Consider the following 144,179-nt stretch of genomic DNA (forward strand, 5'->3'; position numbering starts at 1 on the left):
TTTTTGAAAATCACGTTTTGCTCAGAAAATTACACTCTTTCAGATAATACATAAAAATCAGAAAACCATTTGAAACCAAGGACCCAATTCATTCATCAACATCTGGCACGTCATAAAAAGCCTCACACTCTGTTCGCACCGAACGGCGTCTGATTGTCATAATAATCGCCCTCGATAGTCGCCGTTCGCCTTCTTCAAAGTAATTAAAACCTCAAAAAGCGCCACCCAGAACGCACCCAAACCCTCTCGCACTCGCAGCAATTCGAGTTGATTTTCCAGGCGTCATTAACTCGTAATTTAATGTTTTTATTATTCCCATCCGTATTTTATTATTATTTCGAGTCCGCGCCCTGTGCTGTGGTAGTTTTTTTTTTTTTTTTGTTACGGAGCGATGATGTAAATCGCACTGGCGATAAATGAATACGATAGGGAAAAATTAAATGCTCGATGACAAGATAGTAATGCTGTAACAAACCGAAGCGAAGTGTTTTCCCCAAGGGTGATATCAAGTGATTTTCAGTTCTTCCCTTGTAAAAATACAAAAAAGTAACGTTTTGGCATAAGTGCTATTCTTCCACTATTTTTCCAGCGAACATTTCTCTCAAAGCGAAGAATGGAAAAAAAGAGTTTTTCTTCCTTCTCCCAGGCTGCAAGGATATAAATTGTCCCGCTGTCATATTTCATCGAGACAGTAAAAACATTTATTTACGAAAGAAACGTTTTGCTAAGAGCAAGTCTTTACGCACGATAAATCACTCGGTACTACACTTTACTTCATGCGAGCACAGAGCATAGTGCAGTGCGATTCAGTGCACCAAAACGTTACCACCAAAGAGGCTGTTAGGATTTTTTCCCTGTTCCCTTTCTTGTACTTGGACTTGTTTTTGCGCACCCCTATCGTGTCAGACTGCTGCTGCTGCTGCTGCTGCTCACTTGAGGAGAGTCCATCACAATCGCCGCAGCAGTCGGCAGTCGCTTCGAGATCGAAACGGGGATGAAAGTTATGATTTTATTAACGTAATGTATAGCTGAACCGATTTGTTTACATGGTGTGGAAAGCCAGTGTTTATTTATCGACTTAAAGCGTTGCCTTTATTAAGGGATGGATACATTAGTGCTTGCAGGAAAAATATTTATTGATTTATTCTTTTGGAAAGCGACAATTTCATCCATTAGGTCAATCTATGTTGGTATCATATCGGTGTAAAATTCATCGGAGAATCTCATTGTTAATTTGGGCTTTTTTATATTCTATTTCTGCAATTCAAAACCATTATTCAATGATTCACATGCTCGAATTCAAACTTTATTTTGGTTACATCTAATTTCTTTTCGGGTCACTTCTGTTCTTCAGATGCGTTTTTTTTTCTTTTTCATCATAACTAGTGTGAAATCATTCTATAGCAGAACTTTTATGTGGTTCAAGGTTCAAATTGGGATTGAGGTTATATTTTATAGTCAGTGTCTCACTAAGCATTTTTCAGTTTATTTTGGGATCATTTTTATTTTTCCTTTTCATTAGCCGCCATTAAAAGCCCAACCCGGAATATTTTTAAACGTCAACCATTTAAAACCTTTACCATCCAAATTATACATAATGTAAGACTGATTGCCCTAAAGGCCTAATTTGAAATTCGTTTATACATTGAGTCATTCATTGAAATTGAGTCTAATTTGAGTATATATTTTTATAAATTTTTTTGCCTTTAAAAGCGTGTTTAGACAAATTCGGGACTAATATAATATTATTTTCTTTATAGCATTCCTCTCAAGCATTTAAGCCAACTTACGAATTTTCTCCGATTTTCTAAAATATTTTGCAGTAAAAAAATACCGAATTAGATAATTTTTGTCTATTCTATTCTTTTCTGACATCTGAAAATGTAGGACATTATTTGGATTCATCAGAATTTTCTGTTTTCTATTTTTTTTTTTGTCGAATACTTTAGGGCCAGAGTTGGATATATATTTTTAACACCCAATTACAGATTCTATAGTAAGGGTTATAAATTTTAGATACTTGGACTTCAATTTTTTTATATTTGGTATAATTTTTTAGTCTTATCAGATGTAAGCGATTGGTAAATGGTTAGGCAGTGTGTACCAGCGCTACAGTACAACCCGTAAAAAATGGCAAAAAATCTCTACCTCCATGGGAAGATCGATGAACCAGTGGGACTGTGGTCGTAAGTAGATAGGGAAGGGGAGCTATTTTCTTAGTGAGCAGCTCGTCTGAAACGCACTTCAAGGGCGGCTCAAACAACAACTAATCCAGAACAGACGTCTAAACAAATTCTCTCCGTATCCTGTTCCAAAGACTGAGGCCATTTCAGGAGGCTTTTGTTAATTAATAGCAATGCGGTTTTCGAGCGGGACAATCTACGATGGACCAGATGTTCACTTGGAAACAGTTCCTCGACATGTTTCGACACATTTTGCAGACGCATCATCAGCTCATAGACTTCAAGGTGGAGCACGATTCAATGAAACACAATTCATCAGTGAAACAGATGTTCCTAGGGTGGAACTAAAATATTCAGAAAATAGATGGCCCCGCGTCTGGCGGAATATAGCAACGAGAAAGCCAACATCAGCACAGCGAACACAAATTTACCTGATAGTCAAAGAGATAATCGAGCATCGTAAACTGCTATTCGTGATCCAGCCAGTGGACGATGAAAACTGTACACATTGTGGAAGCAGAAATGTAGAAACCTTGATGCACAAATTCAGTGAATGCGATCGCGTCCGACCGGCATGGACTAACTTACGGCAAAGAATAACAGCAAGCTTGAGTGGTTGGAGACACCCTAGTTTCATGGAATTAGACAAACCTGCTCTAACAGAAACAAGCGAAAGGCAAGGAGTGAAAATACTTAAAACTTTCACAGAATACATCTGCTTTATGAACCAGTGCAATGATAGAGTTGACACCTCAGAATCAGACTTTCATCTTGATTTAGTGAACTTAAGATAAAAAAAAATATTTTTTATGTACACAAACGACTTGACTAATAAAATAATTTTACTATAAAAAAAAGACATAAAGCTGTGGCAGATAATGCTTAAAAATGGTTCCTCAATAATACTGATCTACCGTTATGTACTCGGCAATTTTAACACACGTAAGTACTCGGCAGGGTACCAGAGTACTCACCTAAAGAAAATGCTTCTTACTTCTTCAATTCTTGACCGATTTTCGATCTTAACCCGTCAAAAAATTGGAAAGTTTGCCTATTTTCAGTATACGTGACCTTAAAAACCATCCGTTTCCATATATCTCCTGTAAATCCGGATCTTCGGTAGCATATTCTGGTGAGACAAATTGTCAATAAAACCGAACAACATTGGTATCAAAATGTGGTGACAGGTTCATGTCTGAAACTGGACAGATTTTCCAATCTTTTGATAGGCTAAGATTGCAAATCGGCCAAGAAATGAAAAAGTAGGAAGCATTTCATTTTATGGGTACCCGGGTACCATGCCAAGTACTTATGAAGTAAAAAAATTGCACGAACTTTGTGCTCTACAAGACGCTGATCCTCCCGGTGGCGATCTACTGAAATGAATCGTGGATATGGAAGGAGGCCGATCGGCGAGCGCTTACACGCAAAAGTTCAATCTTACATCATCCGATGTGTTCTCTCAAAACGCACATTAAATGCTCTGGCTTTGCACACCAATGTGTCAAAAAGATAACGCAACAGTTGCGTAATGAATACATTGACAGAGATCGAAATCAGAATATGTATAATATACACAAAATCGTCGTGTTTCGGTAGACTTCGGTTTTGGGCAAACGATGAAACAGCCAATAGCGAGCCTTGTTGCAACAGAATTTACTGACGCTGGTGCCAGTAACGTGGAACCGAATGCATATGCAAAATGTTAAATGCAAAATGTTTGGAACAAATCCAATATCTTTTCGATTGTTATTGATTCGATGATGTTTTTGAATGACCGGATTCATGATAGTGAATCGAACAGTTCATATTTGCATTAACCTAGTCAGTACTAAAATCTAAGTACAGTAAAAGTAAGTACTAAAATCAGTACTAAATCAATACTGATTGATTACTGCTTGCACTGCTTTAAGGATAGCAAAATATTACCAATACTAAAACGAATCACCATAGGCAATACTGAGACCTTTAAATGACTCCAGACGCCATTTTCGATCCCAAGATGTCGACTTCCGGCTTCTAGGAAACAACCCAGAATGGTTGAGTACCTCCCTAATATGTGTATATCTTAAAATCAAATGACGCCCTGAGACCGGAAATCGACTTCAGACGCCATTTCCAAATTTTAGATGGTAACTTCTGGTTCGTCTGGTGTCGTATTCTGGTCTCTTGGTATCATACTCATATGCGATGGTATTTGGTCGATTTTGGATGTTTTCCAGAAACCGGAAGCCACCATCTTGAATTTAAAAATCGCGTTTGGAGTTTATTTCTGGTGTCAACGCATCATCCCGATCCCTGAAATACTCATATTGGTATTCGGCCATTTTAGGTTATGGTCCATCTTGGAATTCAAGATGGCGTCTGGGATCGTTTTTAGGTCTTTTGGCATCATTTCGATTCTGAAATAGCTCATATGGGGCGGTATTTGGTCAATTTTTAGTGTTTACCGCAAACCGGAAGTCACCATCCTTAATTTAAAAATAACTAAAAGTAATTCTGAAGTTAATTTTTGATCTCAGAGCATCAATTTGATTCCGAAAATACCAGTATTGGGTGGCATTCAACCATTTTTGGTTGTTTTTCGGAAACCGGAAGTCCCTTTTTTGGAACCTAAAATGGCATCTGGAGTCGTTTTCGTGTCTTTGTGTATCACTGTGTTTGTATAGCCTCTAGAAGCCACAGTGGAATCTCTTCTGGAAGGTCCTTTTTTGGGATATATCACTAAAACACTTAAACATATCCCCAGAAAACCGAATTTCCGGAAGTAAAAAAAAAATATTTCGGGGCGCCGCTCTAATGCAGCTAGAAAGAATCAGTGCAAAACCAGCGAAAAACAATTAACTTTTTTAAGCATAGTGTAATAAATACACTGTTCGAACAGTGTGAACTTTTGCCCCGTAAACTGCGTAGTTCGCATCTGAGTATTTTTTCTAGAAAGTGAAATTCTCATGCTACAAACAAAATTCGAAAAACTCTGGTAATACATTTGGAAGGCGTAAGGTTCATGTACCGCTTAGAAACAAAACCGAATTTGATGATAACACAGTGCGACAATTTTTTTGCCTTTGCTTCTATGTATGATTTTTTTATGAAGTTTGATGCGAAAATAAATTTCCCGGAGTTTGAACAAATTTCAACCTAAGGAGCAACAATGGCGCCATTTAGAATTTTTGAAAAACTGGAAATTTTTGATGTTTTTTTGACGCCATTTTGTTTCAAGACCAAATATCAAAATTATAAGAGTTTGTCCACATATTAGCATCTTTTTACCCAGCTTTTGAAAAAACACAGATCTTAAATCGGACAAAAACTGAGCTCAAAACGGTGATTGTACGAAACCAGTTTTGGCATAGTTTTAGTGTATTTCACAAAGCAAAATAATATCGATAATTTCTGAACATTAATGGTAATTCGCTAATATCTTAAAGTGGTAGTCAAATAATATCTTATCTTGAGTAAAAAAATCTCAGAAATCGAATGGTAGGTGTCTGATCTACGTAAACTGTCAGCAAAATGTCGATTTGGCCCCAATTCCCCTACAATACAAATATAGGTTGATCTGCTGACATTTCACGTAGATCAGACACCTACCATTCGATTTCTGAGACTTTTTTACTCAAGATAATATATAATTTGACTACCACTTTAAGATATTAGCGAATTACCATTAATGCTCAGAAATAATCGATATTATTTTGCTTTGTGAAATATACTTAAACTATGCTAAAACTGTTTTTTTAGAATCACCGTTTTGAGCTCAGTTTTTGTCCGATTTAAGATGTTTTTTCAAAAGATGGGTGAAAAGAAGCTAATATGTGGACAAACTCTTTGGTCTTAAAACAAAATAGCGTCGAAAAAACATCAAAAATAACCGATTTCACGAAAATTCAAAATGGCGCCATTGTTGCCCCTTGTTGAAATATGTTCAAACTAGGGGAAACTTAATTTTTGCATAAAAATACACAAAAAAATTATGTATAGAAGCCAAGGCAGAAAAAAAAAGTCAATTTTTGTTGCACTGTGTAATTGTTTGCAATAGTTTTGTTGCAAAAACAATTGTGTGCGTACTTTTGCCCTTCACTACTCTATCAGCAATTTTTTTTATGAGCGAAGGGTTTAAACTTTGGTTGATTGATTAACAGAAAGTAACTCATATCGAGAATTATACCGTACAAAACATTCAGCACTAACAGCAGCAACAACAGCTAACTTCCGTCCTGGTCCATTAGTCCCGCCGCCTAACTGGAACAGATCTCAGCGGAATAAACTATCATTTACAACTAAAAGCCAACCGAAGGCACAACCGGAAGTCATCATTAATCTTGACATCACGAAAAGTCAGCGCGTCAGCGTCTGAACAAACGGACCAATTGATTTTGATCTGCAGCAAGACAAATCCTCCGAGGACATGATGACGGTGCGTACATCGGATATGAGTAAACATCAGTCGATTTAATGTTCGTACGATTCAAGAAATCCACTCCACGAATACGGCAAACAAAACTTGATGCTGCGACGCGTTCCCTGTACAATTTTCACGAGCATGACAAACGGCCCGGGGAGGAAGAGGAAACTTCCGATTTCCGCAAATCAATTCATCTCCCGGCGTGACGCGCGTCATTGCTCTATGTTTTTTTCTCAAACGCTACCCGGACCGTTAACTCGTGCCATGGGGAAACACGGCTTCAGCCCGGAACGACAGGATCGAAACATTAGGCGAAAAGATTTTTCACAATGATAGGAAAATTGTTCTTTTTTTTCGAATTGTCTTGCCGTGCTGCGAACGAGGGTCAGCGCTCCCTACGGCTCATCCAGCGTGTTTATGGAAAACGATAAAAATATTTGCAGATATGAGTGGTGTTTTTCTGTGGCTGTTTTTCGTCTCCTCCGGAGCACAACACGAAGAAAGGGGATTCGATTTCAATTTCTTAAATGTTTTTATGAGCCTTTTATCTTGTTGTGTCATCGTGGCTTCCTGCAGTCCCACCCAAGCGCACTGAGCTGTACCTCGTTCCGAGGGATGGGAAGTGTATTAGAAATTCATACTTTTGACAGTACACAACTTTACACACCGCAAACAAGTGACAGATGTAAATGACTTTTTCTGGCCGATTTTATCGCTTCGCGATGTCACGAATCAGCGATTAACGGAAGATTAACAATCCAGACTGTGAATCGTTAACGTTTTTTGTGGTTTGAAAACCGTCTACAATCCTGTTTAGAAATTCACGATTTTTAATGAAAACAAAATCGACTGTTGAACGAACGAATCTTACCCACATCGAACTAATCTCAAATATTACAAATGCGAATGGTTGAGCTGAATGGCAAATAATTCCGGAGCGCTCCAACGACCTGTTTATGCGAATTAACGGAACTCCCATAAATGTGGGATGAACGAATTGTGCACTAGGAAGATTGGAGTAACAGTCGTAGCTTTTATGCGAATTGCTAAGCATATTAGTAATAATAAAGCGTCGTTTCCTAGCGAAACGGATCGAATCGAGGGTTGAAACTACTCATACGAGCAGCTCATGAATATCGGTGCAATTTCGGTGCCAGTTTTCGGTGTGGGATATTTAATTTAATTAATTGAATTGCACCATAAACTTCAAAACAGCTCATCCACAGAAAGTGCACAAGCATGATTCGGGTGATGATTCTTTCGAGAAAAAATTTCGCAAATACACTCACGATTTAGCGTACATTTAATTGACAATATTTATGCTTTGGGTGGTGAATAACGCTGGCATTGAAATCAACCCTACAGCCTACGTTATAAGCGAACGATTCCCGAAACCGCTGCAGGGAAAACATTGCGTGCGAGACCCAAACCATAAATCTCGGCTCGATACGAAAAGAAGCGTTATTCAATTAGTATGATTGTAATGAAAATTTATGAATCAATTTGCAGCGGATTTCTTTCATCCGCTTCACTCGCAGTGTCATTATCGTCGATATGGTAAAATAAATTTATCAAATAAAAATACACTTTCGCACATCCGGGAAAACTCACGCCGGCCGTCCAGACGGGGTTCGGTTCGAATGCCGGCCGGAGAAGCGCAAAGTGGAGGCATAATGACGACAATGACTGGTTTGTGCGGATGTTGACATTATTTATGGCGAAAGGGCGAGTTCGTTTGTCGAGATGAAGCCCAAGTTCATTTGCACTGATTTTGCTGGATTGGGTCTGACCAATAGCTCGACCTAGCTGGACGAATGTATTGACGTCCGTTCGATTTTATTCACATTGTGTTCGGAAGTGCTTTGTGACCCAAACCACTTAGGGGAGAGGAATTTTCTTTTCAAGAAACTCTTCGAGAAAACGTTGGGCGCAGTAAAATGTATTTCTTTAGTTGTGCAGCTAGATTTACTTTCCTCTGAAACTCAACGTTTATGTCGGAAAAAAATATTAGACATCAGACATCAGATTTTTACGGGGCATATTCGTTTGCGAATCGTAATTTTTTTATTTTTTTTTAACAAAATTCGAACACTTAGAAGTAGATTCTTCTTATAGACTATTTAACTATGCAAATGGTATAATTAAACGTCGAAAATAGTAGGTAGAATTCTCGAGTAACTTTTCAAAGGACCTAAGTAACAAGAAAAAAATCTCTCCTCCCTTTCGGTTATTACAGCGTCATCATACAAGTTTTCAATGTTTTTTAACACAAATCTAAAGATTATATTGCATAGATGAAAACTGCGAAAATAACTTAGTCATTACTCTAAGAGTAAAAAAAAAAGAGAGTCTCTCAGTGTTTCCTAGGTTCTTTTGAAAAGTTAAGTGGACAAAAACTGCGTTGTAGTAAAGATATGAGTGCGAGAGAATATAATAGGAGAGAGCAATGTTAAACATAAATTTCCTGCTTTTATTAGCGATTCCGCTTACCGAGCAACGCATATGCTATTAAAGTAAACCGTTCCATAGTCCAGTCCATGGTCAATCCCCGGACAATATTCGAATAGTTGTTTATCGCATGACGTAAACAGTAGGGTGTCAATAGGGATCCCTATGCGAAATTCCAGCTCATTCGAGCAGCAGCCAATATCCCAGAACCAAGTTTGGACCAAAATTCCATTCCCACAGACAAGCAGTCAATCGATGCAACCTCTCGTTGCATACTCTGAAATAGTATTGTTCCTGAAATTCTTTCGCCGGAATAAAGAACTGATACTAGAAACCTTTTTTCCCGTGAGCGACTTCATTACCCGATCAGAAAGAAAAAAACAAAAATGTAACAGAAGTTGTTAGTTTGTTACGGGAAAAACCTTACAGGCTGTGTTTCCAATTTGTTCCCGTAAGGTGTTAAAATAACAGAAATTATAACAGAAATGATTCTACTAGTATCAAACACATATCAAAATTTGTTACTAATATATCAGCTTTCGAACAAAATAAGATAGTATATAGAACAATATAATAACAAACATTGTTAGAAACAACAGGTTTTGATAAAAACGGAAAATTAGTTGGACTTGTTTCAAAACTACTTCATTTCACGTTTTGTTATTATAGCTCATTCAGATTCTATTTTGTTTGCAAAATTATATGGAAAAATACAAAATATGTTATTTGTATCTCACGTTGATAGAACTTTGTAATTTTCTAGTTATGCTCTTCTGTTCGGGTAGGCAACAAAAAAGTGACGATACAGTTTTCCTTTCTTGGTAACTATAGGTGACATGGAAAAATCCGAAAAATTAAAAGCTAGACGAGAACAGAGAGAAAAATCGAAAAAGAAAATTGTTTCTCTCCGGGGTTCCAATGGATTAGTTCTAAGTAGAATTTGTTTAATAAAATCAATCTAGCGGCAGACTTGATACCGAGTGGTCGTTATTTTTTCCGAACAAACGAAGACTTAAGTATTACAAGTTCGTACTGTCACTGTCAATGTCAATAGTGACAATAGCCTTTGTAACGGGAATTACGGAAGTCGTGCCTCAAAGCGGTCGAAGTTTAACTTTTTTGACCAAAAAAATTTTCCGATTTCCGCACATCTTTTTTTGACACCAAACAACATAGACATGCATGAAACTTCGAATTCTAATGTTGTTTTATAAAATCCATTTCGTAGGTTTTCCAGCTGCACGTCCTTCGAAATAGGAATCGATATCCGGACTACTTCGTGATAAGGGCGAATCCTTGCTTGTTTTCCTATCTATTTTCGCCCTAATCACGAAGTAGTCCGGATATATTTACTTTACTTTACTTCTGCGCGAATCCAGAATACGTCGCTATGTTGCTAGGTCTTGGGTTGCTATCCTCCAGTCGCTTCTTACACCTATTTCGCGGTCTCTATCTCTATCGGGATTCCTACTAACTAAATACAGTTTTCGCTGGTCCATTCTCCGGCATTCTAGCTACATGCCCAGCCCACTGAAACCTGTCGTTTTTTTTTCGCTTGATTAAATCTAGCACCAAGAACTCGCCGATCAGCATCTTCCAGTGTCATGCTCCATGCGTTTTCGGCCACCGGGTGAATCAGTGTTTTATAGAGTGCTTATTTTGTACGGGTTTGTACAGCTAGCTACGCAATCCGTAAAAGGCTCTGTTTGCGGCCGCTATCCGCCACTGTATCCCAAGGCCAGCCTCATTTTCGCACATCACCAATCCTGGTAAATAAATTCATCGACTACTTTAACGCACCCTAATTCGATGATACTGTGCATAACCAGCGGTATATTCGAAACTAATCTGATTTTAAACAGAAAATGTGACCACATTTTGCTGAAAATGGTGAAACTGTTTTAGAAAACTCACAATACTTCATTGGGAATAGAAATCCATCACGCCACGTAACGAAGCTAAGAGGATGGTTTATCAAATTGAAACTTTAAAGCGATTTCGCTAAAAATGAGTGATTGATTTTCGTACTTCCTGCATCTATTTATGGTTGAAAGCTGCGAGGCTATGCCGAAACAATAATTTTCTATTCAGCTTATTAACTTTTTAACTGTTTACTAATTTACCATAACAAATATATGTTAATAATGATACCATAAGTTTGAGGCAACCTTCCCAGCAAACAAATTGGTTCAGATAACTCGCGCTCAACTTTGTTAAGTGTTAAGTGATCTCTTATTTGTTGAAATACCTGAAAATAAACAGTGATTAATATTAATTTATATTCGCGCACTAACGCTATACTTGTGAGGTTATCACAACAACACTGTTTTGGTAAACAATTCTCTTTCCAGTCGTTCCACCAATAGCAATAGAGCAGAATCAACTGTGACAGAACAACCATGTTGTCAGATAGATTCATTTGTTATGTTCTACTTAGTTGCGCGGGCAGTGCAACCAGTTTAGCAGATAGATAGATCATTGTTAAGTAGTTTATATATCGCTATTTGACTAAGTCCAATTATAATGACTATCGATAAGTAATAGAAATATATTTATCGTTTTCCAAACAGTAATAAAAGTGGTTTAACTTAATTACGATATTAGTGGTTAACTAATATACCAGGAATCAACGAAGTTCAACATTATTTGGTAAAAAATGACCATATAAGATGCTTGAAATGCGCCTATGTGTACAAATCTGGAGACCATATACGTACATTGTGAACAAAAAATTGTTACGATTTTACATAACTTCGCAGGCTATCTTAAATGGCCTCTTTTGAAACTTTAAATTGCATTCTGTACGACTTAGAGGAGTGACGCATTTTATATGACACGTTAAATTGCTTCATATATAACCGAATCTTGCGTTTTATAGGATTTAATTTTATACGATATGAACAAATTTAATATTGCATCTTATGGAATTTCAAACTTGACATGCACATTTGAGCGATTTATAATTAACATCCTTATACCACTTCTGGTTTGCTGGATTTATCTTTTGATCAAGACATTGGCGCTTAAAATCAGTTCAGTAATAAAAACATAAAATGCATTTCAACCCATTTTCGTTACAGGTTCCACAGCTTGCAACCCTACTAAAGTAAGACGTATTCCACCAGACGTCGCACATTTCGCGGGACAGTCTCGCGTAGAAATATGTCCCGCGAAATGTCCCGCGTTTATCTAAGGTGTCCCGCGTGCCTTTGAAATGTCCCACGGTTTCAAAAAATTGAACCACCAACCGTCACATATTTTCAGTGGGAAAACACTTGCTAAATTTTTCACTTCACTTGAAACTGCAGAACGTGCCGAAGTGCGAAAATTACGAAAAACAAACTACACGAAACATGCGAAGTGTTCAGTAAAAATAGAAGTAACAATGTTTAAATTCTACGCAAGGTATATATTGCTTAAAAATAAGAGGAGCATTTTTTGTGCATTTGACAGAGCACAAGCTTATCGTGCTTGTTGAAGAAGCATCAAGAATTTCTCGTAATGCGTCAAAGTCAGAACCAACTCTATATCCTCAAAAACCAAATCCAATAATACTTACGTTATCATAATGAATGGTTTTGTCTTATTTAACTTCGATTAAATCAAATTTATAATATGGTTCTTACTTTCAAAATAATATGAGTGCCCTTACGAAAGTTCATTATTTGGCAAACACAAGAAGATATGTTGAACAAAATTATCAACAAGTTTCAGCAAAAAATCGTAGCAATCAACAATTCCATTTTTGTTTTTTGCTTGACAATTTTTTTCATTTGCCTACAATTACCTTCGCTGTATTACGAAGACAGCTAATAAACGTTTATTATGGAATAGTTTAAAATAATAAAATATCATCTAACAATTTTGAAATGTAAAAAAAAATTCGGAATTAATCTTAGTAAATGGACCAAAAATCCACAAGCATTCACCGGCTCTTACTCTTCTATAAATTTGTATATTTGGGAATTCAATTTTGCGATACTATTCGGTCACGATTATTTAGTGAATATCGAATATAAAATATAATAAATATATCTTATAACCGTTGCAAATCTGTACAATTCTTGTTTAGTAATTTATGGCAATCATATTTATGAGATAAACTGTCAATCATCAATCAGCAGCAACATTACAGTTTTTCCTCGATTGCACACGAATAGAAATGTACGAACAGAAGTGTACCACTGCAATACGAATAGTACCGCACGCTGCAGTACGAATGAAAGTGTACCGCTGAAATGTCGCTGCAATCATAGACGACGAGAGACCTGCTGCTTTGTGCTCCAATGGTACTGTTGCTTATACCAGCATGTTTTCTTTCAAGACATCAGTTTTTATTACGTTTTGACAGCAGGTTTAGGTATTGTTCAAGTTAGGGTTGTCGATATTAAAAATAAAATATCGATATCCGTTTTATCGATATTTAAAGCGGCATCGATATTGAAATCGATATTACCTGTCGACATCGATATTTTATCGATATTTTCCATCATATATTTTTTGTTTGGATTTTAGTTAGGCCTGAAACAAGCTGAACGCCGACGTGAGCGATCGGGCGAGATTCTTGCCGAAGGTTAATAAACAGCCGTGAGTAGAGTTGTTCATTAACCTACGGCGAGAATCTCACCCGATCGGTCGCGTTGGTGTTCAGCATGTTTCATGCCTTAAGCAGGTATTAGACGAAGCAAATATTTGCTATTTTTAATACAGATTTTATTTTGTGCAAATAAAAATCGTACCAAAAATAGCAAATATTTTCGTCGTCTAATACCTGCTTTAGTATTGCATATTCCGGCGAAGTGTTTGCTATTTCATCTCGTCCGTTAGGACAGCGGGCCGATTGCTGATCGCTTTACGCAAGGTGCATTTTCCAATCAGATTAAACCGACGTATCGTGAGCCGCGTCTCCTAATCATCACTGATCCATTGACTAATCAGCAGCCAGTTACTGAAGCATCCTACCTGAACATTCATGTTATCGCTTATGTAACACCGATTCTTTACTGAAATTCATCGATCCTGCCATCCCAATGTAACACCAAGGCATCGCATTTGATCGGTTTAATGTGGTGGTTATTGCCCCGAGAACCCGAATTTCTGGAAATTCGCTCTATACATGCTGTCAATAAAAAAAGAAATATGGCAACCATATTTCTGTCGAACTGCTTACATTTTCCATCTAGCACTTATTGATTCTAATACCAACAATTCTGGTACCTACTTTTTAGTTGGTTTGCCCTAAAATAGCTGAAATAGAGTAAACGTCTTTTAATTTCTATTGACTTATTTTCGAATAAATATATTCATCAATGGAAAACCAAGCCTTAACCAAGGTGGCCACCCAACCGAGAAAACCGGGAAAAAACCTGGAATTGTTTGGAACCGGGAAAAAACCGGAAATTTCACTGAATATTACAAGCCGGGGTGAGATTGTCAGCTATCTCATGGCGATCACCAAAATTCCTTGAATAAGTTTTCTCGAAAACGACCAAGAAAGACTGGTCTTCTGACCCGGAAGAGATGGCTGACAGGTCACGGACTGGATGGCACAATCTCACCCCGGCTGCCAGTATATTCAACTCATTTCTCACAGTGCGTATATCAGTTTTGTTTTTATTCATCTTTCTCTTGGAAACTAACTTAAACAGGGTAAGCTCCCCGGAAGTAGCAGTCAAACGGCTCGAATTTTGCCTAGAGCAAATGGTTCACGAAGACAATCTCGCGGGAACTGTAGTTGACAGATTTCACCAAAAATACTCACAACCAGGCTTCGAAATGGTCACGGTAGAACCACTTTTCACTGCGATAATCGTCTTCTTCTTCCTCTGACGCTACCAAGGCTCGCTGTCTGAATACATTCTTAAACAAATATGTCAAATGAGTATCGCCATCACGACATTGTCTTCCTCAAACGTATTTTGACATTTTTCCTAGAAATGAGAACTACGCACATTGAGTGCGTGTATTCTGGAAATTATTTATATCATTGATCTTGTAATATTATTTCTCAACATAAATGAACGAAGTAGACAGAAATAGGCCGAAATAACATCGCTAAACGATTGACAGTGTGCATCTCTTTGATACGCGAGTGTCGTTTGACTATCCTTTTCTTTCTGTGAGCTGAGCGGCGATGGTTTGGTTATTTTACATTTACGAGCGAAAGCCGACTGTGACGCACGCTAAGGAAGCGAGATCAAATGAAAATGGTGACCGTTTACAAGCCTGCTCACAACCAGCGTTGCCAGGTCATTTTTTTAAAAATCTGGAAGAGGCAAAATAAAAATCTGGAAAAAATCTGGCAGTCATTTCGTGGGGTGAAAGGTTAATTTTTCGGATAAAAGTCTTGGGGTACGCAAAATTTGAAGTGACAAAATTGCAAAATTTCGCGCCAAAATTGAAGTGATGACTTTTTTGCGGAACAGAGAAAATAAAATCTGGATCATCCATGAAAAATCTGGATAATTGGACATCAAAGCTGTCTACCTGGATACATGTTCAAAAATCTGGATAATCCAGCTAAATCTGGATACCTGGCAACGCTGCTCACAACTGTTGGGTATGCATTCGACGGAGACATTGCTGACTTCCTACCGCCGTAGTGAAAAACGCCTTGATACTTTCTGTAGAGATCTGATAGCTGATTTAGGCAAGAAACGTCCTAACTTGACCGTGTTTATTAGGGAGATTTTGATCCAGCGATTGGTGTACGATGCAGTACAGGATGCCGGTGGTGAAGACGAAATTGATATCACCAAGTCGTTAATCTATTACGCTCGCGTTTCACATAGCCGATATATTGAATTGTTGAAGACAAAGAAGAAGGAGAAATCAGATCAAGATGAAGAAGCCAGAAAGAAGAATGCCACGGCCCATGCTCTTCAAGCTAATGTGTTTAAGTGTAATTCTTTTATATATTGAATCTTCGGTGGTTGAGGTAAAAACGGTTCCTACAAACTTAATTTGGCCTAGGAGTCCCCGGTAATGAGTATTATATGCGTTGTTTATAAGTTTTAAAAATTCTACGCCCCTGCGAGCGGCCTTCCGGCAGTTAACCGGAACATTCGCCATGGCGGACGAAAACCTGCGTGCAGGCATGTTATCAAGCTTTTTCTGTGTTTTTTATTAATTCCTCATCCGTTTTCGCGACAAAATTGTTGGAATAGATCTTGCGCTTCAAGTTTACCCAGAAATTCTCCATCTCCTCCAAAGATCGCTTCGAGTAGTGGGCCGACGCCAAATCTGGCCAGAACACCGTGTCTTCGCCCTTATGGTATTTCTTGATAAACGACGCAACTTCTGGCAGGCACTTAGTACTGGAAATTTCCTCGTTCACGGCCAGCCCGGAGCAAAAGAAGAGCAACTTTGACATCCCTTTCTCGCTGATTGTCAGCCACAGCCGCACCTTCTTGGGGAACTTGGTCTGTGAAATATACTTCACCTTGGTGCTCACTTTCTTCGTAGGGGAGGTAAAATACAAAGTGCCCTACTAATCGTTGCCATCTAGGGTTAGATAGGTCTCGTCGTCCATCACCACTGTCACATCGCGATTTGCCAGGGAAATCGACTTGACCATCTTAAACCTCTGTCGCTGCGTCATTGCCTGCAGCTCCGAGACTAGCACCAGTGGCGGGACTGCTGCTTCCTGACATGTATGCCCATGTTTTCCAACAACTTTTTCACTGTTTTACCGCATGCACCAACCTTCCGACCAAGTGCACGCAGTGATTTAGCCACTTCTCCCTCGGTCTTCCTCTTCAGCATCCTTTGAAGCTTCTTGCCGTTCAGGGTCGTTGGCCGTTTTGACGTGGCGGGGTACCATTTTTTTACCGCAAACGTTATACTCTTGAAAATAATGTCGTCCGTCACATTTTTCGAATTTCTGCAACAATATCTCTGGATTATAATAAGCCTGAACACGCTTAAAAAGTGACTATATTAGAATGTAATTCGATAATGGGATGTAAATCGACAGTCACGCTTTTTTAACCCTTAACTGTATGAAAAAATGAAGAATTCTGAAGTACAAATAACCGGGAAAAATATTTGAACGAACCGGGAAAAAACCGGGAATTTAATTTCGAGTTTTGAGTGTCACCCTGCTTAACGTTTGTTTTCAGTACAATGTGCACTTTCAATGAATATCTGTGTGTAAGCATTTTAAATTTAATTTTGATGCCATGATGAATTTATGATCGGTAGGCAAAATTTTGCCGGTAGCACTCCCCTGATGGCAACCGAGAATATCGGACAGCAATATCGAGTCGCAATATCGAAATATCGATAATATCAAATGCGCCAATATCGGTCAAAAATATTGATATTGTGACGAGCAAATATCGATAAAATATCAACAACCCTAGTTCAAGTATGGGGATTGTTCCAAACTTTTCGGAAAACTTTTACCTTCGAGACACCACATTAGTCTAAGCTCATGGAAGCAAAAATAAATTGACCTATTGGGACGGGGAGACTCTGTCAATTTTTTTTCTCGATATTGAAACAGAGATTATCACAGGGAACGGTTGGTGTCCATTCACGTCGTCTGTGCTAGGAATGCTTGCATGTATTTGGTTTATTGTTCGCGTAAATTTGTCATTGAAACTTTTTATCAATTTTACCGCTTAGCAATGAAATTAGAGTGATAACTATCATATTACAAAATTGTTATACTTTTTATCTATCCAGCAACATATTGGTTATTGTTATCCATCATGTGGTTACACTGTTATTAACGTTTGAAATCTGACGCAACATTTGCCAGTTTCATTTCCAGTTTTACAGAATGCATCTCAGTATAGTAAACAAAGACGTAGTCCCACGTCAAAAAAATCAAGAAGTTCATGTGAAGCCATGTTTTTATATGGGTACTGTCTATTAACGGAAATATAATTTTGAAAACACGGGGTCTTATTTTTTCCAGAAAAGTTTCCACCTACTCTAATATTTGACAGAAACTGTAGGATTTTCAGTCGACATTAAATAAAAAATAAGCTCTCGTAAAAGTTTTGAAGATATCTCTCGGTGCCAAATCCTCCCCCCATTCTTTAAAAGTATAACTTTTCTGGTTCTCTGCGAAACATATCTAACTATTAAATTGAACTCTCCGCAATTTTCCACACAATTGTGTTGAAACCTGTACTGCCGGTAACCGCAAGTCAGTCCCATCTGTAATTTTGTCAATTTTGAGTAAGCATCGGATTTTGGCCTATCATTGAGTGTATTTTCAGATGTACCGATAAAAAATAGTGGTTTGTTCAACAAAAGTGGAAATCAATACCAAGTCGAATTGTCTCATTATGCAAAGTAACCGCAAGTCAGTCCCAGAGGAAAAATAACCGAAAATCAGTTCCAATTGAAACAAAACAAAATGGATGGGAAGTAGAGAAAAGAAGTTCGATATGACCGTTTATATGAAAATAAGTTATTTAGAAACAATTTTTTGAAATGTTTGAAATGGTGACGAATTTATGTGCAGCAATTTCCTGCTAATACCTATGAGTTCTAGTCCATTTTTTTTCTTGGTTCGCTTTTTCAAGGATCTATCCGGAGAAATCGTTCCAAGACATCGCCAAAGGTGATGCTCGAACCTCAAACGGATTTTGAGTATCTCCACATGAACATACACTTACGAACTGCGAAGGATTGACGGATTTCCACGACAACGAATAACAACACGACGACAAGCACATAGCATCAACATGGCAATGTGACTGACTTGCGGTTACTTTTCTCTTCGATGTAGAATGTAACGGCAAGTCAGTCACACTCATGGTTTTTATCATTAAATCAATGATTTCATGGTTTTTAAAACGTAATAAGTGCAGGCTAGTATGCAAACTATATTTTAGCATGAATATTGTCAAAATATTTCATGTTAAATGAGTGATAACTGAGCGTGAATAAAATATCTTTCGAAGCTGTTTTCTCGATTTCATATTTTTACAGATGGGACTGACTTGCGGTTACCGGCAGTTTAATGGATGCTAAATTGTCAACCAGAAACAGTATCAAATTTCATCACATATTTTCCAGTTGATTGAAGAAAATCATTCGTGAAAAAGCCGGAGCAAACAGTAGGTATAAAACTCACTGGCGCTATTGGCTACATTATTCCATCCGGACATAAAAACATTTCAAACGGCCTCGCCATTGTTATTCTAGAATAGAATAGCAGGTTCGTCCACACAATTTCATCGATTTGATGGTAGAGAAAACTAAATGACGCCACTGTGTCGGCCATGAGATGATATCGCGAAGCGGTTCCCATCCATTGGGTGTCAATTAGGCTTATCGGCTAAATTGCCATTCAAACTTAATTTCAGTACCTATAACATGACAAGCTTTTGACGTAGGACTACGTCTAACCGCACTATACCGAGATACATTCCGCGAAAACTAAAACCAAGATGTAACGACGGAATGAAAGATTTCAAACGGTTATACTGATGTAACCACATGATGGACCACAATAATCGATATGTCGTTGGATTGATAAAATGATGGACAATTTTGTGATTCTTCAATTTTTATTATCACTTCATTGTTAAACAGTGAAAATTGAATGAAAGTTTCAAGGTCGAATTTTCACCAACAATGTACCAATCATATGCGAGCACGCCTAGCACAGACTTCATGAATAGACACCAACTGCCTGCAGTGATATCCTGTATAGCAGTGGCAAAAAAAATTTTGACAGAATCTCCCCGTCCCAATAGGTCAACTAATGTTAGCTTCCATCAGCCTAGACTAAATTGATGTCTTGAAGGTAAAGCTTTTTCGGAAAGTTCGTAACCACCTCCACTACAAGACAGTTTTACGTTCTGCTGTTAACAAATATGTTAGTGTTAATAAAACTGATGTCTTGACGGGGAATATAATGGCACAGGCAACAGTACTGCACCAAGTAAAGTATGAACAGAGCGCTGGTTACTCGTCGTCTATCAGTGCAGGAAAACTTGATATTCATTTTTGTGCAGTCAAGCCAAGTGAAAACTACATTGCCACTGTTGACGCACAGTGGGGCGTGGAACACAATCGAATTGCCGTTTGAATTGTCTTCTTCTTCTTCTTGTTTCGTATAGCAGCAATAATCAGAATTCAATATGATTTTTCGGATGTCGCAAAATAGGCTGCGCCGCCGGGGACAACAAAATGCGTTGTTTATTTTTGAACTCTACACTCTGCCTTTTTTTAGATTTATTTAAATAACTAAATATAAGGTATTTTGAAGACAATAGAAAACCAAAATGCTCCGTAAAGATCTTTGAATAGGTAGTTAAACGAGCTGTACTGATGATTATATTTTACTAGCTAAATGAATTTAGTCCAATATGACAATACTAGTTGCATCACGCGGTGGCGGTTTAGAGAAAAACCAAATTCATTTCATCTTGATATTAGAGCTCCGACGTTAGTGTTTGTATTTTTCAATTGAAATTTTTTTGAATTAGCATTTGCAAGAAAATATTACTTTCCATAACCTTACTTGTAATTGAACAACGCTATGCAAACATTAATTGCTGAGGCTAATGTTGTGCATCACTCTAGCCCAGTTTATTTTCGAAGATAACGGACATATAACTTTCAAATATGGTATCTTCGTTGTTCTTTGGTATCTTGAAACTGATCAAATTTTTTTCTGATTGATTCTGTATACTGATAAAATGTTTAAATTGACCTGAATTCAATGTTAACATGTTCATAAAATTCTATGTCAATTTCAAATTTTCTGTGGATATACATTTTCAACTAAAACTGTAATTCGTTATCGATATTTTTTCCACGAGCTTGTAATTACAGGAAAAAAATTTATGTGACATCTTTGCCGCTTTGTGATCGGTGAGTGAGCCAACTTCAACAAGACAAATAGATATAGAAGGAAGTTTAATTTCTACTAAATCGTACTCAATTAAATATTTTATAGAAGGTTGCCTTTTCGCGCATTAAAGAAAATTCGCTGTATTAGAATGAAAGGTATTAATCAATGAGCATGAGCATGAGCATGAGCATGATTGACCGCCCGCGGTTGCTACTCCGTTATTGCCAGATCAGCTGTAACTACACAGAGAACCAGTGGATGATGCTTGGGACTAACATTCATCCTCAATGTGTAAAAACTGGTGATCTTAATCTTTATGTTAGGCAATACCAGCGCCGGCCGCATCCGAATGCAGGTCAAAGAAGGAGTGTGTATAGGAATATGTTGACGTGATACTCGCTTATTGGAAGCCGAGAACACCTCTGCACTTCCACGAGAAATCACTGGGATGTTGGAGAAAAGGGTAGGTTTGCAGCAGGTTTCGTTTTGGTAAACGATGCGCTGAGTTCGAGTACCGGGTTCATAATAACAAATATCGCGCCTACAAGTTCATAATAACCTCCGCGAAAATTATTACGCCATTCGAACTCGTTCTTTTTGATATACCACCGAAAAAAAGGGCACGCGAGGATACCGGACCTGCGACTAAATTAAGACAGACTAAAATAGTCGAACATTCCCTCGTCAAATCATCATGCAACTTCCGAAGAGAACCTCCGATTGATGTATCTCAGCCAACTACACAATGTTACGAGAGCTACGAAAGTTCTATGCACGTTAACGTCTCTACACTTCTATTGTTACCTCGATGAGGTTATACCGAAAACTATATCGAATACTAAATCTATCTGTAGAAAACACGAGCTCATGGAAGGTATCGACGTGACATTCGGACATCTGTTTATGAAGTCATTATGCAACTACCGAAACGTATCTCCCATTGATTTATCCCAGCTGACTACACAATATTACGAAAGCTACTAGAGTTGAGTCCACGTTAACGCCTCGCCACTCCTATCGCTTCTTCGTGAAGTGATCCTCTTTGTATCGAAAATTATAACACAAATTATAACCAATCTGTAAAAAATGCGACCTCATGGAAGGTATCGACGCGAAGTTACTAGATATTCGGTCACCCGGAGATCTGGCTTTCTGCTTAACAGGTCGACTAACGACTTTCGTCTGTTCTTAAAAAGCGATTTTCTAACCTCACCGAGCCGGCAGAACCGAGGCATCATACATGACCGCTCTATTCCTTCCTACCGATGTGGACGCGTAGAGACGCGGCGTTTCACGGCGATTCACTTTTGTTTGTCTACGCAAGAGTCGCCTATCAAACACAAAAATTGGCAAAGTTCCATGCATCCAAAGCCCCAATAATTTGAAAAGTGCAGGTACACATACTTGCCAAAATGTAGTTTCAAATTTGCGAACAAAACGCCAAACTAGCCATAATTAGAAAACAATATTTAAAACGATTATTCAAAAGCTAGAAAAATAAAAAATAGTGAGCATCGATTCTGGTTAGCAGCAAAACTTACATTTCAAACTCTCATAAACCATGTGCATGTTTACTGAAACAACTTTAGTTATTTTGTTTAGTCACTGTTAGCAAATTATGACCCAATGGAGGTTTCTATCACTAATGCTATTTTGTATATAACAATATGCGTGGAGCCGGGTATTCAAACTCCACTTCTAACCGTGATTTAGTTCCGACTCAATGAATTTTATCCAAAATTGATTACTCCTAAATATTAAATGCACGCGAACACGAATAACCTACTAGTTCACTATCCCATTGGTCAAATGTTGTGTCCTCTTGTTGCTTATCATAATTTGTTACATTTATTTTACTATCTTTGTTTCCGTGTGTACACACGCACACTCCTACAATCTCGCGCGTACACGCACTTTTGTTTTATTTAATCGTATTCAGTAAGAAAATCTTATATAATTATGTGGTTAATATAATAAGTAGGTATATTACTCTATATAATTGTGTGGTTGATATAATAAGTAGATGAAACAAAATCAAGCCCCAAGTTTATTCACAAAATGCCAAAACAACTTAAATAGGAATATAGTCGTCATCAGACTTCATAAAAAATAACAATTAAAAATTGCCTATGTATAGCAATATTTTTCCAAAAGCTAGTAAAATCATTAAATTTAATATACAATTTTCATTACCATAGCATGGTGTATGCTATTTAGTATCGTATAGATATAAAAGCATAGTTTCCAGACAAGCAAATACTACCAGCCGAATACATACTATTCGGCTATTTCCGCTTTAACAAAAGTTATCTCTGCTTTTCCCATTTGGACTGTCAATACAATCATGAAACAATAATGTGGGCATAATCTGAACGCGAAATCACATCCGAGAACAACAGGGTGTAGTTCGAAAACACGAACAACAAAAAAACCAATTCTATCAAATGCCGTACGAAAAAAAATGACGGAGGTGATGAGTGTAGTTTTGTTTTGCTGTTTGTTTTCAAACTGAAAAGTGCAGTTTGGAACGGCGCAGCACCGTCGCGAAAAAGAGTTCGGTAAAATTTTCGCTACTGCTTCTACTTGATGGCGCACACATCAACACATTCAGACTCTTCACCATTATGACACAAAGCCTATGGATTCTTCAAAAGTTTGACACAAAAACAAATACTTATCTGAATCATTTGAATGAATCCGGCGAAACTGACGCCGACTAGCACCAAGCGACACATCGCAGTGCAATGCTCAATGCTCACCAAGTATTGTCTTGCCATTCTTTTCGCTCACATCACTATCACTATGCAGCCCATTGTTCTCCTATATCATACGACTAGCTTGCGCGACGCAGAGCTTACACTCACACTTACCCAATTTTTCGGGTTTGTAATTATAAAACCGCGATAATTTTTTCACTTGTATTCACTAAATCACTAAATCTTCACTTTTCTCACGTTAATATAGCATCACACGACACATCTTTACACTTTACAACAATTTTGCCCGTGGAAATCACACAAAAATGAATAACTTGAACGGAGAGATTTCAAAGCACGTTTCACTAGCTAACTGTGCTGCCAGTTCCCTCAGAATGAAAGGTATTCATCAATGGTCCAAAAACTAAATTTAGGGGAAAATCAAGTATCTAACTTTTTTATTTTTGTAAATCGAAAACCTAGTTTTACAATTTTATAGCTCCAATAATTTTAAGTAACTTTGTAAAAAAAAGTTTTTTTCTAAAACATTGCCATAGAGCTCTAGACCCAAATTTTCTCCTAAATTTGGTTTCTGGACCATTGTGAATGTTAAAGAGAATATTTTTTCTTCTAAGATAGAGTGCTGCAAAGAAATAATCAAAATACAGACCCCGTTCGATTTTGGCAACACCTCAGAATTTATTCTGTAGCCAAAATCGAACCATGTCAATAATGAACGGTTTTTTTATGACTTTCTTGACTTTTTAAATGGTCAAAGACGACCTTAACAGTAGAAATGGCCACCAATGAACTAGTTTTAGTTCCAAGTCGTTTGAGGTGTCGCTTGATAAATTTGGGCTGACGACCTAGATACTTGATATTACCACCAGAACCAAAACACCTTCCTTTTGGAAGATGTTGAGCTTAAATTGGTTAAAATAAATCAAGCAAACTACAAAAGTAAAACGAGCTCAAATCAAACATAGCTTCAAAATAAAATTATAAAATTATTGTAGTCCTACGTCAACTATGCGGTCGTGTCTTGGTTACCACCCTCCTACTATTTATCCTTAATAACAATGCAATCATTTTGTAATAGAAAATCGCGAAACGCAAAAATAATGACAAAATCCCAGTCGCTCAGGCTATCGACCCGAATCCCGGATGCCCGGGTCTCAAACAAACTGGTGCTCCAACACTAGCCAGCGAGCATTACATTGGACCTGGGATCTTCTTTTGCTCCAGGATACATAAAAAAAAACGATATAAACACTGACATGTAGCGAAACAATGGCGCCAACTAGTCGACGAATATTTCTTTCCGTGCAGAGCTCCACCGGTTTCGGTGGGTAGTTATATCGAGCCATGTCTATTTACGCGGGGACATGGAACTTGATAGATAGCCCAAAAGACGGCAGGCTGCCGTTCTGCGCTTCTGCTTCTCTGTCAGCCGGCATCCTTATGTTCTGCTGTGGCAGCGAGGAGTACACATAAAAAAAAACAAGATTCCCATCGGTTTGGGCGTGCCGGCGCCAGAGAGACTCCAGGGAAACTACGGACTGGCTGGTTGGCTACATCTGATGGAATGTGGCGTGTGGCAGACCGTGTATGTGGATTTTTTTGTTTAGTTTTTCGCCAGCAGCTCGGAGTTCATTGCCATCGTCCGGCATGCTCGTGATCTAAGGTTCAACGGGAAAGACATGTTTTTGGGCACTTTTTTGAAGTTCGTTTAAGTACATTATAGGCAGTTTACTCATTGATTCGATACAATTTTACCTTTAGTTAACATAAAGGTAATGAACATAAATAAGCAAATCCTGAGTACTGTTTCCTGTTCATTGGGTTTTGACTAATAAAAGAAATGGGTTTTGACTAATAAAAAAATAAAATGTGGAACGCGTGTTTTGCATGTTGAACACATTTCTTTTTATAGACTCTAGTTTTTTTCAAATTTCAGAATAAGCTGATAATTGCATTCAAATTTTTCACATCTATTGCTCGTGTAAAATGCTGGTGAAAGCGTTTGCTAATCTGTATGTTGTACGTATATTTATATATCTCTTGGTCCTAATTCTTACCTCATCACCTCCTTACAGTTTCAGTTGTGAAAAATTTTTGGCTATGAATTTCACATAATTTTAACATAATATCTTTTCTCTAAATAGTGTTTTTGGTATTCTTGGCTTTCATTTGAAAACTCATTCTATGTATCTGTATGCTAGCCTACCTAAAGGCGTAAAACCATGAACTTGCTACTGGTATAAAAAAGCGTATCAGCATTTTCATCGCAACGGCTATCAAAACAAGGAGCTTCTTCTATGACTTCTTCCCCTTCTTCCACAAACATCAACATCGCACAAGTTGGTTGGTATATTTGCAACTCATTATCATTTCAAAGTTCACATCAAACGATAACAGAAAAAACGGTAATACCTGTACGTGTACGAGACTACAGCACCAATTAAGAGGCGCTTGAATTCGGCACAATGTTGCGAGCAATCGGTCAATCGTCAGCAACTATAATGAACAGCAGAAATTTGTGCAGCAAAGCCAGCTCTCGGCTGCAGGGAAAAGTGGCAGTGGTAACCGCCTCCACAGACGGGTAAGTTCACTGTCCCTACATGGTACCAAACCGGTTTGTGCTGATCAAGCAATTCCTCCCTACAGCATCGGGTACGCAATCGCGGAACGGCTTGGTCAGGAAGGTGCCAAGGTGGTTGTCAGTAGCCGGAAGGAACAGAATGTGGCCAAAGCGGTGGACAAGCTCAGCAAAGCGGGACTAGATGTGGCCGGCATTAAGTGTCATGTGGCCAACGCAGCCGACCGGAAGGCACTGTTTGAAAAAGCAGTTCAAAAGTACGGTGGAATCGATATCCTTGTTTCGAATGCCGCTGTCAATCCGGAAGTAGGTGCAGTGTTGGACGCCAGCGAGGCCGCTTGGGATAAGATATTTGAGGTGAATGTCAAGTGTTCATTTCTACTGGCTAAAGAAGCACTGCCCTATATCCGGCAACGAAAGGGAGGAAGTATTGTGTTTGTATCTTCTATTGCCGGCTTTCAACCGTTTTCCCTTCTTGGGGCTTACTCGGTTAGTAAAACCGCTCTGTTTGGTTTAACCAAAGCAGCCAGTCAGGACTTGGCAAGCGAGAACATTCGGGTGAACTGTGTTGCTCCGGGTATTGTGAAAACCAGATTTTCCGCTGCGGTAAGCTCTCTTTCATCATTTTAAAAGATAATTCAACTAGTTTTTGACTTATTTTAGCTACACGAATCGGAAGGTGCCCAGGAAGCCGCACTTTCTACAATTCCAATGAAGAGATTTGCGGAGCCAAAAGAGATTGCAGGTGTCTGCGCATTCCTGGTGTCGAATGATGCAAGCTATATAACCGGAGAAACGATTATTGCCTCCGGCGGAATGCCATCAAGGCTATAAGTGATACGCAATTTGGTGATTGGGGCACATTTCAGACAATATAATAAACACAAAATTTGTTGAGTTTTAACTTTTTATCATAAAATTAGCAAAACAACATACGAATCATCCCACCATGGTTCTTTTTCTGCCCCTCGCTCGAACAGCTTCATATTTGGCGATCGTTTCCGGTACTTTGTACGTGTTATGTTTTTTGTAACTTTCCAATACCAGTCCAAACAGTTCCGGTACCTGACTGTGGGTACTTAACAGGGCCCGCTCGAGGACATACAAGTCTACTCCCATATCTTCAACGTTCAGCGAATGGTAAGAAAGTCCAAAATCTATCATGACAAATCGATAGGGCAAATTTGGCTCGCCTTCCGCGACTGGATCCAGCAGCATATTTGAAGTCGTGAGATCCCCATGGATTATGTTGTGCCCATGTAACTTGCCTACGACTCGACCGATTTCCGCTGCCAAACGATCAATCTTAGGATTGTTTTCGATTCCTTCGCTAACGGCGTTATCAACAAATTGCTTTGCAGTGATCGCATTTTCCAAGTATTCCATAAAAACCTTGCGTCCGGGAAGATCGACTCCGAGCAGTTTAGGAGTAGCAACTTCTGCCGATTTGCACCTTTCGAATGCCTTCTGTTCTGCACGAATCCGCTGCCGGGTTAGCTGAACATCTAAGTCTGGGTGACGATATTTCTTGGAGAACCGTTCTTTAATCAGACATGTTACTCCGTTGTGTTTGCCGATGTATAGTTTGCCTTCAGCACCTTGCAGTAGGAGAATTTCTCCTTTTTCTGATTCCATTAAAACTGTTTAAATTTTAGCCATTTAGAGTCAACTATTGGCAAAATTATTCAAAAATCTCCAAATGCCGGTGAAAAAAACCAAAATAAATTATCGATATCGGCTCGCATCTCGCAACCGACGTCTAAATCACAGATGACGTCTATTTATGATACTCTTTTCTACACTAAAGAAAACATACTAACGAATTCCAAAAATTTCCCCAATTAATTGAAGGCGGAGAATTTTGCTTGTTGTTTAAAAGCGTGGTTTGCTTCATGCCTGCAATATTTTCGATAAAAATCTAAATAAACTGGGGTATTCAAAAATTTATACTTACACACCCTATGCCAGAGACAGCAATGCAAAGCTACCTACAGCAGCTGAAAAAATTGAAAAGAATTCTCGACTACTTTGTGATAAGGTCGTATGTCTAAAGCCTGTAGTACACTCTTTGTCTAATGGTCAAATATTTGACCTGACATAATGGTCAAATTTATTTGACATCATGGTTGTTGTTTGCCCGTGTTTGCCCCATGTTAAAATTGGAGAGTGACAAACAATTATCTTTGACCAAATTTTTATCTGTTTAAAAAGTGCCAAATATTTGACGGTTGATCAAAGAGTGTAATACAGGCTTAAACGTAAACAAAACGAGTGAGAGTTATATTCCTTGTACTTCACAAGCACAAATCATCTCTCACTCGTTTTGTTCACGTTTAGACATACGACCTTATCACTAAGTAGTCGAGAATTCCTTTGTTGATGACTAGGGGCAAGACACTATAGATATATTGCGAAACATTTTCAATATTCGATGTTACAAAGTATTTATCGTTGCATTTTCAGGCACACGTCTGTCTGTATCAGAACTCCTTGAGAGCATTTTATTGTCGGAGTGATATGAATGTGACAGATAGACGATAAATATCAAAATATATCCACCAATATCGCATGACATTACCGAAGAAGCCATGAAGCTAATGGGAGAGATTATTCAGATTACCTCAAACGCTGGGTTCAATCTTCGAAAGTAGTCGACCAATGTCCCACAATTGTTGCAGAGCGATTGAGGAATGAATGCGGAATCTTAACCTGTCAAACTAGCTCCTGGAGCATAGACGACTAGGCCCAGTGAACGGATTCTTCCAACGATGTCTTTTTCTACAAGTTAAAACTCAACACACATAAGCCTGCAGAACACCAAACGTCAGATTTTGTCAGACACCGCTCGATTGTTTAACCCTTGGCTGTCGCCAGTTATCGTTCATCAAAATTCTGTACCAAACGTTTTGGCTTTTGGATCTATCGTGGGATGATCCACTTCCTGTAAATGTCGACGATGAGTGGAACAAAATCAAACTGAGTTTACCGTTAGTGTTACTTCAGATCAGTAGACAGTGAAGGAAGAATCAGACCGATGTCATAATAACTGTTTCCTGAAGCCGCCGCTGATAATGATGGCGCTAGTGTTGAAAATATGATCATAAGCTCCGTTCATTGTGCCGCATGTGTTACTGTACGCATTTTTTGCGTGCTCCTAACTATGTTGAATGTAGGACACTCCAGAATATGTTTCAACCATGTTTTAACGTGACCATTTATGTCCTGCACAAAATCCATAAAACGTTCAAAACGAACAGTTGTTCTTTCTTTTTGCATTTCTAGACATCACTTGCAGCAACAGTCGATCTTGCATGGACGGAGCTTATTCGGCTGTTTCGCAAGCACTGACAGCCTTTTGACGTATGATCGAGCCAGAGAAAAACAGCTTCAAGCAAAATGTAAGGGTATGACGTTCGTGACAGGAATGTGGATAGAAAACGCTTTTCATTGGTGGCCAGCTAGACTGAGGTGGCACCAATTCAACAAGTAAGTTTCTTTGCTAAGGTTGGAACTAAATGTGGCAATGTTATTGGTTTAACTGTTGATGGTCAATCACGAAGCCATCGCACATTTGGATATTATTGTTCACGATTGGACTGATTTTAAAATCGTGCTTGAATGGCTATCATCGCACTCAAGAAGATGGAAAACATAAGTTGCTAATCGTACTTCAACAATCATGGAACTGCTACCACGAGGTGCTTGGAATTTTGTACCAACGAAGGAAAATGTGCCAACGAAGGAATTGCTCCTCGTGTGGTGTGTTGTGTTTCATTTAGTGCGACATGCTTTAGGGTGGTCAGGTCCTGAGTGGTTAAAAAGGAATGGAGAAGAGTGGAAGAAAGAAAAGGTTTGTCCGTTACTTGAGCAAAACATTTGTTAAGCAAAACAAGAAGTGGTAGTGTATGGCGGTAGTTGCTAAAGCAGTATCAACATTCGAAGTAGAAAAGTATCTTATGGAACGATACTCCTCCATAAAATTGATGAGAAAGGTTTTAGCGTGGGTTAACCGATTCAATGTAAACATGATATCAACCTAGGGACAACACACTATTGATATATTGCGAAATATTTCCAATATTCGATATTACAAAGTATTTATCGTTGCATTTTCAGGCACCCGCCTACCTTTACCACAAATCCTTGACAGCGCGTTATTATCGGAGTCTGTCGGCGTGATATGAATGTGACAGATAAACGATGAATATCAAAATATATCCACCAATTAATAATTAACATTCAACATTCAAAGGCAACAGCAAAGTTGAACGGCTTCTGAAATTCAGAAAGCAGATCTCCAACTGAAACGCTATGCACGAGCAGTTCAGTTGTGAAAGGGCAAGGGCTGCGAAAAGGTTAATACTTAACTTAAATCGATTTGCCCCTTTTTAGATGGTTCGGGTATATTACTAGTTTTGGGCAGGTTGGATAATTCAAACTTATGCTATGAAAGACGTCATCCAGTAATTTTTCCAAAGTTACACTGTTGTACAGTTTTGTTGATTCGAGAAGTGTATCTGCAAAATCTCCATGCTGGTGCAACTTTTGTAATGGCTTCCATAAACTAACATACAGCCGTTAAATCTGTCATGTATTCGCTGGAGAGCCAAGACAACTCTGATAGGTAGTATACCAGCAGTGGGACTATGTGAAGGAAGAACCTTCGAGAACGTGGAAGTGGACTACGCCGGACCACTTACTATTCGCTCGAGTACACTGCGATCATTTAAAATAGCCAAGAGATACGTTGCGATTTTTGTGCGTCTAGCAACAAAAGCGTTACATTTGGAAGCTGTCAGGTCTTACAGCAAACGCTTTCATTTCTGCTTTGAAACGTTTTAGCGATCGACGTGGTCTACGGAACTGTTGACATACGAGGAGCTTTCTATAATATTGGTCCAAATTGAGGCATGCCTCAACTCACGTCCTCTTTGTCCTCTACCAGTGTCAGCCGAATGCTGTGGCGCATCAACACCAAACCATTTAGTTATGTCAGTGAAATCTGGAACAGATGGAAAATTGAGTTTATCAACACACTTCAGCCGAGAAACAAATGGAGGGGCATTCAGGAAAACTTGAAGCTTGGTGACTGGGTGCTCGTTAAAAATGAAAATTGCCCTCCAGCCTATTTGGCGAGTTGGCGCGTGCGGTTGGAGTACATCCTGATCGTAATGGAGTTGTGCGTAATGTAACGCTGTGCAGAGGACAAACGCAGTATCAGCGCCCGATTCATAAGCTGGTGTTGCTGCTATCCAATTGAGACTTCGCCTCAAGGCCGGGAGGATGTTTGAGGACGTCCCATGCAAATACAGTACATAAGAAAAGAAAACCTGGCATTTTGATGAATATCTGGCATTTTTTAACGTTTGTTTGTCGCGCGATCGAAAATCTGGCAAAACCCAAATTCATCTGGCACAATAGTAACGCTGCTTGCTATTCAAATCCCTCGATATCGAATCCTTCGATACACTGGTCTGGGCATGGATCAGATATTTTATTAACAATAGAACTTTCGGTAGAATTTTTTACCTCCTTTAAGGTATACATTAGGGTGGGGAAAAGTGATCGATTTTCCAGAACCAAGTTTTTTTGGTTCCTTTTGGGGCCCCAAACAACCCTAAACTTACTGGAAGTCGATTGGTTTTGTCTCCGCCTGGCGCATTGCATTTCAAATTTATATGAAAATTTATGTGGGAAAACCTACTTTTTTGCATTCACCTTTCTAGAGGGCTCAATAATGATTTAATCATGATGTATAAAGACATGGTGTAACGATATGTCAAAAGCAGAATCGGCCAAATTGGAAAAAAATTGCCAGCGAGTAGGTTTGTTTATAAACAACTAGGGCATAAAAATTATCGCATCTCATAATATATCATTTGGATGCATTTAAATTATAAATATGGCAATGCTACATACCTTGCTACCAATATTCATTAATTTAAAAAACAATTTCCAACTTAAAACACCTGAATTTGCAGTATTCAATGTCTAGTTAGTGAGGATATATCAACAAACACGAAAAAGTTATTCGCTGTTGCATAGTGAAGCTTCGTCTCCAACCCTCCGAAGTGAAAAAAACGCTTCCTCACCCCGCGCCTGGTTTTTGATCAAACTGTTACACCATGTTCTACTCATCATGGATTTAATAATGCACTACAGTATGTAAAAGTATAGTATTTTAGACGCCTAACAACTTTGCAGAAGGTACTAGGATGTCTCTAAGAAGAGCTAAAGCTGTTGAAAGTTGAGTATGTCGATTCAAATGCAGAAAATCTTGCTTTCTGCCAACATTACCAATGTACTGGCGCCAGTAGGATTCCCATCAGGAATAACCTGTCGTAATGAGTTTATACACTCAGCTGGATCAAACAAGAAAATTCAGGTCAATATTCTAGGCGTAGGTAGGATCTACAACGTGTTTCAGAGGTTAATTCTGATGGAAATCTGACTAACGCCGGTACACTGGCAGTGTTGGCAGAAAAAATGATTTGCAATATAAATTTCGACATACTCAACTTTGAACAGCTCCAGTATTTTTTGGGACACCCTAGCTTTTTGATGTCTTCGGCCAAGTTGTTAGACCTACCATTTGAAGTCATGAAACCTATGATTAAGGCCACTTTGAGCTCTTTAGAATGGAAAATGCAAAAACGTTGGTTGGTGTAGTGAATTACTTTCGGTATAGATTTATTTTGGGGTGACGGCCAACTAGCGAATACCCAACTAACGAAAACTCAACGAGTAAATTACCGCTGTATTTTGTGCAGTCGTTTTAGGTCTGTGCTTATTCTATATGCCCCATATCCCCTATGTTTGCCACTTCTCACATCTCTTTTGCAATTCGGGTTATTCGCGTTGAAAGAGATTTTGAAGGCTGTTCGCACCTACGTGAACACTCATATGTAATTGTCAAAACGTGCGTGATGACAAAAGCAAAAGTATTTCCTTCCTTCTTTTTCGCATGCAAAAACCAAACAAATATCAGCAACACCGTCAACGCGAATTGACAACGACAAACGCCGGAAAGCTAGCATGCGTGATTGTTTTTTTTGCGCGTTTGTTATCGTTCGATTGTACGCCGGCACTTTTCTTTTCAGTTTAACATTTAAAAGTTTTTACCGAAAAATTGATTCCTTTTTTATGTGCTTACTATAATGTCATCAATCATTATACAGACTTTTCGCCGGCAACTGCTGTTGCGAGCAAAAATTTCACGTGACCTCACAAGTTTACCATTTCTTCTTACCCGAGAATCACTAGTGCGACGAAACGTTTACATCCACACCAGTAGCTGTTTTGTAAACAAGGCAACCTTCCGAGACGATGTTTCTCTGTTAGCAGCTAAACAGGACCCGGACACATTCGGAACATTATCACCATCGGTTGAGGAGCCCGATGTGCCAAACGAGGGAGATCTTCAGGAGGAAAATTTTCTACAAAATCTTCCGTCGCGGTCACAAAAACTTTCCACAAAACAGTATGCAGATTTGATAAAAGATCATTTAAAAAATAAGCGAATCAAGGAAGCGATCGATGTACTGGAAGTACGCATGAAGGAGGATCGGGTGAAACCCGTAAATTACCTGTTCAATTTAGTGATTGGAGGATGCGCTCGGGTTGGATACAGCAAAAAAGCTTTCCAGCTGTACAATAAGATGAAACAGCATGGGTTGAAGGTGACGGGTGGAACGTACACTTCATTGTTCAATGCCTGCGCCAATTCTCCGTTTCTGAGCGATGGATTGCACAAAGCCAATCGTTTGAGGGAGATTATGATAGAAAAAGGTTACGAACCTAACGAATCTAATTACAACGCAATGATAAAAGCTTACGGAAGATGTGGAGAGTTGAAAACAGCGTTCCAGCTGGTTGATGATATGATAGCTAAGGAACTGAGTGTGGACACAGACACGTTTAATTTTTTACTACAAGCTTGCATTAGTGACGAAGAGTTTGGTTTCCGGCATGCTTTACTCGTGTGGCACAAGATGTATCGTATGAGAGCCTCGCCAGATATTTACTCTTTTAATTTACTGTTGAGATGTGTTCGAGACTGTGGATTGGGTGATCTGGAAACCACCGAGTTAGTTATAGGACAAATCCTCGATCAGCATAAACCGAAACTTCAACAAGGGAATAATGATGAGACCCCATTGGTTGGCGATGGTAGCAGTGAAACTTTGAGCCAGGAAACCCAGCTGACAAACATTAATCGAGAAATAATTTCGGAAGGTGCCCCAAACCTTTTGTCTCGAAAGCCACATTTGGGTAGTCTGATTGCTTTGGCAGAAATTCGTAAACCCGAAGAGCGATTCCTGTTACTTGGAGGCCTCCAAGGATTTCTGCAGGAAATGGAGCTTGCCAAGGTGCAACCGGATATCAAGACGATGACCGAGTTACTGGAAGTTATTCCTCCTACGATTGTGGCCGAAAAGCAGATTCTTTCCACCGTTCGCCGTTACGGTATACGATGTGACATTGACTTCTTCAACATCCTTATTAAGAAGCGATCGATGCGGTTCGACTATGACGCAGCGCGTGAAGTTCTCACCATGATAAAAACTGCCAGGCTGGAACCGGATATTGTAACTTACGGCGTCCTGGCGCTTGGCTGTAGAGTTCCAGAGGAAGCTCGAGCATTATTGCGCGAGATGTCCGATGCTGGCGTGCGGTAATTTGAATCTTGATTTATCACTGTACGAATTTATAACTTTTTGCTTTGTTTCAGAGTAAACATTCAAATTCTAGGAGCCATGTTGCGCCAGGGAATGGCCACTCAAAACTTCCGCTACGTAACTGAAATTTTACAAATTGTGTATCAGCAACGGCTGAAGCCGAATGAAAAATTTTTGCAACATTTAGAAGATTTCAACAAAAAATGCGAGCAGCAAAGCCATGCTTATGATCGAAATCCGCGTAAGGCCGGTTGTGAAACGTTCAGGATGGAGTATAATCGATACAAGCTTAAGTTGGATTACTGGAAGGAACAAATGGGACTACAGGGTCTCGATTGGGATGCTGCCCGGGGGATTGTACGGGAGCATCCGTGGGAACAATTTAAACAGCCGCAGGCGGACGGTTTCGAAGCCACCAAAAATCCCAAATTGCGACATAAAAAGAAGAAACATCATTCGATACGAAAGCTGGCGGTGGATGATGAGGAAGTGATCAATAAGCGAATAGAGTAAGTTAGTGATAACTAGACTTTTCTGTATATAGGCTAGTCTGATTTAGTTGTTCCAATAAAATAAACTGTTTGTCAGTTTAACAATAATTTGTAACTTGGTTGAGAAATACTTGCAAAACGAGCTAGGTACAATTTTATCCTTCTAGTTATAAAGTCCGATTAGAGTGTAAATTGAGTTCGTAGAGATGCGAGTCGCTAATTTGCTTATGTTTTTTTCACTGATTGGCTTTAAACCAGCCTTGCCAGATTTGAGTATTTATCCTTGCGTACAGAGCGTCCAGAGAAAGCATGCAATTTTTTCATTATTTATTTATTATTATTTGTTGAATTTTCTAAACATCTGGAATAAACTAACGCAAACATTTCTAGCTTTCTACAGATTATGTGACTGAGTGAAGAAAAAGTTTAGAAATAAACGGCCTTTTGTTAGGTACATTTCTGGCATCGCTGCTGTTTTTTTCGCGCACTCAAAAGGCGGCATTCTGTCGCATTGGTCGTGTTTTGTCCAGTCTTGTTATAGTGTTTTACTCACCTTTCATATTTTAAAAATTGTAAATATATTGTATATTTTAGAATAACGTAATAAAAGTGAATCGAATTCATTTGAATACTAGACGAACCTGGTGCTACTTAGCTAGAAAAAAATGAGCTCCGACTTGGACTACGAAGAACAGAGTAAATATGCCAATTTAGGCCTAGCAGATCAAACTCAATACGGTGCATTGTTATTTCCAGAACTACTTCGGCGGAAGAAGAAATCATCGGAAGCTGGCAATTTGCTGCAGCTGGCAGAAGTATGTCTCAAACTCGGCGAGCTATACAACGATCGTGGCGAGCACCGAAAAGCCTTGAACGAATTCAAACTGGTAGGGAAAGCGTATAGCAAACAAAATATGGCAATGGAAGTGGGTCGTGCGTATCGGATGGTTGGTGAAATGTTTATGCTTCTGGGAGAATACGAGAAAGCACTTCAATATGAGGCGAATTATCTGGAAATAGCCCAGCGAGAAGGAGACCAAGTAGAACAGCAGCGGGCGCTCGTTACGATTGGCAGGACCCATCTACTGCAAGGGCAGAGTTGCGAAGAAAAGGCTGAAGATTCGCTGAAAGAAGCAGAAAAGGTTTTCCAAAAGAGTCTAAAGATGAGTCGACATTTGAAGGGTATTCCCAGAATAGAACAGATGGATATGGAAGCCAGATCGTTTCTTAATTTGGGTGTTACCAAGGAACATCAGGGACAGTTGAATGTTGCTATTAATTACATGCAAGACGCGATTAAGATAGCAAAGAATAACGAACTGCATGAGCTGCTACATCTTTGTTACATGTCTTGTGCTCTGATGTTTCTAAAACAGGATGATTATTCAAAAGCTTTAAAGATTCTTAACGAAGCTCTAGAAGTGGCATCAAGACTTCACAACAAGACAACAAAAATGTGTGAAACCCTGTTAATCAAATCGGACGTTATGATTCGCATGGGGGACTTCCAAAGTGCGCGGCAGTCATTAAAGCAGGCATACCGATTGAAGACTCCTGTTGTTTCCGATGCAGAGAGCATAGAGCGTCAGCTGAAAATTGTAGTAGCACTTTGCCGCATTGAGGATAAACTAATCACTACTGACGACAATGATCATGCTACGAAGAAACGCCTCTACGAACAGATGGGTGACGGATCCTGCAAGCTGGAAAATTACAGTAAAGGAATCGATTATTACCTGAAAATGTTAGATTGCGCTCGGCGCAACGGAGAGACCGACCGGGAGTTGGTTCCGATTTATGTGAGTTTGTATCAGACGTACAAGGATAATAAGCAATATACGGAAGCTCTTGAATATCTTTGGAAAGAGCACGATTTAATAAAAAATATACCGAAAGAAGCTTTCAACACGTTACTTAACATAGCGGAAGTTTACGAGTTGCAAGAAGAGTCATACTTTGAAATCGAGGACATTTATCGTCGTGCTCGTCAGGAAGCGAAAAAGCTTAAGTCGCTCAAGAGTGAAAAAGTAGCACTGAAACGCTGCATAGCGGTGTTGAAGAAGCACGGTATGGATCTCATGGTGGAAAACTTGGAAACGGAAGCCGCACAAGCTGGGATTGATTTGACCTCATCTGATGTCGAAAGCGACAGCGACACTGAACAGAATGAGACGGAAACTTCGATCGAGTTTCACATTAACACGGAGGAATTCGGAGACGATGTGGATCTGGCAGAGCTGTCCAACTCAGAGAACGAAGATCAACCAAAAGCTAGCGATGTACAGCCGGAAGCTAGGGCCACGAGGAAGCGGGGTACTTCTTTCAAGGTAGACCTTTCAACTGATTGTTATTTTTCTGTCTAATTAATGCATATGTTTAATAAACAGGTGCGCCGAAACGGCAAAGGAGAAACTCAATTACATCAGGCATGCATTAATGGTAATATCGTTCTCGTACAGAAGCTTCTAGACCAGGGCCATCCAGTTAACGTTCGGGATAATGCTGGTTGGCTTCCGCTTCACGAAGCTTGCATTCATGGTCACAAAGAAATTGTCGATATATTGGTGGAACGAGGGGCTCATATCAACGATAAAGGAGGGGTCAAATGTGATGGGATTACACCGTTGTATGACGCGTGCTCCAATGGAAACCTTGAAGTGATAGAGCTTCTACTGGATCGAGGAGCCAACTGTACTTTGCAAACCGATTCTGGAGACACTGCTCTGAATGTTTTGGAACAATGGTTTAAAGCTAGTCAGACGATGCTTCCGAGTGAGATAATTGCTTCTTACAAGAGCGTACGGGGCAGAATTGAAGAATGTTTCAACAAGGCAGGTATCAAGTTGAATGAGGCTTCCTCTATGCCGGAAGCAATCGAGGTAGAACCCTCTACAAGCGAGGGTCGGGCTAGTCGCAGACGAACAAATCAACTCAGTCGGCCGAATAGCGGCACGACGGAAAGAGATGTTCATTCGGTTAGCACAAGCAACAAAAAACCACGAAATTCGCCCCGCGTTCGCCATCGAGACGTCCTCTCAGACTCGTCTGATTTATCGTCAGATTCGGACGACGGGAAAAAGGTAGACAACTCAGTTTCTTTACCCCTAGGAAGTTCTCGTTCAGCGTCAACCGGTCTTAACGATTACCGCGATGCAATGCAGGTGCTACGGAAAGGTTCAACAGTCAGAGCGCAGATAGTTTCCCCTTTAAAAGATCCCAATCCTGCTCCTGCGAAACGTCCCGCCTATTTACATCAGGACGAGGTTGATGATGACTGGCTAGAGGATGATCTTGGCCCCAATTCCAAGCGGCAAAAATTTTTCTCCGACACAAGTTATACAAAAAAATCACCCATCCGATCGGCTAATCGAAGCTTTGAAAAAGAAGACAGCCCTCCCATATCTGATGATACAATTACTACAACCGGCATAGATTACGATTCGGATGATGGTTGTCAAATGATCATGGATAGAGTTTCGTTAGAGGAAGGTGAACCTTCGGCAGTCGATGCCCATCAGATACTGATGAATGCATCGGAAAAAAGCTTCTCCAAAAAGTCCTCTAGTCACCAGAGTGCGCGTCGGCAATCCTCGTTTCACGAACCGGCAGAATATCAAGCGTCATTGCTTGAAGTTGGAATCAGTGTATCTCCACGTTCGCCAAGTCCCCCGGCTGACGAGCTGGAGGAACAGACATCACCGACGAAGGATGATGAACCGGTTGAAAATAAGTCGCCCGTTAAGCTGCTACCGCCAAGCGTACTTCGGGTTGTCGTCGAAGGTGAGGTGATCGATGTGGACTACGATGAAGATCGTCTTACGGAGTTGAACGTGGAATGGTTGATCAACGAGGTTGCGCAGCAATACGGACTGTGAGTATCAATACTGAGTTTGGTGCTAGATTTTGCTCTGAGAGTTATTGTTCTATTACAGAAAGCATGGCAAGCGTCCACTTTTGAAGCTTCTCCGCCCAGACGGTGGTCTATGTGTGGGTTCTGATCCTCTGACCACACTTCTCGGTGGCGATGATACTGCTATCAATTCCTATGTTATAGAGTACCAAAAACTGCCAGCAGAGCAGTTTTTTAATGACTATTGTAACTATCATAATCTTGGTAAGACATAATTTGACAATCTGATGCTATAGTTCTCTAATAACTTGATTAAGATTTTCAGAATGTCCTACCGAAGTAATGAAAGCCCTTGCAGTGATGGAATCTACAAAAAGCTTTAGTTTGCAGCATAATTTCTTCGAAGATAGCCCTGAACAGTGGGCTGTTTTGTTTCAAGCTCTCGAGGACCAAGAATGCCTTCGGGAGCTTTCTCTTAACGAAACTGAACTGTCGAATGAGGACTTCAAGCATTTGGCATTGAAGTTATCCTCCTTAAAAAATCTCGAAATACTAAATCTTTCAATAAACTGTATCACTTACATAGGCCTCCAGAGTTTGTCCTATCTAGCAGAAAACAGTTCCAATGTGCTGACCCGTTTGACCGAGCTGGATCTCAGTCGAAATCCGTTGATGGACAAGAGCTTACTGGTATTGACGGACGTGTGTCGGGAGCTGACACAGCTGCGAGTTCTGAGGTTGAAGTCCACTTCCCTAACAAATCTGACGTTTCCCGCAATACCAATGGACATTAGCCGGTTGCTGGTTTTTGACGTATCGGAAAATGATTTAAACCAGAAGTCTATCGATTATTTGTTTTCTGCTTGGAATACAAGGATTCTGATCGAACTTAATGTGCAGTCACTGGGGAATCTAGAGGACTTTACAAGTTTGCTAATTTTGACGCTTCAGACTAAAGATTTCGATATGCTGCGCATGGTAGATCTAAGCGACTGCGACCTAACCGATGACGTTTTCAGTACTATCGTGTTCGCGCTGAAAAAAAGTGCGGAGAAACTGATGCGTATCGATGCGTCGTTCAACAGTCAACTAACTAGAAAAAGTTTAATTTTGGTATTCGATAGTTTCAGCGATCGCTCGCTAGAGTTGGTGCGCTTTGAACAGAATGCACTGGTGTTGGACGATTGGAAGGATGATTTGTTGGAAGTTATTGGTTATGATGAAAGCAAATACTACCCGGGCCGAGTGGAACTTATGGTACCGTTAAGATTGACTGAAGAGGACAGAGTTGACCTGCGCAGTTCGTTGGAATCATTCTGGAGAACGATTTGGCCGGAAAGATATGTGGTTGAGATGGACGAGTGGACGGTGACGCTAAGTCAGAAAGAGAAGTTACGTCTAAATATACAGTGAAAGGTAAGATTGAATTAGTCTGATAAGAAAGATTAAGTGCTTTAACGTGACGCTCAGGGTTTTTCCTAGCTATAGTAGGATTTTAAGGGAAAGTAAGTAATCGAATTTTTCCTAAATATTGTGACCAACCGCATCAATGGTGATATTTTAAAATTATTTTTCGTATGAAGTGTCACTGAAAATATATTACTGTTTATTGATCGAAACTGTTAGAGTAGCGTAGATAAATTAAAACAATTGTATAAGATTTTCCTAAAACCTAATGCCCCGAATGCTATATGGGAAAACCGTTGGTGTAATTAAAAGGTGGTTTAGATCGAGGTTATATCGGCTTTCGGATCAACAAATCAAACCTCGCCCAGCTTGTTAAACAGTACTTTATTCGCAAATCTTTGGATAAACTTTTCATTTAATTATACATGGTTTCTGGTTAACCTTAACTAGTATATTTTTACTCTGCATATCTTTCTCTTTCATAAGACACCAAATCGAGTTTCGTTTAGGTTAATTGTTTCATGCTGATCGATTTTGCCCCGCTCAAGCTTTACCGTGTTATTCTTTGAACTACTCTTAGTCTTAGTTTTTTTCCGCAATTTCTCCTGTGGATCAGTGATCAGTGAACCACATAAACGCCTTTCTCCAGTTCACTCTATCTGTGCTAGGTTACCCTTGGCGTAGCTACCGATTCTATGTTCTCATATTTGTGACTCGTTTCTTCAAAGGTTGATACTATACATTGCTTTACAATTCCGTTTTGCTCTATCTGAATCATTCAAACTTTTAGGAGGAAGTTTCATATTAATCATATACATGCTGAAGTTCATTTTTGCTGCAGTAGTGTTAAAAATCTACCTTTAAACTGCTCGGCAAAAACTCATCAGTAACTTCCTATATTCCTATTAAATGATGTGATTTGGATGAACAAGTGTGCTGTACTTTAAAGTGCTGATGCTTTATCAAACTTTTTAATTGTCTCAAAAAACGTTGCAATATGTTTCGTTCACAGCAACAGTGATTTATTTGCTGCTCATGTATGATAATTGTCTCCAGGGTAAGTCAGTCCTTAAACAATAGTTTGGTACTTACAAGTTTGTAATAACAACAGCTGGTGAATATTCGGCGAACGATGATTTTTGCTTGTATTGAACCGCCTACAGCTGTCTCCTACTGTCAAAAGTGAGCGTTAAATTCATACTTATCACCAAACATTTTGGACTGAATCATGCGTTACCGGCTTTTCTCGTTTACACGTATATTGTAAAATGAATGTCGTACACAATTTAAAAGCTTACCAAAAGAAAAGATTGAAATAAAACGAAAAAAGCAGAAATAAATAGAGATACTCTAACAGATCACTAACAAGGTAATACTACATGCTAAAACAAAAAAGGACAGGATCGATCACTATATTCGCTGCAGTGAAGCTAATTTCGATTAGCTTCCTACCCGCTCTCATCGTTGGTTCGCTATACACAAATAGTATCTCCGTTATAGAATGTGTACGTAGAAAAAAAAAAAAAAACAAACTTTCATGGGCGGGCGTAGGTCGGATTTCGAGAAAGGTTTCAATGCCATACTAGTAGAAACTTTTACACCAAGCTTCATCCGGACTGATGATCGACTCCATATGGGCCGGCTTGACGGCGGCGTGGCCGATGTGGTTCGGTTGCGAGACCGGCAAGCACTGGAAAACGTAGTTCGTGTCATAGTTACTGTCCCAAAATTGCTGACCCCGGCAGTGGAAGCGCACTGCCATCTCAATGCGCTGCCCTATCTGGACCGAATTCCCGTAGATGGTGAAGCAAAACTTGTCGGAGAAACCATCGCAAGAGTTCTCCACGTACGAGGCCTGCAGGTCCGAAAAGCTGCGCCAGTTGTCTGTACTGTATCGAACGTAAACGGATTTATGGAAGTCGAGGTTTCTAACCCGCACCGTGCCGGTGATGGTTAACGTAATCGGGTCTGTTACTGCCGCGTTTTCCAGGCTGACCTGTTTTTCACGAACCATATCCATGAAGCAGGGCAATGCTCCGGGTTGCTGGAACATTGGCAATAATACTCTATCTGCCCGAGGTCCTAGGCTGATCTGCTGCAGTGGTTGCGGATCGAGAGTAATCTCCAGGTCTTCGTACGCTGATTTGGGCACTTTGGGAACTTCATCAACGAACGTCTTCACATCAGCCAAATCTAGGCCAAGCACATCCGCAAATCGGACAATCTTCTTCCGACCCGGAGTACCAGGAGGAGTTTTACCGGTTTTCAGCGATGAACATCGCCGAACGCGTTGCGGCCGTATAAAATCTTCATCCTCATCGCCGGAGGACATAGCTTCTTTCTTCAAATCACGTTTTTCTTCCGTGTCTTCCGTTTCCTCCGTTTCTTCTACATCTACCTCAACGCTACAGTCTTGAAGTTTCTTCTCTACCTCGTCTAGCTGCACCTGGGGACTCTGTTCACCGTGCTCGGGTTCATCTTCAACAGCTCCGTTGATGAGTTCCATCAAATCAATGTGGCACGTCTGATTTAGATCGAAATGTTCAATTTGGGTTTCTACTTCCTTTGGCATTATGGCATGTCCGTTGGTTAATACTTTTACATCATCCGTTTCGTCCCGTCCCTGCGATAGTTCGCAGGCACTGTTGCCACAACAATCTACATTGGGCACTTCTAGGGTTTTACTGTAGGCGGCGGCTACTTCTTCACCGTCCATGGTGACGTCCTGTAAGGTGCTGTTCGAGTTGTTCGAACTCAGTCCAGTGAACGTCGAGTCGTGCGTATCGGTGGTCGATTGCGACGGTGGGAGTGATTCTGAGCAGCTATCGCTGTCGATGAGCCCTGTCAGACTACCGGTGGGTAGGTGGCCGTTCTGGGTTAGTTTGCTTTTCGTATGCGTCGCAGAATCTGTTGCTGAGGTAGATTGATGTTGCGTTCGAGACGCTGCAATTCTAGGCGAAGACGAAGATGTGGCCGTCGCTGTCGTGCATGGATCCGAGGTAGTACAATCATAATAATCACTGCCTGCTTTCACCAGCTCGGAATCGGATAGTTCCGGATCGTAAAACTGGCAGTCGGACGAGGCCTGACTGGAGGGACTATTTTCGTGGCTGGTTACTTGGGGCGTTGTAGAGCAGGGTGAGGAACACACGTAGCCGGATTCAGGTGCGATAGCTTCTGCCGGAGTTACCGATGTTGTCTCGATCAGCCGCGTGTACTCACACTCGTCCACCGGTGAGCCGGGACTTTCGATTTCACCCAATCCAAAATCGAAAAATGAGTCGGCTTCATTCGTGACCATTCGAAGGGGCTGCAATCTGGTTACCGCCGTCTCCTCCTGCGTTAGCCATGTGTTTTCACTGGTTTGGTCTGTGGCAAGTTGGTTGACTTCCTCATTGGCATTTCCCTGCAATGAATATTTAACCCTAATTAATCGCGACTAGAGGCTAGCGTTGTTCTATTCTACTGGTATTAGCTTAGACGATACTTTTTGGAACCTGTGGTTAGTGGTCTTTCTACCTGCGATGGGTGGTTTAGAGGGCGATGACGGTGATGGCGAGATGGTTGCGAGCGGTGTTGTGCGATGTTTTCGTCGTCGTCGTCGATGTCGTTCGTGTCATGTGGAACGCCAAGAAGTTTTGTAGAGACATGGTGGCAGAATATAGAAAGCAGTGAGAGCATGCGCACTAAAGTTTGTGTAGCAAACCAATCCACTCGACGTATTGTAACGTGGTGGGTATGTCCAATTCACGGGATTAAATTTCATTAGTCATTCGACCCGAGAGAGAGGCAATGAGAAAGAACGAGAGCAACGGAAAAGGAAGGATCATCAATACGCTTGAGTTGATGTGTAAGTGCTTAATTTGATCTCGGGATGGTCTGATGTTGAGCGATGTTGAACGGGATGAATTCTCGTGAGGATGTAGGCGGAAAAGAGAGAAACGTTGCAACAGTCCATTAGACTGGGTTGAAATGAAAAGATGAATGGCAAAGTTAGGCCTCAGCTGATCGATCTCACCTGTGCACCGAGAGTCCATAGGCGGGATTGAAGGCTACGAGCGAATGCTTCAGCGCGACCCCGGCAAGACATGCCGATCGGTAGCAGCGGCGTAATTCCACACGGTCTGTCAGGTCCTCCACCGGGTGTCGACGGATCGCCTGCCGCGCTCATGGAAACGATGCAGTTTCTGGAAAAAGAAATAATAAAATTCATGAAGAGTATTTGGATTTTAGACCATTTCTCTAATGCTGATTCGTTTCTTTTGGCCGGGTTGGTTTTTTGAAAGCCGTGCAGTAAAACCACGAAAAAAAAATGTACGGTGTTGTTCAAAATTAAACTGTAGGTAAGGTACAAATATAATTCAAATAAAATATTCTCTGGACTCTGAAACTGTTTAGCAAACGAACTTTCTTATTTGGAACCAAAGACTTTTAATTGAAATTCATTTATAGTCCAAAACTTTGAAACTTTTATGATTTTTCATGTTTTTCTTAAGGAAAGAAGCAATACTACTGAATTTGTTCGAGATCGTCTTGAAAAAGTTGACTGGAAAACAAATCCTCATTATTAGATAATGTTTAATCTAACCGTAATATCCTAAAAATCCAGTAGAATAAAAAACATGTTTTAGCACCTATAAGACAGGGTTAAAAGGTAGGGTTTGGCACTATTGACACTGGCTCCAGAAGAAAGCTATACATAGTCAAAATATATTTAAACAAAAGGGTGGTAATGCGATGTATGGAAAATCGAATTGAAAGAACCGACCATGTTCATTTTGTTTATTTGCCCAAAATAATAACTACTGCAAAATTTCAGCTTAATCAAACATGATTTAGGGGTGCCATCAAAGCGCTTTAAATTTCAGTGCTATGATCCTCGAAAATAACATTCCTAATCGAAAATTATGATTAACACTTGCGTACCTGACTCCTCCAGAGCCGAAAAAATGTAAATTCTTTACTTTGTGGTTTCGCTACCGTTTTCAATCTAGCCTGTGCCTCTGGAAGGGTACTTGGCCCACGGTTCACCTCGTTAAATCCGGAATAACGGAAAAATTCGAAATGTCCCCTACTGTTCCAATAACTCCGATAAATTTGTGTTCTTCTGAATCCATACAATTTGGTTTAGATCTTGCGGAATGGCAGGTAAAGAAATTTATATTTTTTCGGCTCTGGAGGGGTCAGGTACGCAAGTGTTAAGATGCCCAATAAACATTAAAATGATTTACATGTGGTTTGGTGTAACATTTTAACGTTTATTAGGCATTTTTAACTAGATTTTTCGATTAGGGATGTCTTTTTTCGAGGGTCAAAACATCAAAACTTTGAACACTTTGAGGCAACCTTAAATCATGTCCTATTGAGCTAAAATTTTACAATATCATTTATTTTAGGTCAATAAACAAAATGTACATGACCATTTTCGCTGCCACCCTAATAAACATAAGTTCTCAAATGCATTTAATGCGATTCAGCGTAGAGTTCCAATTTTTATTCCAAAAGGCATTCGTCCAAAGACGACCTATAAGTTTAGCGGCTAACTTCCACTCAGATGGTCGTTTCTTCAAGGAAGTGGCTAGCCTGGTGAAAGTTAGGATAATTCTTAGGAGGGTTCCCTGCAATCAAACGACTATAGCGAATCTATACAAGATGCTGTTCTTTTTAGGATCGAAGAGCGAAGGCACGAGGCGATCAAACCGAAGTTTATAAAGAGTAATGGCAATGTTGTCATCAGAAAATTTATCAGAGCTGTGGCACTACCAACGAGCTTGGGAAGGGCTTTATAGTGCTGGGTAGGATGCGCGAGATCGGGTGGCAGCCGATCAGTGCGAGGATGTGTAAGTTGAGAATTATGGGCCGGTTCTTCAACTACAGCATCATCAACGTGCACTGCTCACACGAAGGAAGAGCCGACGATGAGAAAGAAGCGTTCTATGCGCAGCTGTAGCAAATGTATGATAGCTGTCCGCAACGGGACGTCACAGAATATCAAAAAATTGGTCGCAGTGACGAAAATACCCAACACAAAAAAAAAACGGGACGTTAAGATCGTCGTCGGTGATATGGACAATCAGATAGGACGGGAGGCAATGTACAGACTGGTGATCGGGCCGAGTAGCCTGCATGCCGCATCAAATGATAACGACCAACGATATGTAAACTTCGCAGCCTCCCGCGGTATGGTAATAAGAAGTACCTTCTTCCCCCCCAAAGACATCCACAAAGCCACCTGGAGATCACCTGACTTACAAGTGGAGAACCAAATCGACCACGTTCTAATCGATGGTAAATTCTTCTCAGACGTCATCAACGTTCGCACCTACCGCCGTGCGAATATTGATTCGGACCATTACCTTGTTGCAGTATGCATGCGCTCAAAACTTTCGACGGTGCGAAACTCGCGTCAAAGTCGCCCACCGCGATCAAACATCGGGCAACTACGTGACGCCGAGGTTGCACGGGAGTACGCGCAGCAGCTGGAAGCAGCATAATCAGCGGAAGAGCAGCTTGGCGCAGCTACTCTTGAAGATGACTGGAGGGCCATTCAATCAGCCATAGGTAGTACTGCTGTAGCGGCGCTTGATACTATGGCTCCGAACAGGAGAAACGACTGGTTTGACGACGAGTGCAAACAGTTAGTGGATGAGAAGAATGCAGCACGACCGAAAATGCTGCAACACCAAACGAGGGCGAACGAAGAGCGCTACCGACGCGCACGGAACAGGCAAAACTCGGTCTTACGGAAGAAGAAGCGCTAGGAGGAAGATCGAGATCGCGAGGCGATGGGGGAACTGTACCATGCGAATGACACACGAAAGTTCTACGAGAAGCTGAACAGTTCCCGCAAAGACTGTGTGCCACAAGCCGACATGTGCAGAGATCTGGACGGCAACCTTCTCACGAACAAGTGTCAGGTGATTGACAGGTGAAAGCAGTGGTAGTAGATCTCGGTGTACGCGCAGATGACGACAACATTCCAGCCCCTGACCTCCAGGAGGTTAGAGAGGAGATCGGCCGGCTGAAAACCAATAAAACCGATGGAGCTGACCAACTCCCCAGCGAGCTGCTGAAACACGGTTGTGACATGACATCTACATCGTAGCACGAAACCTCTAGAAGACGACAGAGACATTCCCCAGACTGAAGGCTGAAGACTTAATACATGAGAGGAAAAGGTTTCAGAAAAGACAGTATCAACCTTCCACCACGAATTCATATTAGCGGTGGTGAAATTGAGGTGGCAAATGAGCTCGTGTACCTGGACTCACTGGTGACTGCTGACAACGACACCAGCAGAGAAATACGTCGACGCCTTATTGCAGGAAATCGTGCCTACTTTGGACTCCAAAGGACGCTCCGCTAGAATGAATTCCGCTGCACACGAAATTGACCATCTAAAAAACACTGATCAGACCGGTGGTACTTAACAGTCACGGAACATGGACTATGCTCATGGAGAACCAACGTGCCCTTGGGGTTTTCGAACAGAAGGTACTGCGTAACATCTGCGGTGGAGTGCAGATAGAAGATGGATCATGGCGGTCACTGATGAACCACGAGTTGCATCAGCTGCTGGGAGAACCACTCTTCGTTCAAACGACGAAAATCGGAAAACTACGGTGGGCTGGCCATGTCGTTAGGATATCGGACGACAGCCCGATGAAAATGGTTCTCGAAAACGACCCGAATAGAACGAGGTGACGAGAAGCGCAGAGAGCAAGGTTGCTCGATCACGTAGAAGACGACCTTCGGGGCCTCCGTAGACAACATGGTTGATGATAAAGGGATGATGAATGAACGAATGAATGACTGATGATGAAGGAATGATGAAATCATAAGCGCGTAGCTGGGGCCTTCAACTGGATACCGTAGGCATTCGTTCGAGATGTGGCAAAATAAACTGCTACGGAGCAAGAGCTGGATTACATACGTTTCAGGTTTTAAAAGGCCTCAAATCATGACGAGAAGCAGAATACGGTCGCAAAATGCCGTGTTCGGAAGTTATACCACCAAAAGCTGTCAAAACCACACTGCTACGTAATGTATGATGCGACTCAATTTAAGGCGGACTTGAATAGACTCCAGGGAACGTGGATCACTGCCAGAGAACCACCGAACACGCAAGTCTTCTAAGTTTGCCAATAAGTTCTTGATTTGGCAAGCGATTTGTTCCTTCGAGGGGAGTACACCTTTTGTTACTCCAAGCACTATGAATGTGTTTTCGGAAGAGTATTTCCAAAAGCGGGTACTACGCCTCATTAGTTTAGTGGTCGAAAACGACCGAAACATTGACTCAAGATAAGCTTGGTAAAATCTAAAGATTTTCTTGCGCATCGATTGGTGGAACTATGAGAAATACTCCATCAAAAGCCTTAGATGCAATACTTCACCTTCTTCCACTTCATCAGGTTCAACTAGAAGCGGAAAAAGCGCTCTCAGGCTGAATCGGCAGGCCAATCTAAAAGAAGGAGGTTTAACAGGACACTTAAGAGTACTGAAGAATTTTCAAATAAATAACGTAATGAAAAGCAATGAGGATTGAGAGAGAAAGAAACCAAACTTTGAAATTCCCTACAGAATGGAAAATTTGGAAACAAAGCGAGCCTGGAATTTGTGACGGCTCTAAAATGAACGTTTCTGCGGAAACGGGATTTACAGGGCCAGTAATAAATAAAACTTTTTTCCATGAGACATTGACCAACGGTATTCCAGGCGAAAATATACGCTACAATAGAATGCGCGAGAACGTGTCTGGAAAGAAATTACCGACACGCAAACATCTGCATTTTCTGCGATAATTAGGCAGGACATAGAACCCTGAAATCTCTGAACTACTGTGGGAATGTAACTTATCGCTCCGACAGCTAGCTAAGAAAAACAGGTTAATTCCTGGGTTTCTGTTTATTGTGGAATCGAAGGAAACAGAAAGGCGGACTCATTGGCTAGACAAGAATCATCCACTAACTTTGTTGGCCCAGAACCTTTTTGTGGAGTTTCACCGGGCGCTTCAAAAGCTGAACTCGGTGAATGGGGGAAAGCAACCATCAAACCAAACTGGGTTAGCACAAACAGGTTACGACAGTCCAAAAAATTCATAGAGCCTAATCGCGAGCGTTTTTGTTAGGCTTAATAACAAAGACCTGAGGACATTCACAGGTCAAATTACAGGGCTCTGTCCCAGTCGGTATCATTTCAAGAAGCTAGGCAAACTCATTGATGATAAATGTCGCCTTTGTGGCATCGAAAGCGAAACTTCATACGGAGTGCGTTGCCTAATTGCGATAAATGTGAAATGTAGTGAGGACATCAACTTGCCAAATAGTGATGAACCTGCTCGTACGCACTTAGAGGAATTCGGGGCATACCACAATAATGGTTGCAGTGGTGTTCAGTCAAGGAAAAAATAGGAGCATCTTTTGAAACATCGTAAAGTAGTGAAGACAGTTGAGAAAAAAAATGAAGAAAGCATGGCTAAATATGTAACGCCAAATACACGTGATGCTAGAAGTCAGAAGACGGGCTGTCTTGATCTTGGGTATAAAAAATTGAGGATGGCAAAACTAACTTCAATTTTTTCGTTTTACGCCGTGAAAACAATCGGATAACAACCGGATAAAAACTTGAATTTTGGGAATTAATTTTATGTGTGCGTATTTTTACCCGTACATAAGAAACTTATTTCTTTTCAAGAAGAAGGTCATAACATCAAAATGTATCGTTATAGAAATAAACAATCAATTATCCTCAACTCGGTATTGAAAAAACCTTTTGGATAAGGAGTATATCGAGTTGTGAAGATAATTTCTGAAAATTCAAATGGGAAAAGTTGTCGAAGTAACCAGTATTTACATCGAATTGTAGGATATTAAAATGTGGAGAATTGGCTGTATTATGTGTTGATTGGAAATTTAACTTCTGTTTTAATTGAAGAATCGGGAAGATTAAATTTTGTTTAGTCAGTTTATACACTTGTGTATCTATGTGGTCCCCGTGGCTCTGTGGTTAGCGATGTCGGTCGGCTAGCTCTCCCACACGGTTGTGATATCGGGTTCGATTCCCGATCGAGTCGAGGATCTTTTCGAGCTGGAAATTTTCTCGACTCAGCACTGGGGCACTTATCCTACACATGCAAAATGTGCCATAAACAATATCGATAACGAATTCTCTCAACTAATAAACTAGTTGATCGAGACCGCTATTAGCCCTTAGGCGAGCGTGCGATATTGTTGTTTTTTATCTATGTGGTGCATAGGATAATAAAATTCAGTGGATAAAATGTATTACTTAACAATATTTTTGAGTAAAATAAAGGTATTACTGAGCAACAAATGAACTAAAAATGTTAAAAGTAAAAATGTTTTTAAAATTTTAGCAAAATGTCTCTAATAGGGACGCGCTTCACAATGCGTTTCAAAAAATAAATTTTTCTTATTCCCTGCGCGAAAAGCGACTTAAGTGCCATATCGTTTTTCGAGAAATGACTTCGATGATTTACCACTCTTGATTGAATTTGTAAAAATTAACTTTTTCGAATAGATCATCAATGAATAAAAAAGGTAACCTTGTGCAACCAAACCTTAAAACGATTTTTCTGCGGTTCGGGCTGGCAATGCTCGAATATGTTTCAAGAATTTCGTTCATTTATTAAAACTTCTTCACTATCGCTGAAATAGGTTCTCAAAATTCCGGTCTGTATTCATATTTGAACGATTTTTAACTTTTCTTATAACCGTCCGTTTTTCTCATTGTTGAGTACCTTCGACAAGTTTTTCCTTAACCATTTTTGAAAGAGATCGAGACCATTAGTTCGATAAGTAAGGAGACTTTTTCAATGCAATCCATATGTTATTGCTATTCAGTTTTCAAATCAGAACTGTAAGTGCTCTTCTTGATAGGAACAGTAGATTTACACTTGAAACGCATTTATTACAAGGTATTTTATGCTAGACTTGATTTTGGGGTGTATTGGTAATACAATAATTGGTATTACTTTGAAGAATAGACACAAAACATTCATTCCAACCAAGTTTATACGATTTTTTCGAAGTGATGAAAAGAGGAAAGCAGAACAGGGTGTGCGAACTGTATCGTCTTCAAATCTCTTGCCACAAAGATTCACATTTTGATCGCATATGCATTCCACTGCAGCGTTATTTAACCTCTTTGTGATTCGCTCCACCTAAATGCGCATTTTCTCCTAGCCAGTTCTTCAATCATAACGCTTGTTTTTCTTTGCAATTGCACCCACGAGTTGACTTTCACATGACGTGACGTCCAACGCTTCTCCGCTCATCTGGTGATTTCCAACCAAAAAATTTTTGCGCCTAGCAATAATTCATCCGTTTTATATCTTACTTTCCCTCATCCTTTTACGTACGTGTTTGCATCTATAAATAGGGCACCCACCAGCCAGCCAGCCAGCTCAAGCGAATCGGAACATCGAACGATTTACGCTTTTTGATGTTACCACAGTATTTTTCCGTCACGAATTTTCACCTTTGCATGCGACGGCCAATGTTAAGCTCAAGTGAAGTGACAAACCAAAAACGGAATGAATGTCACCCGGTAACAAGCTGCAGAATATTTCAAACGCAGACATCTACAAGTAAGATGGAATATTCTAACGTGCAAAAGATGAAAATCGTTAAAAATGCAGCTTGCGATTAGCTTAAACATGATGAAGCATTTCAAAAATCCAAGAAAAATGATGGATTTAAGCATACACATGAAATCAAGCAACGCGGTTAGTAAAGTTGGTATGTAACACAAATAAGAACCTTATTGTCGAAACTCAACACCACACGTATAGAGACCAGGCGTCATGAAATCTAGAAATAAAAAGAGATTGTAAGGGCTTGTAGTACATGAAACAGCCAATTGTTGCGTAATTTAGAAGTAATTGAAATAGCTCTACTGCTATCGACGGAATGGTACCAAAAACCGATTGCAAGTGGCCGTTTTCTAAACTATTTTTCGGCGCATCCACCTCACCAAAAAATAAACATGGCCATCAATTTTATTAGTAGAGTGAACAGGTTGTCCACCGGCCTATCGGAGTCTGCAAAAGTCAACATAATGGACCAACATTTGAAGCTGAACGACTACCCTAAGACACTGCGACATCGCCTGATCAACCAGAGAAACTGTAGGAGTACCGAACATAGTTCCAACCAATCGCCGAGTGAACACCTGGAATACACTTACCGGTCAATAGCATACATTCCGTATCTCACCGATAAGATCAGTAAGTTCCTGAAAAACGATTACAAAACAGTTAAGTTAGCCACACGAAAGACAAACATGGCCAAACAATATTATACACAAACAAAAGATAAAATAGCAAAAGACGACCACACCAATGTTATTTATAGTATTTCATGCAACGACTGCAGTTCACAATATATTGGCATGACTACAAATAAGTTAAAAACACGAATTAGCGGACACAGATCGAACTTGAATGCACTGCAGAAACTTGTTGACACAGGCACCGACATAGAAGATCCACAATTCGCAACACTAAGTGAAAAGACAGCACTCTTGCACCACTGTATTAGAACCCAACACACATTTGATCTTAACAATGTTAAAATACTCGACCAACACAGAAACACAACAGCACTACCGATTCTGGAAATATGCCACATAGCAACGAACAACAATACAGTTAACAAGAAAAGTGATACAGACGGGTTCAGTTCTATTTATGCACGTGTGTTTAACACAGTAAAAAACAATAATAAACAACATAAAATTCATAGACGTGATGAAACTGACAATCATGCGCACTCAGACAATCTGATCTAGATAAAATTTCGACAACACACTAGTAGAGGATTAACAATTGTGACCATAAATAATGTTTTTCCGAGTACAAGTTTTTCTAGATTATTCAATGACAAAAATTATTTAAAATAGTTCCATTTTATGTGATAAACGCAAACAGACCACAGTTAATTATGTATTATATAAGTTACAAATGAAAACAAAACGAAAAGCTTTAGTAAGTACCAGACATTCGGAAAAGGTTTTAAAATAGGGAAAACACATCTCTGCTTTGTTTTGTGTAGACTTCTTGATAAAGCCAAATATATTGTCGAAACGTTTAAGGAAAAGAGGCAGTACTGTGAATGTAAATGAATCTTTTTTAACAGAAGTCACCAAAAATAACTGGTGACGAATTCCTATAGTTTTTTGGTCCATCTTGATGATTACTAAAAGCGGTAAATGTATATTTTATAATATCATATGATTTATATATTTTCCTCGTAAATTTTCACACATGTTGTAACAAAATTAAAACAGAGTTTGCATTGAAACAGACATATGATTAGAAAAATGAACTTAATGTTTTGTGTTTCTGAAATATTTAAAAATTTTCGAATATTGTTTAAAACCTAAGTTTTCTGAAGGCGTATGATTTTCTAATTTCCAGCAAATAAAAAAAATCGTAAATAGTAATGTTCGGGAGTCGCTCACGGATAAAATATTTTATTCAAGGACTTTGTCATGAAAAATATTTATGAATGTATTGATGAAAATACGACTCGCACTGACAATTTTAAAAATAAGATACGTTTCTGGTTTCTCCTATAAATATCACCAAGTTGTTATTACGATAATACAGAACATTTTCAACGAACCACTTCGCGACATTTACCAAAAGTTTGTTTGCTCTAAGCCCCGCCTTTTTGACGCTTTTCAGCATTCCTGACCATTTACAGAAAATATTATTCGTACGAATATGAATTTTTTCTTAAAAGTCACCAACATGTCATTTTTGCGGACTGGGCTACCACCAGCCGCGTGTCAAAGCGGACTCTGTAAACTTGCAGCTACGAAGCAACCGTAAGGATAGAAGTATTCGTCTTTTAAGGTTATCTGCCGTTCAGCCAGACCATGTGCCATTGAACGCAACCGTGTGTTGTGACCGTTTTTCGCGCAGTGCGCATCCTAATCGCATCATTTCAAGCCGATATTATTCCCCCCAGTGATAGTTTCGTTCGCTTTCAAAAGCTCATAATAAATAACACTGACCTGGTGAGAACCAAATACATTGCATAACCGCGGTCGAGTCGACGACTTTTTTATTTTTGGTGGCTGTATTGAATCTATTTCTCATCAGCTGTTACGATGCTATGAAGAAAACTCTTTTTTATTGTCACTAGAGCATTTGTTCACAAGCGAAAAAACGACGCTAAGGAACCCAAGCTCTCTGGTTTTGAATTATTCCTAAAGCTTGCAATCGCTTGGAAAGGGCGTGACGGATGAATCCGGATACTGAAGCAAGCTGTCCCTGCGATCGACATGGGCCCTCTTAGACCAGTTCCTCCAATCCAGCGTTTTCGAAGATTTTTAGCTTTTTTTCAGGCGGACAGTCGTCAACATTCAAAATACCGTCTTCAAAGCGACGTAACCAATCATGGCACGTTGTTTCACTTAGAGCGGCATTACCGTAAACTATTTTTCAACTCTCCATGCGCTGTAGCCCCTTTTCTACATAGCTAAAAGTATATGACGCCGCAATAAAATCTCTAGCGTGTCAAAGCGGTTTGTTCACTGTACGTCTCAATTTGGTTTATTGCGTTTGGGAAAAGCATTGAATTGAATCACGCTTTTCGAGAATAAAACCTAGAATGGTCAAATAACCTAGAATGTATAAAGCGTCCAGTTTTGATGTTATCCTTAAAAACTTGGTATCATGAAAATCTATCGAGTTCTGTTCTGTTCATTTTGACACAGACATCGCAGCCAACTGTTAGTGTACAGGACAATTGCAGCGCTAGCGCTACGATCCAATAACCCTAACAGTCTCTCGAAAGCCGGGATTCGAACGAGACTGGTTTTTAGACCAGCATACACGAGGCCAGCTGGGAGGCATATTAAAGTTGTGCATAACGCCTCATATTACGCAAGAAACATTTATGTATAGTTTCAAAGTCATTTTTCCGTATTGGCAAAAAAGGACAACAAGAATTTTGCTGAATTTTATTGAACAAAAGGGTTATAGCAGTAATAATCTTATTGTAAAGGATTATATCAGACGAAATAAACAACCCAAACTTTGTATTCTGCTAAACGTAGCAGAATAGTCTCTGCGTTCATTTCGTATTTTTGAATATTATTTACAAATGTTCCAAAACTCTGTTGTCACCGGAACGCTAAACACTGAAGGTATCGTTCTATATTTTTTTTCTGATTTCGCTAGAAATTCCACCTCTTGAGACGCCCCCTCTTCATTATCTAACCTGAGTCATAGCCAGTTATTATAAGACAGCTCCGATCATTTTGATGCGCAACTTGAATCCGTTTTTTTGTTTTGTTGAATAAAACTTTTTTTTTTAAAGTGGGGATTTGTTAGTAGCTTAAGTATTTATGATAAATATTAGTAAATAATGAGTATGTGTGTCCAATCACAAATGGTGACCTCTCAACACTGTTAGAAATTTGTAATTCTAATTGTTAGGATTTGTTTGCTTTCGCAATTAGGACTTATCATTCGTAGGGATTTAAACCTACTTGTCAAAAAAGGGGAGGTAACCTTACAACTAACTTAATTGCTAACTTATTGGCTATAAAGAGAGCTTATCGTAGCAATTGAGGATTGCAACGATTTTTGTCGAAAATTGTCAATAATTTTATTTGACATAGCTTCTAATGGTTCAACACCAGTAAGTCTATGTAATTCGAGTGTACCAAACTAAGGAGGACGCTTCAAGATCATTTTCAGAATTTTATTCTAAATCCTTTGGAGCGTTTTCTTCCTTGTTGAACAGCAACTTGACCAGATCGGTACAGCATAAAGCATTGCTGGTCTAAAAATTTGTTTGTAAATCAAAAGTTTGTTCTTTAAACAAAGTTTAGAATTCCTGTTAATGAGAGGATATAAACATCTCGTATATTTGATGCACTTGGCTTGTATACTCTCAATGTGCTCTTTGAAAATAAGTTTTTTATCATAAATTAGTCCCAAGTACTTAACCTTGTCGGACCAACTTAAAATAACCCCATTCATCTTGACAACGTGATTATTGTTTGGCTTCAGGAAAGAAGCCCTAGGCTTATGCGGAAAAATTATCATTTGAGTTTTAGAAGCATTGGGAGAGATTTTCCACTTTTGCAAGTAGGAAGAAAAAATATCTAATCTTTTCTGCAATCGACTGCATATGACACGAAGGCTTTTTCCTTTTACGGAAATGCTTGTGTCATCGCAGAACAATGACTTTGTACATCCTGGAGGCAAATCAGGAAGATCTGAAGTGAATATGTTGTGCAGGACTGGACCCAAGACTGAACCTTGAGGTACACCTGCTCTGACAGGAAATCCATCAGATTTTGAATTCTGATAGACAACCTGCAAAGTTCGATCAGTAAGATATTTTTTTAAAATTTTGATTAGGAAAATTGGAAAATTAAAAGTTTGCAATTTCGCAATCAAACCTTTATGCCAAACACTGTCGAATGCTTTTTCTAAGTCTAAAAGAGAAGCTCCAGTGGAATAACCTTCAGATTTGTTAGCTCGTATCATATTAGTAACTCTGAGCAATTGATGAGTTGTGGAATGCCCATGGCGAAATCCAAACTGTTCATTTGCAAAAATTGAATTTTCGTTGATGTGTGACATCATTCTGTTAAGAATAATTCTCTCAAACAGTTTACTTATTGAAGAAAGCAAACTGATTGGTCGATAACTTGAAACTTCAGCTGGGTTCTTATCCGGTTTTAAAATGGGAGTAATTTTTGCATTTTTCTATAATTTGGGAAAATATGCAATTTTGAAGCAGCAATTGAAAATTTTCACTAAAAATTCCATTGTGCTCTCAGGGAGATGTTTGATTAGTATATTAAAGATTCCATCGTCATCAGGTGCTTTCATATTTTGGAAATTTTTAATAATTGATTTAATCTCATTCAAGTTAGTTTCAATTATTTCTGCAGGTAAAAAATTCTGGGAAGAAATTAAATCAAATTGACGTGTGACTTCATTTTCAATTGGACTCACAAAATTCAAATTTGAGTTATGAACATTCTCAAACTGCTGAGCAAGTCTTTGAGCCTTTTGTTCATTGGATACAAGAAAACGTTCACCATCTTTTAAAACTGGAATAGGCTTTGAAGGTTTCTTAAGAATCTTCGACAGCTTCCAAAAAGGTTTTGAATATGGTTTCAACTTTTCAACTTTAGTCTCGAAATTTTGATTTCTCAGAAGAGTAAATCTATGTTTAATCTCTTTCTGTAAATCTTTATAAATAGTTTTAAAAACAGGGTCACGAGAACGTTGATATTGACGTCTGCGGACATTTTTCAAACGAATTAGAAGTTGAAGATTTTCGTCAATTATTGATGAATCAAATTTCACTTGAGCCTTTGGAACAGAATAATTCCTGGCATCAACAATTGCACATTTTAATGCTTCCAAAGCGGAATCAATATTCACTTCGTTTTGCAAATCAAGCTCATTATTGAAATTTCTCTCAATATGAGTTTTGTATCTTTCCCAATTAGTCTTGTTATAATTAAAAACAGAGCTCATAGGGTTTAAAACTGATTCATGTGATAAAGAAAAAGTTATTGGAAGATGGTCAGAATCAAAGTCAGCATGTGTGATCAAATCACTACATACATGACTTTGATCTGTCAGCACCAAATCAATTGTTGAAGGGTTTCTTACAGAAGAAAAGCATGTAGGACTATTCGGAGACAAAATAGAATAGTATCCTGAAGAACAATCATTGAATAAAATTTTGCCATTGGAATTACTTTGAGAATTATTCCATGAACGATGTTTAGCGTTAAAATCGCCGATTATGAAAAATTTTGAACGATTTCTGGTGAGTTTTTGTAAATCACCTTTAAAATAATTTTTGAGCTCGCGTGTGCATTGAAATGGTAAATATGCTGCGGCAATAAATAAAATCCCAAGTTCAGTTTGAACCTCAATTCCCAAAGTTTCAATAACTTTCGTCTCAAGATGGGGAAGAGCACGATGTTTGATTCGGCGATGAATAACAATTGCAACTCCACCGCCGGAACCTTGAATCCTATCATATCTATGAACCACGTAATTGGGATCATATTTCAATTTTATGTTAGGTTTCAAAAATGTTTCAGTAATAATTGCAGTATGCACATTATTTACTGTTAAAAAATTAAAAAGCTCATTCTCATTGGCCTTCAATGAGCGAGCATTCCAATTTAATATTTTAATTGTTTTATTTAAAATCATTGCTAAATTTTAAATTAGAAACAATTTTAATAGTAAAATTTGTGCCTATTTGAATGGCTTCAAACATTGATTTTGCCTGCAACATGGCGTTCATAAGATCGAACATTGCCTGTTGCAGAAAAAAAAGTTTACCTGCCGTAATAGGCCCCAGGCAGTTGACATTAGAAAAAATATTTTCGGCAGCAATATTAGCTGGAGTGATAGGTGTACAATTATTTTCTAGCCTGTTTCGCTTACCCATATTAACGGTCATTTTCGAACTACCAACACTAGGCGGTATAATGTTCGAACTACCTGTAACCTGTGCATAAGTTAAACGGGTATGCAAAGGAGTAGGTAAACTATGCGTCACTGGTACGCTTGGAGAATTTTGTTTTGAAGTTGGTTTTAATTGAGAAATTGAATTTTGTTTACCTTGCCTTAACAATTGCTAAACGGACTGGGCATTGATAAAAATTTGACATATGGTTGCCGTTACAATTCGTACAGCGAAAATTTTCACTCTTTTTCACAGGACATGTGTCCTTTTTGTGAGAAGAGTCTCCACAATTAAGACATTTTTGGTCCATGTTACAGAATTTGGAACCATGGCCATAACGTTGGCAAGTACGGCATTGGGTGATATGCTTTTCACCTCCGCCATACTTCCTATAAATTTCCCACTTTACATGCACATTATACAAAGCATGTGCTTTTTCAAAAAATTTTAAGTTGTTAACCTCATTGCGGTTAAAATGAATTAAATAATTAACAAGGGAAATTCCAGTTCTCTGACTGTTTTCGCCTCGTGATTTTTGTTTCATTAGAATTACTTGGGTAGGGGCTATGCCAAGTAATTCTGTTAAAGTAAGTTTGATCTCATCAACGGTTTGATCGTTGGTAAGACCTTTCAAGACAACCTTGAACGGCTTGGCGTTCTTGGTGTCATATGTAAAAAAATTGTACATCTTGTCAGTTAAATACTGAACAAGACGATCACGACCCTTTACTGAGTCGGCTAATAAGCGGCATTCACCTCTACGGCCAATTTGATAGGTAACTTTAACGTCAGAAACAAACGTTGAAAGTTCCTTTTTGAATATATTAAATTCAGAAGAAATAGTTACCACAATAGGGGGAACTTTCTCCTTTTTTAAAGATTTTATATTTTGTATAGTTCCATTATTAATAACTTCCATTTCACCAGCTTCTTGCTCAGGCAAAATATCAAAAGGGTGGTCACTACAGACACTCGAAGTGTCAGAAAGAGATGCCTCTCTTTTCCTCCCCGCAGCGATGCGAGGTTTCTTTTTCCGTCCAGCCATTTCAGGTGATACGAAAAAAGTTAAAACAAATGTTAAATTCAAAAGTAGGTAGTCTTGAGAAAGACTGATGGGAAATAACTTTCAGGTAGTCTTTAAAAGACACACTGACAAAACACAAACTTTGAAGCTATAGGCAGTCAAAGACCACAGTCCACAAGCAACCGAAAAACGTTTTATCAGTAGGACAGTTCAAGACGCACTGTGGTGTTGAATAAAACTGTTTCACGCTGCAGCAGAGACTGTTCAAATGCATTGCGGTTTCATCTGCGCTGAATCATGGTTGGATGAGATTGATTTTTTTTTTTGCGATCAAATCGAAGAACGGAGCTATACTTTTTATGAGTCTGTTTCCGTTTTGAAATTGATCCGTGAAATCATCAGTATGGCATTGACGTACGTTGAATTATTTGACGCTAGTTTCGTATAGTTAATGTACTTAATTTGTTTTCCAAAGTTTTTTTTTTCATCTGAAAAATCGGTCTATCACTAGTTCACCAACAAAGCTGCCGAAACAATAAGAAAACACCGATTCTACTTGAAAGGCTCCTCAACAATGGTGAACCACTTAGCGCGGACACTGTGGATTGATTGCTTAGCTTTTGAGTACCTTGGATGGATGTAAACAACGTGGCATGTTATACGACAAATTAGCGCAATCTTATCAAGCTACTTGAGAATCTAATCACAGTAATACATGTAAACTAGGCGCCACAAGCGTTCACCGCAGTGAACTCAACAAACATGTAGGTACAGTGCAAACAGAGATTTCTAAATCCCAGTCGGGGTATTGATTCGATGTGGAGAGTCAGTATTGACTCGAAGGAGATTGTTTACAAACAGAGTCATGGGGCGGAGATAGTTTTCAATGGGTGGATAGTTTAAAGCAGCTGAATTGAAAGTATATTTTTTTGCACGTTATAAACATATGGGACCTAAAGGCGAAGTGGCATGAACGTTGGCGTGTTCTCTGATAATCAGAAGCAACAGCGGGAGTTTTATTTTCATTTTGATCCCGGGAGACGTGAACAAATTATGTGGGAGCAGCTTTTTTCGCTGTTTGGAAATTATAATTTTACAACACATTCATTATTTCCTATTTGGAATTTACTATACATTTATTAGAGTATCATGAACGTTATAAATAAAAATTTACATTTGTATTTTTAAACCAAATCATATATAAAGGAATGTTCATTGTGTAGTTTCATACGAAACCACACGGAATTATTGTGTTCAAAAAGCATAAGAGGACGGATGTCACGTTAACTCGACCAGCTGTTGGCAGCACCCTCTCAAAATACAATAAAATATTGTGGCTGTATAGGCAAAAAACTTATCAGAACAACATTTGAAAAAGTCTGAAGTCTGATTGATGAATTAAAATGTTAAAAAGAGGTATAGAAAAGTTGTCAACAGAAAATGATAAATGATTACCAAAAACGCAAGGGTGGTTTGAAATACCTTTTCCGGTTGTTTAGATGAAGACTAAAAATCATGGCAAACATTACCGTATTTTTAATTGATCTACAGAACATCGTGCGATATTTAGAAAATTTTTTCAAACGGAAATTGTGAGCGGATATGTGTGTGTTTTGTAATTGGAATCGTTTGTGAGCAATTTTATTACTGTGAAACTCAAACGCTGCCCTCCTGGGAGAAGCTTTTATGAAAATATTTGGTGTAACAGCGGAAAAAAAACTATTTAAAAATAAACCAAAATGATCTGTTTATCCTACTTAGTGACTTAACCTCACCAACTTATGATTTGTAACTGTTCACTCCTCAAGTAGTAAATCAAAGTAGTTTCGAGAAACCTTTGAGTGCCAGCTGTACGCACTAATTCTTACCAGGTATTCTCACAGAAAACCGATTGTCATTTTCTGCCACGACTTTGACGAACAAAATTAAATCAGCTATAAATCAGACACATGCCTCCCATTATCAAGTGTGTAATGGTTTCAGTCATGTGAGTCGACAGCGGCACTGGCAAGGGATTCGAACGCGACCAGCGGAATAATTCCATTGTTCGTTTCGCCAGTTCGGTGTTCATAAGTTTGCACACTTTTTGTTCACGTGATCGAGAATATCCGCGTTTTCGTTTGTGCTGTTGTAGCACTATTTTAAGCAAGAAATAACTCTCAGAAATTTACGTGAATCAAATCAAGTTTAAACCACCTCTCTAACGAGCATAGCGACAGTTTACTCGTATAATGTTGATTGTTTTACATTTTATTGGATGTGGTGACAAATAACAGTCATGATATTGGCGAAAAGTCACGCTATAAGTAGCGCATGCGTGGCCGCATTTTCAGTACTCATTGACCAGTGTGTTAACATGGTGGGGTCAAATGGGGGGCTGTCTGTTTCTTGCAGACAGTGCAGCTTAGTTCTTTGTTGTCAACCACGAGTTTTTTTACAACTTTTAAAAATTTCCACTGTTCGACTTCGTTGCGTTCGTTACAGGTTATATCATTCGTAATTTAGTTGATTTTTTGCCACTTTGTTGTCAGTTGTCCCTCGACGAAACACAATCACGCGTCGCGAACTTTCCGACAAAAGATGTGCGTCGTGTCGTGTTCGTCCATTCACAGCAGCTTGCGTCAGCCGAACCCAATAAAAATTATATTTTTTGAGAGTTCACATTGTTTACGTATAAAGGTGTCTCGATTTTTTTGTGCGAATCGGTTTATTTTCAACAAATTAACGGTGACGCATTCTATTTTTGAATATTGTCATATGATTCTGTTTAGTCTGAAATGCGGCCACTTGCATTTCGTAAACATCGTTAATATGCACTTGGTGATCGTTTGGGTCGATCACTCAACAAAATGAAAAAAATCAGTATCAGTACTTTATTTTTTAAGTTTCTAAAGTCGTCTCTTAGTAACGGCTACCTACTGTCGTCTGCTTATCATAATTAAGTCCGCTAATAAATTGCAACATGCTGACATCGCATATCGCGAGCGCCACATTTTATCATGTTGTTTACACTCCCTCGGGGAAAGTGAAAGTACATTATGTACATTACTGCTGTGATGCGTCATGAAGGGTCCTTAAACCCGTCAGCTAACGTGAACACTCGGCAGAGCCATAAATCTTCACTGTCAGCGAGACTAAAACCTTCACTGCGCGCTCTGAAGAGAGAAAACGTGCCGAGTTCGGCTCAATATCAAACGGCCCGAGGTTAGCGGGAGAATCGAAGCCAAGATCATTACCGCGATCGAGCGCAGCTGTCGATGGTGAGTACTCACAGTGACACGGTTATTTCGGTCTTACCGTGGATGAACGAGATGATCCGCCCTGATGATTGCCGCCAAAATATCGAAACGTCACTTTATAAAAATAGACTTTTATTGTCCACACTGTAAGTAGACAATATAGAGGCGAGGGCCGTATTTGTTTCTATTCGAACAGGTAAAAGAAATGTTTTGAATTCCAAGTCTGTCATCGCTTGTGCATGTGATCGAGTGCCCGACTTGGCCGGGTGACGGGAAAGGGTGTGATATGGGATGGTCTTTCCGCACCAGAAAGACACTCTTCGAACCGTGCAGCGTCATTTCAAAGCGGTTTGCATTATATAAATTGAAGCAAATCATCGAGAGGTAGCTCATCAGCGGTGCCTGACCAAAATTAGTCTTTTGATCCGTCGATTGGCCCGCAGGTCATGCGACAATCGGGCACCGTTGTTGTGTTGCACCACCCGTAGGGCTCCAACATGGCGGGACTGATTGAATGAAAGTGAAACGATTGGCTTGATTGAAGTTGCACGCGAATGGATCGTAAGTCTAGACGCGCGAGCGATATTCTGGGGCACTCTGCGGAACACATCGAATCAGAACGATGACGTCCGTTTGTCATCTGACGAAACTGCGCCGACAATTTGCTACCATTATGATCAGGCGAATACTTTGTTGTGGATATCATGGAGACATCATTGAAAATTGTTGTCTTAATAAGATTCAGCACGTTTTAAATTGTTCGCGTCTTGAACTGTCCTACAGATCAGACGTTTTTTCGGTTGCTTGTGGACTGGTCTTTGACTGCCTATAGCTTCAAAGTTTGTGTTTTGTCAGTGTGTCTTATTTCCCATCAGTCTTTCTCAAGACTACCTACTTTTGAATTTAACATTTGTTTTAACTTTTTTCGTATCACCTGAAATGGCTGGACGGAAAAAGAAACCTCGCATCGCTGCGGGGAGGAAAAGAGAGGCATCTCTTTCTGACACATCGAGTGTCTGTAGTGACAATCCTTTTGATATTTTGCCTGAGCAAGAAGCTGGTGAAATGGAAGTTACCAATAATGAAACTATACAAAATATAAAATCTTTAAAAAAGGAGAAAGTTCCACCTATTGTGGTAACTATTTCTTCTGAATTTAATATATTCAAAAAGGAACTTTCAACGTTTGTTTCTGACGTTAAAGTTACCTATCAAATTGGCCGTAGAGGTGAATGCCGCTTATTAGCCGACTTAGTAAAGGGTCGTGATCGTCTTGTTCAGTATTTAACTGACAAGATGTACAAATTTTTTACATATGACACCATGAACGCCAAGCCGTTCAAGGTTGTCTTGAAAGGTCTCACCAACGATCAAACCGTTGATGAGATCAAACTTACTTTAACAGAATTACTTGGCATAGCCCCTACCCAAGTAATTCTAATGAAAAAAAAATCACGGGGCGAAAACAGTCAGAGAACTGGAATTTCCCTTGTTAATTATCTAATTCATTTTAACCGCAATGAGGTTAATAACTTAAAATTTTTTGAAAAAGCACATGCTTTGTATAATGTGCGTGTAAAGTGGGAAATTTATAGGAAGTATGGCGGAGGTGAAAAGCATATCACCCAATGCCGTACTTGCCAACGTTATGGCCATGGTTCCAAATTCTGTAACATGGACCAAAAATGTCTTAATTGTGGAGACTCTTCTCACAAAAAGGACACATGTCCTGTGAAAGAGAGTAAAAATTTTCGCTGTGCGAATTGTAACGGCAACCATATGTCAAATTTTTATCAATGCCCAGTCCGTTTAGCAATTGTTAAGGCAAGGCAAGGTAAACAAAATTCAATTTCTCAAATAAAACCAACTTCGAAACAAAATTCTCCAAGCGTACCAGTGACGCATAGTTTACCTACTCCTTTGCATACCCGTTTAACTTATGCACAGGTTACAGGTAGTTCGAACATTATACCGCCTAGTGTTGGTAGTTCGAAAATGACCGTTAATATGGGTAAGCGAAACAGGCTAGAAAATAATTGTACACCTATCACTCCAGCTAATATTGCTGCCGAAAATATTTTTTCTAATGTCAACTGCCTGGGGCCTATTACGGCAGGTAAACTTTCTTTTTTGCAACAGGCAATGTTCGATCTTATGAACGCCATGTTGCAGGCAAAATCAATGTTTGAAGCCATTCAAATAGGCACAAATTTTACTATTAAAATTGTTTCTAATTTAAAATTTAGCAATAATTTTAAATAAAACAATTAAAATATTAAATTGGAATGCTCGCTCATTGAAGGCCAATGAGAATGAGCTTTTTAACTTTTTAACAGTGAATAATGTGCATATTGCAATTATTACTGAAACATTTTTGAAACCTAACATAAAATTAAAATATGATCCCAATTACGTGGTTCATAGATATGATAGGATTCAGGGTTCCGGCGGTGGAGTTGCAATTGTTATTCATCGCCGAATCAAACATCGTGCTCTTCCCCATCTTGAGACGAAAGTTATTGAAACTTTGGGAATTGAAGTTCAAACTGAACTTGGGATTTTATTTATTGCCGCAGCATATTTACCATTTCAATGCACACGCGAGCTCAAAAATTATTTTAAAGGTGATTTACAAAAACTCACCAGAAATCGTTCGAAATTTTTCATAATCGGCGATTTTAACGCTAAACATCGTTCATGGAATAATTCTCAAAGTAATTCCAATGGCAAAATTTTATTCAACGATTGTTCTTCAGGATACTATTCTATTTTGTCTCCGAATAGTCCTACATGCTTTTCTTCTGTAAGAAACCCTTCAACAATTGATTTGGTGCTTACAGATCAAAGTCATGTATGTAGTGATTTGATCACACATGCTGACTTTGATTCTGATCATCTTCCAATAACTTTTTCTTTATCACATGAATCAGTTTTAAACCCTATGAGCTCTGTTTTTAATTATAACAAGGCTAATTGGGAAAGATACAAAACTCATATTGAGAGAAATTTCAATAATGAGCTTGATTTGCAAAACGAAGTGAATATTGATTCCGCTTTGGAAGCATTAAAATGTGCAATTGTTGATGCCAGGAATTATTCTGTTCCAAAGACTCAAGTGAAATTTGATTCACCAATAATTGACGAAAATCTTCAACTTCTAATTCGTTTGAAAAATGTCCGCAGACGTCAATATCAACGTTCTCGTGACCCTGTTTTTAAAACTATTTATAAAGATTTACAGAAAGAGGTTAAACATAGATTTACTCTTCTGAGAAATCAAAATTTTGAGACTAAAGTTGAAAAATTGAAACCATATTCAAAACCATTTTGGAAGCTGTCGAAGATTCTTAAGAAACCTTCAAAGCCTATTCCAGTTTTAAAAGATGGTGAACGTTTTCTTGTATCCAATGAACAAAAGGCTCAAAGACTTGCTCAGCAGTTTGAGAGTGTTCATAACTCAAATTTGAATTTTGTGAGTCCAATTGAAAATGAAGTCACACGTCAATTTGATTTAATTTCTTCCCAGAATTTTTTACCTGCAGAAATAATTGAAACTAACTTGAATGAGATTAAATCAATTATTAAAAATTTCAAAAATATGAAAGCACCTGGTGACGATGGAATCTTTAATATACTAATCAAACATCTCCCTGAGAGCACAATGGAATTTTTAGTGAAAATTTTCAATTGCTGCTTCAAAATTGCATATTTTCCCAAATTATGGAAAAATGCAAAAATTACTCCCATTTTAAAACCGGATAAGAACCCAGCTGAAGTTTCAAGTTATCGACCAATCAGTTTGCTTTCTTCAATAAGTAAACTGTTTGAGAGAGTTATTCTTAACAGAATGATGTCACACATCAACGAAAATTCAATTTTTGCAAATGAACAGTTTGGATTTCGCCATGGGCATTCCACAACTCATCAATTGCTCAGAGTTACTAATATGATACGAGCTAACAAATCTGAAGGTTATTCCACTGGAGCTGCTCTTTTAGACATAGAAAAAGCATTCGACAGTGTTTGGCATAAAGGTTTGATTGCGAAATTGCAAACTTTTAATTTTCCAATTTTCCTAATCAAAATTTTAAAAAATTATCTTACTGATCGAACTCTGCAGGTTGTCTATCAGAATTCAAAATCTGATAGATTTCCTGTCAGAGCAGGTGTGCCTCAAGGTTCAGTCTTGGGTCCAGTCCTGTACAACATATTCACTTCAGATCTTCCTGATTTGCCTCCAGGATGCACAAAGTCATTGTTCTGCGATGACACAAGCATTTCCGTAAAAGGAAAAAGTCTTCGTGTCATATGCAGTCGATTGCAGAAAAGTTTAGATATTTTTTCTTCCTACTTGCAAAAGTGGAAAATCTCTCCCAATGCTTCTAAAACTCAAATGATAATTTTTCCGCATAAGCCTAGGGCTTCTTTCCTCAAGCCAAACAATAATCACGTTGTCAAGATGAATGGGGTTATTTTAAGTTGGTCCGACAAGGTTAAGTACTTGGGACTAATTTATGATAAAAAACTTATTTTCTAAGATCACATTGAGAGTATACAAGCCAAGTGCATCAAATATACGAGATGTTTATATCCTCTCATTAACAGGAATTCTAAACTTTGTTTAAAGAACAAACTTTTGATTTACAAACAAATTTTTAGACCAGCAATGCTTTATGCTGTACTGATCTGGTCAAGTTGCTGTTCAACAAGGAAGAAAACGCTCCAAAGGATTCAGAATAAAATTCTGAAAATGATTTTGAAGCGTCCTCCTTGGTTTGGTACACTCGAATTACATAGACTTACTGGTGTTGAACCATTAGAAGCTATGTCAAATAAAATTATTAACAATTTTCGACAAAAATCGTTGCAATCCTCAATTGCTACGATAAGCTCTCTTTATAGCCAATAAGTTAGCAATTAAGTTAGTTGTAAGTTAACTTCCCCTTTTCTGACAAGTAGGTTTAAATCCCTACGAATGATAAGTCCTAATTGCGAAAGCAAACAAATCCTAACAATTAAAATTACAAATTTCTAACAGTGTTGAGAAGTCACCATTTGTGATTGGACACACATACTCATTATTTACTAATATTTATCATAAATACTTAAGCTACTAACAAATCCCCCCTTAAAAAAAAAAAAAAAAAAAAAAGTTTTAAATTGTTCGGTTTCGGGTGAAAATTGGTTATGATTCTTCGGAATTACAGATACAAAGGTTTTTGTTTCACATCTTCCATAACGATTTTTATTATTCCTTAGTAAATTTAACTTTACGATTAATCATCAATCATCTTGAGTGTTATAGGCTTTCCAGTAAATTTAAGTTTTTATCTAAAATTTTGTAAAAAAAGCAAACCAAAACCTTACATCTGTCAAACTACAATTTATAAAACATCGGAAAAATATACCTTTCACTTGTTGAAAAAATTTAAAATCGTTTGAGTAGACATGAAATTACAGTTAGTTTTTTTACGCGGACTTTCGAATTAACGCGTTTTTACACAGATTTTTGAATTACGCGTTTTAATACGCGGATTTTTGAATTACCGCATATTTTTACGCGGATTTTCGAATTATCGCGGGTTGAGAACCAAAAACGTCTAAGTGTTTATTGAGTGTAGTCTCATTCAATTTCAGTCTTTCTAAGTTATACCTGTTTTTCGGAGTGAAGGTCAGCCCCTTTTGTCTAGACCACCAGTCAGGTTTCTGAGCAGCTGGTACCAGTGACCACAGCAGGGGCGATAGAACTACACCTTGAGGGCATCCCTTTGTTGTATTCCTTGTGAGAGTGGTATTTCCCGATACCGCAGTTATTTCACGACTGTTCAGCATTGTTTTCATTTTGAAGTATGTGTATCGAATCCATCGCAACTTATTGCTGTTAGCATCGAGTGATTGGGTACATTATCCCCCCAGCTCCCCATATGTCTAAGTTTCTTCATTTTCCGCGGACCCGAATCTCCCTGGGACTGCCGTTAGATATTGCTTCAGGGACATGGGGCGAGTGTGCTTAGTTCACCCCCTTTTTATATAATGACTTTGCTGATTTCATAAAGCCAAGGTAGCTTACAATGTTCGGTTGATTAGTGCCTCGCAGCGTGAAAACGATCTGGGAAACCACCGTGATGACTGCTCACCAGGTGCTCTCGTTTTCGCACATCCTTCCCACTACGTTTTCCGGAGTAGCGTCCTGCCCGCTTACTGTCAACATTTCGCTTCTTACCTGCGCGAAACAAGGACAAACAATTAGCACATGCTCAGCGGTTTCTTCCGCGCCCGCACATTGTGAACACATAGGTGACTCCGCGTGCCCCAACCTGGTACTGCCTAAAGAAGCCCTGACCTGACAGTATCTCTGGCAGGTGGAGATAACCTTCCCTATGGCGATTCTCTATCCATCCGGCGATCTCCGGAATGAGTCGGTGCGTCCATCTACCTTTGGTATAATTGGACCTTTCCCGCTGTCACCTGGCCATCGAAGATGACCTTCTAGTGGTTCGTATATTTCTCGTGTCACGCTGGTCGAAGCACTCTATAGCCTCTTTGACAATGATGCCAGCCAGAACGTATATTACCTCGTATGACACGGTTCGATACGAGCATGCAACCCTCAGTCACATGAGCCTGTCTGTAGGTGCTTCCAGTTTACCGCGGTAACTGAAAGTACCCAACGCTTTCAATCACACAGGTCCGCCATACCTGAGTATGGACGTTGCCACGCTAGCTAGCAGCTTCCGCAAGAGCTTCAGGGATCGCTTTCAGGCGATAGTGCATCCTCGTTGTTCACTACGATGCCCTCTATCTCATGATGCGCTAGCTCCAATTTCCTGGAATGCCAATCCTCCTTGCTGACTGACTCGCCGTAGACTTCTAAAGTTATATCGTCTGCAAAGCTCACAATCACCGCTCCCGGTGGGAGCCTAAGCTTCAGCACATCGTCATACATAGCATTCCACAGTACCGGACCCAGGATGGAACCTTGTGGTAACCCTGCGGTAATCACTATAAAAAACCCTGTTGGGCTACCTCCTTGTAGGTAGCTCCCTTCCCCTTTGCATCCCTCCGTAGGTCAAGGATCATTTCGCCGGTACGGTACGACAAATGGTCCGATCATCCACACCCACATCCTTCAGTGGGGTTTGCCTCTCATTGCCTTCAAGACCTCCAAGTACTTAGACCCACCGGTTTTGAGTATGAGTGCGTCACCCTTACTATGAGGCTTTCGTGGTTTCTCGACGCGGTTTTCGCGTTTCCCGCTTCTGCCGCTCATCCACCACGTTAGTCTATTTTCCGCTACCCCTGGTGTCCCTGTTGAACTTTTCTTTTTCGTGAGCCCAACATTCTCCGTTGACGGACCAGCAGGTGGGCTTGTCTCAATCAACCTCCTCTTGATGCTCGCGGGAGCCTGCTCTCCCGGAAACTTCCTTGCTCGCTTCGCGACTAGTTCTGTAGAACAGACCTTGGCAAACGACAATGCGATCATTTGTGTACATTTAGACACGGTTGCATTTTCGCGCTTGAGGGCGCTTTGGCAATTTTTAAGCTTTAGTAAAGCGGGCAATGTATGCAGTTTGCGAGGATGCGAAAATGAACGGGAATAGAAGGTGTGACTTTTAGGCTTAGAAAAAATTTTTCCTCCTCCAGACGGGACTCGAACTCGCAATCTCCGTTGTCTCCGGCAAGGTGTTTTGGCCAATTAAACTACTGGGAAAGGTATAAATAGATCTAAACCAAAGTCGAATCACCCTCTACTATTGTGTTCCCGCATCTCAGCACGCCAACGATGAACTGATGCCCACGGGGCTCTTCCGTGATACGCGTTCGGAGTCTAGCCACCGACTGAGGTGTCTCATCGCTTGCGCCGCTGTAGATATAATAAGTCATTATACACTGTGTGCGTGAAGAGATCACTCTCTCAGTTATAAAAAATAAACTCCCACCGGGCAGTGTGTGCAGTTCATCGTTGGCGTGCTGAGATGCGGGAACACAATAGTAGAGGGTGATTCGACTTTGGTTTAGATCTATTTATACCTTTCCCAGTAGTTTAATTGGCCAAAACACCTTGCCGGAGACAACGGAGATTGCGGGTTCGAGTCCCGTCTGGACGAGGGAAAATTTTTTCTAAGCCTAAAAGTCACACCTTCTATTCCCGTTCATTTTCGCATCCTCGCAAACTGCATACATTGCCCGCTTTACTAAAACTTAAAATGTAAATCATATGACAAAAATGAAATTAGTTCGTAAAGTAAATTTTTAAGCGCTTTTTCAGCCGCTTCCGCCGTTTCATGAGTACAACGTAGTCGACCCTCGCACTGTTGATGCAGATGCGTAGCAATAGAAGACTCTGTTTCAACTTTCAAGAGCTTCGGAATATTGTTACGGCAGTCCGCAAACTCGATTATGGTTTCGAGCTGTGCCGACAGTGCCGCCACTATACCCCCCCATGTCTAGAAACGCAACAAGTGCGATTTATTTTGCTTCTATAGATTTATTTATTTTGGTAGTCAGCATGTGTATTGCATCCACTGTTGACATATTGCTTAAATAGCGGAGAGGTTTTAATGTACGTTGATTCGACGTGGTAGTCAATTAATTTTTTGTCGCCCTTTTTTCTGCTTTTGGTATGAAAATTACTCCCATTTTTCTCCAATTAGCGGGTATATAATCAAGTATCAGATTGGCGTGTTTCCTGTATGATTTTGTACACCGTGAATTAGTATTTTGTGTACTGACGCAGGTAGATAGTACCATGGATATAACTCCACTAATTTTCGCGCCGTGTCGATGGAATATCTATCGAATCTTTCTGTGTTTAACTTTCTACCAGAAGCAACAGCCTTAAGGATGGCTCCACAACGCTTCAGTACATTTTTATCAAGTCCTGTGGAAAAAATACCGGATTATAAATGCAAGCAAATAATCTGCAATCTTCGGAAAAATATGGACGATTAGAGAAAAAGTTATGGACCAAAAACTCATTTTGAAGGGTGTTTTCCTTTCATTCAGTACTCGGTTGGATACAACTAGAAACAGTTGAACTCTTTTAAGTAATGCAGTTCTTTTGACAAACCTTCAAATGCATACAGTTTGGTTTGCTATAGACTGTTCCGAAAATTATAAATACATCTTTTTTCTTGAATAAAACAAAAAATACAGGATTTTTCGGGTCAGTTTTATTCTGAAATATAGATAATAAGTGTTGTCTTTCCAGTTTCAATTCAAGTTGGGATTATTTTTCGTAGGATACGCAAGTTCTCTAACTTTTCTCTTAACACTACTCATAAGCTTTTGCACAGTGTTTTCCGACCGTTTTTACCACTTTAAGCCAATCTTTTTTAAATTTTTCAAAGTTGTCCGCTGGTTTGACATATTTTCCAGCTTTGCCTTGGTCAAAGTCCAAAAAGTTTCAATAGGGCGAATTTCAGGGCAGTTTGGAGGCTTCATCTCCTTTGGGACACATGTGACATTATTTGTTTTATACCACCCTAGTGCATCCTCAGAATAATGGCAGGAAGCAAGATCGGGCCAAAAGATTGGAGGATTTTTATGCTGCTTAACCATGGGTAACAACCTTTTCTGCAAACACTCTTTCACGTAAATTTTACCATTCATTGTGTCATTCGTAATGAATGGATGAGATATTTTCCCACCTTCACAAATTGCCTGCCAAACCATTACCTTCTTGCCGAATTTTTCGGTGTAAATGGCTTTCACTGGTCCAGGGACATCCTTTCCCGTCGGTGATGTATAAAATTGCGGTCCTGGCAGAGTCTTATAGTCCAGTTTCATGTAGGTTTCATCATCCATGATAACACACCCCATTTTTTTGGTCAAAAGTTTGTCATAAAGCTTCCGAGCTCTCGGTTTCACAGATTCAGCTTGTTTTGGATTTCGTTTTGGCTGCTTCTGCTTCCGACGGGTCTGCAGCCCCTATCTTTCCTTGGCACGCATAACGTTACTCGCCGAGGTTCCAAGCTTTCTCGCCACATCTCGTACTGATATTGAAGGATGCCGCTTGTAGTATTCCTTAACCTTTTTGTCCATTGTGGAATTAACAGGCCCGGGTTTTCTACCACGTCTTGGGGCATCAGTAAATGTGCACTCTTCACAATACTTCCGCAATGCGGTTTGAACTGCTCCGACACTTCTTCTCTGGCTAATCTTCTTAAAGAAAGACCACTCACGGTGCCCCATTTGTGCACAATTCGCTTTCTTTGCTCGGTAGAAAGGCCACGCATTTTCAAAATTTCGCACTAAATGTTAGAAAAAATGACAGCATCTGTTTCTTTTGGATGTAAACAACAGGACGCAGCCAACGTTTGGTTGAATACTGTACGTTATTTAAAATGACGGTTGATCGTAAGTGTACTTATAACTATCGGAACGGTCTATACTATCTGCAACCTTCGGAGAAATATGGACTCAAAATATGGCTATTTTCAGCAAAAAACTAAAAATATCTTTACAACAAACAAAAATATCAAACCAATATATTCTACAAAAATGCGAGGTTTAGCAGAATAAACAAAATCTTAGAACATCTTGAATTGTTTCGACGATTACAGAAAAAGTTATGAACGAAAAACTTATTTTGGGTAGTGTTCCTCGTAAAACTCTATTTCGTCATATCAGACGTACAAATAGAAGATTACAGTGTTCACCACTTCGTTTTTTTATAGATTTTCCTACAACTTTGCTGAAGAAAGCAATCTGGTATTTTGAAAATTAGAAAAAATAGATTTTATATTTTTATTATTTTATATAACTATTAGGGGGATTAATCATACAACCGGAAACGCCAAAAGAAAGGTCTTGTTATATAGAATAAACTTGCTGAAAACACTGGGTACATAAATCAATGAAGACACCCCGTTAAACATACAGACGCTAGGCATAGTACGCTATGCATAATGGATGGCAGGCATACGGGCACGAGGCATATGGACGCGAAGCCGTATGTACGCGAGGCCGAATGGACGCAAGGCCAAATAGACACAAGGTCGAATGGAAGTGAGGCGGAATACGGTTTTATCGTCATCATCATCACAGTCCTCTTTCAATAACATGTATTTCACTTCAGAGTGTCATTTGGAAAGCAATACACTCGCGGCCTCCGGCCGACTCGCTGTTCGAGCGAATGCTGTTCTTACTCGCTACCGCTCGTTCGGACTTAACTAAGGGAAAGAAACTCTGTTTGAGTAGACCTAGTAAACCAGTAGATCAGTCGTTTGTGTGTAAAAGGCCGCCGCTTCCGACGGCGGGTCGGTGGCCGGCTCGGACTGTGGATACCACGGCGGCTTAGTGCCGCCTCGTTTCCTTGCCCTCGATTATACGTCTGCGTCGCATGATTTAAAAAAAATGTTATGACGCTTTTTGTCAATCATCAAGGGTTCAACATATTTTTCGATAGATTTTGCTGCGGAATGGATGTTGCAAATCCGGAACACATAGTCACGATAATTAGATCTCATGCGATCATACAATAACGTATTCGGCCTCCGTCCATTCGGCCTTGCGTCCATTCGGCCTCACGTCCATTCGGCTTCACGTCCATTCGGCCTCACGTCCATTCGGCCTCACGTCCATTCGGCCTCACGTCCATTCGGCCTCACGTCCATTCGGCCTCACGTCCATTCGGCCTCGCGTCCGTTATGCCTTATGGCAGTATGCCTCGTATCCATTATGCCTCGCGTCTGTATGCCTAGCATACTATGCCTAACATCCAGATGCCTAGCGTCCATATGCCTCGTGTCCCGTCCCCAAAATCAATATTTCACAGTCAAATCTAAAACGATCACGATTTTGCGAGTTTAGACCACTGTGCGTTTGTGTGATCTTCGAATAGGGTTTTGTGTGCTCTTGCATTGCAACTGTAGGGGTGCCTTCAATTTGTTTACAAATCAATCTCCATCCCCTCCTTCGTGATTTTACGATTTTTTCATAGTATATTCCCAATCCCAATTTGAGGGAAATTTGGCTCTGTCGAATTAACTTCCTTTTTTTTTTCTGTGTGGACTCATCACTGCGACCAGACCTTAGAACTATTGTGATATTGCCCAGGTGTTTTCTGTACTCCGCACTTCATATTATTGGCAGTAACACTATTGAAGTAGATGACACGCTTATCATTCATATCAGTGCTTGTGTGTAATTACTAGGGTGGGGAATCGTTATATGGAAAAAAACGAAACTTGATAGCAGAAGGCCAGAACAAAGTTTTTTTGTTCTGTTTTAGGGCCCCAGACAATCCTAAATTTATCGGAAATCGATTGGTTTTGTCTCCGCTTGGCGCATTGCATTTCGAATTTATATGGAGATTTGTATGAAAAAACTACTTTTTTGCATTTTCCATTCTATAGAGCTAAAAATGGCTCAAACCAAAGGTTTCATGACTTCAAATGGTAGGTTTTTTGAAGCCTAACAACTTGGCCGAAGACACTTGAGAGCTAGGGTGTCCCGAAAAAATACTAGACCTGTTCAAAGTTGAGTATGCCGAAATTTATGTTGCAAATCATTTTTTCTGCCAACACTGCCAGTGTACCAGCGTCAGTCCGACTTCCATCAGAAGTTACCTCTGAAACACGTTGTAGATTCTACCTACACCTAGAATATTGAACTAAATTTGTTTGTTTGATCCAGCTGAGTGTATAAACTCGTTACGACAGGTTACTTCTGATGGGAATCCTAATAACGCCGGTACATTGGTAATGTTGGCAGAAAACAAGATTTTCTGCATTTTAATCGACATACTCAACTTCGAACAGCTATAGCTCTTCTTAGGGACATTCTAGTACTTCAGTGCCCTCTGCAAAGTTGTTAGACATCTGAAATTCTATACTTTAACATAATGTAGTGAATTATTAGAGTATTGTTGAGCTCTCTAGAAAGGTAAATGCAAAAAAGTAGGTTTTCCCATATAAATTTTCATACAAATTTGAAATGCAATGCGTCAAGCGGAGACAAAACCAATCGACTTCCGGTAAGTTTAGGGTTGTTTGGAGCCCCAAAAGGAACCAAAAAAACTAGGTTCTGGAAAATCGATCATTTTTCCCCACCCTAGTTTCAAGCTTACTGCTCTACTATACCGAGCCTCTGTCCATCCTAACGATATCGCCTGGTTACTATTCCTTGGATAGAACTTTCATATTTTACTCACACCAGTTTTATTATAATAGAGACTTATTTTTGTTAGGAGGATAGTCAACAGGGGTATACTGTAGAATCCAGATTGAAGAAAGGGTACGTGGTGAGGGAGCCTGAGAAAAAACCCATGCCTAGAGTCCTTCTACTAAGATTCGAACCCACGACCACCCGCTTACCAAAGCGGACTCTGTACCCTTGCAGCTACGGAGCTCCCCAACAACTTCCTTAGTTTTTATTAGACTTTTGTTCGACCAAAGCGCGTCTTTGCTAGATACACGCGTTTTGATTGGACCGCTTCCGTTACAAAGGGCTATGATTTTATTTGTGAATATCTGCGATGATCCCTCCAGATTTCATGTTGTCTGGAATCGGCCTTCGAAGGTCAATTGATCATGAAGTATTTTAGAATAAAAACGGTTCCCAAAGTCAATTTTCTAGGGTTCCTATAAACTTCTGTTATCTGTTACTAAGTCTCTTTCATCTTTTTTAAAATTATGGGAAAACTCATTGATCATCAAATAAAAACAGTTTATATTAGAGCACATCCGTTGAATAAATTTTAATAGGCTTATCAAAATAACAAATCAACCAAAATTCAGCTTTGCTTGATGTTGAGGTAGCATTTGATAATGCATCTTCCTGCTAAATGCAAACAATTATGGAAAGGCATGGCACCGAAAGGAATAACATTAAATGGATTCATGCCATGCTGGTTATTCGAGAAATAACTGCTCAACTGGATGGTACATCTTCAACAAGAAAAATCACTGAAGAATGCCCGAAGGCGAGATCGCCCTTGCTATGGTCATTAGTTGTAGACGACCTTCTTCGAAGACTATCTGTAACAGGTTTTGAAGTTATTGGTTCGCAGACGAAGTACAGTTAAAAAACTACGCACACTCCATCCAAGTGTTTCATCAAATGGATATGAAAGTGCATTATTATTCAAAAGATTTTTGTTATCAAATTCAATCAAGTTGTCGCGCACATTAACTCACATCTATAAATCGCACTTTTATTTTACATTACACTTGAATTTACCCCAGTGTTTAATCACAATGATTTTCATGTGTGAAATACTTCTAGTTGATTCGTTTTGTTTTTGCGTAACAAATGGCATGTCGTTGGTGCTTAAAGTGGAAAAAATGGTGACAGATGAGGTCAATAAAGTCATGCGGCTTTTGAGTTCGACGATTTCCCTTAATATTCCGTAAATTTTTGCAAGGTAAGTGATTTGTGAAAGAATCAAATTCTAACCTATCTTTTTTTGTTGTAGACTCCCGAATTGATACTACAGCTTTTTGCAGTTGCTGCAAAACTACGAATTAATAACGCTTGTGTGGCAACAAGGAAGTGAAACTATTGTTATTATCAAGGTGAATACATTTCGTAAACAAATATTTAGATACGCTAGCGTATCCATTTATAACCTGTAAAGAAACTGCCGCTACACGTAAAGGACATTACTTGACCGGTAATTTTAAAACCTTGAGTATAAAAATAAACAAGTCAGCGGATGCAACAGGTATGAACTCATCAAATTGTATAATACATATATTATTCTAATGTGTCACAGGCAAATGTAATAACTACAGCTCATCATCGGCGATTCCAAAGCATTTAGAAGCAGACCTAAGCAGAACTAAGGACACCCGAGAAAATATTCTTGGACCAGTGAACGTCAACGTTCCTCCATTACAAGATTACAGTTATTCTGATGAAAGCATCTTTGTGATAGAGGCAAGTATTTGTTTACTAAAACATCAATTGATTAAATTGTAATTGAAAGTATCAAACGTCTTCGTCAGTGGTTTTCTGCAGCAAACTTATGCAAAAACCTGTCGAAGAATCCACTGACGAAGACGTTCGATAACCTAATTAAACGTTTGGTTTGACTTTTTTTTCTTTCTTTATAGGCTTCATCAATTTTATGTTTGGTGATGAATTAGATATTCAATCACACCGAAATTGCTTGAACATCTGTTACATGAAACAAAACTGGCAAAGAGATACTGACACTTGGAGCTTAGGGGTGCTTGTCTGAGCGTCGTAAATCAACACTCTCTGGAATCATGGCAAGCTGGCATCTCTCCAGGAAAAAAAAAACATTCAAAAAGGATCCGAAAAATTATTCTAAATCGGTCGTTTTATTGTTCAGGAGTAAACATCAGGTCATTCGCAGCGTTTTAAGTTTTTAAAGGTAATTGAAAAATACACTCTATGGGTGTGCAGTCCAGCCAAAAACTTAGGTCTTAATTAGACCAACAATTATCTACACCTCGTTAAATTGATGGCCCAAAACGATAGAATCAACCACTCTTGGTAAAATCCGAAGATTAGCCTCTGCATCGACTTGTGTAGCTATGAGAAGTATTCCATTGAAAGCCTTAGATGCAATACCGCACCTTTTTCCACTTTATCAGGAGGTTTAACTACAAGCGGAAAGAACACTTTCAGGCTAAATCGGCAAGCTAATCTAAAAGGAGAAGATCTAACAGGACACCTAACAAAAAATATTGAAAGATTTCCAAACAAACAATCTATTAAAATGGTCTGCCCAAAATTCGTAAAGGCTCACTTTGCTCCTACACAGGTCCCGGAATCAAAAAATTTTTCCTCATAAGACACTGGTCATCAACATTCCAGGCGAAAACATACGTCCTGAAAGCCCTAAATTTTCCTTTATGCCACTCCAAACTAGTGCTGGAATGCACCCTATCGCTCCAACAACTAGTCGATAAAAATTGGGTTAATTCATACCGGGTTCGTCCAGAACAACAACTCGCCAATTAATGATAAAATTTTTGTATAAGACTGCTGCAGCACACCTGCCGAAGATGTTCGAAACCCTATGCTTTAGTAATGTTCATTTGCACAGCGTTTCTTAGCAGTTTTCTAATTCATTTGAAACTCAATTTAGTAATGTATTGAAGTACGTTATTATGTCACTTATTATGAAGAATCCTGCTATACGATTATCTTCTCCTACTTACTTACTTACTTCAGCAGCCTAGAGCCGGAGTGGCTCGTGCCGTATCAAGAATTTTCCTCCATTCTACTCGGTTCTGGGCTACTCGTCGCCAATTTCCTAGACGTCTCGATACTCGCAGATCCGCTTCAACCTGGTCAAGCCATCGAGCACGTTGGGCCCCTCTATTCCTGGTGCCGGTGGAGTCCTTGAAGAGAACCGATTTTACCGCGCAGTCATCCGGCATCCTCACGACATGCCCGGCCCATCGTAGCCTCCCGACCTTCGTCAGGTGTGCAATGGGAATCTCTCCAAGTAGTGTCTGTAGCTCGTGGTTCATACGCCTACGCCACTCTCCGCTTTCTGTTTGTACTCCACCAAATATTGTCCGCAACACTTTCCGTTCGAATACGGCCAGTGCGCGTATGTCCTCTGTGAGCAGCGTCACGGTTTCGAGCCCATAGAGAACTACGGGTCTAATTAGGGTTTGTACATCGTCAGGTTCGTGCGGCTGCGTATGCTCCTGGATCGAAGCGTCCTGCGAAGGGCAAAGTAGGCTCGATTTCCAGCTTGAATACGTCGTTGGACCTCCTTACTTGTGTTATTGTCGGCGGTTACCAGAGATCCCAAGTATACGAACTCCTCTACCACTTCGAGTTCGTCGCCGTCCATGTCCACCGTCCGTGGGAGGCGAATGTTAGTTTCTTTCGAGCCTCTTCCTATCATATACTTGGTTTTCGACGCATTTATTTCTAGTCCAACTCTTCTAGCTTCCACCTTTAGTCTGGCGTAGATTGCCTCCGCCGTCGCTGAGTTTCTTGTAATAATGTCCAGGTCGTCTGCGAAGCCTATGAGTTGACCACTTTTGCTGAAAATCGTGCCTCTCGTTTCGATGCCCGCCCGTCGGATTACACCCTCAAGGGCGATGTTGAACAGTGTGCAGGATAATCCATCTCCTTGTCTCAACCCTCTGCGCGCTTCGAAGGGGTTCGAGAGTGTCCCCGACACGCACACGTAACACATCACTCGGTCTAAGGTAGCTTTGATAAGTCGTGTAAGTTTATCCGGGAAACCGCAGTCGTGCATTATTTGCCATAGCTGGTCTCGATCGACTGTATCATACGCTGCCTTAAAGTCCACGAAAACATGATGTGTGGGCACGTTGTACTCCCGGCATTTCTGAAGGATCGGAGAGTGAAAATTTGATCCGTAGTAGCGCGAGCTTGTGTGAAGCCCGCTTGATACTGCCCTACGAATTCTTTCGCTAAAGGAGATAGACGGCGGAGTAGGATCTGGGAGAGGACTTTGTAGGCAGCGTTGATCAGCGTAATGCCGCGGTAGTTGCTGCATTGTAGCCGATCGCCTTTTTTATACATGGGGCATACAACTCCTTCCATCCATTCCTCCGGTAGTCTTTCTTCCTCCCAAATCCTGGAGATTACCCAGTGGAGTGCCGTTGCTAGAGCCTCTTTTCCATGTTTATAGAGCTCTGCCGGGAGCCTGTCCTTGCCGGCGGCTCTGTTGTTCTTAAGTGACCCAATTTCCCGTTCGATGTCCAGGATATCAGGAACTGGGACACTACTGTCGTATGTAGGCACTCCAAGGATAACTTCCCTTCCGCCTCCTTCCGTTGCTCCGCTATTGAGGTGCTCATCGAAGAACTGCTGCCACCTATCAACCACCTCGCGCTCGCTTGTGATCAGGTTCCCCTCCACGTCCCTACACATATTTGGCCTCGGTGTGTAGCCTTTACGGGATTGGTTCACTTTTCCAAAAAACTTGCGTGTATCGTTAGCCCGAAACAGTTGCTCCAGCTCTTCACGATCTCTGTCCTCCTGCTGGCGCTTCTTCCTCCGCAGAATCGTGGTCAACTCATTTCGTGCTCGTCGGTATTTGGCCGCGTTCTCTCTTGTGGCGATGCTTAGATAATTTTTCCAAGCTCTTTTCTTCCTCTCCATCGCTTGCTGGCATTCCCCCTCAAACCAGTCATTTTGTCGGCTCGACGATACCACACCTAGTGCCGCGGATGCGGCCTCTCCAATGGCCGGGCGTAGCTTCCCCCATCCATTGTCGAGAGTCGAAGCACATAGCTCTTCCGTGGAAGGTAGTGCCTCCTCAAGTAAGCGCGCGTAATTCTCTGCAGCCTGCGGGTTGGTCAACTGCCGGATGTTTGGCCGGGGAGGACGGTTCTGACGTGTGTGAAATACCGTGGATAGTTTTGAGCGCACATGTACTGCTACTAGGTGGTGGTCTGAGTCGATATCCGCACCCCGGAGGGAGCGTATGTTTGTAATGTTTGAGAAAAATCGGCCATCAATGAGAACGTGGTGAATTTGATTTGTTGTACGGTGGTCAGGTGATCTCCAGGTGGCTTTGTGGATATCTTTGCGTGGAAAGAAGGTGCTTCTAATCACTAGGCCTCGGGAAGCTGCGAAGTTGATGCATCGTTGGCCGTTGTCGTTCGTGTCGCTGTATAGGCTGTGAGGCCCTATCACCGGTCTATACATCGCTTCCCTACCAACCTGGGCGTTCATATCCCCGATGACGATTTTGATGTCCCGTGACGAGCAGCCGTCGTATGTTGCCTCCAACTGCGCGTAGAACGATTCCTTCTCGTCGTCAGGTCTACCTTCGTGCGGGCAGTGCACGTTGATGATGCTGTAGTTGAAGAAACTACCTCTAATCCTCAAAAGACACATCCTCTCGTTGATCGCCTTCCAATTGATCACGCGACTGCATTCTGCCTATTACACAAAAACCCGTTCCCAGCTCGTTGGTTGTTCCACCGCTCTGGTAGAACTGGGCCTTGCCTCCACGGACTTTCCACTCTTTCTTACCTTTGCGACAGATCTCCTGCAGAGCCACGATGCCGAATTTGCGGGGTTCTAGCTGCTCGAGCAGCACCCTGTCTCCGCCCACAAAATTTAGCGACTTGCAGTTCCAGGTACCGAGTTTCCACTCGCGGTCCGTTTTTCGTTGCCTAGGTCCATACCGAATGTTCCGAGTTATATTTTCTTGAATATTCGTAGTGTAATTGTTTAGGTAGGTTGCCTTACTAGGGCTACGCTACCGAGTCTCGTGATGGGGGAGGGTAGTGTCAAAAAAAGCCTTAAAAAAGCTACGTCATTTATGGATGTTCCCTAAGTAGTCTGTCAAAGACATTATCGAAGATTCAGAGAGCATTGCTGTCTCGAGAGAAGCTATGTGAAGAAGCCTGAGAATAAACCCATGCTCAAAGCCCTTTGACATCGATTGACCTGATTCTACTCGCTTGTCAAATCGGACTCTCCAACCTTGCAGCTACAAAGCCGTGAAGGTTAACAAAAATTAGTTTAGTTTCTTGCCTTAGCAGAAGAATCTGTAATAATTCTTTTGAATCAAATATAAAATTACACGAAAGGTTCAAAGCGTACTCAAGCAAATCGTGTTTCACATCGAGAAGCTCAATCACTCGTTAGTTCTATTGTAATCTGATCGTAACTAGCATTGAAAGCGCATCTAAACATGGGTCGCCGCCCATGCCAGTCAACATTTCCGTTTTGAACAGCTTGTTTCGAAAGACCTTCACCTTTCAACTCGTAGAATGCATTTCCCCTGCAGCGCAGGTACACTGCAAGCGATGCAGAAAGCTAGAGCAGTGAAAGAGAAAGAAGGCTAGCACATGACTCTCACTATCATTGCGGTGCGGGGCTTCACGTGACCTAGATAAACGCAAAATGATGTTCATTGATATCTTCCTAAACTGGCTTTAAATTAGAATTTCAATTGTGGAATTTCATTTCTGCACTAGCTCGAAATATCTCTACTGGGGTGTCTTCTAGCAAAAACTAAAGCATGCAGTCATTTTTCCATTCCAAATTATGATTCGCTTATGCAACGCTCATGCAGTTCAAGGAGACAGGTTGAATGTCCTGTTTTATAGGTCATACTCCGAGCCTGCGGTGTATGGACTGCACTGAGAATTACACGCTCACGCTCTTTTACAGCTGCCTGCTGTCCGAGTTGGCAGTGTTTGCGGGCGCTAGGCAATATTGCAGTTGTTGCATTCGATTTCACGATTTGCATCATGCCAATAAATTTATTCACACTGTTCAATTTTATCTTTTGAAAACGATCGTTCAATAAATGCCACGTGATTTTTCTGGATCGATTGAAATGCTGGTGGATTTAATTCGTTCGTGATAAACTGAGATCTAGGACATTTCTGACGTATTTTTGAAGTTCCTAACTGAGGTGAAGCATAAAACCAGGGGGGATCTATCTGTCAAACATCGTGTAACCAACATATTCGGCAACATGGTGTTTGTTTTGGTTTTTGTTCTTTTTGGTTATGAAGTTGATCGATGTGAAATATTATAGAATTGGAACGTTTTTTTTATCAAAACTCGAGAAACCGCGGAAAACTTTTATGAGTGTGTTGTGTAGTGATTTTTTCCTCATTATCGTTCATAGTTACAAACGTCACGGACCAACAAACGTCATGGACCAGAGCTGATCTGCGATAACGCACACATATATGAAATTTGACAGCAGTGAATCCCCTCTGCATAAATCAGCTACTTTATAGTTGAATATTGAGAGTAATACGCGGGCATGCATGAGAAGAGTTCTGTGGAAATGATTATTTCCAGTTCCATATTCACATGCAGCGAATATTGATCAAAAGTAAGCTATTTCTAGCGAACACAATTTGCGAACGTGATCTGTCGCAAAACCCTAATGGCGGTATAAATTTGGGTGCGCAAAAATGGTTGACGCCGGCTGTGCAGTTCACTTGGGTTTTCGATTCCAACCGCTTGAATGTTTATCGTTTATCATTTTGTATACTGTCCAAGAACGACGATCTGTACTTATGAGTCAGATATCTTTTATTTTGTGGTTTTTACCGTTTACATTCACCTCTTTTTTGGTTTTCAGTTTGACTAGCTTGAACATGATAATAACTTGGCGATTGTCGATGATTGATGATAATCAACGCTAATATTATTTGGAAAATGTATTCACTCACTCTCGAGAGAATTCACATCCAGTAGTGCAACAATTCGGCAAAATGCGGAATCCAACACATTTCCTTTTGCTACTGCGCAAAATCGCGATGCATTTCCGTATAGGTCAAAGGCATTGCACTTTCTTGATTCGAAGCGTTTTTTTGTTTTTTTTTTTGTTCCCTGAAGTACCACCCAGCTGGGCTGAACCTAGCCGTCCATCGAACCTTATCAGTAAGTGCAAACACACCGGCGTGGAATTCAGCGCGAATTTCGTTGCAATTTCGAAAACACTTGAGCTTGATAAGGCCGAAGGCTGCTACTATGCACGGGAGGTGCGGACCACTTGATAAGAACTTTTTTTTTTATTTCTCTATATTTAGGAAATTTGGAGTGCAATAAAGAGTAATTAAGTCGCTAATTCAGTGCGTCTTGAACTGTCCTACAGGTCAGACGTTTTTTCGGTTGCTTGTGGACTGGTCTTTGACTGCCTATAGCTTCAAAGTTTGTGTTTTGTCAGTGTGTCTTTTAAAGACTACCTGAAAGTTATTTCCCATCAGTCTTTCTCAAGACTACCTACTTTTGAATTTAACATTTGTTTTAACTTTTTTCGTATCACCTGAAATGGCTGGACGGAAAAAGAAACCTCGCATCGCTGCGGGGAGGAAAAGAGAGGCATCTCTTTCTGACACTTCGAGTGTCTGTAGTGACAATCCTTTTGATATTGTGCCTGAGCAAGAAGCTGGTGAAATGGAAGTTGTTAATAATGAAACTATACAAAATATAAAATCTTTAAAAAAGGAGAAAGTTCCACCTATTGTGGTAACTATTTCTTCTGAATTTAATATATTCAAAAAGGAACTTTCAACGTTTGTTTCTGACGTTAAAGTTACCTATCAAATTGGCCGTAGAGGTGAATGCCGCTTATTAGCCGACTCAGTAAAGGGTCGTGATCGTCTTGTCCAGTATTTAACTGACAAGATGTACAAATTTTTTACATATGACACCAAGAACGCCAAGCCGTTCAAGGTTGTCTTGAAAGGTCTCACCAACGATCAAACCGTTGATGAGATCAAACTTACTTTAACAGAATTACTTGGCATAGCCCCTACCCAAGTAATTCTAATGAAACAAAAATCACGAGGCGAAAACAGTCAGAGAACTGGAATTTCCCTTGTTAATTATTTAATTCATTTTAACCGTAATGAGGTTAACAACTTAAAATTTTTTGAAAAAGCACATGCTTTGTATAATGTGCGTGTAAAGTGGGAAATTTATAGGAAGTATGGCGGAGGTGAAAAGCATATCACCCAATGCCGTACTTGCCAACGTTATGGCCATGGTTCCAAATTCTGTAACATGGACCAAAAATGTCTTAATTGTGGAGACTCTTCTCACAAAAAGGACACATGTCCTGTGAAAGAGAGTAAAAATTTTCGCTGTGCGAATTGTAACGGCAACCATATGTCAAATTTTTATCAATGCCCAGTCCGGTTAGCAATTGTTAAGGCAAGGCAAGGTAAACAAAATTCAATTTCACAATTAAAACCAACTTCAAAACAAAATTCTCCAAGCGTACCAGTAACGCATAGTTTACCTACTCCTTTGCATACCCGTTTAACTTATGCACAGGTTACAGGTAGTTCGAACATTATACCGCCTAGTGTTGGTAGTTCGAAAATGACCGTTAATATGGGTAAGCAAAACACGCTAGAAAATAATTGTACACCTATCACTCCAGCTAATATTGCTACCGAAAATATTTTTTCTAATGTCAACTGCCTGGGGCCTATTACGGCAGGTAAACTTTCTTTTTTGCAACAGGCAATGTTCGATCTTATGAACGCCATGTTGCAGGCAAAATCAATGTTTGAAGCCATTCAAATAGGCACAAATTTTACTATTAAAATTGTTTCTAATTTAAAATTTAGCAATGATTTTAAATAAAACAATTAAAATATTAAATTGGAATGCTCGCTCATTGAAGGCCAATGAGAATGAGCTTTTTAATTTTTTAACAGTAAATAATGTGCATATTGCAATTATTACTGAAACATTTTTGAAACCTAACATAAAATTAAAATATGATCCCAATTACGTGGTTCATAGATATGATAGGATTCAGGGTTTTGGCGGTGGAGTTGCAATTGTTATTCATCGCCGAATCAAACATCGTGCTCTTCCCCATCTTGAGACGAAAGTTATTGAAACTTTGGGAATTGAAGTTCAAACTGAACTTGGGATTTTATTTATTGCCGCAGCATATTTACCATTTCAATGCACACGCGAGCTCAAAAATTATTTTAAAGGTGATTTACAAAAACTCACCAGAAATCGTTCGAAATTTTTCATAATCGGCGATTTTAACGCTAAACATCGTTCATGGAATAATTCTCAAAGTAATTCCAATGGAAAAATTTTATTCAATGATTGTTCTTCAGGATACTATTCTATTTTGTCTCCGAATAGTCCTACATGCTTTTCTTCTGTAAGAAACCCTTCAACAATTGATTTGGTGCTAACAGATCAAAGTCATGTGTGTAGTGATTTGATCACACATGCTGACTTTGATTCTGACCATCTTCCAATAACTTTTTCTTTATCACATGAATCAGTTTTAAACCCTATGAGCTCTGTTTTTAATTATAACAAGGCTAATTGGGAAAGATACAAAACTCATATTGAGAGAAATTTCAATAATGAGCTTGATTTGCAAAACGAAGTGAATATTGATTCCGCTTTGGAAGCATTAAAATGTGCAATTGTTGATGCCAGGAATTATTCTGTTCCAAAGGCTCAAGTGAAATTTGATTCATCAATAATTGACGAAAATCTTCAACTTCTAATTCGTTTGAAAAATGTCCGCAGACGTCAATATCAACGTTCTCGTGACCCTGTTTTTAAAACTATTTATAAAGATTTACAGAAAGAGATTAAACATAGATTTACTCTTCTGAGAAATCAAAATTTTGAGACTAAAGTTGAAAAATTGAAACCATATTCAAAACCATTTTGGAAGCTGTCGAAGATTCTTAAGAAACCTTCAAAGCCTATTCCAGTTTTAAAAGATGGTGAACGTTTTCTTGTATCCAATGAACAAAAGGCTCAAAGACTTGCTCAGCAGTTTGAGAGTGTTCATAACTCAAATTTGAATTTTGTGAGTCCAATTGAAAATGAAGTCACACGTCAATTTGATTTAATTTCTTCCCAGAATTTTTTACCTGCAGAAATAATTGAAACTAACTTGAATGAGATTAAATCAATTATTAAAAATTTCAAAAATATGAAAGCACCTGGTGACGATGGAATCTTTAATATACTAATCAAACATCTCCCTGAGAGCACAATGGAATTTTTAGTGAAAATTTTCAATTGCTGCTTCAAAATTGCATATTTTCCCAAATTATGGAAAAATGCAAAAATTACTCCAATTTTAAAGCCGGATAAGAATCCAGCTGAAGTTTCAAGTTACCGACCAATCAGTTTGCTTTCTTCAATAAGTAAACTGTTTGAGAGAATTATTCTTAACAGAATGATGTCACACATCAACGAAAATTCAATTTTTGCAAATGAACAGTTTGGATTTCGCCATGGGCTCATCAATTGCTCAGAGTTACTAATATGATACGAGCTAACAAATCTGAAGGTTATTCCACTGGAGCTGCTCTTTTAGACATAGAAAAAGCATTCGACAGTGTTTGGCATAAAGGTTTGATTGCGAAATTGCAAACTTTTAATTTTCCGATTTTCCTTATCAAAATTTTAAAAAATTATCTTACTGATCGAACTCTGCAGGTTGTCTATCAGAATTCAAAATCTGATAGATTTCCTGTCAGAGCAGGTGTACCTCAAGGTTCAGTCTTGGGGCCAGTCCTGTACAACATATTCACTTCAGATCTTCCTGATTTGCCTCCAGGATGCACAAAGTCATTGTTCTGCGATGACACAAGCATTTCCGTAAAAGGAAAGGAAAGCCTTCGTGTCATATGCAGTCGATTGCAGAAAAGTTTAGATATTTTTTCTTCCTACTTGCAAAAGTGGAAAATCTCTCCCAATGCTTCTAAAACTCAAATGATAATTTTTCCGCATAAGCCTAGGGCGTCTTTCCTCAAGCCAAACAATAATCACGTTGTCAAGATGAATGGGGTTATTTTAAGTTGGTCCGACAAGGTTAAGTACTTGGGACTAATTTATGATAAAAAACTTATTTTCAAAGAGCACATTGAGAGTATACAAGCCAAGTGCATCAAATATACGAGATGTTTATATCCTCTCATTAACAGGAATTCTAAACTTTGTTTAAAGAACAAACTTTTGATTTACAAACAAATTTTTAGACCAGCAATGCTTTATGCTGTACCGATCTGGTCAAGTTGCTGTTCAACAAGGAAGAAAACGCTCCAAAGGATTCAGAATAAAATTCTGAAAATGATTTTGAAGCGTCCTCCTTGGTTTGGTACACTCGAATTACATAGACTTACTGGTGTTGAACCATTAGAAGCTATGTCAAATAAAATTATTAACAATTTTCGACAAAAATCGTTGCAATCCTCAATTGCTACGATAAGCTCTCTTTATAGCCAATAAGTTAGCAATTAAGTTAGTTGTAAGTTTACTTCCCCTTTTCTGACAAGTAGGTTTAAATCCCTACGAATGATAAGTCCTTATTGCGAAAGCAAACAAATCCTAACAATTAAAATTTCAAATTTCTAACAGTGTTGAGAAATCACCATTTGTGATTGGACACACATACTCATTATTTACTAATATTTATCATAAATACTTAAGCTACTAACAAATCCCCCCTTAAAAAAAAAAAAAAAAAAAAAATAAGTCGCTAATTAGAACATTAGACAGTGCGGATGTCCGTTCAGTTAAGTGGCTGTTACACAACCTCTAAATTTACCACAGGCATTGCGTCATCGTCGCATATTTACTGTACATATCACCGATGGAAAAAAATCGCTTCTAGCGACTAATGAATACATATAAACTAAGCCTATGATGCGTTGACATCGTCGTCAGTGTGCGAGTTATTCTTATTCTTCGCACATTTGCAAACAAAAAGAGCACCAAATAAAAAAAATCGTTACTGGTGCACTCTCTCCGCCTTCCTCCTTACGATCAGGGTTGCCACATTTAAATCTGTGTTTTCCCTTGGAAAAATCTGAACATCTGTATCTGGAACAAAAATATCTGTAAAAAAAATCTGTGTTGTTTAAACACAAAGAACTGTTTTTATTTCTTAAGTTTTTATGGTACATAAACCATATTTTTAGCTTAAAACGTGTGAGGAGTTGAAAATATGTTCAATTTGCTTAATATTTAATGAAAAAAAAAAATTGGATTGTTTTTGAAAATTAATGTCAATTTCGAAAAATCTGTAAATCTGTACTTTTCGACGAAAATCTGTATATCTGTATATACAGATTCTGTACCGTTTTTTCGGCCAAAAATCTGTAAAATACAGATTAATCTGTACATGTGGCATCCCTGCTTACGATGTACTTTTCATCGTGGGAGCCAGCGTTGCCAGGTATCCAGATTTAGCTGGATTATCCAGATTTTTGAACATATATCCAGGTAGACAGCTTTGATGTCCAATTATCCAGATTTTTCATGGATGATCCAGATTTTATCCAGATTTTATTTTCTCTGTTCCGCAAAAAGGTCATCACTTCAATTTTGGCGCGAAATTTTGCAATTTTGTCACCTCAAATTTTGCGTACCCCAAGCCTTTTATTCGAAAAATTGACCTTTCACCCCACGAAATGTTTGCCAGATTTTTTCCAGATTTTTATTTTGCCTTTTCCAGATTTTTGAAAAAATGACCTTGCAACGCTGGTCGCGTCATGAACAAGTAATGAATAAGAGAAATTGGATCGTAAATATTTACTCAATGATGGGGATTTTTTTTCAAGAAAGAGAATTCGTGTTTTCCTACTCTCACTCAACTCAACGGGGTTTTTTTTTGGTGGTAGCTGGTAGGTGCAAGCGCAAGTGCAAATTGCTAGTTGATTAGAAGCTTTTGTCGGTATAAGGCGTCAAGATGGACAAAGGGCTAAGAAAAAATAATGTATCCGAAAAAGTTCGGCAAATGTTTTTGGCGGAGAATAGCAATTTCCGATGCACGGCGGTGGAAAATTGTAGCTATCGGCCAAAAGTCATTAACGTTACGAACTGCCATCGTAACTTTTTCTCTCTCAGGTTGCCATGATCAGACAACAAATATTTAGCTAACCGTTTATAGTGTTTTCATAACAAAAAATGAGATTTCGGAAATATTAACTCAAACAACTTTTTTAACAATTTTAAATTTTGTGTATTGATAATGTAAAGCAATGCCTTGGTGCTACATTCCGTCTTGAAATTTGAACTTCTGTTTATTATACACAGACTTCGCAGCCAACTGTTGAGTGTACAGGACAATTGCGGGGCTAGAGCTACGATCCTTCTGACACTATTAGTTTTTTCCGAGCTGGAGAGAGAGGGAGACTTTTTTATTTCAAATAAAGTTGTTCCTTGATCATTGAAAAAATTGATTTTTTTGACGTAGAATACGTCTTACGACAACATATACGGGGGTCCAACTTCAATACAGGGATCCAATTCCGAAAACCGAAAACATCGAGAGCGTCACGAAAATTGTCCAGTTTCAAACGTTTCAAACTCAGTCAGTTTCCAACCGATTTCCGTCATTTTTGCAGCAATCGATTGGAAAATCATCTAAGCACCCATCAAAATGCAGAAAATTGTAATCTGACTGTTCGAACTATTGTACTATTGAAAATCGTTGACCTTGTCGAAACGTAAATGTCGACCTTTGATTGGTTGCTTGCTGCCTTTCCCTAAGAAGGACGACAGAATGGAGTACCTAGTTAGCCAGGAATGCACTCGTTGGGCTATATAAGAGACTGCTTCTCCTCAAGCAATCTCAGTTTACTAGCAGCAGGCAGCAGCGGCGCACAGTAGCAGCGATGGCAGTGGGCAAACGAGGCGTGGAGCAGCAGCGGGCAACAGCGGCGGCGGTAGTGGTTAGCTGCAGAACCTAACTTTTTCAGTTCGGCTCCCTTTTGATCTGAGTTGGACCCCACCAGTGGTAATTCAATTCAGATATCGTTGGGTGAATACAGCCAGAAATTAAATGAGACTCGCACCGCCAGGTGGTTTGAGAAGCCACCATCTTCCAGGGTGTATATATATAGGGTGTGTGCACATATATAACGTGTGTGAATATTTATAGCGTGTGTCGCTAGCGTGCGTGGCTAGCTATATAGCGCGTGCATGTCTATAGCGTGCGTGGCTTGCGTGTGCATGGTTTTATAGTTTCTGTGCTTGTCTATAGCGTGTCTGTGCATGTCTATAGCGTGCGTGGCTAGCTATATAGCGTGTGTGCATATCTACAGCGTGCGTGGCTAGCTATATAGCGTGCGTGACTAGCAGTATAGCGATAAAAATTATTATATATAGTTTCAAATAAATCATCTCATGTTGATTTTACAAAGTATATCATTCAGAACTAAACCAAAAATTTGCCATGTCAAAAAAACAATATTCAGTTGTTAATAAATGGCATTGACAAACATTATTAACCTCTTTTGACTTCAGCTAAGCCTCAAAGTTTACTGAGTGTATTTTAACATTTATTTGAAGAATGTTTGCGCCAGTGAACCTGAGTCACATAATTTTTCGCTCAAATCCTACTATTTGCAGCGATCAGTTTTAAAATTATCTACGCTACTGCAAACTGCAGAAAATTGTTCGTATTAAACCTAGGTTACCGGGAATGCACTATTGGCCCTCATCGTAGCCACTGCCTAAATTAAGCTTCCTCAGTGCAACTTGATACAAAAGACAGCCACAAAACAATACAATTTCATTCTTGTTTTGGATATGGCGTCAAGTGAAACTGCTTAGCTGCACATAGCTTCTGCTGTTGTTCTTTGTCGTTACCGGTGCCGTCTGTAGAGGTAAACGTCATCTGGAACAGGGAGACCATTAAATTGATTAACCCCATTGAGTGTATTCCCAAACCTATTGCAAGAAATACATTGACTTAAGACAGGCTGTCGTATTCTAGGTTAACTCTGCGGTCGTGTCTAATAAACAACCTCTTCAACTTTTTCACGATGGGTAATTCCTTACATATAATTAGTTGGTGTTAAGTCAGATAAACATTTTAATATAAACAAATTCTAGATTTACTACTCTTTGAATTTCGGAGTTTTCAAGCTTTTGTGCAATTTTGATGTTACGGGCCCGTTTGATTTATCACTAACAGCATGTTTCTCCTACTTGACCCATTATGGCCAAACAACATCTGTCGTTACAAACCCAACCAACTTTTCAGAAACAAACCCCCTGTGGTCAATGAAAGCAAATAAATATGTTACCAAAATCGAACCATCGAACCGCACTGTGTCAACAGGGTGTGTTACAACTGATTCAATTGTGACGTACGGAGAACTTACAAAACAAATTTCTTCTAAATATGTATTAAGAATTTTTTCCTTACTGTTACAAGTGTATACAAATTTTAATAACAGTTCGAATATTTTCAAAACAAATAAAAACAAAGGTTCAAACTGTAACTGTTTTCAGTACAGAGCATATAGCTCTGAAACTAACCTTATAATCGTTGTGGCAATGCTTTTCGGTCGGAAGGCTGTGGAATGAGCGCGAAGCCTTTTAAAACCACTATTGTTGGCCCTAACTAGTGTTTCTTGAACTGGTATTCCGCGAACATTCGACTAATTGAAATCAGACCAATCAGGAAAAAAGCTTCGATGAGCTTTTTATCATACCAATTGTTTCTCCTCTATGTTTTTCGAACTGTTGTGAAAGATAGAAAAAGTTTTAATGATTTGCAAAATATTGCAGATTTATCAGGTATTATCAGGTATTAATCATTATTATCAGGTATTAATCAGGCATTAGACGTAAAAAACACTTGCCTTATTTTGTTTGGATTTAAGTTGCATAACATTTTTACTAGGGTAAATATGTTTGTTAAATTAGCCGTTACAAATTTGATCTGTAAATACTTTATGTCATTTGTACTCAGAAATATAGAAAATTCAAAGGGAGGGGAAAAAAGATCTGAGTTGTTATGCTTATATTCCAAGTTCCTTCTTGAATTTAGTATGAATAAACAAGTCCAGTGATAATAAAAATGTCGTTGCCAGCATATGTTTAATAAGAATGATAATTCTACAAACCTCTACAAATTTTCGCTAAAGATTTTGCTAAAGAAGCCTTATTTTACCTCTCGGTGTTATTTCTGTACTTCTGTACAAATATATTCGGTTCAACACAATTGGCATACAGCACTAAAACCTGAAAATCGCAGCACTGAAACGTGAAAATGCAGTATCAAAATCTGCAATAATGCATCCAAAACCAGTTCAAAAGCAAGTCAAGCATTATTCAAAAATTTTCAAAACTCCATCCCCTCTCACTCTTCCATAACGTTACTACCCAAATTAGTATGAGGAAAATATTCCATTCACTAATCATAACAAAAACTAGTGAGTAATGTCATTGACGAAATCGCAACGCAATACAACAAACGTATGATTTCTCGGTAACAAACATAGCCCATTTTGGTATCTGTTTGGCTGCTATAGAAAACCTGCTGAAAAAAATACCATCCGAACTACTTACTCTCCCTCCCATCATCACCGCACCGCATCATCGCTTAGCAATGGGCGATATTGTATCGGTATCGGAAATATCGATACTTTCGAGGCGATATTTCGATTTTTTGAATCGATACACATGCGTCCGATACTGAAAACCGCGATATTTGTATCGATATTCTTTTATGCATACGGACCAGCTAGCTGACATCGCGCCATGTTACAAGGGCTAACATCTCAATGTGTACACGAGTCTGTCAGTGTCAGTGGAGCCCACACATCGTAGAACCGCTGCGATGTTTGCTGCGATAAAGCCAGGGGCCTATAAACGTCAACATTTTGCCTACCAATCATATATTCATCACGGCGGTGATATTTCATTTCAAATACTTACAAAACTTATCTTATTCATTGAAAGTGCACATTTTACTGAAAACAAATGTTGAGCTCTTGTTTTTTCCATCTAAAACGACATTTACTCGAGAATAAGTCTACCGAAAAAATGGGACGTTTACTCTATTTCACTTGTTTTAGGGCAAACCAACCAAAAAGTGGGTACCAGAAACGCTGGTACCAGAATCAATGAGTGGTAGATGGAAAAGGTATGGAGTTTGACAGCCACAAGAGCCCCCTGGATAAAGCAAAGCAAATCGGATAGAGATGCCAGCTAGATGATACGAGCTGGAACCACTGAAAAGCTGCCACTGTCAGTATAAATATCGCACAAGTCTATTTGCACTAGCAAAACTTAGATGGATAAATAGATAGAGAGAATGATGTGAGCCAAACGAACTGTCAAAATCTGAGCCAAGCGCAGCATAGGGCCAAATTCGAAATTTGTTTTACTTAAGCCACACATTTAAAGCCAAAAAGGAGTGCTCAATAATAACGTGTTCTCAAATACTTTCAAAAATAGGCATAGCTCTACGTTGCATTATTAAGCCACCAAACTTTTATTGTTTCTCTGACAATTGATTAAAATATTGTTTGTTTACATTTATACTCAGCTTCATAAGTTTTTATTTGAATTAATTCTACTTTCTGCGTTAAATGCATTCTACTTTCTGCTTTAAAATGCATCCATACTGAAGTATCGATACTCTCCGTCACATCGCCCAATGCTATCGCTGCTGCGTCACTGCGATGCGAGATGCAATCCAACCAACATTTATGGGACTCTCAATTATTCTTTTGCTTGTTGCTATCGTTTTTTTCCTACGATGCGCCACGTACGAAGAGAGAATTACAACGGAGCAACGCGCATCACTCTATTCTCAGAGTTGTATGTAGTCAACTGTTGTATTTGTCATCTCCGAGTGACCAAGGCTCCAACATTTTATTACGTATTGAGAGGATACAATTTTAGTCATGAACTGTGCACTTCATGATGTGCAAAACTCAAGATGAAAAAACAATCAGCTCAAAATCATTTCATATCCTTCACTGGTACATATTTGTACTTAATCGTGGAACATTCGACAGCTGCACCTGCAGCGTTCCTAATCAACGAATTCAAAACAATGCGAAGCAACAAAGAGTCGCTCCCAAAACAAGCCTCGAACTTACCGTAGCTCAATAAATAGTCCGATAAGAATTGCAGTCACTGTGATAATAATTTTGTTCACACAGTCACCTAGCAGCTGGCCAACGGTAACGGACTGGTCCGTACCCTCCTGCGGGCAGTAATTCTCGAGCTCTGCGGTTGGAAGATTCCGACGGATTGAACGCCGCTGAAGCAGCACCGATTTCGCTGCAATCAATTGATCCGCCGTAAATTCGTTGTCACTTCCGTCTTCGTTGTCGTTGTTGTTAAACTTTAAGCTTTGCACTTCAATCGATTCAGCATCAGAAGAGCACACCAAGCGGGCACAACGACACCGTCACAATCATCAGCGAACGCACACGGAACAACGTCGGAAGCAATAATAAATAACGAGGGTTTAAATTAGATAACTGATTTTTATTATTTATCGTGTCCTTTGAAGAGACTGTTGTTATACGGGTTAAATTCTAGCTGGAAATGTACTCAACGGGAAGATGCTTGGTCTCTTCACGGGCTATAAGCTGCGACGAAGATCTCATGCGTTTTGCAATAAGCGGCCAATTTGAAAATTTTCAGCACTTGAGCCAATTTGGATGATTTGAAATTTGAATCTTAAGCGCGGCTTCTTTTTTTTGTTTTCAATGAAATATCTCACTTTTGTGCTCTTGTATATTTCTTTCGAGAGGTTCTGCGTGTCTGGTTGCGTTTCCTATCTATTTCTTCTATTTTATCGATCGACTTTCGTTGCTTGCAGTGTTTTCTTTTGGTTTCAAATATTCCCTGCTCGTTTCCTTTGCGGACACACAACTTCACTTTTTCAGCGTTTGAGCTCTCTCTTGGCAGGAATGCTTGCCCGGTCTTGTTTTTATTTTGAACGTTTCTTCCTGCCAAAACGTGAGGGTTTCACTGTATGAGATAGAGAGAATTTTTGAAGTTCTCGACCCGATTCATCGCATCTGAAGAAACCAAACGAAAAATTGGTATCTTATGACGCAATTTTTCAAATCGCCCTTCAAGTAAAGAATAGAGCACTACGTAACTATCCGGAAAATGCAAACTTTTTTTTAGGAAAGCTTCTGCAAAATGCGTACGTAACCCATTTTGCTTGCACCACATTCACAGTTGGTTCCACTTCGACAGAATATTTGCTGCCAGATTCGGCTTCTTAACTAACAACAACACTTAGCCGACCACCAGCCTGGGGACGAGACCCACCGTGCCACATTGATCCCGAACCGTATGTGAGGCCTACCGAAATGGAAGTAGGACAAGTGATCTTCCAGAACTGTCACAGTTGCTACTAATCGGACGCGTACCGATCCGGACGTCGTTCAGCAAAGAAATTTTCTCTTCTTCTGAAGCCAACGCCAGTGTGCCCAAGTGTCAAGAGAAGGACGTAACAAGGTCGTTCATACGCCTGCTGCTGGTTCATTCTATACGTATTCGCTCTCACCGCGACCGGCTGCAAATGACCACTGGCTCTCCCTCTCTTTCTGTGTTGAATTTGGGAATGCAATGCAATACGCGAAACACCGTTCACCGGCCGGGAGCGCATGCGTTTAAGGCGTCTAGTAGGAGTAAATTTAAAAGGCCGCTTCTTCTTCGATCGTATCCTCACAGCCTGTAGCAGTGACATCGTAAAGGTAGAAGAGATGGCTGTCATCGTTCAATGAATTTCGAATGAATGAAATAAATGCGAAAAGAAAGGAGCGAATTCGGGTTATTCGCGTTGAAAGAGATTTTGAAGGCTGTTCGCACCTACGTGAACACTCATATGTAATTGTCAAAATGTGCGTGATGACAAAAGCAAAAATATTTCCTTCCTTCTTTTTCGCATGCAAAAACCAAACAAATATCAGCAACACCGTCAACGCGAATATCAATAAATTGAATTCTCTCCGCGATTGTTGCGCGCGACGTCTGCAAGCGTAAACTCCATGCTCTCGCGAGGAGGTTCGCGTTTTGTATACGAGCGCAACCAAAACATTAAACGCATACTTATACAGTATCGGGCCGGCTAAGAAGGGATTGACCGCTACCGATTTGGTCTGTACATATTTAAATACATAGTTAGGGAAGAAAGCGACGGTAATTGAGTTTCCTTTTGCACGCATGGGTAATTGAAACCAAACTAGATATTTATCACTGTGTCATGTTGAAGAAGGTTTTACTCGAATTACGCTACCTTATTATGCTACCCGGGCAGGAGTGCATAGCAAAATTATAACTCATCAATAACATATTTTGTTGTGAAGTCTTATCGTGTTATTCGAAAGATATTCCCGTTTCTAACACGCATATGAAATTAATATCAAATTTTAATATTAAATCTCGTTGTGCCTTCCATAAGATATTAGAAGTGGTTTTTGAATACTGCATAAACGGCTCGTTTTTGAAGAGAAAATTTTTACACTATTAAAACACAACATACTGTATAGTAAAATATTATTTTTCTTCCTATGAAATTACATGTATTGTATTTGAATGAAGGTTTTTGGACTGGCATGGATAATTTTAAAAATGAATATTTTAATCAATTTGTGTTCGCATTTTACAAGGTGAAATAAAGTTTAAAATTTCATTGTCTGTGGTAATCTGCATATGAACACACTGTACACACTGTAGCTCTCATCCAACTTTATACATTTGATTTCGCTGCTGATTGTAAAAGTATGCAAATTTTTGTAAACTTCTTGAGTGTTTAACTTTTGCAAAACTATATAGAACGAATTGTTACGGTCACTCAAAATATTTAATACGTTATAGAAACATTTGTTGAGTGAAATCCATGAATCATCATACATGAAGTCCATGCAAGAATTTTTCGTGCGTATAGTAACTGATTTAACTACTAGTTTTTGATGTGGTGCGAATTCTCGTGTTGACGTCATCATCGTATTCACAAAGTATTGCGAGTAATGAGTATTGCTGTTTATTTTCTGCTCCTGTTGGCCCATAATTCTTTTATCCATTTTTCTATCGGCAAACGTTTTGGAACCTTGGTTAACATACATAACTTATATAATATAAATTTTTGTTCTAATTGAACTACTGGTTTGTTACGGAAACCAAGCAACATTTCGTTGCCTAAAATAGAAAATGTTTAAAAAATTATTTGCTGTTCAAATACAAAAAAAAATTAAAAATACCTGCTTCAAACGGGAAAAGAGAGAAGTTATAGAGGGCTCCGAAATTATGCACTGCCTCAATTAGATGTTGTGCGGTTAGATGAACATTATACGTCATGTTTTGATGTCCATAGAGAACTTGAAACTGTTTTCCAAAATGCTCCAAACGTCGACCACATAAATTAATATCTCTTAAATCCGGTTGCAGCAATTGGAATATAGCAAATGAGAGTAGCATTACATGGTTTAAATATTCCCTAGGTAGAATTCCATACATCATAGGAAATATGTAATGCAACAGTATTCCTTCCCATTCATTCGCTTTGAATTGTTTATATTCAGTAAGGGGCTTGGGAAATCTTGGGAAGGAGCTTGGTGGACGAAACGATAGAAAACGTTCTTCTATTTCAGTGAGACGTAAGCCAACATAAAAATTTTCTTTATGGTTTACACTATCTACCCACAGCGACCATAATTGTTTCATTACTCCCAGTAATACTGCATGCATGTAGTCTATGGGAAATCCGGATACAATGTCTAAGTTCGGTATCGACATGAACACAGATTTTCCAACTATTCCAAGTTTTTCCTTTCCGGTTCTGTGTACCTCATCCATCAATACACGTGTTGAGGCATCATCTCGGTCTGCGACAGATTTTCCAGGATAACATCTAGCATTACCGATAGATTCTCCAGGGTGAAGACAAAAAGTACAACCATACACACCATTAAATTGTTTGTTGCATGTGCATCTCACTTTACAACGCGCAACAGAATCTAGGCAGTTTTGAAGCAAAAATACAGTGTTGAATTGTTGATATTTATACCTGTTTGTAGCTTCTTCATCTCTATGCAAACATTTTTAAATAATATATTGCTGTTTGGCTCTCCCTTCGAAAGCCACAGGCCAGCAAGCATAAGATTTCGTTTACTGAATCTCAAACTCGGAGGCAGGTTGTTCAGAACCACAAAAATTGGATATAAAGGCTTTTTTGTCGTTGAGCGGAATGTAGCTGCCCCATCGGTATTGACACTTACAGTTGACTCTCGCATTGCTTCGCTATGTGGTTATTTGTTAGCGGTATTTCCTTTATTTATATCAGCTATTTTGTTTTCAGTTATGTAGTTGCGATAGGAATCAATATCTTGCTCATATTCTTCAACTAACTGTTTAAGTTGGGGCTCAATAGGAATCACGATGAAAGTCCTTTTTACAAGCACCACAAACAGCACATGCAGTTGTTTCAGCCGGAGCTATAGTACCAAAATCATATTGGCATCGTATACAAAAATATACCCGCTTGAAACCGTATGGATTATTTTTAAACGAACCTAAGAAGCCTTTAATACTTTCTGGAAATGTTCTTTTCCCGGCAATTGTATTCAACATGCGTAGCATATCTTCCAGTGCAGAATATGTGAGTTTATGTCGGACATAAAAATTAAGAACCATGAACAGAGCCTCGACATTCAAAATTTTTGACTCTGCTTTGAAAAGTTCTTTATCCTTAGTGCAAAATATCTGAAAATACAAAGTAGTAAGTAATCTCGTAAGAAATTAGTAATGTAATTAGTAAGTACAGTCATCCCAGTATTATGGGCTAATAGATTTTTTACTGGTCTATAATGTATGTCAATAACATGTAATAGTCGAATTTCAGTTGGGTGAACGTTGTTCACGTTCACTCAACTTAAATTTGACTATTAAAAGTTATTGAAATATCTTAGAAATCAATACAAAGTGTTGACTGGCCCATAATACTAGGATGACGGTAATTAGTAATGAATCTTATTCTAGTAAATATATGACAAATTGTCAGTCCTATCAAAAATACAATGCTGCTCTCAATACACTTTGTGTGGTCGATCAAAACCTAACAGAAGACTGGGTGAAGCACATTGATTGTTGCATGAGCTTTTATTTTTGCTTTAAAATTGTAATATGTACTTGCGATTGTCAAATTTTGTTTCGGAATCCTAAGAGCAAAATTCGAGTAGGAACTAGTTCGAAAAGATTAACGAATATTCTACTTTTCTGTATGGTCAAAACCGACGCAAATATGTTTGAGGCGTGTTTTTGGTTAAACGGGCAATACAAACCTGTAAAAAGTCGTTCAAATAAGCATCCTCATTATTCACAAAATTATCAAAATATTCATTTTTATCTTCTACACAGCTCTTTTGTGTAGCGCTGGTGGCAGGAGACTAGCTCTGGAAGCTTCCAAAACGTTTGAATCTATCTCATTATCGAACAAATTGGTTTGGAGATCAAATAAAGACAAGTTGGAATATGCTGTAGTGTCATTGCTTCCGGTTATATTTTCTAGTTCCGAGTGACTGATGGTAATACATTCGGCATCTGGGCTTCTAAATAACCTATCATTATTGGCATTATATTCAAACAAAGTAGCACTATTAAGGCTGAACTGATTCGATCTATTTGCATTATGTGAATCCGAGGCATTGGCAGAAGTATTCACCGTCTGTGATAGTTGTTTTTCAGACAACCTCGACTGTAAACAAATAATTATGAAGGATACATTTTTGGGGAAATATAATTTACTTACCTTTTTAACATACTTCGCATTTTCATAACCCGACGACAAGAAAAAGTTTCGGCGGCACCTCGTATTTGCTTTTAGTTCACTCATGACAGCTTCGACGAACTCAAAAATTGCAAATACTTATTGCGATTTACATCAGGTTTAAAGATTTAGGTATTCTTCTTGAGTATTCGATGATTTGACGAGTAGAGTTAACATTTTTCTTTTATGTTTATTGCTGCTTTGGGGTATGAAATAACACATATTTAAAACTCACACAAGTAAGACAAATTTTACGGTGCGCTTCGGGCAACACGTCAGGTCAAAACTGGGTCAGAGTCAAGCGAATAAAGAAAGGTGTCAATAGCTGTTAAGTTGGCTTCAGGTTAAAACTAGGTGGGCTGGTGGAATAAAAAAAAACGCAACCAGTTTTTCAATCAAGCACAGTCACTCATTTGCAGCGATGCCAGAATTATTTCGAATTTGCGGATTTCGATGATTTCTTTTCCTTTTCGTTACAATTTTGAATGAAAAGTGAAATTTTGTATAAATAGTTAAACGGCGAAAGTACATCATATTATTGTCACTAACAAGCACATTTTTTTAATTATTGTAACGATTTGTTTCGTTAGATTTCAGCAGTAAGCATATGCGAATTGACATATTACAGTTTAAATTGAGAAAAAGTTTGTTTACATGGACTTGTAAAACTTTCGGCTCGAGTGAAAATGCGGAAATGTGTTGCTTAAAAAATTGCATTTCCTAAAAAATTCGCGCGCTAAACGAAAAAAACTTTGGTTCAGTGCCCGCTGGAGGAAAACTTTCGGGGAAGGTTTAAAATGTTTGTTCTCTATATTGAATTGATATTTCAAAACCGTCACCGAAGATTGAATATCGTCTGAATTGTGGTGTGCTTCAACGAACGTGTAGCAACGAATTCACGTAGGCGGAGAGCTATCTGGTTGTTTTTGTACTCATATCATTAATTTTCACTCCTAACAGAACAGAGGCACTAGACGGTGAATGGAAAAAATATAACACTTTGTAAACAAACCTGTGTGAAGTGTAAAAAAGTGAGGTTATTTTGTGTGTGCAATAATCTATCGAATAATGATGCACCGGTTCGCCTATTCATAAGATAATTGTGAGATTATTCTTCTTTCATAAGCCAACGTATTGTCAATTTGGTTCAGTGTAGATAAAAAATTTCGTCTGCTGAAAAAGAAATCAAGCCAGTAGTTTTATGGCCTAATTTTTGGAAAGAGCGTATCAAGTTTGGTACACACTTTCAAAAATTTATTTAAAATGTAGATTAACTTAACACATACTGCTGGGCTGAATGAACTGAGCCAGTTAAGTTTTGTTTTTTGTTTTAAAATCTAAGACAGGATATGCCAATTGGAGCGCAAAATAAGACTAAGTTACTATCATAGTGGCATCGCTATGTGATTGGTTGATAAGGCGCGGTATGCAGTTGAAAAGATTTTTTTCCTAACTCAAATTCATGTGAAACTCAGGCACTGAATCAGGCAATGAAATGTCTTCTCATGAGCAGTACGCAGCTGAAAAGAAATCAGGAACCGAGGGAAAAAACAAAATTCACTTGGTGTGAACACTGTTGTGAAGCGAAATGTCACTTGTTATTGTGCGGAATATTGAGCACTGATATTATTCAGGTACTGAAAGAGTCAGACAGCTAGTTGGTCGACTCACACAAAATCGTCACGTTTTGGTAAACAAGTGTGTTCAAGTGTTTTACGAAAAAAAAAGAGCAAAAATCATTATATTTACTATGCCATTACAAGATGCAAGTTATTTTCAAAAAATAAACTGCGTAGTGAAACTAGTTTTTTAACAGTGCACATATAACTTTCGGTCTTGATCTGACGTCCATTTCTCTTCCGTGGTTTAATGCAGTAAGAAGTGTTAAAAGTATAGAATCAAAAAGCTTGTTTTTTATAGAAAAGTGTCCGAGAAAATCCGAACGTCTTTCTGTCAAACGAGTGAAACTGGCAGCAAATATTGCGAATCTGGCATTTATGGAAACGGTATGTATGTTTCTATTATATCCTATTTCTTAAACTACAAAAAGCATATGAAAGAATGGCGGACTAAACAGCTCACAAACCAGAGAAATAGGACTTCTTCACAAAAGAGCCTATAAGTTCGCTTAGAAAATAGTTTTTTGGGTAAGGCTAACGGTCAAAAGTTATATTTTGGAGCGAAATTCAGGTCTCAATCCTGTGAATTCATTCTCAATTTTATGTCGTGCTTTCTACTAGTTCTTCAATGCTAGTTTATTAACAGGATTCTGAAAAATCAGGAATCATTCCGGAAGTGGTGGATCCGGGAGAGGGTTGCTCACGAAGCAGCGCTTTCAACCAATCTCAATCAATATCTGAAAGTTCATCAATTGAAATAACCAATGATTTGGAGGCACCTGTAGCCGTTGCGTCTGTTATAAGATATCATAAGGCGCCGCAACCGGAGACAAGTTCTATTGAGCAGGATCTAAACGATACAGCTACGATTATAAAAAAGCTGGAAGATAAAACTAGTAGCTTGACTAAACAAAACGAGCGTCTTACAGAGCTTAATTTCAAACTGCAACACGCTATAACAAACACCACGGGAGCTACATTCACTGAACTTCCCGGATACCCGAAGAAAGACTGGCTTTTCAAAATTTCACAATCCAGCAAAGATAGCGATTACATGTTTGTGAAGGAACTGTTTATTGAATTATTTCCAGAAGGAACTGGCGATGCAACTGTGACTGGAAAGTCATCTAACAACCCGGGCGGAGTTAAAGGACTATCAGCGAACCTGTAGACACGCCGGACAGAACACAGCTTGATCCATCAAAAGTGGGATATATGAAAGGTAATTTGAAGCTCTTAGTTATTATTATTTGAATATAATATATATATATATATATATATATATATATATATATATATATATATATATATGTATATATATATATATATATATATATATATATATAGATATATATATATATATATATATATATATATATATATATATATATATATATATATATATATATATATATATATATATATATAAGTTAACGACGAAACCAAATCTCAAAGTTTAACCGGCACAGGCCCAGGAATCCGCGGCGTCAGCAGACAACAGGAAATAACTCCAACGTCGAACGGCGAAGCCACAAGCAAGTGTCCATACGCTAGGTGCACGTTATGTGCTAAGTCAGGGATTTAGGTTATTCATTAGCTCTCTGTAATTAATTTAACGACAATAAAATCATTCCAGTGTGAACCGTGTTGAAGTGAAGTTCAGTTTTAGCTTTTTTAAAAATCCCCCGAAGAGTTCCAAATAATTAACTGGCGCAGTCGGAACGGATTAGTGAAAATAAGAAAATAAAAACAGTGATAGTAATTTCGAGAGGATATCGGAATTAAAATCGACTCACGGAAACTAAACGGAGGATTACCGTACGGTCAACTGGAATCATTAAGGTAAGGTAGATAAGAAGTGATTAATTTTTTCTGAAAGTGAAACAAGTTTAAGTGAAATTATTTTTATAAACATGGAGCATTTGCAACAAGAGGTAGAATTATTAAGACATGAAATCAACGAAAGAGATGAGTTAATTCACCAACTAAGAATTGAAGCACAAGGCGCTGCTGAAGCCGCTCGCGTTGCTAGAGCAGCAGCCGTAAGACAACCAGAAAACCCATTAAGGGAGACAGAAACCATTCTGAAGGCGCTTCAGGCGCCACAAATTATCAGAGACCTGCCGTGCTTTAGCGGCGATCCCGTTAAATTACATTCATTTATTAGATCAATAGACAATTTAATACCACTTATTGATTCGGCCAGGGGATCTCCGATCCATATTATTTGGATCCAGGCCATTAGGTCCAAAATTATAAACGACGCCGATAACGTTTTGGAATTATACGGCACCGGGTTAGACTGGGAAGAAATGAAAAACAACCTGATAACTCATTACAGCGACCGCAGAGATGAAGTGTCGCTCGCAAAGGATCTAGTCGGTATCAAACAAACGGGAACAATTGAAGAATTTTATTCAAAAGTTTCCCACGTTGTCTCCTTGCTTGTAAATTTACTCAACATAACGGAAGAAAATCCGGAAGTCAAATCAGCAAAAAACCAGTTTTATCAACAAATGGGGCTCAAAGTGTTTCTTGCTGGGTTACACCATCCGCTGGGACCCACAATTCGAGCCCAAACCCCGAAAAGCTTAAAAGATGCGCTGAGACTTTGTTTAGATGAAAGCAATAACATACAACCAAAAACTACACATCATCCGCCACCAATTCCTAGCAGAGCACCTCAACAGGTGCCATTATATAAACCAGTACCATTTAAGTTTCAACCAAGACCAATGTTTCCAGTGAATAATTCTTATAGACATCCGCAACAACCGCCACCACACATGTTTAGGCCTTTCCTCCCGCGGAAACCTCAACCAAAACCTGAAAGAATGGATGTAGATCCATCCGTTAGAGTAAATTACATGAACCCCCTCCTCAAATGCAAAACAATTTTGCACCGCGATTTCCACAGAATTATCGCCCACCAACGAACTTTGGCCCCCAGAATTTCGCACAACAAAACTTTGCTCGACCATATAACCCTCCTAAACTCCATTTCGAAGAACTAACAAATACCGAACAGTGCTATAATAACTTCTACCCTTATGAAGATTATACAGAAAATTATTATCAACCATTATCTTACTATCCAGACTTTGAAAATTATTATCAGTCCAACGAGACAACCGAGAATGACACGCAAATTTTGCCCGAAACTGCTAACGAGGTTCATAGTGAAAAACAGGAAGATGATGATAAACCAGATGACCTAAATTTTCAGATAACCGCAAGCTCACAAACAACAACGTAGCCAATTTCATACCGTACATAAAAATAGAAACGACGAGAGGATCCTTAAAATTTCTGATTGACACAGGTGCTAACAAGAATTATATTAGCCCACGTTTGGTTAACATAGAAAAATGCAGATTCATGAAACCTGCTACTGTCAGAAATATTAACGGATCGCACCAAATTAATCAATTTACAGAATTCAATCCATTTCCTCACATCAAAAACTCTCCCAAATTAACTTTCTACATTTTTGACTTTCATTCATACTTTGATGGACTCATAGGTTACGAGTCACTTCAACACTTGAAAGCCAACATCCTCACGCATTCTAACGAGTTACAGTTACCATCAACCACGATACCAATGTTTAGAAAATACCCCGACACAACAAACATTAGTTTAAATTCAAACGAATCAAAATTCATCAGTATCCCTACAAACAACAATGAAGGTGATTTTTTAATTGAAAATGACATGGAAATTTCCGAATCATTAATAATGCATTCAGGGTTATACAGCTCTAAGCAAGGACAAGCGTACGTTGCCATTACCAACATTAGCAGCAAACCCATTAAAGTCAAAATTGATGAACCTTTTCAAGTTGAGATACAGAATTTTGAGACATGTTTTCCTGACATGATCCCGAAATGTAAAAATAAACAAGATCTTTTCAAACAACTACGACTCGCTCACCTTAATGAAGAAGAGCGACAAAAATTAATTGATTTGATTCGAAAATACGAGGAAATATTCCACTTAGAGGAACAAAAGCTCACCTTCACCAACGCAATAAAACATAAAATAACAACGAAAGACGACATTCCTGTGCATTCTAAATCATATCGGTACCCCTTCTGTCATAAAGAAGAGGTACAGAAGCAAATTTCAAAAATGCTAGAGCAAGGTATCATCCAGCATTCGAATAGTCCTTGGTCCTCACCAGTCTGGGTCGTACCTAAAAAAATGGATGCTTCCGGTCAAAAAAAATGGAGAATCGTAATTGACTATAGGAAGTTAAACGACAAGACAATTGAGGATAAGTATCCAATACCCAACATAAATGACATTCTTGATAAACTGGGTAGATGCACATATTTCTCTACATTAGATCTTGCAAGTGGGTTTCATCAAATCGAAGTTCACAACGATGACGTTTCGAAAACCGCCTTCAGCGTAGAACACGGTCATTATGAATTTTTAAGAATGCCATTCGGCCTTCGCAATGCGCCATCAACATTTCAACGTGTGATGGACAACATTTTAAGAGAACACATAGGTAAAATATGTCTGGTCTACATGGACGATATTATTGTATTTTCGACAAGCCTTCAGGAACACTTGGAAAACTTAGCAAAAATTTTTAATTGCCTTAAAAGATTCAATATGAAAGTGCAATTAGACAAAAGCGAGTTTCTTCACAAAGAAGTCGCATTTTTGGGTCACTTAGTCACCTCAGAAGGAGTCAAGCCGAACCCAGACAAAATTGAAATTATTGAAAATTGGCCTTTACCAAAAAACGAGAAAGAACTAAGAGGCTTTCTTGGAGTTTTAGGTTACTACCGGAAATTTATTCGCGATTTTGCTCGAATAGCGAAACCGCTTACTAACAGCTTACGAAAAGGAGAGACATTAGACTATTCGAGAGAATTTATTAATGCATTTGAAAAATGCAAAAACATTCTAACAAGCAGTACTATTCTACAGTATCCTGATTTTGACAAAACTTTCATCCTCACGACCGATGCATCAAACCATGCTATTGGCGCGGTTCTGTCGCAAGGTCCAGTAGGCAAAGATAAACCGATAGCATACGCATCTCGTACTCTTTCCCAAACTGAAGAAAAATACTCGACTATAGAGAAAGAGTTGCTGGCTATCGTATGGGCCTGCAAGTATTTCAGACCCTACCTTTTCGGTCGAAAATTTGTGTTGTATACCGATCACAAACCGCTCACATACGGGCTGAATTTGAATCACCCTAACAGTAAGCTCGTTAGATGGAGGCTATCACTCGAAGAATATGATTATGAAATTCGATACAGACCTGGATAGCAAAATACTGTCGCCGATGCATTATCACGATTTCCACACGAAATAAACCTACATGAAGAAAGTGACAGCGACACGGACGCTGCCACTGTTCACTCAGCGGATACAGACGATTCTGAGTTTGTTCAGATGACTCTCCGCCCTTTAAACGTGTTTTCGAATCAGCTAGTGCTAAAAATTGGCGAACAAGATAGCAATGAGTTCGAGGAAGTGTTTCCACGTGTTTTCAGGAGAACTATAACAAAAATATGTTTCGGAGTACCCGCAATGTTAAATATCTTTAAAGAATATATGGATCACAAAAGAGTCAACTGTATTTTCTGCCCCGAGAGATTTTAACCGAGATAATTTTAACCGAGATTATTTTAACCGGTGCAAAACCTTCAAAGTTAAAATAACGCAAACCATGCTACAAGACGTTCAAACGGATGAGGAACAGAATGACCTAATTCAGAATGTGCACGATTCAGCACATCGAGGTATATGGGAAAACAAAGAAAAAATTTCTAGAACCTATTACTTTCCCAGAATGAAATTCAAAATCCGAAGATTTATCAAATTATGCGAAGTGTACAACAAAGCAAAATACGAACGTCACCCATATAAAATAAAATTTGGCGAAACTCCTATTCCGAAAAAAACACTAGAAATTATTCACATAGACATTTTCATTTCGTTACCTGATATGTTTTTATCAATTGTAGATAAATTTTCTAAGTTTGGCGCAATCATTCCAATTAAATCAAGCCAGATACAGGACGTTCGGAAGGCTCTTTTGAAATACTTCAGCACACACGGAAAACCTCAACTCATCGTGAGCGACAACGAACCAGCCATGAGGTCAATTGAAGTCAGGGGACTTCTCAACGATTTAAATGTTCAAATATATTTTACACCTACAAATTGCAGCGAAACGAATGGCACTGTCGAAAGATTCCATTCTACACTCGCTGAGATTTTTAGGTGTATCAGATCAAAATACGAACAGTTATCTAACAAGGAAGTATTTCGTATTGCTTGTACCCTGTATAATGAAACCATTCATTCAGCTACAAAATTGAAACCACGGGAAATCTTCTTTGCCATCAGAGATGGTGACGACAGACATCTCAACGTGGATCAAATGATCGAAAGTCGGAACAAAATGTACGATGAAGTTGTCTTACAATTACAAAAAACGCAACATAAAACAATTGAACAACATAACAATCATCGCGAGGTCCAACCGATTTTGCAGCCGAACGAAGAAGTTTTCCAGAAAGTCCAGGGAATACGGAATAAGACCAATCCAAAGTACCTTCCGGTTCAAGTCGTCGAGGATCATACTAGAACCTTCATTGACGACTCGGGTCGAAAGCTACACAAAAATAATCTTAAAAGAATATGAGACACTCACACTCACACTTTTCTTTCCACAGAATTCTCGTCAAACCCTGGCAAACGGAAAAAATGCAACTACCCATGCTTACACTCCTGCTCATCCTATCAATGAACACCCCATCCCAAAACCAAGTCCTACAGATTAATGATATTACCAACAACGCAGGAGCGTTGATACTGCAAGAGGGAGAAGGGAGGATAATAGACGGTTACGACAGGTTGCTGCATGTGATTGACTTTGTAAAACTAGAAGCATCTGTGTTATTTATCGAAAACATGATTGGTCATTTACAGAATTCACCTAGTGACTTTTCGGACATTATAAAAATGAAATTGAATGAAATCAGATTCCTTTTTAATATGCTACAAGTTAAACCAAACAGAAACAAAAGAGCAATTAATATGTTAGGCAGTACAATTAAATTTATCACCGGAAACTTAGATGCAGACGATCTAGCACTGATTAACAGCAACCTAGACGAGCTTAGAAAATCTGGAAACACTATCATAAAGCAAAATAACAGGCAGATAAAAATTAATACTAAATTCGAAAACAGAATAAACATTATGACAGATCAAATTAAAAAACCAACAAAATGCCCTAAATAGTATTCTTAAAGATAATGATTACATCATTAGCGAAAATCAGAAAATTCAAATTGTCTTTCAACTAAACACATTTATAGAAACTCTAAAATCAATCGAATACGCTATCTTGCTTACTAAACTAAACATTATAAGTAAACTAATTCTTACACCAAAAGAAATTGATCTAATAGCACAGGAGATTTCAAGCCAAGGTTTAGAAATTCACAGCCTCGACGACACCAACAACTATCTCACCACCAGCACCCTATATAGCGAATCAACCCTCATCATCAGCGTTAACATACCACGACTTCTTCCAATCACATACCGGAAAGTGAGCATCGAACCTTTGCCAATACTGAACCATACAGCCAAACTGATGCATAATGAAGTCTTAATGAACTCAAATCAAATTTTAGCGATTGTTTCAAAATGCCAACAAAACCGCAAAGTTACTTTATGCGAAAGGAGACAGGTAATCGATATTAGCGAAAACCCGTGTGAAGCCGCATTATTGCGAGGACGTTTTGGACATTGTAATCTCGTGGAAAAACCTCCAACCACAGAAGTAAGAGAAATAGCCCCAGGTACGCTGCTGATACTAACCGTTCACCAAGACGTAAATATCAATAGCACCTGTGGTATCAATAACAAAGCTCTGAGAGGCATCCATTTGATAACATTCCATAATTGTTCAATTTACATAAACAACGAGCTCTATGAAAATCTCGAATTCCAATTTTATCAACCCATAATCACACCACTGGAACCGACGAAAATAAAACCTATGCAAATTCATAGACACATTAACCTTTCGGAACTACATGCCATACACATAAAAAAACAAAAGCATCTAGAGACAATCGACATTAAAAACATAATCGGATTTGTATCAATAAGCACTTTAACAGTTTTTATATTGGCAGTTACAATTTTTGGAATCATCAAATACCAGCAGTTCGCGAAAACAGGTAATTGCTCGGGACGAGCAATACTTGCGCAAGGAGCAGTTAACGACGAAACCAAATATTTAGGTTTTAATTAGAATATCATGCATAGGTTTTCATTCAAATATTCGTTTGCTATTGCATATCTACAAGCTACCTTCAGCAGTTATTGATTATTTATAACATGTTCAGTTATGCGTTTGGTACTCAATAATTCGATAATATCTAAAGCAGTTACTTTCATAACTTTTCAATGCAAGTTATTGGTTTGTTATTCACGTATCAAGATTTGTTATTCATATAGTCTTGGAAGAACAAAATTTTGGTATTATTTTTTGTTATTTTACCAACAATGTAAGCCTTATCAAGATCAAAATGAGGTATGGTGTTATCAAGTTTCCAATATCTGAATATGGTTTTACTGTGATATTTTCTCCTGCTCGGGTAGTGATGCGTGTATTTTAACTGAATTTGATCTGCTCAAAGGTATTTGAGTACAATTTAAACATTTTTTGATCCCCTCGTTGGTTTCAATAAAGTTTTGGGACTCGAAGTACGCAGATTGACTTATTAGGTTACGAGTTGAAGTAGGATAATTCGTATTGACTGAGTATAAAACTGCCAATTGATACCCAAACAGGGGGTTTTCTCATAAGTCGGCTTCAAAATATTAGATTTCTATGTTGGCTACATTTAAAATGAAAACATAACCTCACTGTAATGCGAAAATCAAATGTTACTACTAAATTTCAACATTAAATCTTAAGGTTATCCTTTCTTTGCCAGTCCGATTCTTCTATCATAGTTCCACAAAGACTAATTTAAAACCAGGTACAGGGTACCCCACATCCCACGGAGAAAGATTAGTTTTACCTCGAAAAAATCAAATATACAAGCATTTACCAAACAAGAGCGAAAGGGAACAAACCTTGCGGTTGATTTGTATTGTGTGGAACAGCATAAAGAATCATAGAAGCAGTCAAATAAAAAACTGGTTTCTTTGTGTGATTGGTCCTAATCGCGAGCAGTTTGGCTGTTCAACGAATTCCGGAAACAATGAACCGGTAGATGGGGGTAGGGTGATATCTACTCTCATCTACCGATTCGTTGTTTCGGGAATTCGTTGATTAGGGAAACAGTTAGCTTCACTAATCAGCTGAATGATCAGAGGAAATTTATCTACGAGCTTCTCAATCCACAAATTTCTTAAAAATAAAGCAGGGTTATGCGTGAGAAACGGCCGTAAAGATGATGTACAACCATTTTAGGCTGTTTGTCGTATTACTCGATGGTCCATGGAGTCGACTTCCGGCCTCTAAGCAGCTTCGAGATTCCAGAATAATTTTATACGCAATTGTTGCAGGAACGAAGGAAACACGTTGGAAACTGTCTACTAACTGAATATTTGAAATTAGACAAATGACGTGGCATGTTTTAATTTTAGATTTTTATTATATTTACTCTTACAAAAAATCTTTCCTTAAGACGTGTAACCCTAGGGGTACGCGGGAACTTTCAAGGAGACAAAGCGATGTGTTTTTATAATACTTCAATGGTTGTTCAAGCTTGCTCTCAAAACATGACTGTAGCAATAAAACAAACTGTAGTCCAATTTAAAACCTGAACTAGACTACCACAACGTGGACAACGTGGACTGCGAGGACATTAGAAGCCAGGGGCTACAATTATTTTGGAAAATATTGCCAAGGGGTACGCGGACAAAAAAGGTTGAGAACCGCTGCTCTATTTCAACGGCTATGCTCTAAAACACATACTAAAGTTTGACTTGCACAACTTAACCTCGAAATTCTACTGGATTTGACTAAAAGACTAGACATATTGTCCCAGGGGAATATTCATCTGATCGTAGTATCTCAGGTTACCAGATTTTCTGCTCGATGAAACACTTTCTTGTTAACCAATGAGAAAAAATTTCTCAATTTGCTCATTGGTTCAAAAATGCAGTTGCTTCGTGTAATAGTTTACCTTGAAAAAGTATTTTTCTGAAAAAAAGATCTGGGAACCTTCATTGCACGGGATGAAAATAAAAGCTTTTGAAATTTAGTATTATTTACTATATTTTAGCCATCTCGATTTTCAAAATGACATCCGGGATTGACTCCCGACTTCTGGGTTATTTTAGGCTGTTTTCCAGAATCTAAAAATCGCCATCTTGAATTTCTAATTGGCGTCTGAAGTTGATCTTCTGCTTTTGGACATCATACCATTTCCGAAAACATTCATATTGGATGGTATTTGGCCATTTCCAGCTATTTTTTTTTTCAAAGGTGGCGGGGAAATCTGCAAACAGACACCTGAGAAGAGAGCTCAGGGTGTGGGGATGAGACTAGGGGAGAGATGCTGGGGTAGTTACACTCCCCCAGACACCTACTGATCCCTGTCCCGACCCACTAAAACCCCTCCAGTCTCCAGCCCTGGTCTTCCCGGAACGACGGTTAAGTATTACGTCGGGAAGTGGCTTTTGTGCGTGATGCACCCTCTTTACTCTTATAACCTCCTAGCTAACTACCTGGAGACTGGTAGTTAGCTACCACTGGCGTGTTGGTAATTGACTGCGAAGGTCCGCTATCTCGTCAGTCCACCAGTAGACCGGTGGCTTCCCATTCCTAGGTTGGCGAGTCCTAGGCATGGTGGCGTCGCACGCCCGAGATAGCATAGCAACTAGTTGGTCAGGCGTCGGGCGAAGCCAGATCTTGATGAACCATTCGCTTCAAAATTGATTTTGTCATCTATGCCAATGATGCAAATAAGCATTTTCATCAGGTAACACATTACCAAATCCATCCAAAAATTAGCAGGTTTGAAATGCCTAGCGGAACTCAGGAAATTTCCTACATCCGGTGACCTGAGCCAGATCCAGTTTTCCAGTTCAATAGTGTTTGAATTATTAAAATCGAATAACATTTGGCAAAGCTGCAGCATTTCAAATTTCATCAAAATTTTGCCTATCCTACTTACACACTTAAAATTTTTTGCCGGGTCTCGGTAATTTTTTGCCGAGAACGGCACCACTGAGTGCTCGGTTAAGAAAAAAAAGAACAGCTGTCACATTTTTTTGTAAATCTCGGTTTAGCCTAACTGAAATTCCGGAATTCGGGTATTTTGTGCCGAAATTTCAGTTTGGTGAACCGAGATTTACGAAAAAATGTGACAGCTGTCATTAATTTTCAAACCGAGCACTCAGTGGTGCCGTTCTCGGCAATAAATTACCGAGACCCGGCAATAAATTTTAAGTGTGTATTTTGACAATCCCCTGGGCCTGAAATGGAACTTAGCGGAACAAAATTAATAGCGCTCTCAGGGTTTGACCAATCGGTTTCCGATCTTCTACAAAGTTTCTTGGTATAGTTAGGGCTTCATTTTGGATGTTTGAATTAGTCCGGAATATAGCCGCAAAGGTGGCGTTGCGATGCTAACTTCTTTCTCTTACACGCTAGAGCTTTGCGGCATTCGACTAAGTTTCAGATCTCTAAATTCCATGAAACTTAACAGAATATACAAAATTTCTAACTCTTCAAGTTTCAGAGATCTACGAGTTTTTATAAATTTTGTCTGAAATTCACGTTTTATTGTGATAATTTTATGTGTTCACTCGAATTAATTTCTTACAATTTTTTTCTCGATTGAAATTGAATAATTCCGTCGTTTTCTTTCGAGTACAGAAGTTTTTGAAGTACTTAAGTGAAAATATTACACAAAATTTGATAATTTTGTGAAGTAGATTTCTCAGCGGGTAGCAAGTATTAGCAAACCAGGGGCGACTCGTGGCTGTTGAACCTACCTGTTCAACTAGAAGTTCAGAAAATCAGAGTTTGGGGAAGTAACTACAATTTTATCCGCGAATAAAAGCAATTAATTCCCTTTGTTACTATTTAAAAATAAAACTACAAAATAAGAAAATAAGGGCATGAATTTGGATTTTAGATTCATTTTTTGTCTGACGTCCCCATGTGCATTGCACAGGTTGCACGTATGAACGAGTCGCCCCTGTAGCAAACCATGATTTTTTCTAAAAATTGTCCTTCAAAAATCTTCATTTTCTGAAATTTTGAAAGATGTGTTTTTTTGTGTGTTTTTGTGATATTTCAGTTTGAATATAACCATAGGTTTCACGTAAAAATACAATTGCTATGTATTTATTGCATGAAATACACGGTCCAGTACTTTGATACTCTATCCAACCTATGTGCAGTTTTCAGCAAAGTTTCTCGGTGTAATAAGAACTTCAACTGGACGCTCAGTTTAGTTCGCGATTTGGCCGCAGAGATGGCGAATCGAGACCAACTTTTTATTCTATATATTTGCAGTTTTCTTCTTTATTCATGAGTGAAACCAGCACACACATACTAACACATATAAATTTATGCGGTTCATAAATTCGCAGCTTGAATGTCATAAATCTATTTTTTTTGACGTAGAAAACGTCGTACGACAACATATACGGGGGTCCAACTTCAATACAGGGATCCAATTCCGAAAACCGAAAACATCGAGAGCGTCACGAAAATTGTCCAGTTTCAAACGTTTCAAACTCAGTCAGTTTCCAACCGATTTCCGTCATTTTTGCAGCAATCGATTGGAAAATCATCTAAGCACCCATCAAAATGCAGAAAATTGTATTCTGATTGTTCGAACTATTGTACTATTGAAAATCGTTGACCTTGTCGAAACGTAAATGTCGACTTTTGATTGGTCGCTTGCTGCCTTTCCCTAAAAAGGACGACAGAATGGAGTACCTAGTTAGCCGGGAATGCACTCGTTGGGCTATATAAGAGACTGCTTCTCCTCAAGCAAGCTCAGTTTACTAGCAGCAGGCAGCAGCGGCGGTTCTAACAGTTACCGTGGTAAACTGGAAAGTACCTACAGGCTCATGTGCCTGAGAGTTGCGAGTGCGTATCGTACGGTGTCATACGATGCAATCTGTGTCTTGTCCGGCATAATGCCTATCAGCATCGCCATCAAGGAGGACAGAGAGTGTTTCGACCAACGTGACACAAAGGGCATACGAGGAACCAGAAGGTCATTCTCGATGCTCCGCTGGCATCGAATGGTCCAACTCCACAAAGGGCAGATGGACGCACCGACTCATACCGGAGATATCCGGCTGGGTCAGGAGAAGACATGGTGAAGTGAACTTCCCCCTGACACAAATCCTGTCAGGCCATGGTTGTTTCAGGCAATATCTGTACAGGTTCGGACACGCGGGGTCCCCCATGTGTCCCGAGTGCGTGGAGAAGGAGGAGACTGCTGAGCATGTCTACTTCGTATGGCCCCGTTTCGTAAGAGCGAGAAGCGACATGATGACTGTGACCGGGCCTGGCACTATTTCGGACAATCTAGTCCGGAGGATATGCGACGACCCGGACATCTGGAACGCGGTCTGTGCGGCCGCCTCTCAGATTGTCCTGGAGCTGCAACGTGTGTGGCGTGTCAACCACCAACACGCCAGTGGTAGCTAATTACCAGTCTCCAGATAGTTAGCTAGGAGGTTATAAGAGTAAAGAGGGTGCATCACGCACAAAAGCCACTCCCCGACGTAATACTTAACCGTCATTCCGGGAAAACCAGGGCTGGAGACTGGAGGGGTTTTAGTGAGTCGGGACAGGGATCAGTAGGTGTCTGGGGGAGTGTAACTACCCCAGCATCTCTCCCCTAGTCTCATCCCCACATCCTGAGTTCTCTTCTCAGGTGTCTGTTTGCCGATTTCCCCGCCACCTTAGAAAAAAAAAAAATGCGAGTCCTTTAGATGTCAGCTACCTGGTCAGGGCCAATTCGCGACTACGAAGGTGCTGATATTTGTTTGGTTTTTGCATGAGAAATAGAAGGAGAGAAATATTTTTGCTTTTGTCATCACACACACTTTGAAAATAGCATATGAGAGTTCGCCTGGGTGCGAACAGCCTTCAAAATCTCTTTCAACTTCGTAGTCGCGAATTGAGCGGTATCCACTGCTGACACTTCAAAATACTGAGAATAGGGGAGGAGAAAGGATAAATCCGCACCTAATTTGTGTCCGACGCAATGGGGTAGAATATGCTTTTATCAGTTTGTGACGTAGAACTACGTGTCTTTCTTCCCCCACAGTTGGGGCAGCACAAAGGTTGCGATCAGTATATCCGATTTTGAACAGCAAAATGCCACTCTGAAAAATACGCACGTAAAATCCACCTGAAAAATCACGTAAGTGACTGACCTTAAGAAAATCTGCCATTTTACGTGACGTTAGTAACTTTCACTTGAACTTCATGTACGATTCACTGTCAATTCACGTACAATCGGTATATGGTTACAGCGCGTTGGTATTTGTGTTTTTAAATTTGTTAGTGTTAGTGCGGCTGTGGTTTGACGTTTCCGATAACGATGTTTACGTGAATTTTTAGTATGCAAAAAGTCAATATGGCGGACAAAGGACTCCTGAGCTGCTCCAGCTTATTCAATATTGGAAACACGCAAAGTAAGTAGCCAGAATAATATTCATATTATCAAAAGAAACATATAAATCTTTTGAATTTTCAGTTGGTGAATTCTTTCCGGAACGATTGGAATCATCGACAGGTAGTTTCGAGCAAAACATCTCCGGCACCAGCTACGGATGAACGGTTGACAATCGTTCCGGCCAATCCTGTTTCTCTCCTGTCAGAAATGTCGATTCGGAGAATGTAATTATTGGTTGAAAATTTGAAATAAATTTTATTTGCCATATGCGCCATGTATTTTATTTACTTAAAGATAACGTGGATTCCATCTGAATAACATGTAAAAAGTACGTGAAAATCATGTGGGGTTTATGCGTTTTATTTATGGTTTCACCTGAATATCACGTAAAAAGGTACGTGAAAATTAGGTAACAATTACCTGACCAACACCTGGTTGATTGACACTAACACACTGACACATGGTCGGCTTTCGAGAAATCGGCAAAAGTTACATGAAAAAAAGGTGGATGAGAATCAGTCACTTTTCCCGGTAAATTTTACGTGCATTTTTTTCAGATTGTGCCTTTCTCAAGGCCAATAAACAAGTAACAGGGTGGCGAAAAATATTGAAAATATTTAAAGAGTCGCACCTCGAATAAAAATGGCTCTCTGATTTTCCGGATCGAAAACTGAAATCCCTGACATTCCTTGATTTTGCAGGTTTTAGCCACCCTGAAGTATTTGAAACTAATAATTTCTTGGCAACAACACAAGCAAGCATTTTGTGCTGCATCCTAGCAATCATTCTACGTCAGTTATGCGGTCGTGTCTTGGATAGAACGTCCTACTTTTTTAATTTTTTTAATAGTCGATTTGTTTTTTCATTAACGATCACTTTTCAATAATAATTCAATAATAATAAGTTTGACAAAACAGTAAAAATTTTAACCAACCGTCATTTTTAACCAGGCATCTGTAGATTACACTGGTAAACACAGATCTGGCTCTAGAGCTCAAACTGGAAAAAACTGGAACTGGAAAGATAATAGCTTTTCAAACATTTCTGTGAGTTTTGGTGCCCCTAGCCATTACCAAAACGCGTCAACTTACGTGAGAATTCGCATAGTAATCGCTAGCCGGTTCCGTCGCTTCAACGTTATATTTACGAGAAACCTGTGTTGACCAGTGTAATATTTCTAGGGCAACTATTTTGAGCTTTAGGGCCGCATATTTTTTCTCTTTTGTAGACCAGTGTTTTTGTTTTTTTTTTAATTTACCCCAACACCGCCCGCGCCATCAAAGCCAAAATGAATTTATTTGCCACACGCAAAATATCAATTAGGACAAGCCTCCGTTGTTTAGTTGTCATGCTTTGTCTCAGGTACGTGCAACATAAAAACCTAGCTGCAGGAAACGAACTTGTTAGTTGCATGCTATTCATTGAAGATAGTTTCCTTCGGAAGCATACTACAATGTACTGTGAGCTCTAATAATAAACTACATTGCCACCTGAAATACTTGGGGTAGTTTTTTATCGATTTATTGTTACAGAGTGCGTTTGTGTAAATTTATATTTTTTCTTGATCAACATAAATTAAAACAATTTCATGCAGTGGAGCCTCAACGGTGCTTTGCCGTTCAAATCCATAAAATGTTTATTTCAAAGTATTAAATTATTTTTTCCCCGTGGTAGTCCAGATAAAGTTACTCCACCCGACAGCATTGAAGGATACCAATGACGTCATGGGGAGAATTTCAAATTCAATGGTAACTATCGAAAGCATCATGTCATGTTTCAATATTGTATACCCCAGTCTGACCCTTGGAAGTATCCTGTCAAAATAAGAACCTTAAAGCAACAGAGTATGAAAGAGAGCAAACAGAGTGAGCGAACCGAGAAAGGAATAAAAATATTCGAGCATGTCTCTTAGAGTACCGCGTATTGCCCACCCCCCAAGTTTTCATTCATTTTTAAGCAGTCTCAGGTATTGTGCGTGTTTTCGCCGTTTTCGTGACAGAGTTGTGTTGAGACAAGCGTAGCGAGAAGCAGCCACCAACGAGAATGGAGTTATACCTTAACAATTACATGTTAGCCTTCGAGTAACTTAAAACAGAAGCCTTCTGCACGAATGAATTCCGGTCGAAGCTACTCTACTGGTGATAATTCAGAACTTGTGCGGTAGAATACAGCAAGGAAAACTGTGACTGAAGTGAAACTTTCCCTGGGAAAAAAGTATGCTACTGATGACAAAGAAGGAGTGGAAAAATCTCGCCCGAAGGTTACGGTTTTCGCCGCGGAAGCGCCACTACATAGCTTCGCTGCTAGTAATCGTGGTGGTTGTTTCCCTGGTGTACTGCACCGTAACCTCGTCCTATTATTGCTTCGACACCGGAGTCGAGTGGAAAGTTAATAAATTTGTAAGTAAAAAAGTTGTCCCCTTTGTAGCTAGAGAGCAGACGGTTGTAGTAATTTTCTCGTATGGGGTGGTGAAGCGATGAAGACCCGCCCAAGCGCCCTTTACCCCAACTGTTATCTGTCTACGCGTGAACTCGAACTGTATAGTATTCATGAGCTTCAGCATAAGCCGGTGTGTTTTGTTTTTGATAGTATTGTTTGACTGTAGCGTAAACGAATGGAGAAACTCCATCGATATTCAGTTCGCGGGAAAAAGAGACAACTTATTGCGACTTAATAAAATTATCGTAATCGCAACAGGTCCACTGATTTGTGGCGATTCGAAATTAATTTAGCACAACATCCTTAACTTATACTATGAGTAGTGATTTATATTGATAAATAACTCAAAATCTTCAGTGCAAGCGCTATCGCACGGAGGGAGCTTCAGGCTACCTGTGTCAGGACTTTTGCAGCTGGGACTTCCACTGTCCGGAACCGAGTCTGGAAATTCATCATCCTCATCGGTTTCAAGCTAAAAAGCTTGGTGATCCACTGACCATCATCGTGAGTAACGCTCTATTCTATTCGCTAGAATGCTTTATAGAATATAATCAAGCTGATTAATATTTTGTAGCAAGCAGTTCCGAACGAAAATTATGAAAAACTATTCTGGGTGGACAGCCTCTACCAGAAGGAGCACTATCCTTCCGAAACCGAGTATGAAAATATAGTCAAACGGTACATCACGAACAAGTACAACATGGAGATTCCCTTCGATAAGATGCGCTCTCTGTTGAGACTTTCGCATAAGCAGCACGTTTCGATGTTCCATAACAGTATGCGAGACAGCTGGAATTTGATACAGAACCATGAGTACGCCATGATGAGTATGTTCAATGAGAAGGATCTCTTTCCGTTTGTGACCGGTAATTGCGGAGAAGTGTTCGCTTCCGAGCATCTGGAGTCGGTTGATTTCGATGAGGACCGCTATTACTTCACGAAGCACATCGATACGGACCGCTGGCGGTACCATATCAAGGTGGCGGTATTAATTTTAGACTATATTGAAGAGCTGGACCAGCATGAAATTCAGATGTGCCACGTGGATCTAACCCGATTTGGGATTAATAATAATCGATTGAAGTACGACGATTTGCGTTTCCTGTTCACGGAGTATACTATCAATAGGAAATTGTCCAGCGGAAGTCATTGCACCCGGGATGAGCACTGCAATTTTATGCACTGTCGGTCCGAGTGCAATGTCGAGAAAAAATGGTGCGAGTCGACGGTGTTGAATAATAATGTTCAAATCATTTGCGAAAAGGTAAGAAAAATACTCTTGATAAATTAAACAAATAATAAGAATTTTTCTGTTGTAGATCTTTCTGGGTACCGAACGCTATCCGGGCATTCTAATCACGCAGAGAACTCCGGATCGGCTTGCAATGCTGCTCAAGCGATGCGCCAACCCGACGCAAGATCGGGACGTTTCTCGGACCCGGCCGCTGGGGGTTTCCGAGGATCTCAAGAAACAGCTGTACAATGAGTTGACCAGCATTTACGAGCGACTCGCCACGAATACTGCTCCTTAAATTTCAATTCTATTAAGACTTAGGGTACGATGTAAATCTGGTTCACGTTTTCGAACCGTTCTAACTGTAGTGTATGTATTTTTTGCAATGGTCGTCCATGTGTGAGTGTCAAAAAAAGACACGATTTGTACGTTGGATGTGGTTTCACTCTAGAAGCAAACATGAGAGTTAATATTTTTTTAGAGTTTTAGTAGCTTTGATCGCTAGATTTTTGCAGAGAAACCAAACTGTCAATCACAATCACTTGAAAAGCGAAAGTTCAACATTTTTCTTAACGTCCTTCTAATTTAGAATAGTAACAACATCAGTGATATTGAAACTTTGAGTATTACTTGAAAATCAGACCAAAAAATCAATTGTAAACTTTAATTAGCTAACTGCACTGTAATACCTAGTTAAGAATCTGTTGAAATAAACTAAATTTGAGCACAAAAAATGACAACACGTATATTATTACCAACCAGAGTATAACCTACGCATAATCGTACGACACTTCGCACAGCTTCGCTAGCATACCGGACATCTGCAGCAGTGAGTTCAGTCCATCCACAATCTTCATATGAGTTTCGCCGATTTCCCGGATAAAACACAGCTTCAGTTTCTCGTTCATATTCATTCGCTTGCAAACGCGAAACACGTTCCCGATAACGTCCTCCGCGGCGTAACCCAGCCGCCACAACTTTGCCATTATTTTGTACGCCTTGTGGATGTCCCCTTTGATGCAGTGTTCCAACATATCCTGCACAAGCATGGGATGCGGTTCGTCGCAAACCTTAAATACATTCGCTCCATTTATATGCCCGAACCCGTTGGCCGTCGATTGCAGATTATTCAAAGCCTGTCTCATATCCCCTTGGGCAGTGAAAACAATAGCCTCCAGTCCATCTTCGTCGTAATTCAGAGCTTCCTTCTGGCAGACTTCAATCAGCTTCGCTAATACTTGAGCATCGGATAGTTTCGAAAATCGCAACATCGCACACCGCGATTGGATAGGTTCGATTATCTTCTCGCTGGTATTGCAGGCCAACGCAAACCGGGTTGTGTTGCTGTAAATTTCCATTGTTCGCCGCAGCGCTTGCTGAGCACCTTCGGTCATACTGTCCGCTTCATCAAGAATAACAATCTTATGGCGGCCCCGCGGCAAAGTTACCTTTTGTTGGGCAAACATTTTTATCTTATTACGTACCACATCGATGCCTCGTTCGTTCGAAGCGTTCAACTCCAGTACGGCCTCGCGAAAGTTTTCTCCTAGCAGAATTCGAGCCAAGCAGAGGATCGTCGTGGTCTTACCAACTCCCGGTGGGCCCTGAATTATGAATCATACATTTAGAATCATGGTGTCAAACAGAATCGTTTTGAATGCTTACCGCAATTATAATATTGGGAGCATTTCCTTGTGTAGCAAATACACCCAGTCGGCTAACAGTGTCCTCATTACCGACGATTTCTTCGAAGCGTTGGGGACGATACTTTTCGATCCTGGCAATGGGAAGGTCATTTGTTTTGGAATTATTTAAACACTATATTAACTTACCATGGTAAATTTTTTTTCTTGTTTGCCGTGTTGTCTTTGGAGGCGCCTGAGCTAGAAGCACCTTCGTTGACTTGCGATTCAGGCATTTTATGCTGAAAAACGAGATTCGGTCAAAAATCTATAGTAGCTTTAAATTGTGTTTTAACGATTTGGCGCCGGTTCTAAATATAATGAAGTATATTTACTCGCATTGACAGTTGGGCTAAAGGATAAAAGCATTTATGCTGAGCGAGAAGCTTTTGGGCTACACGACAAACAGAAATACCACATTTTTATCTTTATATTGAATTTAGAAAATAACTTCTGGGTAAAAATGTCTTCAAAGAAAAGAAAATTTCTTTCGGAGGAATTTTCTTCTCTTCGAAGAAATGTGCGCTCGTAATTCAGCCGCTGGTGACTTTTATAGACTCTTCGCCTGCTCCGCCACATTAAGATTGATCCGGAGTAAAATAATGGCTTCATGTTTCTGGTTTCTGACCTCGTTTGTTTTCAGCTTCACTTATACCGGAGTTTGGCTATTCTACGGTTTTAAAAGTAACATAAGGAGCTTTAATCAAAAAATTTTACGAAGCAATCGGTTGATTTTTGTTAAATTTTGTTACGTGTCGTTTGGAGGTTATTACTAACTTAAATGTTATTTTCTTATATCTGTTTTTTTTTCTGTTAGTTTTATAGTATGGTAAGCACTAGCAATACTCAGAGGGAGAGATATGCGAAGAGAATGTAGTGAGCCAAACGAACATGTCAAAATCCGAGCCAAACGAACAAAAAAGGTAACACATTGAAAGGTGTTGCAATCAGGTACAATAAAGGACATATTTATTTTCATACGTTTTTCGTGTTTTATTGCTAAACAATGAATTGAGAATGCTCCAAAATTACTTTATCACAGTGATTTTTAATTGGTGGTTCATAAACCTTTTGTATGGGTAACAAAACAATGATCAATTATGGTGAAAATTCATAAAATTAAACATAAACATTAAATTTAATACCTTCTCAGTTTTTGTAATGCACTTTGTTATTCCCCAGGACTTCACTATCAGTCATACGAGTCGAATGGAAAAGTTAGTCAACATTGCGCTTTGGGAAGAGGTCTGGCAATTCTCCTGTGAAACCTAGTGGCCAAATTGATGTTTTTGTTTCATCGCTTATCTCTTTCTCTCTCTCTCTCTCTCTCTGAATATCTCTTGTAAGCATTTTATTCAGCCATTCAATAAAAAAGGGCAATTTTCGCCTCAAAAATCGAATATATAGCACATGTTCAAACTCACATGGAAGATCGACCCATCTCGAACCGTTCTTAATAATGTACGTGGAGTTTGATGACCGAACACTGGAGTATCCCGGTGCTACCATTCGAGAGATAGAGCTGTTTGAGGAGGAGATTATTAACTCACAAAATTATTTTATAGGAATGTCCCTTCGAACTTGTTACGAATCGCATTCGCAGCACTCCAGCAAAGCTACGACGTCACAGTTTAAAGTATATAAGTGAATCGTGTCTTGTCTCGACACATTTCGAGTCTCAGCCTTGACATTCACGAACCCTGGTAGCAGTGTGATCTTTTGAAGTAAATGAGGCTTCCTGTCAAAACTTTTTATCTGCTTTAGTCTATAGTTCCTAATTTTAGAAAGTGTCATTTTTTTTTTACTGTCTCTTGACTATTGAATAATCACCAAAATACCCAAGATATATTTTGTGCATTTTAAACTAGCTTCACCACATCACAGCACATCGCGGAAAATTTTGTGATTACCTTGAATGAAAAAAAAAAAATCCTCACATGTTATGTTCACATTATTGTTTAATGAACGTTGTAATAACCATAGCATTTTTGATGATAACTCTGAAAAATCAAAAATCTCTCGCTTTTCTAGCCGAATTGTTGAAAAACTTATGTAAACTTATAGTTCTTGTAAAGCCGGCCGAAGTGTATGCAGTTAGGCTATAAATTTGGCTATAAATTGACTTTTCAAACTTTTCATATTTCAATTTCGAATGGTTCGAATATTAGTTCATATAAACCAGACAGCTTCTTAGTTCCTACTATCACATCCATATCGACGGCATCCTTAGTGTAAATAATGTAATAAAAATACATAGAACAACTAAATTTGAGTTCACCATGGATGTGAAAAAATCCGTGAAGATACATGGGTATAAATGTTGAATCTATTCATTTAATTAATCTTTTATTGTATACTACTGAATTATGGAAACGTAACCTCTTTTTGATTTTGCGGAAAATAAGGCGTAACAAACCGTGGTGGCAGTCACAAGATAGCCAGACAATCCCTGTCCCAACAGGCAATTAATGTTTGCTTTCATGAGCTCTCTTCCTTAAACAATTTGGTTACCTGCTGTTGGAATCTAATAAAGTCTGATGTCTTGAAAGAAAACATGCTGGTGAAGGCAACGGCAGGCACCGCTGGTCTATCATTACAGCGGTACACGATTTCTATTCGTGTGCAATCAAGGGAAAACTGCTATGTTGCTGATGGTGGTTAACAGTTCATCTAATGAATGAATATGGTTACCATCAAAACTATAAATTATTCAACAAGAATTGAATATTTTTGCAACTGTTATAAGTTATTTCTATTCCATTCTATTTTCTATGTTCACTCAATAATTGTGACCGGCATACATCCTCAATACACAATTTTATCCAAAAAATACCATTTTATATGAGAGTAAGAGCCGGCGACTGCTTGTGAGTTTTTTGTTTATTAACTAAGTTTCATGCGGAATGTTTTTTTTACAGTTCAACATTGTTAGATGATAATTTTTATATTTTTAACTTAACAACTAAAATATACGTATATGAGCTGTCTTCGTAATACAGTGATTTTTTTTAGGGGGGGATTTGGTAGTAGCTTAAGTACTTATGATAAATATTAGTAAATAATGAGTATGTGTGTCCAACCACAAATGGTGACTTCTCAAGACTGTTAGAAATTTGTAATCTTAATTATTAGGATTTGTTTGCTTTCGCAATTAAAACTTATCATTCGTAGGGATTTAAACCTACTTGTCAAAAAAGGAGAAGTAAACTTACAACTTACTTAATTGCTAACTTATTGGCTATAAAGAGAGCTTATCGTAGCAATTTAGGATTGCAACGATTTTTGTCGAAATGCAGTGAATTTATTTTTTTTTTATTCTCGCTTATTTTCCGTCTGTCTATTTCCGCCACTGTTGTGGCCAATCACCGACGCCCAGGGAGGCGACTCCACACCCAGGACCCTAACTCACGACCCGTTTATTAACGGCTTATTAACGGCCAACGGCTTTACTTCCTCATGCGATGGAAGGCGTGATCCCAGAGATTTTTCGCCTCAGAAAATCTCCCGGTGTCGGCTAGGATTGAATCTAGACCAGTTGGGTTGGTTGTGAGTGGATCACGCCACCTCACAACCATCGACACCTATGTCGGCGGTGGGATTCGAACCCAGGCGTCGAGCGTGGTTGGCGGAGACGTTACCAACCACACTAGGCCCCCGCTCGACCGTGAATGTAATTGTTGACAAAAAAAAGCTGTATTTTCATTGTAGTAATTGCTGCGATTTTTTGCTTGAATTTGTTTGAATACTTTATTTGACATATTTTCTAATGTGTTCTTATTGGTGCGCTTGTATAACGGCTTCGACATTATTTTCAGAACAAGATTCTTACAATAAATTTGATTTAATCAGATTTATCTACGTTAGAACCATTCATTATTATAACGTAAGTATTGTTGGATTTGAAAGGTTTGGTTGGATTAAACCCTAGTTTAAACGCATTAGCCGTGGTACAATATCGTGAAGTGTAAACGAAATTCTTTCGAGTGATATTTCTAAAATAGGATTTTAAGAGAAGACTCTGTAACCTTTGAAACCCGAAACCCCTCTAATTGCAGTGTTTAATCCCACGTTACCATTTTATACAACTCTAGGGATTTATACCTTGTAGTATCTGGTATGAAAGCGTGTATGATGATTTAATTTCAATACAAACAAATCATCATCATATGACTTCTTTATGAATTAAATCTAAACATTATTGATTTTTTATTATTGTAAAAAAAATCGCTGCCCCAAAAAATAATGTTATTTTTTTCGACTGGATTTTTTTAAAGTTATTTCTTATACAATTAAATTTCCTACATTTTTATCTGCTTCAAACGCTGGTTTGACTGCACAAAAGATGTCTTTAGTTTTGTTACTCAAATGCATTTGGAGATGCATCTTAGCGATCCATTCGCTATGTGCAGTTCTAGTTACCGGTACATAATTTCTGAGGGTGCTAATTGACAAAGGACTTTTAAGTGTGGATAATCTGACGATAGAAATGAACAAAATGGTTTTATTGGTCCTCTAATATTTTCCCACACTTATTAAATGCACCCTAAAATGATATATTAAAACCCATAAATCCTTTTTCAAGAGATACCTCGTATATTGTGTTCCTAGATTCTTCATAACAAACAGTTACAGTAACACGTGTCATACGATATGAATACCATTCAAAATTCTCGTACCGAATTACTGATTCAGGAATTAAATCTTTGTAAAGTTGTTAGTTCTGCAGTCATAACAGCTTTACGAAACCAACAAAATTCTATTACGCTCTATTAACATGGTTTTGACTTTTTCAATGCAATAAACAAGTTATCAAACAACATCAATTTTTGTGAAGTTCAAGGCAAAAGATATTTGAGAATTCCAAAAGGCGGTTGTAAGAGAGCTTCTTAGCTGCAAGGCTACAGAGTCCGCTTTGATAAGCGAGTGGTCTTGGGTTCGAATCTTAATAGAATCAGGCTATTTGGTTGTCAAAGGGCTTTAACATGGGTTCATTCTCAGGCTCTCTACTACATACCCTTCCTTCAAGCAGAATTCTATAGTACCCTTGCTGACTTATAACCTAACAAAAAGGTCCCTCTTATAATAAAACTGTTCTGAGTAACGTATAATAGTTCTCTTCAGGGAATTGTAATTATGACGCGGTCTTGGCTGGAGGAACGAGGTTTCGATAAGACTCCTTCCTCTTGACATAAAAAGTCCCTCTTATAATAAACCTTGCCAGAGAGGAACATTAGGTGTAGCCTCAGTTCAGGGAATTGTAATTTGGCGATATTGGTAGGATAGAAAAGAGGCTCGGCGGCATAGTAGAGCAGTAAGCTTGAAATGAAAGGGTAAACTCTCACACACAAGCACGGATATAAATAAAAAAAGCGTATCATTCACTTCAATGATGATACTGCTAAGAATATGAAGTGCGGAGTACATAAAACACCTGGGCAATATTACAATAGATCAAAATGTCTCTGGTCGCAGTGATGAGTACACACAGAGCAAAAAAAAGTAGGAGGGTGGTATTCAAGACACGACCGCATGACGTTGGACTACGGTATTCTTATATTCCATTAAAACAAATAATAGAGAGAATTGCAACTCTAGTATTTGCTGCAATTTTATCTAACAGTGCATTTCTGGATGCTGAGACGTTAAAACGTTATAAATAATAATATATACTAAAAGAATGGATATTTTTTATTTAATCGCTGTCATTTCATACATATTCGAATCAACCTTTTGTTTGCTGCACTACCAAGACAATCATTTAATTGAGCGAATTGGTAAAATTTTCCTATCTAAGCAAAAAGCAAACTTTACGAAACTATCTGAAATTGGAGCCCAGAACGATTCAACCGAAAATTTTAAATTTGAAAATTGTTTGACATTTAAACGATAAAACTCATGCTAGGTTAGTTCCAGCCCAGCATATAACTTCATGTATTTGAAAAAAAAAAAACGTTTGGTTCAATAACTCAATATAGCAAGAGCTCAATCACACGTTTTTCGGTAGTTGTTATCAAGGTTTGGGCGAGTGACAGGAAAATATCTTAACTTCTTCAGTTGTGATTTAGAGCATTTCTAATTGTTTTGTTATTTTTCACGATAGCGACAAGTTTGTTTCTTTCTCTGTGTGCGAGAAACAAAATCAAAACCGCGCACCGAGAAACAAAAACGAAAATTTAATGAATGCTCATTGAGAAAACTTGCAACTCTTTTTACCAATAACTTATGATACTCAAAAGAACCCGTTTTGATCTAAATCAAATTTCTAGTAAATAAGTGTTGATCATTCATAGGTAGTAATTTTTCCTCGATGAATAAAGACTGGCTGAAGAAGTTAAAATCACTGCTGTAAAATCAAATTCACAACTGTGTTCGTTAAGACGTTTTAATATTTTCAATGACAATAATAAATTTCGATAAACACCCGCTATAGTTATTCACACACATGCTATAACTATCTAAACACGCGTTAAAACTATTCATACACACGCTGTAGCTATAGCTATCCATACACACGCTAATCCTTTTCATACATCCGATACAACTATCTATACACACGCATAAGCTATCCAACCATGTGCTAGTACTATCCATACATACGCTATAACTAATCATTACACACGCAGCAGCTATCCACACACAAGCTATAACTATCCGTACACACGCTGAAGATATACACGCAATAGCCATAATATGCTACACATGCTAGTGTCTTTCACACGCTATAGCTAGCCATACACACGCAACAGCACCATCCCTATCATCGCAAATGTCATAGCAATACAGATGCACATACGCTATATGTGCACACTGCACACACACACCCAACGTTTTCACCCAACGATATCTGAATTGGATTACCGCTGGTGGGGCCCAACTCAGATCGAAGGAGCACCGAACTGAATGAAGAAATGCAGCTTCCCACTACCTCCGCCGCTGCTGCCTGATACCACCGCTCTGGTTCTGCTGCAGCTCAGTTTGGCCGCTGGAATCAGCAACCGCTGCTGATTATACAAGACCGGCCTGGTGGCCTTTCACTTGTTAACTGATGACTGCTATGAGACGACACAGGCTATTATATAGCCCAAAGCAAAAATCCATCCGCGAGCAAACAAGAAGTGAGCTTGTGATTGGTTGAATGTGCACGACTTTTAACACAACTTTTAACTAGTTTAGTATCGAAAACATATTTAAATTATTATATGACAATCTTGCGCAATATTTCCCCCATCAATCAAGCCATTGGTGTTTAGAATCTGTTCAGTGGTAATGATAAAAGAAGCATTTTAAAACGGTGTTGAAACACCTTTTGCAGTTACTGAAAGCGAGCTCGTTATTGGTTGAAAGCTGTGAGACTGTTTACAAAGTCAGATCGGTTGTATCCGTTAGTGTCGACTGTGCTTGTGAAGAGAGGTGGTGATTGGTTGCTCGGTATGATTTAGACAATCGATGTGATTTATCAATTTTTCAATAGTGTATCTCGAACAATAGGTTAGTTTTGTTACATAAATTCAACCGTAAAAGAATTTCTGATCGGTTGATGCCAAAACCTCGAAATTCTGAAAAGAAATGACTGATATATAAGCGCTCAAAACCTGACCACTTTTCCCTGGTTTTCCCCGGTTGAATATCTAGATTTTCAAATTCAGGTGCCTAACTTCGATATAGACGTTAGTCCAACGTCAAAAGGCGGTTGTAACTCAGTTATTTACGCGGATTCCGGAATTTACGCGGTTTTTTACGCGGAACCCGGAATTTACGCGGAAAACTGGGATAATGTGGAATTATCAGGAAAATTAGATCTATCTGGAAAACCCTGGAAATTTTCAGAGCTATAAGAGAAATTTCCTTTTTTTTTGACGGATCTTATTTGACTTCACCAACTCTTTCCTTCTTCTCCTAATAAAAAGTATTACTGTATTCACCAACTCTTTCGTTTTCCGTTTTTTATTCGCATTTTTTGCTTTTCTAGATATTGCCTATTACAGTTATAACTTAATGAATTCTGGAAGTTGAACTTTCGTGGGCAAAACAAATAATATTTAAATTCTGCGAAAATACCATAGAAAAACTGTGTGAGTGATTTTTTGCAACAACAGCGTATTTATGTGCCAATAACTGTTTCATTTAATCAACATTAATTTTCATATAGTACTTTGTGAAAATAACTGAAGTAATCTGCAATATAGTTAGTGTTAGTTATAATCTGCAATGGAAAATTGCTTGATTGCTACAGACTTGTTTTAAGAGCAAGATTGAAAAACAACACGCAGAAGAAAAGCGAGTTTTAAAATTTTCTGTGAGCCATTTTTCAAACTCGATCCTTGGTATTAAATGCAGAAGTAATATCTTGATTTCAACAATCAAAATCGGTTGATTCTACAGCGGTTTATTAGAACTAATAAAGACGAATACAGATTTAACAATAAATTTAATTAAAAAAATGGTATCTGGCATCACTTATGTCAAATTTGAAAAATCTATACTGAGCGTCCTGGCAGAATGATTTAAGAAATCAGAAGAAAGTCCACAAAAGCACTGAGGATGACTGTATGTCACAGTCGAAATACGTATTTGCGCGAACTGAATTTCAATATTTATTTCCTAAATTTCTAGTAAAGTCTAACGGAAACTGATAATTCTTTCTTTTGATTTCTTATCACTTATGTCTCCGAGCGTATTCTTCTAACCTCTGGCATCACTTTGCGCACGGGAGCCTGTTTGTCATTCAAAAAAAAAAATAAAAAAAAAAAATAAATAAAAATAGATCATTTGAAATAGAAATTGAGGCTCTCGATCCCGATTTGTCGCAGCTATCGAAATCTTTCGGCGTGGTAGTTGTGGTAATGAAATGATTTTACGGAAAAAACTGTACTGATTAATTAAGCATAATTGGGTTATTTAGCCTTCCCAGCTGGTCTCGAGGTACGATGCTGGCCTAACAAGCCAAACGTCGTAGGTTCGAGTCTTGACTCGGGAGAGACTGTTAGTGTCAGTAGAGTCGTAGCGCTAGCCCCGCAATTGTCCTGTATACTTAACGGTTGGCTGCGAAGTCTGTGTATAGTAAACAGAAGGTCATGTTCCGAATCGGAATGTAGCACCAAGGCTTTGCTTTGCTTTTGGCTTGTTTAGATATTCACGGATTTCCGATTTTTATATATCATCTAAAAGAGTGTAATTTTCTGAGCAAAACGTGATTTTTAAAGCATTTTATCATTATCCTTCGATTTTTAAATGAAGAATTAAAACTCGCTCCAAATCGCTACAATGACAGTTGGTATATGGGCGAACTGTCATTGTAGCGATTTCGAGCAGACTTCGAGCAGTTTTAAATCGTGATTTAAAAAGCGAAGGTCAACGATAGAATTTTTTTTTAATTACGTTTTACTTAGAAAATGCATATCTTTCAGATGATATAATAATCTGATATAGCTAAACTAACCAATTACTTAATTTCTACTTTGCCAAAAAAGGGGTCCATTATAGATACATTAAAATTTGTTGAGCGCATGGAATTGGAAAAGCTTATACGGCCTTTATTTTCAGCAGACAGGACGAAGTGCATTCATGGAACCAACTCTTGAGACAAAGTTTGGTCAGAGCCCTGGAATTTTAATGTATCAGTTATTGGCAGTGCCTTAGAATATCAATGTTTATTCATGAGTAAATGAATTGAATTAATCTCAGTGTCAGCACATTTATTCTCTGATGCAACTCAGTAACCTGTGTTCATTGCGGCTATGCATGAATATCGTTTCTCATATTCAATGACAGAACAAAGGAATGAATATTAAAGGCCTCGTAATGATATTCAAAGAAGCCTCGGTGATTATCAATCCAAGTAGTGCAAATCTGTTCAGACGCTGTACACTGCCCAGTGAGGTATAAATGGTCGAATAAGGTTAATTTTGATTTTCACTATTTTGATATGATTTTCATTTTTGACGATCAAAATATCAACACGAGTGTTAAAGTTTATCTTGTCGGTGTTCAACGGTTGTTTGGTATCATGAATATCAACAGTCGCATGGGTAGTACGATTATCAATATGAAGACGGCTGAAAATCGCTGCTTTTGAATATCATGACAGTGAATATTCTCAGCACTGGTTATTTGTATTTGATTAAAGAATTTAGACATTATAGAATCTTTTGCTACTCATTGGATCAATATTGTCGATATTGGCACCCGCGTTCCAATGTTACGGGAGACAACTTTCCAGCAACTTTTCCGCAAAAGGTAGAGCGCTGACAAACAAATCCAAATATGACGAGCGTACCATAGCGTATAATTGACGAGTTTAAAGATCGTTTTTTCAAGTTAACAGCTGCGGTATTCCAAAGTAGAGCAGCCTAACTTTATTTATTTGTATTTCAACATTATAGAATACAGTAAAAAAAAACTGAAAAAAAGAAACTTTAAAACTAACCGCACGTTTTTCGTTTTGAAGTTTATTTTTCAACTAAATCAATATGCACTTTGCTTTGATTGTTTTTGTTTGGTTTGAACTTTAACTTTTTTTGAAACGAACAACAATATTCCTCCATAATCCCCAAGGTGTCGACGAACCCGTAGTTCAAGGGGTTGGATGTAGGTCGGGATTTCATTTGCGTGATGTCCCGGCTTATGTCCAATCACTATAGATTTGACGCGCATCTCCGTCGTGTTGGGCTCGGGGAGAGTGGTATCTGTGCCTGTGGTGAAGGTTATCACGACATAGAGCACGTTGTCTGGTCATGCCCTGTACACCGTGACGCCAGGTCTAGATTAATAGCTTCCCTGCAGGCCGAAGGTAGGCAGCCGGCTGTTCCTGTTCGTGATGTCTTGGCGAGCCGTGACCTATCCTACATGTCCCTTATATACGTTTTCCTGAAATCCACCCACGCCCCAGTTTAGTCCTATCCCCTTCCGCCTACATCCAACCAAACGACAAGAACACGTTAAGACCCCGGATCCGGAAACAGCAATCAGACCCGCACGATACTCTCAAGGCCCGATGGAAACAACCCAATATGCCAGTCCGTAATATCTTGGCCCAGCAGCGGAACAAATTTAATATGCTGCTTACCCATGGCAATGAAAACCATCAAACAGCAAACCTGTGCTTTTAATGCAAAATATTCTAGCTTTAAGTTAGATTTAGTTTCAGCTCGTAGTCGGCAGCGAGGATAAAAAATTTGCTTTTAGTTATTAAGATACTTTAGAAAGTAAGCTACCAGATATAATTGGCGCCGTTAAACATTGAATTGTATTTGTGCCGTGTCAAATAAACTATAGAGGAGGAAAAAAAAACAATATTCCTAATTTGAACAAAAGTTTTGTAGAACGTAATGGAAGTGTGATTGTTGAAACAACAAACAATGTGGATGAAATTATTAATGTAACTTGTTGGAACAAAAAAAAAAAAAATGCTGGTAAGCCGTGATTCTACAATATATGGTTTATTTTTGAATTTAGAAATCGTTTCTCTGCGTGAAATGCTTTGTTCGTTATTAATGATGTGTCTTCGCGTATTCAGGTTGAGAATCGCTGCAATAAATGATCGAGTTATATAGACTCACGAAGCTATAAATTTGTGATTTGCACCCGGAAATGTCCAGGAAAACATGGGTGGCATTGCGCATTTCGTTTCGAGTGATTTTTGTTCGTTTCGACCACATTTGACATTGCCGATTTCGATTCGAACTCGAAACGAATAGATAACGTATTATTGCAGTTGATCTTCGAGCAAAATCGGCATTACGTAAAGGTTTGATCGAGAATTTTTTAGCTCGAAAGTTATAAAAAATGGTCGAGTGTACCTAAGTTTGTTGACTGAAACATAAATAATTTCACTAAAAATCTGTGAAGCGGAAAAACATTAATTTGTTAGGATCCACTAGCGAGTAGCTTCAAAGTAGGGGTTAACTTTCACGGAGCAGGAATTGTACTAGTGCAGTTTGGAGGAAAATATTGTCTTTAAAATAGATTTGAGTGCTCCCCGCCTTATCTTGAAATGTTGACGAAACCATGAAAAAAATTTCTTTTGCATTTGCGCTTTTGTATATCCCTAAAACCATTTTCATCACTACAAGAATCGTAGGAAAACATTCTAGAGGCAAGACACTCTTGATATATGGCGGGATATTATAAAGTATTCATCGTTGCATTGTTCGGCGTCGGTGTGATGTCAATGTGTCGGATGAACGATAAAAATCAAAATTTATCAACCGATATCGTAAATTACCGCAATATTTTTCATGAAAGTAAAGTTGTCCAGCCCCTAGACAAATCTGACATTTATTTTCGAGTCAATGTTTGCTCGAAATAAACTACAATAAAATTGGGGTGTCGAAAATAATACGCAATACCAACTCCACCTCGAAACGAGTTTGATTCTTCTCGATTCGAGTTACTCGAAGCGAAATGCGCTATGTCACCCCAGGAGCCCGAACTGTATCAGTCCACCCTCAACGCGAATTAAGTTAAAAAAAAATGAAACGAATCATATTTGGTTTATGCGTTTGTTTGAGTAGTTTGAATTTCGAGTGTAGCAAATTGCACTTTGGCCGATCAGGCCACTGTCATCGAGCTTTTGTTCGAAATGTCAGCGGTGCGGGACCCAAAAATTCCAATAAGAAAACTTCGGTTGCAACATAAAGATAATCCAAGGTGGGCTTTATTTTCCTATTGCATTTTGTTCTGATCGTCGTTTCATAATTCTATGCTGTTGTTCGAGCATTGATTGCACACGGAAGAGAGTGATCCACGCTTTCTTGTGCGATCATGAGAGTCAGTTCAGTTCCGTTATTGATCAGCTTCGGAGTTTGTTGATTGAAGTGTGCTCGTATAGTGAAACCAGTGGTTCTCGGTTGCTAAGTGCAAATTTGGAAATTGTTGAGCTCTGAAATTGTTCCGTTTTAACAACAGTCAAAAGCCAGGTTTGTTTAGAGAGATAAGTTGTTTTTTTTAGTGTTTGGCAGAACAATAGGTTCTTTTGTACATATCTCTATGTATTTAGATATCAATCACTTCTTATTCAATAAGTATATTCAAACAAGAATGCGAAGGTCAGTGCGTTTGGAAGAAACTACTTATGTCACTATCAAGTTTTAACCACGGCTGGGTTTTCTTTTTGTGGTTCACAACAGACTTTGTTTTATTTATTTATGATGAGAAACATTTCTTGTTGCTTTGTAGCATTATTACTCAGTGCTATGCGCGGTCCGTTTGCTAGCACCGCGCTTGTCTTGTGTTGGAAAACGACGTCGGTTGAATATGCATCTCGTGCATCATCAGCTGGGCGCGTACAAGTGTGTGGGTAAAATGCGCGACGTCGATGGGGAGCGCATGAAGCACGCTGGTAGAGTCGACTCGACGTGCTTTCGTGTGATGCATTTTATTTACAGTATTCGTTGGTACTTATACTTTTGTTTATATGTAGTTCCACCGTTGTATTTTATTTATTATATTTCACTATGGTAACATGTTTGCGATTATAACTAAAGCTGTGTAGAAAATCACAAAGAAATTGCTACGTGATTAGTCTGTCTGATTAGGTTATTTTTCTTTCTAAGCAGCACAATGAACAAACCTGACATCTGTAACACGGAGTCCACCCACTACTGGACCATTCATGATGCCATCCATGGCAAGGTAACTTATCCGGGATACGTTCGTGAAATAGTTGACACGCCACAGTTTCAAAGACTTCGTAATCTGAAGCAGCTTGGTGTCAGTTCAAACGTATTTCCTTGCAGTACTCACACGCGTTTTGAGCACTGTTTGGGGTAAGTCCAACTGTGGGGCATTTAAATGTACTTAGAATAATAATCTACATTGTTTCATGTTCTAGAGTGTGCTTTTTGGCTGGAAAGCTACTGAAGATATTGGAGAAAAATTCTGGTGTTCAGATCAGTGATATACATCGAAAATGCGTGATGGTAATGGTTATCAATAATCTTTCATTCCAACTTATAAGTACAGTTTCTTTACAGTTAGCAGCACTTTTACACGACGTTGGTCATGGTCCCTTCTCGCACATGTGGGAGGATTTCGTGCACAATGGAAGCGATAAAGATTGGACGGTAGTGTAATTAGTTTGTTCTTCATGCAAATATTGAATCGCATCTACTTTGCAGCACGAAAAGTCGTCATGTGATATGGCTTGTCAACTGTTTGCCGCTAATAACATACAACTGTCGCAGGAAGCGTACGAGCATTACTACGCCGAACAGTTGATCTGTGCCTTGATAACAGGCAATCAGGAGGCTCTTCGGACGCTTTTAACGCCGGACACCATGTTTCTGTCGGAGATCATCCACAACAAGAAGTTCAAATTAGATGTCGATAAGTGGGACTATCTGCTGAGAGATTTGTTCTATTTGGACGGTGTTGTTCGTATCAGCACCGATTTCGTGCGTTTGTTCGATAATGCCCGGGTGATCCGTGGCGGAGATGGTGTTACTCATATCGCCTATCGAGCTGCCGATTATTCGGCTGTGATCGAATTGTTTGAGGCTCGAGCCACTCTGCACATCGAGTGCTATCAACATCGCACCGTGCTCGGGCTGCAAAGAATGTAAGTTTACTTGTATTCTTTGAGTTGAAAGTGTATTGGGAATTTAAACAAAATCTTGTTTGCAGGATAATGGATGGGCTCACATTGGCAGAAGAATGTGGATTTAAATTAAAAGGGTAAGTGTACAAATTAAAATTAAAATGTTTCTCACTGTCTATAATGCTAATGCCGTTTTTCTTCAGTGCGAAAATGTCCGAAGCACACCAATCGCCACAAGTGTACCTCTACTTGGATGATAGTATCGTGAAGCTGATTGAAATTAGCGACAGTGTCAAGCTGCTGCCGGCACAACAATTGCTAGATCGATTCCATCAGCATCGAAAGTACCGTGTAGTTCATGTGTCTAGTCAACCAATTGATGTAAGTATTGTTTAAAATGGAACACCATTTCAACTAAGTCGTTTCTCCCTTTCCTTATGAACAGGTTGAAAGCCTTAACAAACTATTCGCAACGGATGAGTTCTTCCAGTTGCACAAGAAAATCCCGTATGCAAGTGAGATGGCGCCACGAAATGTCCCCCTCTATGATGATCAGGGTCGGTTAGTGGAAAACCGCACTATTGTCGACAGTATTATGTAAGTGAATGTTAGCTTATTCCCAAAACAATTATTATTCAAAACGTTCTTTTCCGCTTTGCAGAAGCAATCTCCGCAATCAGGGCTTCTTCGAGCAGTATTTGGTGTACTGCAAATCTACGGAGCCTGAAATCGTTAGTCGTGCCCGAAAGTACCTGGAATCATTGCCCTTAGAAAAGCAATGTTGAGAGAAAAGCTTGCGTATTATTTTATTTTGTAGTTTGGTATTTTATGTTGAAAGTTTATTATTTATTATTGTTTTAACGATACATGCGAACACTGTCTTTGGTAGTCTATCTCAAATATAAATAGAAATTTGCTACGTTTTGCTGTTTCGGAATACCAAAGTTTTCGTGTATCACTGCAGTTTTATAGTTGTTCACGTCATGTAGTGAGTTTCGTTTGCATTAGATAATTAGATTGAGTCGAATAGGGAAATCAAGTTCTTTTTTGTGGCCTAGTGTAAGGTTTTCATTCAGTTATGGAACAAATACAAATTAAAATTAACATCATAAATTAAGTTTTATTAAATACTTTCTACAGTACAGTACGTCTATGGCTAGTACTATTCTACAGTATGCTGGCTATGGTTCTACCTTAGGTGTCAAATGTGATTCTGCTTCTGTAACGTTTTAATGTCAATATTTTTGCTTGCAGTCCGATTCCATCCAGCAGTTTATTCAAGCCAAATTATAAATGTACAATTTTCCATGTATGTTACTGCTTATCACATTCAAAGTTTTACTTTTTGTCAGTTTTCACTTTATGCTTGTATGGTTGCACTTTTTAAAACATCCTACATCTATGATGGTTGCGACACAGCTAATTAAAAACAAAATCAAGCATGAAATGCTGATATGTGCACGTGTGATATGTGTGATTTATATAAATAAGTTTTCTGCGCTGCGATGAAATGAAAACATTGTTCAGTGATGAAACTCGACACTAGCCTCCCGATAAACTCGAAGTCTTGATGCTGTAAGTGGCTCCAGCAAGAGTGAGTATTTTAAGTGAAGAAAGGAGACCTTCACAGGGCGGAGGGAACTTCAGTTGCGCGGCAGTTGCGTCGCGAGGTACTGCTTGTACAGTCGCTGCTTGCAAAACTGGTAGAATTCGATTTCCCGGGTGAAGTTCCGTCGAACCATTTCCTTGATTTCTTCGCTGACCGGAGGCTTGAAGTTATTTTTGTTGATCTTCTGCAGCAGGTTTACTTCGTTGAAGTACACCGACGACGATCCGGCGAAAAACCGTGGAATGTATCGCTCCAGCACGGCCAGTGTGGTGTTCAAATCCTCCAACACACCAACAACGGCGTATTGGCTTTCGACGGCATATTTCGCACGCTCCAAAGCACCGGGGCTGTTGAAAGGTCTGAAATAAAGAAGAACGGTTTTAATATTTATTTTAACCAGAGAACACAACACAGGTTTCGTACAGGCACAGTTCATCATGGCCACAGAAGAACAAAGTTTGACGCCGGTGATCTCCGATGCCCTCATGGATAGCTCCTTGAGCATATGTACACTCTGGATCACCCTGTAGAACACAAGTTTCGAAATCTTTCTTCAGCCAACGTGGATCGGGTAGCGGAAGATCGGGAAATGCCTGCTTTCGTTCGACAAAGTACCAGGGAGCACGAACGTAGTAATACCAACTGATGATACGTTCAACGGGGTCTCGAACCATGTTCACGTAGATGGGCATCGGTAGTCCAAAACGGGTGAAGTTGGTATAGCAGACGTGCTTGACGTATACCGAGGGCATCGGTAGGTCGGTAACCATTTCGGCAAGCTCCTGTTGGCGGTCGGGTGTTAGGCGAATCACTTCCAGCCGCTGTACCACGTCTCGATGGAAGGTGTAGTCATTGCGAATTGCCAACCGACGCAACAGTTCCATAAAGGTTTGACTTCCCACCTTCGGAACCCGATTGAAAAAGATGATGGGCACCTCGGATCGGAGAGTGTTGTTCAGGTCGCGAGCGCTTAGCGTTTGCATCTGAAAGAGGAAAAAAGGAATAGGAGCATTAGTAACGTACAAGTGACGAGTTTATTGAATATAGACACTAATTTGTATGATTAAAGGCCAAACGAACTGGACTAGATCCAACCCTAACAAAGACCGGAAGATTTCTTCCCAGCAAACGCCGGTAGAAATGTGTGGGATCACGCCTTAATCGCGAGAGGAAGTACCCAAACTGGTTGACACGAGTTCGCAAGTCAACGGGTCGTTAGTAAAAACTCTTGGTGAAGTCACTTTTTAAAGTGTCAGTTATTGGTAGGGGAGAACTGTACAAAACGCAACAGTTTAGCATTTTCAGCGCTTCTAATTATTTTCAAGCAACATTGCATGTGTAGGATGATTGTAGGATCTAAAATACTCTGCTTCAATGTTTTTTTAGAAAATAAAAAAAAACATTGCTACTGTCGTGTCTGTCGTGACCAATCCATCCAACCGTTGAATATATTAATTTGCTTCTTTTAGATGATTCAATAAACTGTCTTCTATCATCAAGATATTTCATACGACTCACTTTATTTTTTCATTTAATCTCTGTCCTGCACTTGCATTCTTCATTTCTCTCTCCCTCACTGTCTCTTACTATCACTCTCACTCTCTCTCTCTCTCTCTCTCTCTCTCTCTCATTCTCGTTCCTTACAGCTACTAAACATACCGTGGGCTAAAAGCTTAAGTTCGTAGCGAAGACGCACCACAACAACGGCCAATAACGTATGAGGAAAAAAAATCCGAACAAAATTTAATTCCAAATTAAAAATCTTGCGCAAATTATTTTTCTATGCTTGTTAGTTTATTCAATTAATGTTACTCATTAACAAACCTCATAGGAAAAACTCAGCTCCACATCGCGCTGACTTTCTGATACTCTTGGGTACTTGCTTTATAGCTTCCTGAATTCCGGATGTAGCAAACGCATTATTTAGAACTTGACAATATAGTCATTCAGCAACTCATTTAATATTGTTCTTATAAAAGGAATTAGAATAGATTTAATAATCGCAATAGGTTCCCTTCATAGAGGAGATTGCTACATAGATAATCCCCGACCGACCCTTCGTGCGGGTGCTAGATTAGAAGCAGGTATAGAATATCTAGATCCGTGCGAGTGCACTGATCGTAAGCGGTCTATTTTCTCAGTCTGTTAGGTTTAGCCAGCGTCAATGACTATGTGAATTATGGCCGGACAATGCTCAAAGAAAAGGGCGATAAGTCCTATTATCAGCCGGCGCGTCTGCGTACGCATTATCATCTTAAGTAGGGAAATAGGGAATGCAAATCCGGTGCTTTGTAAAACATTGTAACTACCTGAATGAATGTTGTCGTAGGCGCGTGTAAAGAAAGCCGATAACGTTCGAAACCTTTTTCCCGTTCAGGTACCGGATTAGGGGAAGGCAAATTTGACCTGACTAGGCGAATGGAAATTCTGTCGCGTTCTTATTTGTTCCCTTACGAAGATTCGGAGAATCTTCTCTCTCATTTTCTCTTCCATACGTAGGCATAGTTCGTAAGATTACAATTTGTAAATTTTTGTATATAAACCCGATTTGCTACCAAATAAAATTATACCACTAGCAAATACGAACTCGCACAGATCTTTCTAAATCCGAACGCTAGATTTCAGAGGTTGTCCCTTGTGTGTTTAAGCCTTTCGAATGCGAAAAGGACCTTTGCACACCGGTTAAGATAACCCGAGGAATCTAACCCTTTTAATAGAAAGACGTTCACTATTCTTAACTCCTGAAGTCGACACCGGATGTTTTAATTGTTTTGAGCTCCTTCTTGATTTTTCTATCAAACAATCGCATTTTTTTCTCTGTAATTTTTATGGTAGACCATTCGCTTCAAATTTGCTCAGAAAATTTTCAATAGAATGTAGCTGTGGCACATTTTGAGGATTGTATCCTTTCGGAATAAACCTATTATATTATTGCACTTATATTCTAAGTTTTAAACCCATTTCATGCAGATACTTCTTCACTGTTTCGGATCAATCTGATATTAATTGCCCAGCTCACGATATGATTTCACCGACCGACCAGGCGTTTCTGCTCGAACTTTGCTCTCTTGCAAAGTGCATTTTCGTTCGAAATCAGACGCTCACAAAAATTGCAAATCAATTTACGACGATCTTCCGAACATGCCTTTTTCCCAACTAAACGTCACTTGACAGAATCGACTGGCCGTGTTACCTGTTATATAGCAGTGGATCTTCATTTTGTGGAAAAAGATTTTTCGATTTGTTATTTATTTATTTATTTCCATCAATCATAGTAGACTACATCTTGAAAACTATTGTTAACATCACAAATATAGTTATGTAATTCTAGTGTTCAATATTTTTCTAAGAGCATTTCGTGACATCGTTAAATCAATAACTTCACAATATTTATTGAAAAGACTCATCATACTATTAACTGGCCCGGCCATGGCATATTCTGTTCTATAAGAATTTAATACAAAAATTTTTCGCGTTCCTAATGAGCGTGTAGGAGCATAAAAGTTGAGTTTTACAAGCAAATTTTCCGAACTTATGCGTTGTGAAACTAAATCGTTGACAAGAGTTACCGAAGCAATTTCTCTTCTTTTTTCAAGCGTTTCTATATTAATAAGCATGCAACGCGGTTCATAACAAGGGAGAGGAAATGAATTCCAACCTAGTTTTCTTAGTGCATATAACAAAAACTGTTTTTGTACGGTTTCGATTCAATCGGAATGGACGTCTTGATAAGGCGACCAAACAACACTACAGTATTCTAAAATAGATCTAACATATGTAACAAAGAGAGTTTTTATAGTGTACGGGTCTACGAAATGATAACTGAATCTTTTTATAAAACTCAGCATACTGTTGGCTCTATTGATGATCGTATTGTAGTGATCAATGAATGTTAACTTAGAATCCATAATTACTCCCAAATCTCTAATTTGATAACACCTTTCTATAACTTGATGTCCAAGAGTGCAACTGGCATGTTCAGGATTTCTTTTCGTTGAGTAGGATATAATATTGCATTTTTTCACGTTGTGATCAAGAAGACTTTTTTTACACCAAATGTAGAAAATGTCAACCTCTTGTTGGAATTGTTGGATGTCTGATTTGTGTTTTTTTTCCATGTACAGTTTCATGTCATCGGCATATATCAATACTTTGAGACGATTCAACACAAGGGTAACGTCACTGACAAATAAAATGAAGAGCAAAGAGCCTAAATGGGAGCCTTGTGGAAAAAAAGAAAATGATCCCAAATTGAGCTCAGAATCGCCGAAAACGCCTTCTAAAGGCCAGAAAATGCCAAAAAAGAAAATGATCCCAAATTGAGCTCAGAATCGCCGAAAACGCCTTCTAAAGGCCAGAAAACGCCAAAAAAGAAAGTGATCCCAAATTGAGCTCAGAATCGCCGAAAACGCCTTCTAAAGGCCAGAAAACGCCAAAAAAGAAAATGATCCCAAATTGAGCTCAGAATCGCCGAAAACGCCTTCTAAAGGCCAGAAAACGCCAAAAAAGAAAGTGATCACAAATTGAGCTCAGAATCGCCGAAAACGCCTTCTAAAGGCCAGAAAACGCAAAAAAAAAAGAAAATGATCCCAAGTTGAGCTCAGAATCGCCGAAAACGCCTTCTAAAGGCCAGAAAACGCAAAAAAAAGTAAATGATCCCAAGTTGAGCTCAGAATCGCCGAAAACACCTTCTAAAGGCCAGAAAACGCCAAAAAAGAAAGTGATCACAAATTGAGCTCAGAATCGCCGAAAACGCCTTCTAAAGGCCAGAAAACGCCAAAAAAGAAAATGATCCCAAATTGAGCTCAGAATCGCCGAAAACGCCTTCTAAAGGCCAGAAAACGCCAAAAAAGAAAATGATCCCAAATTGAGCTCAGAATCGCCGAAAACGCCTTCTAAAGGCCAGAAAACGCCAAAAAAGAAAATGATCCCAAATTGAGCTCAGAATCGCCAAAAACGCCTTCTAAAGGCCAGAATACGCCAAAAAAGGGAATGATCCCAAATTAGGCTCAGAATCGCCGAAAACGCCTTCTAAAGGCCAGAAAACGCCAAAAAAGAAAATGATCCCAAATTGAGCT

The 144,179-nt window shown here is 39.1% G+C and overlaps 9 protein-coding genes across 14 annotated transcripts in view; 5 read left to right on the forward strand and 4 right to left on the reverse strand.

The window, feature by feature from the left end:
- Positions 1 to 25,872: 25,872 nt before the first annotated feature.
- Positions 25,873 to 27,059, forward strand: LOC129721728 (dehydrogenase/reductase SDR family member 4). The gene is made up of 3 exons (XM_055674636.1): positions 25,873 to 26,158; positions 26,224 to 26,761; positions 26,819 to 27,059. The coding sequence occupies exons 1-3, from the start codon at positions 26,043 to 26,045 to the stop codon at positions 26,987 to 26,989; spliced, it is 825 nt and encodes a 274-aa protein (XP_055530611.1). The 5' UTR covers positions 25,873 to 26,042; the 3' UTR covers positions 26,990 to 27,059.
- On the reverse strand, positions 27,045 to 27,896 carry LOC129721729 (EKC/KEOPS complex subunit TP53RK). The gene has a single exon (XM_055674637.1). It carries the CDS (start codon positions 27,788 to 27,790, stop codon positions 27,095 to 27,097), a length of 696 nt encoding a protein of 231 aa, XP_055530612.1. The 5' UTR covers positions 27,791 to 27,896; the 3' UTR covers positions 27,045 to 27,094.
- Positions 27,897 to 33,180: 5,284 nt separating this feature from the next.
- On the forward strand, positions 33,181 to 35,401 carry LOC129722238 (pentatricopeptide repeat-containing protein 1, mitochondrial). The gene is made up of 2 exons (XM_055675535.1): positions 33,181 to 34,829; positions 34,887 to 35,401. The coding sequence occupies exons 1-2, from the start codon at positions 33,313 to 33,315 to the stop codon at positions 35,344 to 35,346; spliced, it is 1,977 nt and encodes a 658-aa protein (XP_055531510.1). The 5' UTR covers positions 33,181 to 33,312; the 3' UTR covers positions 35,347 to 35,401.
- Positions 35,402 to 35,795: 394 nt separating this feature from the next.
- LOC129721057 (tonsoku-like protein) lies at positions 35,796 to 41,775 on the forward strand. Its single transcript, XM_055673173.1, has 5 exons — positions 35,796 to 36,020; positions 36,081 to 37,651; positions 37,712 to 39,195; positions 39,257 to 39,438; positions 39,500 to 41,775. Exons 1-5 carry the CDS (start codon positions 35,990 to 35,992, stop codon positions 40,585 to 40,587), a joined length of 4,356 nt encoding a protein of 1,451 aa, XP_055529148.1. The 5' UTR covers positions 35,796 to 35,989; the 3' UTR covers positions 40,588 to 41,775.
- Positions 40,951 to 96,989, reverse strand: LOC129721058 (glycogen-binding subunit 76A). 4 transcript variants are annotated; one of them, XM_055673176.1, is made up of 4 exons: positions 95,633 to 96,989; positions 52,362 to 52,412; positions 44,600 to 44,768; positions 40,951 to 43,987 (listed from the first exon to the last, which is right to left on the reverse strand). In XM_055673176.1, exons 3-4 carry the CDS (start codon positions 44,750 to 44,752, stop codon positions 42,164 to 42,166), a joined length of 1,977 nt encoding a protein of 658 aa, XP_055529151.1. In that variant the 5' UTR covers positions 44,753 to 44,768; positions 52,362 to 52,412; positions 95,633 to 96,989; the 3' UTR covers positions 40,951 to 42,163. The 4 variants fall into 4 exon arrangements, with proteins under 4 accessions (XP_055529151.1, XP_055529149.1, XP_055529152.1 ...); XM_055673174.1 differs by lacking the exon at positions 52,362 to 52,412 and having other exon boundaries at positions 95,633 to 95,894; positions 96,825 to 96,975; XM_055673177.1 differs by lacking the exon at positions 52,362 to 52,412 and having other exon boundaries at positions 95,633 to 96,054; positions 96,825 to 96,972.
- A 22,438-nt stretch (positions 96,990 to 119,427) lies between these two features.
- LOC129724569 (divergent protein kinase domain 1C) lies at positions 119,428 to 122,014 on the forward strand. The gene is made up of 4 exons (XM_055679561.1): positions 119,428 to 120,000; positions 120,398 to 120,544; positions 120,615 to 121,304; positions 121,360 to 122,014. Exons 1-4 carry the CDS (start codon positions 119,818 to 119,820, stop codon positions 121,570 to 121,572), a joined length of 1,233 nt encoding a protein of 410 aa, XP_055535536.1. The 5' UTR covers positions 119,428 to 119,817; the 3' UTR covers positions 121,573 to 122,014.
- Positions 121,985 to 123,333, reverse strand: LOC129724570 (replication factor C subunit 2). Its single transcript, XM_055679562.1, has 4 exons — positions 123,292 to 123,333; positions 123,107 to 123,198; positions 122,940 to 123,051; positions 121,985 to 122,878 (listed from the first exon to the last, which is right to left on the reverse strand). The coding sequence occupies exons 1-4, from the start codon at positions 123,295 to 123,297 to the stop codon at positions 122,045 to 122,047; spliced, it is 1,044 nt and encodes a 347-aa protein (XP_055535537.1). The 5' UTR covers positions 123,298 to 123,333; the 3' UTR covers positions 121,985 to 122,044.
- A 12,206-nt stretch (positions 123,334 to 135,539) lies between these two features.
- Positions 135,540 to 138,605, forward strand: LOC129721269 (deoxynucleoside triphosphate triphosphohydrolase SAMHD1). 3 transcript variants are annotated; one of them, XM_055673630.1, is made up of 9 exons: positions 135,540 to 135,604; positions 136,513 to 136,722; positions 136,788 to 136,875; positions 136,930 to 137,019; positions 137,074 to 137,513; positions 137,579 to 137,629; positions 137,696 to 137,873; positions 137,938 to 138,089; positions 138,154 to 138,605. In XM_055673630.1, exons 2-9 carry the CDS (start codon positions 136,517 to 136,519, stop codon positions 138,275 to 138,277), a joined length of 1,329 nt encoding a protein of 442 aa, XP_055529605.1. In that variant the 5' UTR covers positions 135,540 to 135,604; positions 136,513 to 136,516; the 3' UTR covers positions 138,278 to 138,605. The 3 variants fall into 3 exon arrangements, with proteins under 3 accessions (XP_055529605.1, XP_055529604.1, XP_055529603.1); XM_055673629.1 differs by having other exon boundaries at positions 135,543 to 135,873; XM_055673628.1 differs by lacking the exon at positions 135,540 to 135,604 and adding an exon at positions 136,244 to 136,350 and having other exon boundaries at positions 136,510 to 136,722.
- LOC129721270 (heparan sulfate 2-O-sulfotransferase pipe) overlaps positions 138,587 to 144,179 on the reverse strand; it is a 555,985-nt gene continuing 550,392 nt past the window's right edge. Inside the window, exons 5-6 of the mRNA XM_055673632.1 lie at positions 139,525 to 140,084; positions 138,587 to 139,460 (exon numbers count right to left, since the gene is read on the reverse strand). Of these exons, the coding sequence (XP_055529607.1) occupies positions 139,136 to 139,460; positions 139,525 to 140,084 (885 nt within the window). The 3' untranslated portion in view covers positions 138,587 to 139,135. The remainder of the gene's footprint in view (positions 139,461 to 139,524; positions 140,085 to 144,179) is intronic.

Source organism: Wyeomyia smithii, chromosome 2, assembly GCF_029784165.1.
Source record: "Wyeomyia smithii strain HCP4-BCI-WySm-NY-G18 chromosome 2, ASM2978416v1, whole genome shotgun sequence".
NCBI lineage: Eukaryota > Metazoa > Arthropoda > Insecta > Diptera > Culicidae > Wyeomyia > Wyeomyia smithii.

Bases quoted from the DNA above. Each gene is read 5' to 3' on its own strand.
- LOC129721728 (XM_055674636.1), top strand. From the start codon at position 26,043: ATGTTGCGAGCAATCGGTCAATCGTCAGCAACTATAATGAACAGCAGA. The intron at 26,159-26,223 runs GTAAGTTCACTG...TCCTCCCTACAG, and splicing joins GTAACCGCCTCCACAGACGG to CATCGGGTACGCAATCGCGG. The intron at 26,762-26,818 runs GTAAGCTCTCTT...GACTTATTTTAG, and splicing joins AAACCAGATTTTCCGCTGCG to CTACACGAATCGGAAGGTGC.
- LOC129721729 (XM_055674637.1), bottom strand. From the start codon at position 27,790: ATGGAATCAGAAAAAGGAGAAATTCTCCTACTGCAAGGTGCTGAAGGC.
- LOC129722238 (XM_055675535.1), top strand. From the start codon at position 33,313: ATGTCATCAATCATTATACAGACTTTTCGCCGGCAACTGCTGTTGCGA. The intron at 34,830-34,886 runs GTAATTTGAATC...GCTTTGTTTCAG, and splicing joins ATGTCCGATGCTGGCGTGCG to AGTAAACATTCAAATTCTAG.
- LOC129721057 (XM_055673173.1), top strand. From the start codon at position 35,990: ATGAGCTCCGACTTGGACTACGAAGAACAGA. The intron at 37,652-37,711 runs GTAGACCTTTCA...TTTAATAAACAG, and splicing joins AGCGGGGTACTTCTTTCAAG to GTGCGCCGAAACGGCAAAGG. The intron at 39,439-39,499 runs GTAAGACATAAT...TAAGATTTTCAG, and splicing joins TTGTAACTATCATAATCTTG to AATGTCCTACCGAAGTAATG.
- LOC129721058 (XM_055673174.1), bottom strand. The intron at 44,769-95,632 runs GTAAGTTCGAGG...TTCTTTTTCCAG, and splicing joins GGACTATTTATTGAGCTACG to AAACTGCATCGTTTCCATGA. The intron at 43,988-44,599 runs GTGAGATCGATC...TATTCATTGCAG, and splicing joins TATGGACTCTCGGTGCACAG to GGAAATGCCAATGAGGAAGT.
- LOC129724569 (XM_055679561.1), top strand. From the start codon at position 119,818: ATGCTACTGATGACAAAGAAGGAGTGGAAAAATCTCGCCCGAAGGTTA. The intron at 120,545-120,614 runs GTGAGTAACGCT...AATATTTTGTAG, and splicing joins GTGATCCACTGACCATCATC to CAAGCAGTTCCGAACGAAAA. The intron at 121,305-121,359 runs GTAAGAAAAATA...TTTCTGTTGTAG, and splicing joins TTCAAATCATTTGCGAAAAG to ATCTTTCTGGGTACCGAACG.
- LOC129724570 (XM_055679562.1), bottom strand. The intron at 123,052-123,106 runs GTAAGTTAATAT...TCCCATTGCCAG, and splicing joins AAGAAAAAAAATTTACCATG to GATCGAAAAGTATCGTCCCC. The intron at 122,879-122,939 runs GTAAGCATTCAA...TTCATAATTCAG, and splicing joins CTCCCAATATTATAATTGCG to GGCCCACCGGGAGTTGGTAA.
- LOC129721269 (XM_055673628.1), top strand. From the start codon at position 136,259: ATGCGCGACGTCGATGGGGAGCGCATGAAGCACGCTGGTAGAGTCGAC. The intron at 137,630-137,695 runs GTAAGTGTACAA...GTTTTTCTTCAG, and splicing joins TGTGGATTTAAATTAAAAGG to TGCGAAAATGTCCGAAGCAC. The intron at 138,090-138,153 runs GTAAGTGAATGT...TCCGCTTTGCAG, and splicing joins ACTATTGTCGACAGTATTAT to AAGCAATCTCCGCAATCAGG.